This window comes from Lotus japonicus, chromosome 1 (assembly GCF_012489685.1).
Source record: "Lotus japonicus ecotype B-129 chromosome 1, LjGifu_v1.2".
NCBI classification, from domain to species: domain Eukaryota; kingdom Viridiplantae; phylum Streptophyta; class Magnoliopsida; order Fabales; family Fabaceae; genus Lotus; species Lotus japonicus.
The window spans coordinates 47014948-47156491 of NC_080041.1; the positions used below are offsets into that span (position 1 = coordinate 47014948).

General features: G+C 38.7%; 6 protein-coding genes and 3 pseudogenes across 8 annotated transcripts; 6 read left to right on the plus strand and 3 right to left on the minus strand.

Moving 5' to 3' along the window:
* Positions 1-22643: 22643 nt before the first annotated feature.
* Positions 22644-26891, plus strand: LOC130736990 (uncharacterized; annotated as a pseudogene).
* Positions 26892-32832: 5941 nt separating this feature from the next.
* Positions 32833-35913, plus strand: LOC130736093 (glycine-rich RNA-binding protein 3, mitochondrial-like). Of its 2 annotated transcripts, XM_057588011.1 has the most exons (6): positions 32870-32978; positions 33265-33378; positions 33812-33955; positions 34079-34147; positions 34278-34384; positions 35051-35913. In XM_057588011.1, the coding sequence occupies exons 3-6, from the start codon at positions 33814-33816 to the stop codon at positions 35639-35641; spliced, it is 909 nt and encodes a 302-aa protein (XP_057443994.1). In that variant the 5' UTR covers positions 32870-32978; positions 33265-33378; positions 33812-33813; the 3' UTR covers positions 35642-35913. The 2 variants fall into 2 exon arrangements, with proteins under 2 accessions (XP_057443944.1, XP_057443994.1); XM_057587961.1 differs by lacking the exon at positions 33265-33378 and having other exon boundaries at positions 32833-32978.
* A 724-nt stretch (positions 35914-36637) lies between these two features.
* On the minus strand, positions 36638-41329 carry LOC130736211 (uncharacterized). Of its 2 annotated transcripts, none has more exons than XM_057588073.1 (4): positions 41073-41329; positions 39441-40679; positions 38067-38485; positions 36638-37456 (listed from the first exon to the last, which is right to left on the minus strand). In XM_057588073.1, exons 2-4 carry the CDS (start codon positions 40330-40332, stop codon positions 36686-36688), a joined length of 2082 nt encoding a protein of 693 aa, XP_057444056.1. In that variant the 5' UTR covers positions 40333-40679; positions 41073-41329; the 3' UTR covers positions 36638-36685. The 2 variants fall into 2 exon arrangements, with proteins under 2 accessions (XP_057444056.1, XP_057444097.1); XM_057588114.1 differs by having other exon boundaries at positions 39441-40684.
* A 14139-nt stretch (positions 41330-55468) lies between these two features.
* Positions 55469-66887, minus strand: LOC130737005 (phosphoserine phosphatase, chloroplastic-like). The gene is made up of 7 exons (XM_057588778.1): positions 66461-66887; positions 66204-66336; positions 65998-66105; positions 58284-58322; positions 56856-57375; positions 56275-56352; positions 55469-55669 (listed from the first exon to the last, which is right to left on the minus strand). The coding sequence occupies exons 1-7, from the start codon at positions 66660-66662 to the stop codon at positions 55484-55486; spliced, it is 1266 nt and encodes a 421-aa protein (XP_057444761.1). The 5' UTR covers positions 66663-66887; the 3' UTR covers positions 55469-55483.
* A 12157-nt stretch (positions 66888-79044) lies between these two features.
* Positions 79045-81869, plus strand: LOC130736377 (uncharacterized; annotated as a pseudogene).
* On the plus strand, positions 81864-88570 carry LOC130737011 (uncharacterized; the record flags this gene model as incomplete). The annotated part of the gene is made up of 5 exons (XM_057588784.1): positions 81864-82184; positions 82818-84535; positions 85974-86083; positions 86320-86580; positions 87917-88570. Coding segments are annotated over 2 exons (573 nt in total), but the record flags the coding sequence as incomplete, so codon positions are not given.
* On the minus strand, positions 86888-89353 carry LOC130736317 (1-aminocyclopropane-1-carboxylate oxidase homolog 1-like). Its single transcript, XM_057588175.1, has 3 exons — positions 88720-89353; positions 87911-88232; positions 86888-87357 (listed from the first exon to the last, which is right to left on the minus strand). The coding sequence occupies exons 1-3, from the start codon at positions 89244-89246 to the stop codon at positions 87103-87105; spliced, it is 1104 nt and encodes a 367-aa protein (XP_057444158.1). The 5' UTR covers positions 89247-89353; the 3' UTR covers positions 86888-87102.
* Positions 89354-97556: 8203 nt separating this feature from the next.
* Positions 97557-98675, plus strand: LOC130737020 (uncharacterized). Its single transcript, XM_057588792.1, has one exon. It carries the CDS (start codon positions 97557-97559, stop codon positions 98673-98675), a length of 1119 nt encoding a protein of 372 aa, XP_057444775.1.
* A 7274-nt stretch (positions 98676-105949) lies between these two features.
* LOC130737027 (pentatricopeptide repeat-containing protein At1g80150, mitochondrial-like) lies at positions 105950-109013 on the plus strand (annotated as a pseudogene).
* The last annotated feature ends 32531 nt before the right edge of the window (positions 109014-141544 follow it).

A 141544-nucleotide genomic window follows, 5' to 3' on the forward strand; every position in this document is an offset into this window, starting at 1 on the left:
TGATGTAGCCGTTGCTAGGGTTTTGACCTCCTCTTTCGTCAGATTAAGGCTTGAATTCTTCTGACCTTGCAACTTCTGCTTCTGAACAAGTTCCTCAGAACTTCTGAACGTCAGAGCTAGAATAGCTTGGGTCTTCAGAACCAACTTCTTGCAGGTCTTCAGAACTTGAGTCTTCTACTTCTGGACCGTTCCTCTGAAACATCTGAATGATTTGCCACTGTTCTGAACGAACATGGTACGCTTTAGTGCTCTCTTTTTAGTAACCCTTGGTTCTTCTTCTTCTGAATAAATAGGCTTGGGTCAGATTCAGAACCTGTTTGTCACAACTAAAAAAGACAAACGTTAGGGTACCACAATGGTTCATCATCACAAACCTTAATTGTAATCATCAAAATATAGAGATGCAACCACTGATCAAATCTTGATCTTACACGGAACACTCTCTTAAAACTTTTGCAAGTTCAAAAATACCCCTAATTTATATTTGAAATTTTATGTATCTAAACAGTTTAAAATCACTTATAAAACTGAAAGCACTTATTATATTTGTAGACAAAGTTAAATAAAAATCTACTTTTTCAAAAAAATCACTTAAAATAAAATCAATTATTTTTTTCAAAAGTAAAATCACTTTTTGTAAGCAATGATAAACGATTCAATTAGAGTGCGTTTGATTCAACTTATTTTAGAAAAATCACTTTTTAATCAAAAAATCACTTTTAAAATCAAAAAAACACTTTTAAAATAAAAAAAATCACTTTTTTAATCAAATATCACTTTTTGTGTTTGTTTCAGATGAAGCTGAAAACATATTATTTGAAACAGTTACTTTAGCTTATCATGAAAACCTATGATGATAGATGAGAGGAGATAAAAAAGTGATTTTAATTAGAGTAATCAAACATGAATCAACTTAATTAAAATAAAATCGATTATTTTTTCAAAAGTAAAATAAGTTTTTGTAAGCAATGATAAACGAGCCAATTAGAATGCGTTTAATTCAACTTATTTTGGAAAAATCACTTTTTGTGTTTGTTTCAGCTGAAGCTGAAAACAAATGATTTGAAACAGTTACTTTAGCTTATAATGAAAATCTATGATGATAGATGATGGGAGATAAAAAAAAAAAGTGATTTTAATTAGAGTAGTCGAACACGAATCAACTTATGCTTTTCTCGAAATCTCTTAAAAAAATTATAGTTAATTATAGTTATAAATCAATATTTTTAATCTAAATAAACGCACTTAAAATAGCTTAAATAGATAATTAGGTTTCTGCTTTTTTCAATAGCATACTGAAACAACTTAAACAATATATAATTGATTATTTTAAAGAAATAATTGATTATTTCATGAAGTAAGCAATAACAAACGGTTTCTATGCAAAATGTTCAATTGAGTTCAATTTGTTTTTCTCAATTAAATATTAAACATGCAAGGTTATATATGTAATTAAAATCATGGTTCTGTTATATTGACTTGGAGTTACCAAAGACAACACATAGAACATTATTGTCATGTTCCATCCTGTTCTGTCCCGTTCTGTTCTGTTCTGTCTTGTTCCGTTCCGTCACCAAACGCTACCTTAGTACATTTCTCCTGGAAAATGCGTTTGTAAGAGGTAAAGTTGATACAACTCTCTTTAGTAAGTCTTACAAGAATGAAATTCTAATTGTTCAAATTTATGTTGATAATATCATATTCGGTTCTGCTAATCCCTCTCTTTGCAAGGAATTTTCTAAGTTAATGCAGGCTGAATTTGAAATGAGTATGATGGGTGAACTCAAGTACTTTCTGGGTATTCAAATTGATCAACGACCAGAAGCTACCTACATTCATCAAAGTAAATATACAAAGGAACTTCTGAAGAAGTTCAACATGCTGGAATGCACATCAGCCAAGACTCCAATGCATCCAACATGCATTATGGAGAAAGAAGAAGTAAGCTCTAAGGTTTGTCAGAAGCTCTATCGTGGTATGATAGGCTCTCTTCTCTATCTAACTGCTTCTAGACCTGATATTTTTTATAGTGTCCATTTATGTGCTCGTTTCCAATCGGATCCAAGGGAAACTCACTTAACTGTTGTTAAGAGAATCCTGAAATATCTTAAAGGAACTACTAGCCTAGGCTTGATGTACGAAAAGACATCAGAGTACAAACTTTCAGGTTATTGTGATGCAGATTATGCTGGAGATAGAACTGAAAGGAAAAGTTCTTCTGGAAATTATCAATTTCTAGGAGGAAACTTAGTCTCATGGGAAAGAAAAAGTCAATCTACTATTGCACTATCAACTGCATAGGTAGAATACATCTCAGCAGCTATATGTAGTACCCAGATGCTCTGGATGAAGCATTAGCTAGAGGACTATCAAATGTTTGAGAACAACATTCCTATCTTCTATGACAACATTGCTGCTATTTCACTAAGCAAGAACTCTATTCTACACTCAAGGGCCAAACACATAGAAGTAAAGTATCACTTCATCAAATACTATGTCCAGAAGCGTGTTCTACTTCTGAAGTTCGTGGATACTGATCACCAGTGGGCAGATATCTTCACTAAGCTCTTAGCTGAAGACAAATTCAAGTTTATTTTGAAGAATCTGAAAATAGACTTTTGGCCAGAATGAAGAATTCATCAGAAACTCTGACTATGTTACTTCTACTCTCATCAGAAGCTAACTAGTTCATAAAGCAATCAATCAGAAGCTGACTACCTCTTGGTATTCCTTCTGATGCCATATGTAACACCCCACTTTTCGTTATTAGGTTATTTATTATTTTATCTTAATTATTATTATGCTATATGGTAATTTGATAATTTATGTGATTTAATTTGATGATTATGTGATTATGTGATTTAATTAGATGATAAGGTCATTAAGTTATTTTATTAAATAACTATGAGATATAGATAAATAAGGGTTTTAGGTTTAAAGTGAGTAGTTGGGAGTGGGGCCAATTGTAAGATTATTTAAGGGTTATGAGAGAATTAAAAAGAGAGAAATCAGAAAATTAGGATTAGAGAAGCAGCAGAACAGAGGAACACGTGAAAGGTGAAGGAGAGGAGAAAAGGTGGAGAAAACCTAGAATTTGATTTTCAAGAAGAAAAGGGTCATGGAGGCTTTGTACCGGTGTCATAGAAGGTAAGGGTTTGAATTTACCTTGTATAATTGTAGAATAACAGAGGTTGAGTTTACACATGAAGGAACCCCCATCTTCTTTGAAAATCAGAACTGAGAGACTGTGTTGAGTGTTTACATGTGGTGAGAAAAATTGATTTTGACCGAAATTGAGGTTCCGGGGAAAATTGGGTTCTGTTCTGTTTTGCCCGCAGATACCCTAACAGTCTGTGTTGTAGAGAGCATAACTCTCTCTACAGAATTCCAAATTGAGTGAAACAAATTTTGTATGAAAGCTAACTCATAGTGCTATGTTGGGTAATATTTTCATAATTTTTCGATTGCTGGTTCAATACCAGAATCATTTTCAAGTTCATTCTGTTTCTGCCCGCAGACACTCTAGCAGCCTGTGTTGTAGAGAGCATAACTCTCTCTAAAGAATTCATAATGGAGTGAAACAAATTTTGTATGAAAGCTAACTCATAGGGTTATATTGGGTAATATTTTCGTAATTTTTGGGTTGCTGGTTAAAACCAGAATTATCTGCAAGTTAACTTTATTTCTGCTCGCACACACCCTAACAGCATGTGCTGTAGAGAGCATAACTCTCTCTACAGAATTCCAAATTGGGTGAAACCAATTTTATATGAAAGCTAACGTATAAGAATATGTTTGGTAAAATTTTCATAATTTTTGGACTGCTCATTTAGTACCAGGATTATATGCAATTTTGCTATGTTTCTGCTTATTTCTGGGATTGATTCTGAAACTGATTCTAGTAATTGACATGAGACATTTGATGATTTTGTGTTGCTATTTTGTCAGTGGAATAGTGAATGATTTGATAATTGTATTGAAGTGTTATTTTGTGCAATTTTGGTGTGATTTCCGTTATGGAATTTGGTGAGAAAATATGTTATATATTTGGGGCTGGAGTGGTCTCAAATTGCATGTTTTAATTTATGAGTTTTTGCACGAAATACACTTCATTTAGTCAAGAGGCAACGTGTCGGTTTTCATCGGAAAACTGAGGTTTGTCCCAGAACTGGCGTGGTTCTGGAAGTCTGGAGTGGACTTCATTGGTGGTTAACTGTCTGGAGTGGACGCGGTGATACCGCTAAGGTTAACAATTGGTACCACATGCATACATTAGAGTCTCACACACTAAGTTTCACGTTTTCAGTGGTTTTATGTGTTTGGTGAATTGTTGGTGAATTGTTTTGCTGTTGTGGTAAAGTCGAATTATTATTCTTCTTAAAGCTTATAATTTTCCGAAACATTAATAAGAATTGTGAAACTGTCTTGAGAGAAAATATTATAATCACTCAGATTTTAAAGAAAAGGTAAAGAGTTTATAGAGTAGAATCTGAATTGTTTACTTGCTCTTTGTTATGCTATATTTTATACAATGTAAGTTCTTACCCTTCTGTTGGAATGATGTTTTATGCGACATCGCTCAGGTACTGGAGATAGAGATGTGGCTCATGAGGAGTAGCTTCGGAGAGTCTTAGTTTATATTATTATTATTATTATTATTATAATAAAATAAGTGTCTTGCTCTGTAATGTAACACTGGGTAGATATTTTACATTACTTTTACATTTTTGTTGAGAGGATTTTATAACCTCTCCTTATGGAAGTTTTTGAATGATTTTCTAAATTATGGCGATGTCGTACTGTTGATGGCCGAAGTGCTTATGAAATTCAGTTCTGAGTATAATGAATTTTATTGGAATATCATGGAAGATAAACCTATTTAAATAAGTGATCTTAAGCATCTTGGGATTATCTGGCTGGTTTAGAAATTTTATTGGCATAAATAATTCTTTCTTTGAAAAGCATATGAACTTATAAATTTTCAAACACAATCAGTGTTAATTTTAATGAGTTTTTGTGAAGAAGTGTAATACTCCCTTGATATGTTTTTAAACTCTGATAAATGTTTTTAAATAAAACAATGGGAAAAAGGGGGTGTTACACCATATAGCAAGACGCATGTCTCTTCTCAGACGCCTCGTTCTGTGTGCTTCTCGGGAAGGTTTGGTTTAGTGATTGCTTCATTTACTTCTCCTACACGCGTTACCTTTAATTTATTACCATTAATTTTCAACCGTTGATATTTTACTTTACCTTTTGGTTTTTCAACTTCTCAATGGTTATTTTCAAAATCACTTACCTACCCACGTTCTCACACACAATCACTCACACTCTCACTCTCGCTTTTGATTTCAAAAACTCTTTAGAATTTTCTCTGTTCTCTCTCCTAAACCGCTCTTCACCTATGCCTTCAACATCATCAATGGAATCCATGAATGAAGATCAAAAGACTATAGTTGAGTTCTTCAACCAGTTCTCGTTGGAAGAAAAGGCCAAGAGAATGGTCGACAACTATGATGGTCCAGTTCTCTCCAAGAATCTAGTGGGTACCTCAGTGGGAGGTTCTTCATCTTCTTCCCAACCTAAACCCAGAACCGAAGAGAAAGAAGAAGTTGCTCCGGTACAAGCAAAGGAAAGTTTAGTTACATGTGTTCTCCGATTCGATGAACTCACTGTTCTCTGCGAAGCAAGGGTGGATTTTGACAACATGAAGTTGAATGGGCTGGATCTCACGGATAAAGTTGCTGCTCAAGGATGGGAAAGCTACTTCAACAGGCTTCCTGGACCGTTCTATGAAAAGTTGGTCAAGGATTTCTGGAGAAAAGCTGATTGCGAGGAGTTTCAAGTGGTCTTAGATGTTCTGGGCCAGAAGATTGTAATCACTGAGATGTCCATTGTACAACTTCTGGGAATGAAGAAGCTCAAGGGAAGAAGGTTTCAGAATGTTGACAATCAATTGCCTCTGATCAAGATAAAGTCAACCCCTTCATCTTCGCCAAGTGGGATTCAAAGAAGACAGAATTCAGGCCAAAGGATCTTCCTGCTAACCTAAGAGTTTGGAAAAATATTCTCATCACTTGCATTCACCCAAGGCCTTCTACCAGCTCTTCTAACTACATTAATGCTACTCAAAAGTGCATGCTCTACTGTCTAAAGAAAAGGACCACCAGGCTCTGTCTTCCCTATTTCTTATTCCACTATCTGAGAGAGGCAGTAAAGAAGTCCAGAACCACTGCTTCTAACAAGTCGAAGATTAACTATATTCCTTTTGGAAGACTGCTTTCAGATATCTTCATCGAGAATGGGCTGGTTGTTGGTAAATCCGCAAGTGTACAAATCCACCCGGTTTTAAATATCGAACCACAAGGATTGTGAGTGACTAAATTCAGCTTAAGCCTTGAGTTTGAAGGTTTGTTTTATTGAAATAGAGATATGTCAAAGTAGTAATAAGGAAAAAGGGAATTTAAAAGACAATTCAGAAATTAACATGCTTTGGGTTCTTGTTCAACTAGTCAATTCAAGCACATCATTCTAAGCACATGAACTCATGAATCTCTCCTTGGTGTTATATCCTAAGCAACTTACCTATCAATGCCTCGCATAGATAATTCTTTCAAACCAAAAGATAAGCCCAATTCCTTGTGTACTTAAACATTTGTTTGAAGCATAAAGATTACAAAGTTCAGGCCAACAAACCCCAACCCTTCCTCTATTCCTAGTAGCCAAGATAGAAGGGGTAATCCCAAATCGGTTCCCTAATCTATAACAAACTTCCGTTATGATTATAGAAAAGCATAAAGCAAGCATGCATACAAGCTTAGAATTATATTCATAAAATGGGAGTCAAGGAAAGAAGAAGATCATGTGGGAAAGAACTTAAGCTTATAACTCAAATATGAAAAGTCTTACATGAAAACCAAAGCATAAGAAGATTGATTAGCCAAGCATGGCTAGAGCCATGCTTCCATGCTTGGCTAAGAACTTGAATTACAAGCTTGGAAGCCTTCTCTCACTCTCCTAGATGCTCCTCTCCTTCTAAACTTATGTAAAAATGGAATGAATATCATAGATTACAAAAGAAAACCACTAAAAACCTATTTATAGGCAAAAGAAACGAGTCTGGGCGCTCAGGCGCCAATTAAGCATGCCTGAGCGCCAATTCCACCCAAAAACACAACCTCTGGAAGGCAATTGGCGCCTAGGCGCCAATTAAGCATGCCTAGGCGCCAATTCCAAAATCCTGGAAATAGCAATTGGCGCCTAGGCGTTAATGGAGCAAGCCTAGGCGCTCTAAACACGCTGGAAAGTCCCTTGATCTTCATTTTAACTCCTCTTTACTCCTCTTTAAGCCTCCATTCAATTCTCCAAGCCTCTAGACCTTCCCTCTTCAGCTGATTCAACCTGAAACCTTGATGAACAAGCTTGGAAAATAACTTGAAACTTAAAGGTCAGTTTTGCACAAAGGCCCTCCATACAAGTGGAACCTTCAATAACCTCTTAAACTAACCTAAAATGCAACTAAAGTCCCTAATAAACTATGAAATTACCTAAGTGAAGCAAAAACACAAAGAAAGATAGAAAAAAAATGCATGAGAATGCATGAAACACTACATACTTTCAACAAAAAGACTCAAAACTAGCAAGGAAAAACCCTAAAAACATCATATAAATCCGGGTCATCACTGGTGCAGTTTCTAAAGGATTCTAATTGCACGGATGATCTTACCGCCATTATTGGAGATTCCATTAATGTAAAGACCCTCCGGAACATTGGAATTATTGATAAGGTGATTGTGAAGCCAGTGAAGGAATCCTCATATGCAATTCTTCAGAAGAGGATCTATGTTGATGGGTATGCACTCTGGTCCAAGTAGGACTCTCCAGAAGCCATAGTGGAATATTTAAATGCCATGAGGGAAGAAGGCATGGATGTGGATCCTGAGGACTTCATCAGGAACCTTCCAGAAGCTCTTGAAGGAGATGTTCCGAGAAGAAAGACGAAGCGATCAGCAGCCTCTGACTCTGAGCAGAAAGTGAAGACTGGAGCTGAAAATTCTGGATTGGCTCAGAATCCTGCTCTCAGATCTGCAAGAGCTTCTGCTAGGACTGCAAGTAAGCCTGCTTTTGCTTCTGCTTCTATTAAGTTAACTAATGTTGATGAAACTCAACTTTTTCCCCCACCTTCTTCTACCCTTACTTCAATTACAACTCCATTATCCTCTCCACTCACTTCACTTACTGTTCCCTTTCCAACCAAACCCACCTCTAAACAACCAACTCCCACACCTCCTAAAGTAGATCTTCTAAAGATCTTAACTCAATCCACTTCTGCACCAACTCCACCAATCCAACTTTCATACTCTCACCTTGCTCCTACTCAACCTGATCAACCCCCACTCATCCAAACGCAACCTGATCCCATTCCTCTTTTTGTAGCCTTCCCCATTAACCACGTTCAACCAACCACATCAGAACCTTCTGATGTATCCCTTAAACAATACTCTCTCGTTACCTCCAAAGACTTTGTCTTTTCCCAACCTGAAACATCACTTACCCAAATGCTCCTGATCAGACCACTTCTGATCATATGATATTAGATCATGCTTCAAATGGTTGTATACAACCCTCCTGACCCAACCAACCTTCTTGAGTTTCTCAATTGGTCTAACGTTGAAGCAAACACAAAGCTTTGCAAATTGTATGTTGCCACTGATTCCAACTCTCAACAAAATTTGGTTGCTGCCCTCTGGAATGATTTTGAAAGTTGGTTGCGAGTTCGTCTTGAAGACATGCTTGAACTATCTGAACATGATAAGCAAATGCAGGCTGCCTGGATTGCACGAAGACAAGCTGCTGCTGAATTCAGAAGTCTGCTCAATCTGAGAGAGCTGGCTCTGGAAGCTCAAAGCAAGGAAGAAGAAGACAAGGCAGTTTATGATTCTGAACTGGCAGTTTTTGCTCAACTAGAAGCTGATTATGAAGAAGTTGTAAGGATAGAGGCTGCTCGCCTAGAAGTCTGGACAAGGCTGCTAAGTTGAAGACTAAAGCTGCTCAGTTGGAAGCTGAGGTTGGCCGCTCTGCACCTTCTGACTTGGCTGGTCCTTCTGGTCAAGTTCCTTATGCAATTGCAGAAACTCTGACCACCATTCAGTCTGAACAACAAGTTCTAAGGGCACGCCTGGATAAGCAAGATCAAGTCACTTCTGAAATCCAACATTCAACTTCTCAGCTCAAGCAATCTAATGATGAAATCAAGCAACTGCTACTAGAGTTCTTGCATAAGAAATAGCCCTAGGATTCCTATCTCTTGTTTCTTATTTCTTTTCACCAAAACTCCTTATTTGTTTTTGCATTGTTCTTTTCTGCACTTTATATATATATATATAAGTGAGGAAGCCGTCACATGGAAGGATATCAAAGATATCATGGAACAGGCCAACTACACAAACAAATACCTACAACAATTAGGTGATGAGGCCTACTTCCAACTTTTGAACAAAGGAAATGTTAAGATGGAAACTCCCTCCACCTCAGGGGTTCAAAAAGAAAATCACAAAGAAAAACCCTTGTTTAAACCTTACCAAATAACAAAAGGTTTTAAACTAAATCTCCAAAATACCCAAGCCGAAAAAGATGCAGATAGCAAGTTCCTTCGCAAGGTAGTTGAACAACTCAAACTTCTCAATACTGTTGTCCAAGATACACCACTAACACCAGAACCATCTGTAAACAACATTGAAGAAGTAAATTCAACAAGATCTGTTGAAGATTCACCTAAAATCAATCCTGTCATACACAATCCAGGAAACAATTGGAGAAAAGGAACCAAACTCTATTACAATAGGGCTACAACTCCTGACTTATTATTAGAAGAAAAGGATTCTTCTAATTTCAAGTGCTTCAGTGCCAACAATATCTATGAATGGAACATAGATGATGAAAATGAATATGGGATCACCAAAATCCTCCAAAATATGACAATGGTCGCTACAGCATATTCTACTTCAAACAACTGTCCAGAAACCCTAATTGTAGAAATCCTCGTAGCAGGATTATGCGGTCAACTCAAAGGATGGTGGGATAACTATCTCACTGACGATGAAAGACTCCAAATCCTAACAGTCATCAAACATGATGATGAGAATAACCCCATCAGAGGAGAAGGTGGAGAATATACACCTGATGCTGTCAATACTCTCATCTTCACTATAGCCCAACACTTCATAGGAGACCCCTCCTTGATCAAAGATAGGTCTGACGACTTATTATCCAACCTTAAGTGCAAATCTCTAGGAGACTTTAGATGGTATAAAGATACCTTCCTGACTAGGGTTTACACTAGAGAAGACAGTCAGCATGCCTTCTTGAAAGAAAAGTTCCTTGCAGGTCTTCCCAAATCCTTAGGCGACAAGGTTAGGGAAAAACTTAGGAATCAACATCCAGGCGAAGAAATCCCTTACCAAACCTTAAGTTATGGTCAGCTTATAGCTATAATCCAAAAGGTTGCTCTTAAAATTTGCCAAGATGACAAAATCCAGCAGCAACTCTCAAAAGAAAAAGCCCAAAATAGAAGGGACTTAGGAACCTTCTGTGAACAATTTGGAATTCGTTGTGAAAATAAACCCAAACCTAAACCGAGGCATGATCTTCCCAAACCTCAGCATAGAAGAAGACCTAGACAAACCTACAACAATAGGAAGCCTAAACCTAATTCTAAAACTACTCAACCTATTGAGAAGCCTTATACGAATAATAACAATTCTCGCAATAAAACCATTACCTGCTATAACTGTGGCAAGCCTGGTCATTATAGTAAGTATTGTAGGCTCAAAGGAAATATTTCTGAGCTTAAACTTGACCCTGAATTAGAAGACAAACTCAACAATCTCCTTTTTCAATCTTCTGATGAGGAAGAATCACATTCTCCTAATTCAGACAAATCTGAGGACCTTAATCACATCCACGATGATGATTGGTCTCAATCTTCCTCCTCTATTAATGTCCTAACCAGTGAGCAAGATTTGCTCTTTACGGCAATTAATGCCATTCCTGACCCAGAAGAGAAAAGGAAATCTTGAGAAACTCAAATCTACCTTAGAAGGAAAACCTCCTAAGGGTCCTCTCACCACCAACAAGTTTAATCTTAGAGAAACTTTTAAGAGGCTTGAGAAGTCCAGTATTAAGCCTGTTACCATCCAAGATCTCCAATCTAAGGTCAACAACTTAAAATTTGAAGTCAAAAGCCTGAAGCAACAACAAGCTGGTCAACAAATCATCTTAGATAGCTGGATTGAAGAGAAATCGTATGAAGATGATTCTTTAACCCACAAACCTTCAACATCTAAATTACCTAACGATGATGATAAAAATTCTCCTGAAAATGATATTGAAGATTTCTTGCAAATAATTAATACTGTTACAATCCAAAAATTCTATAATGATGTCAAAATCATCATAGGAGATTTTAGCTTTAAAACTTCAGCTCTTTTTGACACTGGGGCTGATTCCAGCTGCATTTTAGAGGGACTTGTTCCTACTAAATATTTTGAAAAAACCACTGAAAAACTCAGTGCTGCTGAAGGTTCTAAGCTTATTATCAAATATAAAATCTCTTCGGCTATCATTCAAAATGAAAACCTTGAAATAGAAACATCTTTCTTGCTTGTCAAAAATCTGAGTAGCAGGGTAATTATTGGAACACCCTTCATAAAAAAACTCTTCCCTTATACGACAGCTGAAGATGGCATTACTGTCCAACATCTAGGACAACCTATTACTTTCAAATTCTCCAAACCTCCAATTATCAAGAATTTAAATGTCATCTCATATAAAGAAAGACAGATTAATTTTCTCAAAGATGAGATTTCATTCAAAAACATTGAAGCCCAATTACAACATTCTTCGACCCAAGCTAGGATTGAAAACCTTCTTAAAGAAATCCAATCTTCCGTTTGTTCGGATTTACCAAGCGCTTTTTGGGAGAGAAAACGCCATATGGTTGATCTCCCTTATGAAAAAGATTTCAATGATAGACAAATTCCCACCAAGGCTAGGCCAATCCAAATGAACGAAGAACTTCTCAATTTTGTCAAAAGGAGATCAATGATCTTTTAAGCAAAATATTAATCCGCAAAAGTAAGAGCCCATGGTCTTGTTCAGCTTTTTATCTTAACAAGCAAGCTGAAATAGAAAGAGGAACTCCCAGACTTGTAATTAATTACAAACCTCTTAATCAAGCCCTCTGTTGGAATAGGTACCCTATCCCTAACAAAAAGGATCTTCTTGCAAGACTACATAATGCTAAAATCTTTTCTAAATTTGACATGAAATCCGGATTTTGGCAAATTCAAATCAAAGAAGAAGATAGGTATAAAACCGCTTTTACTGTCCCATTTGGACAATATGAATGGAATGTTATGCCGTTCGGATTAAAAAACGCCCCTTCAGAATTTCAGAAGATCATGAATGATATTTTTAATCCTTATTCAAAATTTACAATTGTCTACATTGATGATATTCTGGTCTTCTCCCAATCCATTGATCAACATTTCAAGCATATCAGCATTTTCATTTCCACTATCAAGAAAAATGGTCTTGCTGTTTCCAGATCAAAGATTAGTCTCTTCCAAACCAGAATCAGATTCCTTGGACACAATATCCACCAAGGAACTATAATTCCTATCAATCGTGCCATTGAATTTACAGACAAATTCCCTTATCAAATTATTGATAAAACTCAATTACAAAGGTTTTTGGGTTGACTCAATTACGTTGATGATTTCTGTCCACAGATTAGCAGCCTCATAAAGCCCCTTTATGATAGACTCAAGAAGGATCCTCCTCCATGGTCGGATATCCATACCAATGTTGTCAAACAAATAAAGGCTCAAGTCAAAAGTCTTCCTTGTCTTTATTTACCCAATCCCCAAGCTTTTAAAATTGTTGAAACTGATGCTTCTGATATTGGCTTTGGAGGCATCTTGAAACAAAGAATTTTAGACAAAGAACAAATTATTACTTTTACTTCAAAACATTGGAACCCTGCTCAGCAGAATTATTCTACTGTCAAAAAAGAAGTTTTAGCAATCGTTTTATCCATCTCAAAATAGCAATCGGATTTGACATATTACAAAAGGATGTTAAAAATTTAGCTTCTAAAAAAATTTTTGCTAGATGGCAAGCTATTTAAAGTGTTTTTGAATTTGACATAGAATATATCAAAGGCTCAGCAAACTCTCTCCCTGACTATCTCACCCGTGAATATCTACAGGGAAGAGGCTAAAATGGCCTCTAGAACCTCTTCCTCCAGAGGAAGGGGAAGCAGCAAATCCAGAGGTAAGAATATTTCTTTACATCAAAATGGGTCATCCACCCTAAACTAATCCGGGTTATCCACCCAAAACTTTGCCCAATCCAAACAAACTAAGGAAGACTATGCCTTCCCAATCCAAACCCTTCAGGCCTTCCAAGAACAAGGTCTAACCACACTTCCAAAAAAGACTTGGGCTAGCATTGCAGATGATGCTGTGACCAAGACCTACCATCACTCCAAACAATAATTCAAACCCAGAAATCCCAATTCATTCAAGTCAATCCCAGACCAACCCAATCAACCCTTCCCAGACAAGAATACCTCAAAAAGCCAAATTCCAAATTTATCATGTTGGTCGAACCAAAGTATTTGGATCCGACTAGTGGTGAGCTCGTAGCCGTTAAAACAGCCTCAAAAGTTTTTCCGACATCAAGCCACCTTGAACTAATCAGCCACAACAAAACCCAAAACTTCTATGAGTTTATTCTTGTAGATACAGATAGTGTGGCAATCAAACACTTTAGGAATAGGAATGATGAATCCCTAATAACCCATTCAACTTTTCAAATCATGAGAGTTCTCAAACCTTCAGACTTTGGTAACAATCCCAACAAAACCAAGAAATTTTCCAAGAACTTCGACCCAATAGGTTTTAATTATTGGTACTATGTCAGAGCCTGGGAAAATACTATCCTGGGCTTCCAAAATAAGAATCTTAAACATTCCTAGCTTATCTATTTCAAGAATGCCACAAATTACTCTTTTCCAAATTGGTTCCACTCTTGGTGGGATTTCTTTGGACCTACAAATGATATCTTCCCCCCCGAAGTACTGGAGGGATTCAAACTATTTTCAAAATATTAGAATAAGGATTTAAACAACTATCCGGTTAGTTTAATTTTTTATTCAATCTTTTCGCTGTCTTGGATTTTTGCATGGCAGTACTTTATTAAAACCAAGAATCTTCCTGAGCTCCACAAACAAACTTCAATCAAATGGTGGAAAAGCTTTGATGCTTTGATGCTTCGATGGTTTCAAAAGAAAATATCAATCTTTGGTTCAGATCAAATCAGAAATATTTGAATCATGCAAGTCCTCAATCTTGCCTCTTGCTCAACCAGAAGGCTCACATCACTGCAGCACTCGCAGGTGCCTCTTCGGAGGAAGGTTTATTGAAGAGTCTCCAAGTTGCTCTTCAACTACTACAAAATAATTCAAAAGACAATCAAGCATCTTCTTCAAAGGACCCTTTGCAGAAAAAAGAAAAGCAACGGATACCTTCTCAATCAGAATCTGACGCCAATTTTGTCCCAGACAGCCTGGAAGACAGTGAAGATGATCTTGTTTGATTTTCATCCAAATAATTGTACTTTTTACTGTAGCAAGTTGACTTTTTACTGTAGCAAAGTTGACTTTTCACTGTAGTTAGTACCGAACAGTTCCTGTCAAAAACCGGAACTATTCAAACAGTGCTCGTATTTTTCCTATAAATAGAGAGCCCCTCTTATGTTAAGAGGCACACTTTAGACAGAGAGAGATAGTCAGATCCTAGAGTGATAAACTGTAAGTCTTATCTCTTCTTGCTTTCTCTTTTCAATCCGTTTCAGTTTTTCAATCTGTTTCTGTAATTTCAATCCTTTTCAGTTTTCAATAATATCAATCTTCTGCAATCTTGTTTAATGGACGGCTAAGCCTCCTGCTTTATTTTATTCTGTAAATGGAAGGCCGAGCCTCCTTTTAATTTATTTACTTACTGCGCTTTAATTATTCCAATCAATTTATATACTCTGCAGTCCGGCTGCATCCTACTTCTCTTACCAGCTTTAATTCTAACCCCCTAAATCTGCTTCCGAACCCCTCTTGGTATCAGAGCCTGATGGGGAAGTAGGAATATGATGAGTAACTTGTATATATATATATATATATAAATTATATGAGAAAATGAGAATAAATAATGACCGTTAGATCTACTCTTGAATGATCAAGATTAAAACATGAAATCATGTGACATTTTAAAAAAGTTACATAACATTTTTAAGTGGTCATGTGAGCATTAAATTATTATAATCTTGACCATTCATGATTAGATCTAACGGTCACAATTTATTCTCATTTTCTCATATAAGATTACCTTTCTCATATATAAAATGAGAATAAATTATGACCGTTAGATCTAATCATGAATGGTCAAGATTATAATAATTTAATGCTCACATGACCACTTAAAAATGTATATATATATATATATATATATATATATATCTGATGACCCGGGATTTAAGGCTATTTTTCTAGTTTATTTGCATGCATTTTAATATATATTTTTTAGGATATTTCAATTATTTTAGGACACTTTAGGGTTATTTCATGCATTTTAATGTTTTTATTTGGTTTTAGTATTTTTCTACATTTTATATTATTTTCTAGATATTATTAGGATTTATTTACTTTAATTTAGAATTAGATAAGTTTATTTTAAGTTGATATCTTATTTTTATCTTCTATTTATTTTATTTTATTGTTATTTTAGGAGAAGATATGAGAAGAGAGAGAAAATTAGAAATAAAAAGGAAAAAGAAAAGAAATTCGCAGCTTTAAAGGGTCCTGTTCCAGTGTGTCGCGCGTCCATCTTCTTATCGTGTATCCTCGCCTGCAATCGCGCCACGTAGTTGTCTCACTGATCCAGATTCCGGACTCGTGAGGGTGCACTGTGTTACGGTGCACCTGACTGCACCAGATCATCTTCTGGACCAGAAAAGACAAAATAGGCACAGAACACGAAAAAACACTATAAAATCAGTTTTTAACCTATTTTTTAGGATCCTTCTTCATCTTTCTTTTCTCCTAAACCTAATAAACTCCTGGGAGACTCTTGGAGGCACTTGCTTGGTGGAGAGGAAGGCTAGGCCCTTGAGGGCCGGTGTCAGGGCCATGGAGGAAGGTGACAACTTCTCCGGACGTCCATGGCTCCGTTCTATTTTGGGTATTGCTTTTCTCTTTACCTATTTTTTTGTTTGGACTCTCTTTTAGTTTCTGGGATGATAGAACTTGATTTGTCTCTTATTCAATATACTATTATGCAATTATAAGTATGAATTTTCATTATTTGGTGTTTCTCTCTATGTTTAATGCTTCAATTGGCTAATTGGTGATTTAAAGAGTTTATATTAATTCATAAATAGATTGAGAAATTGATATGATTTAATGTAGCTTAGTTCATAGAAATTGGAAAAACACCTATGTCTTAGGTTTAATAATTCTTTTTGCGCGTTCATGTATCTTTTGTCAATATGATGATTTTTAGGATTTGCATGACAATTAAAAAGTTGGTGTGAGTTTAGTTAATGAGAGAAATCAATCTTGCATCAGTCATCTTAAGAAAGACATGTCTTAGGTAGGGTTGAGGTTTTCTAGGTGACAATAAGAGACATTAACTCTTAGGTATGAATATCATGAGTTGGAAAAGAGGTCTAAATCGAGTGACTAGTCGGGATACTCACCTATCTAGGATATGATTATCTAGTAGGAACTATTAGGATTTCTTGAGTGACAGTCAGAGATTCTATCCGCTAGGACATGAACTTTTTAGGTTAGGAACAGAGCTTGGGAATGTCTTATCGAGTAGGTATGTGCTATAATGCTCCTTTTATAACCACTAGGGCTTAAGGAATTAAGGCTAGGTTCTTAATTAGTACATTCACTTAGCTAAGAAATTAGTAGGTGAATAGCTCTTATCGGCATTTTAAATGTTATTTTCATCTTATAAAAGTATATTGGTTGAGAATAAGTTGTAAATCAAGTGAACTCATTTTCCAAATACGTTTTCTTCTTTGTTTACCTCTGTGAACTTCTTTTATCGCTTTATTTATCTTTTCTCTTATTGAAATTTAAATAAAACACATATCATGGTTAAACTGTTCAAACAATATCTAACTAGAGAGATTAATACGTAGCCACACAATCCTTGTGGAGACGAAAAAACCCGATACTATACTACGATTGAGTCTTGAAAGGGATTTGATAGTAGTTAGTGGAGGAAATCTTCTTCATTAAATATCCTTTCATCAATATCTGTGTGTGTGTTTTCAGTTCACTTCTAATTCCTTTCATTCTTTAATTCCTTCTTTTCATTCTAATTCCCTCTTTTGAAATTATTGTTTTCTGATGTTTTAATCAGGGGGAGTACTAGTTTACTCTTTTGTTTTTCAACTAAGTTTTTCACGCTGAAATATTTTTCATTATAACAAAAAGGGGGAGGGGAGTACTAGTAATATTTTGATAAGAAAAGTTTTCTAGTTTTTGGAGAATTAATGATCAGTTGTGTAACCTCTATAAACCTTCTCTGAAGCAATGCATGGATTACATTCACTTCTGCTAAGAATTTCTCTTCACCTGCTTCTAAGCTCTAATGGTTAAACTCTGATACCTTGCTACACAATTTCATATAGCTCTGATGCAATGTTGATGTCTTGATAGTATTATGTATTATTGATCTTAATAGCTCTGATCACACGTTCTACATACTTTGCTTTGCTCTGATTACATATCTTATAAATATAGAATGCTCTGATCAATTATCTTATAAAGCTCAGAATCTAGACGCTTCTAATGTTTTCACTCAGTCTTAGATTCAGGGGGAGCTTAGCTCAGAATTAAGTTCAAGTCTTGGATTCAGAATGAGCTGAACAAACTATACACATCAGGATAAGATCTTTCTAATCCTTAAACTCAAATATGTGTTAGTTTTTATTCATCAAAATATATAGATTTGTCATTATCAAAAAGGGGGAGATTGTAAGACCAAATATTGGTTCTGTGTACATCTCTAGGTTTTTATAATAACATGTATATATTTTGAGTATGAATAACTTTGGTACTCTAACGTTTGTCTTTTGTGTATTTGACAAACAAGTTCTGATTCTGATTGAGAGGGGTTTTTCATCAGAAGTCAAAGACCAAAGTGTTGACCACAAAACCGCTTTTGCACTCACTACGTTCAAATGAACGATAGTTTACTGCTTCAGATGTTTTGAAGATTAAAGCTCTGACGTAGGCTCTGAAGAATCAAGTGTTAAAGACTCTGAAGACCAGAAGTTTTGAAGTGAACGGTCAACGACTCTAAAGACTTGAAGATTCTGAAGACCCAAGAAAGTTGGCTCTGAAGACCAAGTGCTTCTATTCTAAAGACCAGATGTTCTGAAGGGAACAGTGAAGAAGCTGAAGACTTGAAGTTCTGAAGATCCAAGCATCCTCGTGTGAAGAAATCACCTTAACTGGTGGATTACCTTCATTCGACGAAGGAAGAAATCACCTTAATGGCTGAACTGGATTAGCTTGAGGATTTGTTCAAGTTAAACAGGATAAAATCCTTATGTGTTTCTCTCTTTACTCTTTACTCTTCTACCTTTGAATCCGAGAGTTTAAGTGAACCTTAAAAAGAAACCATTTTTACTTCAAAACCCTATTCAAACCCCCATTTCTAGTGTTTTTCATACCTTCAATTGGTATCAGAGCGCAAGTTCTGATTACCACACTTAACATTGTTCAGTAGATCCGGGCCGGTGTGAAAAACTCTATGGCGGCCACCACAAATGGAGACAAAGCGCAAAACCCCCTGTCTTTGATGGTGAGAAGTTTGACTACGGGAAAGATAGAATTGAAAGCTTCTTTCTTGGATTTGATGCTGATCTCTGGGACTTAGTTGTTGATGGCTACACACGTCCAGTTGATGAAGATGGTGTGAAGATCCCAAGAGAAAAGATGAGTGGAGATTAGAAGAAGATGTACAAGGATCACCATAGAGCAAGAACCATTCTACTCAATGTCATCTCATATGAAGAATATGAGAAGATTACTGATCGAGAATCTGCAAAGTCTATCTTTGATTCTCTGAGGATGACTCATGAAGGCAACGAGGAAGTAAAGGAGACAAAGGCTCTAGCTCTAAACAAGAAGACTGAAGCCTTCAAGATGGAATCAGGTGAATTTGTAGATGCCATGTTCTCTAGATTCCATATGCTCATTGATGGGATTAGAGTGCTTGACAAAAGCTACACTACTGCTGATCATGCCAAGAAGATCATCAGAAGTCTTCCTGAGAAATGGATGCCTTTGGTGACTGCTTTGAAGATGTCCAAGAATCTGAACAAGATAAGTCTGGAGGAACTGGTAAGTATCTTGAGAAGCCATGAGATAGATCGTGCTGAGTTTTTATCTCAAACGAAGCAAAAGTCCATAGCTTTAAAGTCAAGACCTGAGAAGGCCAAAGCTCTTCAAATTGAAGAAGAATCCACTGAAGATTCTGATGAAGATGAGCTCTCATTGATATCCAAAAGGTCGTTTGTGTTTCTGGCTTGAGGATGTCTGAGAAATTTGCTATATTGGTATGTCGATCAGCCTTCCTTTCGTGACATTTTGTTATGGAAGGAGCTCTGACTGTGTTTGTGTGTTTTATTCGAAGTAATCTTTGAGCGCGACTTTGGACCTTGACGTGAGACCTTGGAGGCGTGGGTGTTGTTGATTGTTTTGCTTCTAGATCTTTTGTTTGCTCGACTAGGATGAGTCTCGATGTTGTAGGTGTTGAGCAACTTCATGACTTGTCCTTGTTTTTTGCCTTTTTTGGGTCTTTCCTAGTGGGGTATATTCTAGGATTTAAGGGGTTTAAAGCACCTTTGCGTGCTTGCTAGCTTCATAGCTAGTTAGGTTATTTTACCCATGTTGAGAGGGGTTGTTTCTCAACATTATATATATTATTCTTTTAAAAAGAATTGTATATTGTATGATGTTGAAAATCTATAGACTTCAACCTTGAATGTAGTTTTTTTGTAATGTGTGATTCCTCCAGTAAACATATATTTACTTGCAAGTATTATAATTTTCAAATTTACTGATTGATGCTTCTAAAATTTTACTTTAACTAAATTACTGAGATATATCATAAAAATGTGTATTTAGATTACATTTTTCGTATCCAAAATATTGTGCATCGCACGGGTCATCACACTGGTTAACATAATACTTAACATTAATACTTAATATATTTTTATACATAAAAAGTAGTAATAAGTTTTATTTATTATTTCTAAAAAATTCCCTAACTTCTTATTAGTAATTAAAATTTGGCTTAATTGCACATTTGGTCCCTCAACTTTGCCCTTCCTGTGAAAATCGTCCCCCAACTACGAAATTAGCAAAAATTGTCCCCCAAAAGGAGGACGATTTTTGCTAATTTCGTAGTTTTTGCTAATTTCATAGTTAGGGGACGATTTTCGCAGGAAGGAAAAAGTAAGGGGACCAAATGTGCAATTAAACCTTAAAATTTAAATAATATATAAGAAATTGGAAAGTTTTATAATTAGTTATAAATTAAAAAATTATTAAAAACTAATTAATATTTTTATTAATATAAAGATAGTAAATTTTAATTATTATTATTCTTTAAAAATATTCTCAAGTTGCAATTAATAATTAATGTTTAAATTATTTTAATATTTAACTTTAAATATGAGAAACTGAAAAGTTTTAAAATTAGTAGTTCGATAATGAATAACATAGTTTAGGTAGTTTTCTTTTATTCTTTTTTATTTAATGCAAAGTTCAAGTGAGTTTAGGTAGCTTTTATATATTTTCTTCTTGTGATCTTCAAAACTAAGAATATGGAATATGAAGGAAACATAATTGACCTAACATCGTTATCGTTCAATGTCTTTGTACCCTTCGTCATTGTAGGTTTGTCGTACACACAACCGCAAGTTTATCGCCCACCCAGTCGTACGTTCGTTGTTCTCCATTGAGTGAAAGTGAACTAGAATGAGAACAAGGTAAGTGTTTTGAGATAGGGGAAAATAAGAGTCAAGCTTATTTTGACTGAGTAGTAAACCATGTAGGATGTCTCCAAACAAAAATGGGTCACATATGTTGACTAATATACACGTAGGATGTTGTTTGATTAATTGTTATCCCAAGTAAGCATTATTATACGTCACATAGTCTTTTTCTATGAAACATAGATTTTCAGGATTAGAAGATAGATTTTTTCTATGGACAATTTTAGATTCGAAGGTATAAGTCACGAGACCAAAAACATATTTAACTTATATAAAATATTTAATAATTTAATAGTCGATGTATGATTAGTAATAAAATATAGCATTTATTACAATTGAAAATTATAAAATCACCTAGTAAAATACAATTATTGTAATTAAATTATCTTTATTAATATACTATTTAATACTTCTTTACTCATTTTTATATTAATAATTTTGACTTTACCTATTAATCTATATATAATATTTAGTAATATCAAACACAATAAAAATATTCTCATGTTACTAATAATAATTTTACATTCACACATTAATATTTTATGTATTATCATATAAAGTATCATTAAAAATTTTAAACTCTTTTATTTGTCATATATAATTTTATCATTAATAATTTCAAGTCAAATTTACTAATTTATTTATATATAGATTACAGATATTAAGATAATAAAAGTTTGTTTGGTTTATTGTTAAAAAATATATGAGAATGAGAAGAAAAAAAACATGTCTTGAGACACTTTTTTTTTACAAAGTTGTTATTTCAACATGTTTTATAAAGAAAATTTATTATGATAAAAGTGAGAAACATAAAAATAATTTATATCTCAAAAATAGTTTGGTTTGTATAACAACACACATTCTTATATTTTTTTTAAAATCTGTAAAAAAATCTCTTGACAATGCATTCTAAACATTAACTAGATGATCCCTTGAAAACTACTGAATATCATAACACATGGCGTTGCCAAAGGTTCCGTGTCGGATAGTAGGTGCTACACTTTGCAGAACAGTAGTGAGATCAAGCACAAGTGTAGAAAACTAGCTGATGTGAACCACGTGGAAATTCTCAAATGTTTTGTCATAACAATTCATGAACAACGCAACAGTATGACCAAAAGAAAAGCTCGATCCCTGTGTCTTCCTCTTTTCTCTGTAACCCTTCTTTCTTGTTCTCAGTCTCTTCAACTCTCTTTTTTTTCTTTTTGTTTCTCCATCATAGCATAGTGAGCCCCTTGCCCCCATTGTTTTTCTTCTATTTTATTGATTATTTTCTCATAATTCCCTGTCTGTCGTTTAAACTTGCATTATGATTCTAGCTCTATTTACTTTTTAATTTGATTTGGTTTCTTTCTGCATCGTCTCTTACACTCTTTTAACATAATTGACTAACCACATTGTAATTTTGTACCTAACTTGTTTCTTGCAATTTTTTCCCTCAGGGAGAAACCTAATTTAGGTTGTTTTTCTGTTAAAGGATTTTTCTCAATTTATGTCTTGTTTCAATGGAGGTAAGAAGGAAAATTAAGTTGATTTTTTTTTCAACCATGTCACAATTTATGATTTCTATGTATCTGTCCCCCTTTTTTTGCAGATGCTTTATGGTGAGAAACAATACAACTACAACACCAGGTTACCCACAAACACCAGCAAAATAGACCTTAATCTTAAGGTTTCCCCTTGTGGTGAAAATGCAGAAGAGAGGGGGCTGATAAGGTCATCATCATTAGTGGCTGGAGAGACAGGAAAGAAGATCAGTGTGTCATCTTTGGAGAGATCTTGCTCTCTTCCAGAACATGATAAACTCAAGCAACTCACAAATCATACTTGGTATCAAAAGCTTAAAGGTAACATGTTTCTTTTCATTTCTATCTTGTTTATGTTACCTTGAGTTGTTACAGGCTTGGTTAAATTTTACCTGAGTTCCTTTATGCTATTTGATGACTATTCTTATATGGTCTTACTCCCTTTGACATGTATTTCTTTAGGTTATTGCAATAAAAAAGTAGAAAACAAATGTTCATCTCTATTTTTTGGATACACGGTGAAAAATCACGGTGAGTCAAAATCACGACAGAGAGAAGCAACTTCCCCTACCCCTAGTTTAAGTGATTGTCCACTGTGATTTTGGCTTCACTGTGTTCACCTTCCATTGATTTTCTAAATATTTTACATCAATTCAGTTTTTATGTTGTTGTTATATGTTCAATTATGTCCTAGAGTTATTGGTGATTATTGCAAGCTTGTGTAAATGAAAAACCTAGAGGATTAGAGAAGATTCTTCAAATAGTTTCTACTTTTACATCAAACACAAATGAAACATCTTGCATTTAAAATACAAAAAAACTTGAATAAAATTTTGGCGGATTCTTGGGTGTCTCCTTGTAAAGGGTGGTGGTTCTCCCCTATTTTTAGTTACAATAGCCCATTTTTGAAGTTTCGAATTGAGAAAATTTTTGTAACACTTCAAGCACCACCATTTGTAGTGTCACTCCTTGTTAGTTTTTCACAAAAATTTTCATTCACATTGGCAACTTCAAAGAGTAAAATTCGTTTAGAATGTATCATTCATGTTGACAAATTTGAAGACTACAATTGAATTAGGGAGATGCGTTTATGTTTGTAACACTTTAAACTCCATCAGTTGTTGTGTGGTGTCCCTGCTTGTGCGTCACTCCTTGTTACTCTTTGATCTCGCTTGTATCCCCCCTTTCTAGACTCGTGACTCCCATTTCTCTAAAATGTTATGGTTAAAATAAGTGGAAGCAATAAAATGCAGAAGTAAGATATCTTTATAGTCGAAAGTATGAACATGACAATCACAAGTATCCTTAGAAATTGTACTTGAATTTAGCTATGTATTACTTGTGAAGAAACTGTGCCTGACAATGTAATGAAGAAAGTTATAGTAAATCAATAGCAAGAAAATGTTATACGTATTTAATACAAAAAATTAGAGATCATAATATTACAATACATGACAATAGACAAATAAAACAATGGTAATGGTTCATATCATAGATAGCAAAAGAGTTTCTGAATTCAATTCTAAATTATAGCCATATATATATAAATTATTGGTAATAAATACTTTTTATTAAACGTGAAACTATTTTTATATGATAATTTAGAACCATCATTTGAGATTAGTAGAATAATTGAATAGAGATATTATAGGAAATATAGGGGTTTGGAGTTCGGTAGTGATGAAAAAAGAGGGACTGAAAACATGGTAGGCTTCCTTATAGGCAAGTTCCATTCTAGCTATTTGGATAATGATGTACATGTTATGCATGAAAATCAAGTTGTATGATAATGCGAAGTTCATTACTTGCAGATTGTTTTATACCAACCAGAATAAAAAATTTCTGTCATAAATGGTATTGAGCTATTATACACACAGTTTTCTTACCTATTCCTTATTCCTTATTAGGCCATCTTTTATCATACTTTCCTTCTTAGATATCCTCGTAAATAAAGGCTCATTAAATTAGTTTTATAGTAACAACATGTCTAAAATTTGTCATTAAATAAGGGATGTCGTGAGGTCATTTAAAGTTCAAATAATGAGTCTGAAACTGAAGTTGTATTTTTCTGCTTTTAGTGTTACAATACCTCGTCTTTATAAATATTTGCTTTATACAGGATAGTATGTTATTTCTGAGTGGTAGAAAAACCATAAAATTTAGAGAATAATAATTAAAATAAGACATTGTTTCACCCACCAACAACATACATAACTATTTTTCCACTAGATGGAGGCTTTACATAGATCAAACTGACACCATAATTTCTTGAATGGGTTCACTCAGAAAAGAAAACAAATGAATGCAGACAAGAAATCTTAGCAAAGAAAAGATCCATGTGTCCACATGTGCTATATAATAAGCACAATTCATTCATATGGTTAACCAATAAAGGCTTCTAACACGACATAGTTTGTTGAAAAGTGAAAACAAATGTATTTAGATTTTCTTAAGATGTGCTTATAGGGAAAAAAAATTAACAACAACTATTTAAAATTTATTTTAATATCATTCCATATTTATATAGTTGAGCAGTGATATCACAATCAAGTTAGTCTTGTATCAAGATCTTGGTTAATCCTTGTATGACTATTCATAATACTCCTCTGATTTTTCCGGAGTCTCAATATTCGGATGGTATTATAACTAAAACTAGGTGTGCTTTAGTTGTTGGGATGATGCCTGGAATAGTCTTTGATTGTCCAGAGAAAATTTCTTTTTCATTTTTTTCTGTCTTCTATGTATATCTGCTTTCCTTGAGTTGTTTTTACTCATTTAATAATACCTTGTTATGCTTTCAAAAAACATTACATTTCATCCTCATTGGTAGATAGTAGTTATAGTTGTAATGTTCCAAAATTTATATGTTAGAAATAAGTGATATATCAGATATGTCAAGACATCATACTTCAGATCCTCAGGTACATTATACAAATATTAGTTTACGGGTGTACCATATTTTAGGTTATACAGATGTTTATATCATTTTATTTACTTTATGAATCATTAGTAAGTCAATTACTTCTTGTTTTTGTTCAGTTACTTGCCCAGTACAAACTAATAAATTATTATGGATGAGACAGAACATCCTTATTGAAGAGTATAATTGTTATACAATCTCTGACTTTGTCAGAATCTCCCCACTACTGAACATAATTCCAGAATAAAAATCCTAATTCACCTTCTCACTAAATATTAAATACTCTACTACCTTTCTAGAGAAGATAACTACTGTCAGTTATTGACCAATAAATCTACCAGCAGAACCAAAATAAAATTTCCAACCACAGACTAACTAATTAGCTCATGCATAACTGACCTAGGCTCGATTACAAACTATTAAATTCTCCTAGTATGCACTTTACAAATAGGAAGCCTAAATCTAGCTCTATGAGGAAATAGCCTACAAGCATGCAGCCAAGCTTACACCTCTAAACTGTTTTATCTAGAATGAACATAAATAGTTATGTAAATAAAGCTTGAAGCATAGTTTCTCTTGATATATTTACATGTTAAATTGAAGATATTTTCTTTTAGTTCTATGAATTTATGTTGAGTTTTTTTCTTGATGTTCTTGCTTTCTTCATAGCTTTCCTGGTAGTGTAAGCACGAGATCTTCTAGAGCTTCATCTTGCCTGCCTTTCTAGTGTAATAGATGATGAAAATTGTATACAATCACTTTTGTTTTTCATGAAGACCATTTTCAGAAAATGTAGACAAATGTTGTGAGTTATCAAGGTTCTGCCTTGGTCATTTTTTCACTCATGAGCAACTAGTTGCATGATTACAAGTAAATACTAAAATAGTAAGTGACTTATCATTTTGCAGTAATGCTAAGATGGCTTTTACTGATGGTTTCTCTTACTTGTATATATCCATCAACAATAAATGGAACAAAACATTAATTAAAGATTAAATTATTTTCATATAAGAAAATTATCTCTCTAAATATATTCAATATAATTTTATCTTTAAGACAAAAAAATTATTGTTTATTACATTAATAGTTGCAGATACTACACACAACTAAGTTGTTTTTACTTAAACTATTTTTTCATCTGATCTGTCTTATCTGAAGCTAAATCTTTCTTCCTTGTTTTGATCCCAAAAGATACGTTCACATTTTTTCCTAAATCATTCCATGTATAGGTCCAAGACATTCAGCTGAAGGAGAAGTTATCTCCAAGAAAGAAAATGATTCCATGGTTTCCTGGAAAACAATTGTGAAGGAAATTCCACCTAAGTCTTCTAAAACTAAACATGAGAATCCAGCCAAAAAGCTTAAGATTCCCAATTACTGCAGTCTTAAAGAGGATGCAATGGAGATCCTGAGAAAAATTCCAAGTGTGACTACTACTGGAGATGGCCCTAATGGGAAGAGAATAGAAGGACTTTTGTACAATTATAAGTCTGGCCAAGTCACTATTGTATGTGTCTGCCATGGTAACTTCCTCACTCCAACAGAGTTCATCATGCATGCTGGAGGCAAGGAAGTGGCTAACCCCATGAAGCATATCACTGTTTATTTTAGCTCATTTTAGAGGTCAATGTGAAGTACTTTATAAATAATCCATCTCATAATGTGGAGATAAGTGGAATGCATGAAACTCTATTTAATTATTTAGTTTCCATAATTATCTTATCTAGTCTTCAAAAAGTTGAGCTGCAAGATGCTCTAAATATGTTATGGTGGTGCATAGGGTTGTTCATAGTTTGGTTATTTAAAAAACCAAACCATATCAATTTCATATCCAGTTTGGAGATTTGGTTTTAAGAACCAAAAAATTGTTATGGTTATAAACCGATTTTACAAATGATTGAAAATCGAGTTTAAAAATAGGCATTTTTTTAATTTATAAAAAATGATTACAGCTTTTCATAATTGTTTTTCGAACTGCAACATAAAAAAATACTTATTTTGAACTGGAATCTAAACATTACAGAAAAAAATTAAATTTAAACTAACGTGAAAGTGAAACTGGATATTACTTCGAAAACAAAATTAACACAAAGCAAAAGAGTGACAAATGGAAGGAGACAAAAAGATGTAGAGAGAGAAAGAGAAACTCGGGGGAAGAGAGTTTGGAGAGAAAGTGAGAGAGGGAGAAACACTGAGGGGATAGAGAGATAGAGAGACGTAGGAGAGAGAGAGAGAGAGGGGTGCGAGAGAGTGAGAGGGGGGAGAGAGAAAGATTATAGTTTTTGAAAATTGTTTTCTGTTTTTAAAAACTGAACAATTTAAAAACCAGTTTTTTTTTTCAAAAACTGTTTTCGAAAACGGTCTTCAATTTCAATTTTTAAAACTAAAATACCATAACAGCTAAAAGATGTTTTCTGTTTCAATTTTTTACTTTCAGATTACAATTTATTTAATGTTGGAAAACATCTAATTCAAATATTTTTTTCCTGAAAAACAGTTTCAAAAACAATTTCTCAAAACAGTTTTTTTTTAAGAAACTGCAATCAAACAAGCCCTTAGTTTAGGTATAACTCAGAGTAATTGATACATATTATCTATGAAAGAAAAAGTAAATTTCTACACACAAAAAAGTTTTATAGAGTCCAACTGCATTTTAATTACATTCTTACATGTTGGTTGAGCTGTTGTTTTAATTTTAAGACTAATTTTAATTACATTCTTACTTGTTGGTACTTGAATGTCTTGAATTACAGGGGCTTGTTCCTACACGGGCAGCAATGGATGAGAATGTTGATCACAGATTCTGTGTTAAACATCTCTATGGAAATTGGAGGAAGAAATACCCTGGACAGGAAATGAAAGGAGCACTTTGGTCTGCTGCAAGAGCAAATACTATGTCACATTGGGAGAAGACAATGGATAAGATGAAAGAATTGAATGAGGAGGCTTGGAATGACATGAAGCAGATACCTATCAAACAATGGAGCAGAGATGGCTATAGCACATACCCAAAAGGTGACTTGCAAGTTAATAACATGTGCGAGGCCTTCAACAGAGCAATCCTAGAGTATAGGGATAATCCTATAATCAACATGCTTGAAGGATTGAAGTTCTATCTTACCAACAGGATTGTGAAGCAAAGGGATATGGTTATTAGGTACCAGGGTGATCTATGTCCAACCATTCAGAAGAAATTAGAGGTGTCTAAGAGAGACGTTGCTGCATGGCTTCCTTTATCTGCTGGAGACCCTAGGAATTCACTTTTTGAAGTAACTAATGGGACTTGGAAGTATGTTGTGAACTTGGATGCTAAATCTTGTGCATGCAGAAGGTGGGACCTAACTGGTATCCCTTGCTGCCATGTTGTATCTTGCATATGGTACAACAACACCAGGCCTGAGGATTTTGTAGACCCTTATTACTAGTAATTGTGTTAATGTTGTATCTTGTATTACTGAAATTGTATGTTGCATATCTTGTATTACTGATATCATCTCATTTATGTGTTTAGGAAAAGTACCTTTTTGAGGACATATGAAAATATCATACTACCATCAAATGGTCCTGACTTGTGGCCTAATCCTGGGAATGATGTATTGCCAATCATCCCACCAGCAATGAGGAGGGCTCCTGGAAGACCAAAGAAAAAAAGGGTGAGGGCTGCTGATGGGCCCAGAGATCCACATAAGCTGCAAATGTTTCAATCAACTGTCTTTTGTGGCAACTGTAGAAGGGCAGGCCACAACATCATATCATGCAAGGCAAAAACAGCTGTTGATATTGTTATTCCACCAGGAGGGAATAAGGTAATGATTTGCAACAACTAACTTATTAATTTGTTTTAAATTTGTTTTCCTTTCCAACTTTTTTTTATTTCAGCTCTGGTTATTTCATGTTTGGAACTAACAGAAACAGAAGAAGAAGAAGACTAAAGAGGCAAGTGGCAGTGGAACAACTGAGGGAGCAACAACTCAGCAACCACCCCTAAACCCAACTAATGGAGCATCTCAGCAACAACCCCAGGGAGCATCTCAACAACCACCTCAAGGAGCACAATTCAATGTTGGTGTCTTGACTCAAGAAGTTCCATCACAGGGAGGAAGCTCAAGAAATGAAGTGGGAACTACATCAAGGCCCAGAAAGAGGTCAAGAGCATCATTGAGTGTTGTGGGAACTTAAGACAGCCTCACTTGACGAAGGTTGCAGCATTATGTGTTTTGATTAAGTGGGAACTAGTTAGGCATATTTTGATGTTTTGGTCCCTTTAATTATGATGTTTTGTGAACCTTAGTTATGATGTTGTGGGAACCTTAATTATGTAATTTGTTATGTTCCTAACTTACCTTTGAAGGCTATGAACCTAAATTATGTATTTTGTGGTGTTTTAATTAAGCATGATACCTTTGGAGCTTCAAATGTTGTGTTAATTAAGTATGATTTGGTTTCTGTGGACATGATTTGGTTTCTGTGAACATGATTTGGTTTCTGTGTTAATTAAGGATGATGTGGTTTCCTTGTTTTGTAACATGCACCAGGATAGATAGCAAGCCATAGCAAAATTAAGGTAATATAGCAACATAGCAACATAGACTTTAGACTATACTGTGAGAATTCTCATTGCATTAGAATATCAAGTAGCAATTAGGCTACCAATTACATTCCATCGTTAAAATTGCAATTTTGTCACCGTGTTTCATTAAAAAGTAAAAACAAAAAAAAACAAAAACAACTTCTTGTTGTTCTCAAAAATCTGTTTTAAAAACAGAAATATAGAAACTGTTTTAAAAACAATCTTAGAAAACATATATAGCCAAACAGATTTTATTGTTTTAAAATTTTTAAAAACAGAAAACTGTTTTTAAAAACAGTAATCAAACATGGCCGAATATTTTCGGGATTTTCTTTTATTTTGTTGTTTACAATTCTTGCAGTAGCCATTGCTTTTGGTAGAAATTTGTTAAGATATTATTATTAATGCTAGTTTTTATCGATTAATCATAATTTTCGGGAGATTTTGGCCTTCAAGTTGATGAAGTTTCTAGTCTTTTTATTTTACTTTTCCTATAAATTATGGGTATGTTAGAAGAAAAAAAATGCTAAAAGAACCGTTCTTTGCTCGTTTCTTATGAGATCAAAACTTTATATTTATTGATTACGAAAATCCATATACTCCTCTCCATTGTTCGTTTACGATTTTGTCGTGATTTACTTCCTAAATATATTTGAATTTATTTACCATCTATTTGCATATTAGTAAAATTGACTTGAGGAAACATTAATGAGATTATTAGCTATGACTTAAGTAAATAATTTTAATTTATTAATAAATATTTAAATTATTTGCATATCATTATTAAAATATTGAATGTCAAAATACATTAATACCATAAGCTTAATGTTTAATAATAACTTCATACAAATAAAATAAAAATAATATTTGTTAACATTAAATCACTTAGTGGCTATATTTTTTTTTTGGTACATACTTAGTGCCTATATTCAGTATTGACTAATTATTTCTTTACTCTCAATATTTCAAATACACATAATAATATTCAATATTATGTGAGTTAATATAATGAGGAGGGATATATTGACTTAAAAAACCTTACTCCCAATCTTAGCCCTTGATTTTATGTGAAAATAAAGGATGAGATTAAAACATAAAACCCCTCACATGACCCCTCTCTCCTTGTTTCCTCCTTCTTCTTTGTGAAAATGTGAAAGAGGAAAAATACATTCCTAATCTTAACGTGAAACGTAAAAACCCTCAAATTCTTTTTGTTTTCTAGTTTTTGCTGGATACTTACTTCTCCTCAACGTGGAACAGTGGGTTTAAAGAGCAAGCGACCTTTATGGTAGCTTTTTAATTTCACGGCAACAACTTGTATCTCCTGTCACTCATGAAGCAAGATTACAATCCTATTGGTGAAAATTTTAATTTGCTATGAATCCAATCCCATTATTGTGTCAAAACTTTAAAATACTATGTATCCAATTCAATTATGCTTATAAAAAAAAAATTCCAATTCAATTATTTTGTCAATTTTAAGTTGCTTTGGATCCAATCATATCATTTTTGTGCCCATGTGGCAGAAATATTGTGGAGTTTAACCTTGAATCCAATCCAGCCTTACCCGCATGTTTTTCCCTCGTGGAATTTTGGTTTCTCGCTGTTGCCGTGGAGGTCACTCCCAGTAACAGCCCTGACGCTTGCTCCTAGTGGTGGCGTTGCCATTTTTTTTTAATAAGCTAAATTAGTATATATAGAGATGGAGCAAGGGGCTCCAAGAACCAAAATATACAGAGGGAGTACAAGCTCGGTTTTGGCAAAAAGCCACAACAGAGCAAGACTCAAAAGAAGGAAAAAGAGACAAGAGTAAACCAGAAAACCTTGTGCAAAAAAAAGAGACAAGAGTACAAGCTTGTTTTGTTTCTTCTCCTTGTTGTACTCTGTTTTTTCTTAGCACTTCTTGTGCTCTTAATAAAGTGATTGCTTATCAAAAAAAAAAAAAAAGTAAGCCAGAAAACCAGAAAACCTTCTGTTCTACCAGAAAGAAGCCAACAACATCAGAGAAGATTTAGACAGTATATAGGGTTGACCAGCCATTCGTATAGAGAGCACTGGAAGCATATTTTCTTAGCCTTAAGCCAATTCCAGGCCCTTAGTTTAGCTAACTCCACCACCTTCTCGGTATCCCATTGGAGACCAATGGTTTTTTTATTTTTTTTGTATAGGCAAATGTTAGTGGTTAATTGTTAGTAAGTTAGAAAATCCCTTCAAAGTTCACTTCCAAGATTCGAACCCTGGACCTTTCCCTCCCCCACCCTTATGTCGTCTAATTCTTACCACTTGAACTAACCCTCGGGGACGTTGAGACCAATGATGAAACATTGAACAGTGAGAGAGGAATAATGTTTCATCCACACCTCTTTTTGAGGTGGAGAAAGGTGGAATGAGGAGAGAAATAGAAAGAAAAGAAAAAGTAAGAGAGAGAAAGTATGAGATGTGATAGATGATAAGAGGAGAGAGATAGAAATAAAAAGAGGTGGAGATGAAGTGTTTAATAAATGAGGTGTGTATATATCATTACTCGTGAGAGAGGGGTCATGGGAGGGTTTTTAAGTTTTAATCTCAACCTTTATTATTTTCTGATAAAATTAAGGGCCAAGATTGGAAGTAAATTTTTTAACTTACTCTTAGAGTGAACATATCGCTCTTCTTTACAGAGTAACCAAAATATAAATACCCTGCGTTCAAAAAAAGTATCGACGTGTCATTATTTCTCCGCCAATAATCAAGGGTCGATCGTATCTATAAACCCTTGTATAAATATACTAGGGTTTAAGGGTTTAAGCAGAGCAGCAACGAAGAAAATTAAACAGAGAGGAAGGTACGTTCTCTTCCACAAACCCCTAATCAATATGAAGTTTTTTTTGCTTTTCTCCAATTTGCTTTCATTTATAACAACACTCTTATGAGGGTTTTGGTGGGAAGAGACTTATTAATGATAATCGTTTATGTGAAATTATTAATATTGTTTCAGTAAAGAACCTTGAATTGTAAAGTGTTCGTTGCAAAAAAAACAAGGAAATCTTTTTATTTTTGGGTAATGAGTCAGGGTTTAAAGAATCTGGAAGATTAATCTTTTTATTTTGGGGGCGGCTGGAATTTGACAGATGCGAGGAGGAAGTTATTCGTGGTATAGACGAGGAATTGAGGGAGATGCAATCTTTTTGAGCAGCATGGTCTCCTTGTGCTTGGTTTTCGGTTTGTCTTGGTCTCGTTCGTAGGTGGGGTTTTTTTTTGGGTAATTTGTGGTGGGTTTCTATATCATGTGGAACATTGAGGGTGATTTTGTTTTCAATTATTTCAGGTTTCTTTTTTAGGTTTTCATTTAGGCTTGGCGGATGGTTTGTTTTTGGTGTTTTCGGGGTCCTGTCTTTGGGTTTGGGAGATTTTGTATTTTCTATATCTCATTTGAGGGGCTGTCCTCATCCTTTTCGATAATAATACACTTTTGCTTTTGAATAAAAAGAAATCTGGAAGAATTTTATATTGGTTTATTAATGTTTCCTTAATGGTTGTGTTGAAATTTTGGTGTATTGATGTTTGGGGGTAACCCGATGTTTGGTGTAAAGATAAATTGTTCAAATTTTATGTATATATTTAGAATGTGAAGTACGGAATATATGTTCAACACTTATAGCTTCTCTCAAGTTGCAGGAATGGCTTTATTTGGAAGAGTTGGGAATATACTAAAGCAAGCAACGACTAGGAAGATCAATTCAGAGTTATGTTCATTCCCATCTGGTTTCCAGGCTATACGGTGCTTTTCAAATTCTCCAAGTACTAAGCTGTTCATAGGAGGTGCACTTGAACTAGCATCTACTCCTTTTTGCATCCTTGAAGTTGTTTATTTATGCAATTTTTTTATAGTTGTTGATGAATGATGATGACTGAAAATGAGTAATGTACATTTATCTATTGCAGGTGTTTCATATAATACTGATGACCAAAGTTTGGAGGAAGCTTTCTCAAAATATGGTCAAGTTCTTGATGGTAACTTGTTAGATCCTCTGCTTTTTTTTTTTGTTTATTTTTTTCTGGGGGACTACAACGTAATCCCGTTAAAATCCTTTATTTAATTTAAGTGTGTATTAATTTCTGTTTAATCTCATGTTTTTTGTAGCTAGGATAATTAAGGATCGCGAGTCCGGTAGGTCAAGAGGATTTGGTTTTGTTACTTTCTCTACTCTTGAGGAGGCATCAAGTGCCATTCAGGGAGTGGATGGACAGGTAATGCAGATTGTTACTCTAGTATTAGATTTCATTATAAGTAATAAACTGCAGAGTGATCGCATACCCGTTCCGTAACTCATTCGTCTGCTGAAGCTAGATAGGTAAGCCATTGAATTTCTGGAAGCACTTAGCCGTAGTTAGGCGTTTAACTTTATGTAGTATGCACTTCTGTGACAGTCAGTGCTCGTGATTGAAATATTGCCTTTTAGTCTCTTGTCCTTGGAATTTCAGGGGTTGTTTCTCAACCTACCTAATTTTCTAGGTTATGGATTATGCTTGTTGTAAGGCATTTGGGTCCTGATTGACACTTGTTACGAAATAGTGTTTTCTCACAATATTTTCATGTTCAACTGTAAGGTTTAGTACATATCCTGGCAGTTAGAATATATATATGCGCTCAGTCAATATTTTCATCGTCAAGCACTTATTATAACACATCCACTTGTATTTTATTTGTAAATTTTCAGTAACTTATCTCTGATGGCATTAGCTAGTTTATAACTTCACCTGTAACGCATAATATCTTGGTAGTTTCTGTTTCATACTTTTCAATCCTTCATAGAGTCACTTCATGTTAATTTTATTTTGCAAATATAATGATGGACAATGTTACTGTTACCTTTCTTATTATTACTTCTTTCTGAATGTAATTTTATTTTTCAGGATCTACATGGTCGTCAGGTTAAGGTAAATTTTGCTAATGAAAGACCCCGTGCATATCCAGGTAGTTACGGTAACTCTCCATATGGGAATGCCGGTGGCAATGCGACTGGAGTTTTAAATACTACTGGATATCCTGGAGATGTCTATGAATCGGATAGCAATCCTGGTAACCGTGCTGGCAATAACTATGGTACTGATGACAATACCAGAAGTTCTGGTGGTGGTTATGGTTATGGCAGCTTTCCTAGTGGAAACACTTACAATGATGGAACTAGTGGAGGTTACTGTGTCAACAATGGAAATTATGCTGCTGCTGCGGGTGTTGGAGAGAGTAATACTGTTAACTATGGTAGTGCTCCTGGTGGTGGTTATGGTAACTACGGCACTGCTGCGCCCGGAATTGGCAATCGTTATAATTATGACAATTCTGCTGTATTTGGCAGCAGTGGTAATAATTTTAATGTTGCTGGTGGTGGCAGCAGCAGTGAATACCCTGGAAGTGCCATGGGGTATGGTACCTTTGGTATGGGTACTGGTGGTGACTTTGGTGGTGGTGCTGGTGGTGGTGGTGGTGATGGTGGATGTGCTTAAAGTTGGGAATTGGGATGCAGCAGCAGTGGCCAACAGGATAGCAATCAAAGCAACTTTGGTATTTGATGCTGTGTTCCCTGTACCCCCTCTAAAAGCATGTTTCAGTCAGTAAAATAGGGCATTCTTTTGTTTTAGATTTTTTCTTTTATTCAGAAACTTTTATTGCATTAGGAATCCACCATCAATTGTCTTTTTTTTCATATATACTCTCATTTAACAATTATTTTAGAATTATCCAACCAATTACTATAAATATTACATATTACCTCTTATTTTTACCTATGACCAATGTCACTAATTACTCAACAATTATCTTCATTCTCTTTGATATAACTCACTTTTTTAATAAGGGTATGTTATTAAAGTTATTTATCAATTAAAGTGCGCATAATCTTAAATAACTAAATATTAGGACGGGAGGTAGTATTTGATTTATAGATGTGAAAAGATTAATCCCTAGAGGGTACAATTTATATTTTCAATGAATGATAGTTCAAGTGATAGGAGCTATGGGACATATGAGTTAGGTAGGAGGTCCAGGGATCCAGTAATCAATCCTTGAAGGTGGAGGGTGCAATTTATATTTCTAATGTAACAAAAAAAAATTCTCAAAACAATTTCTAAGCTACATCAAGATTAATTTTAGGATAATATCATTAAAGGATTTGTAACAAATTTAGGAAATAATCCTAACAAAGTAGGGGTAAAAATGGGGGTGTACAGGCAAGTCGTGAACTGCATTTCACCGTTTTGTTTCTGGCTTTCTGCCACTTGTAGTTGTAGGGTTATGGTTGCTATTTCTTTTATGGGTTAAATATGTTTCCAGTTCTCTAAAATATGGATGAGTTGAATCTGGTCTCTAAAAATATAGGACGGCAGAAACAACTCAAGTGGAGGGCTCAACGCAGACCTTGTGCATTTTAAGGCAAGGAACTCCACAGCAGGGAAAGAGGCTTTACAGATATAACAGAACAAATTATGAAAAAATAAGGTCAATACGAAAATACTACTCTTTTATATTCCTACATGCCTACAAAATTGATATCAATGTTCATCATCATCCATAGAATACAACATCTTTTGTGCATTTTGAAAAACAGAAGAACCTTTCTTAGACCTTTCAACAATTTGCCTAATCAATTGCCTTTCCACCTCATTATCACCATCACAACTTTCATCTCCTATATCATTTAACTCATAGATCCTAGAACTTTGACCTTCGAACATTGTCACCTGGGTAGAAGAGAGCTCCCCTGAGAGTCTCCTTCCATTAATTGTTGAGTAAGGTGTGGAACAATTTTCTCCATCATGCTGAACCTCTAAAGCATTCCAATCAAGTGAATGCAAACCTTCTTTGTGGTCACTATCATGGGTGCCTGATGGTGAATTTTCTTCAGAGTCATTTATCCTTATTAGTTCTTCATAGGCCTCATTGTATGCATCTAGAGCTTCACCTGATAAATTGAGGACTAAAGGCTGTGACATAGTGTCACAGTCTTCATAAGTGAACAGGTTTCCACTAGTAAGGGAATCTCCCTTCTGTGAATTACCCTCACGCTCTGATTCCATGAGCCGTATTTTCCTCTGGCTGTTTTCAAGGGCACTCTCAAGCTCTTTCACGCGTTGCTCAAGTTGAGATTGTATAACTTCATGCAAACGCAAACTCAGCTCATGAGGCAAAACTGCATAGTTTCCAGGGAGAGGTGTGGTGTCGTTGGCAACCTCATTCGATTTTGGATGTACAAAGTTTTTGCCACCTACAGTCTCCACTCGCAACTCACCCTTGGCAAAATCAGCCACAAACTCTGGTTCAAGCTGCAAGAATTTGAGCACCATTAAGTCATTAACACCCATTTAGGAACTGTTAACTTCAATAAAAAAGCAATGGAACAAAGCATTGGATAGGATGTAAGCTTTCATTGGAAAAAGAAAATTTGTATGACTTTGAAAAAACAGATATGCTTTGGAACTTCAAAGAGAATTAAGGCATATATAATAGGGCAAAAAGAGCCAAAACAATATCTATAGCACTGCAAGTCGGTCACTAGCAACATTCAGTTACTGACAGAATTCCAAATTCAACTAGAGAATTAATCTTATGTATGAGAAACCCATGCTGCAGTATCAACCAGAATGCATGGAAGTTCCAGGCATTCGTCTTTCATGTTAAACAGATCTAGACTGTACTTTGTACTCTCTGTAAGGGTGAAAACAGGAAGGAATTCAGATTAAGATCTCTCTTTTAAGGCACATAAATCAGAAGCAACAATTTCCATTCCATTCTTTGTTATTTCCACCAATGTCAAGGATGAGACCAGTTCAACGAGGTGGTACATACACGGAAAAAGTAATAAATAATGAAACACATAAAAAAAAGACATATCATGTAGTTACGAGGAAATGGAAGACAAACGTGCATGCTTACCTCAACAAGCTCAGATAATTTTCCTTCCAGGCTTGATGCATTCATGTCCAACCCCAGTCTCTCAAGTTCAGCTTCAAGCTCAGCTTCAATCTTGCTTATAGATTCTGAACTTAGTTCTGCCTTATCATATGATTCTTTGCAGTTAATTCTTGGAGAGTTATCCATATGCTTTTCAGGGGAAAATTCATTTAGCTCCTTATCATAGGAGGAATGATCACATGTATCCTGGGAACCATAATTTTCATTATTTATCTCCTTCACAGTCAATGAATCTTTCATTTCTAGTTCCTCTTGTAGATCTTGAACCAAGTTTTCAGTCTGCTTCAACAGTTCTCTTAGGCTATCCATTTCTTTTTTATTTTCCACGATGGAAGCTATCATCCCGAAAGAAATCCCAAGACTGAAGAGAAATGTTGGATCTGATGATTATGGATGTGTTAACAAATATAGTTATCAAATGTAAAACTCATTACATAATTACATAACACAAATTATGTATCAGAGACATAATATCCACCCATAAAAAATAGCAACTTAATTTGTATAATAAAATAAATGTTGAAGCCTCTAATGCATATGATATGTTTGGGTTATTAAGTTAGCCTTGGCCAGCACGTTAAAGAACAGATACCCTTTACTAATTAACGTTGGGAATGCTATTTTAGGACCTGAAGCAATTTCTTCCCACCTCCAGCAGCAAAAACTCCATTTTAAAAGAAAAATGCGATTTCTCTACTGTGCTTTTTCAACATCATTTATCGTGAATAGAGAAACTAAGAGCTACAATATCCTTCCCATGCATAAGGACATAAACCAGATTGAACTTCGAAAACAAATTGATTTTCAACTACAACAATGCTCTTTAGTACGAAAATTGAGTTAACGAAACTCAAGAATGAAACTTGATTGGTGTGTATTTAAACTTTCTTATTCACCAACCACACCCATGATTTCCGACAAAAAGACCTCTGATTGGTTGAAAATACCATTCTTGCAATTCGTGGAGAGATTGACTCGTACTAAATAGCATTGCTGTTTCAAATAATACAAGTATCATTCTCTGAGACTAGTGAATTGTACAGAAAAATCAAATCCCTATATTATAACATATACGTGTAAGCAAAAAGAAACCAAGATTCCTTTATAGTTTTTCTTCTCACTGCAGGAAGAGAGTAAACATAGAATGCAGAGAGATCTTGAAAGATTATAATACAGCATTGGAAAACTGATAGGCACTTCAAGAATAACGGTGGTGTTATTCATACCACAAAATAAAGGGGTCTAAACACAGGCATGAACAATAAATATAACAAAACAATCATTTTCAAAAAGGCAGCATTGACTAAGTGGTATAGTTTAAATCAAGAAATATACCACAATGAGTATGGATGAGTTTTCCGCTAAACAAATCTCCGGAAGAGCTCAATCTTCTGCTTCGCCCAGTGAATGCATTTAATTTCATCTTCTTCGCTTCATTTGAAGTCCTGAGTTTGGGTAAGGAAGGAATCCCAAATACATTTTCATCTCTTACTTGACTGGCGTCTTTATGCAACTTATATTCCTTGATCCCAAATGATGCACTTAACGAAATATCATTTGCATGGTTGATTATTTGGCTTCCATTGCTTACAAGAAGTGACCTCGTTGTCGTGGATGACGATGAAAGAGGACTAAAGACGTATTCTTCTATTTTGGCATGCTCTTTGTATAGCTGAGCCATAAAACAACTTTCTAAGGAATTTAAAGGTTTACTAATGTGCCCAGACAAATTTCTAGTCCTGAGAAAGGTTTTATGTCCAGAAGAGTTATGAACAGGAACCACTTTGGCAGAAGAATCAGGAACAAAGAAACCATGATTGCCACCAATATTGGAGCTTTGTTCAATTCCGTCTTCAAAATTCTTGAAGTTACCGTCACTTTGTGATAACGGTACTACTAAGTTCGATATCGATAGGACATCACTGTTGCTGTAATTCTGGAAGTGCCTAATGTTAGAAGCCACTTCTCCTGTCACAAGATCATCCGGCAAGTCCACATCTGAAGACTTCCCCTTTGAAGCCCTTCTATCTAAAGAAACATCTTTACCCAATTCACCCTTCCGCGCTTGTTTAAGTAAGGAGAAGGGGCAGCTCGAGGACTCAGGATTCTCAAAATTTGAATCCTCCGAAGACAAACGATAAGAGCTATCACCATCTTTTGAAATCTTGTTCCAATATTTAGCCAAATACCCAGCTCCAGCAGCAGCTGCAACAACCCACAAATCCATTCTCCCCTCCCTGACTTCCTCCCACAACCACTAACCAAACTCCACAACAGAGCCAACACTCTTTCTTTCAATTATTAGCACCAAACAGTCAAGGGAAGAACTTTCCATGAATTAGTGAAATACCCTTCAGGTGTTCTGGCAGTAACAAACTAAAGAATGAAGACCTGAAAACCCCTTCAAGGAAACCAAAACCACAATCCTTGACTCACCAAACATCTACTCCTCCTCCCCACTCTTACTATATTGTGCATTAAATCAAACACCTACCATGCACCACTTCAACCACAAGAAACTACTCCCCAAGTGCAAGCAAGGAGAACCAACAATACTTCAAATCAGATAAACACCTGAGCTTAACCAGAGAAAAGGAACAAGAAGAAATAAGAAACATAAATTTCAGAAAACTTCAAAAGCAGAAATAAACCAATGCCAGAGACAACCATCCCCTAAATGAAACATTTCTGAGAGAAACAAGTAACCCACTCAATGAATCAAAAAACAAAAACAAAAAAACCACACAAACTTGAAGAAGAACCAAATTTGATTACAAGAAACAGAAACTACAAGTAGCAGCAACTTCACTGCAAAACCTGTGCATGAGAAAAAAAACCCATTTGACCAAAACAATCAAAGCCAAAACCCCTCACTTTATCAATACAATAACCAATGAACACGGACTCTATTGCTTGTAATTTTCTGGCATTGGAGAAAAAGAGAGAGAAAATTGAAAGAAAACATACATTCGAAAATTCCTCAGTGTTGTGAAACGAAATCTAGGACGCCGAATTTGTCGTCGCAGGTTGGTTGGAAAAGGGAATGAGACCCGGTACAGCGTTATCTCCACACAACATCTACATTCACGGATGAGAAAAACACTGGTCGCTTGGAAAATATCACACGAATAATATATTATTATTTTCCAGCAAAGAAAATGAATTTTTCAATTTTGTAGGGTTCACTAGGGTCTCATCCACATTGACATTTTCTTGTGTCGTAAATGAACAAGAAAAGCTTTCCATTTTGTAGGGTTCGTCTCATTTTATATTTGCTTTCCATTTTCAATTATTTTTTGAAGTGATATTCGGAAAAAGAATAAAAAAAGAAAAGCTTATTGGGAAAAAAGTGTCATTTCAACAAATGATGAAACTAAAAAAGGCTTTAAGAGTAGCAAAAGGGCATGCGGCCTCTACCATTAGGAGTTATATGGTGGAAGCCAAGGAGCCCCCGACTCTTTTTTTCTTTGGATAAGAGGAGCCCCCGACTCATAAAGTAGCCATGGACATTATATATATTTATCCAAAGTTAGGAGAAGGTCTCGTGGAATTTCATACTCGAAAGAAGGATCTTGAGAGAGACGTGATCCTGCACCCTCAATGAAGTGTTGTCTTCAACAAAAATGCAGCAAAAGCATACGAGACATCTAAAACTAAGAAGCACTACAAACGGTTGGCCAAAAGAGACTATCGTCCGAAGGATAAAAGACAAACCCTCAAATCAGGATCCATACCTGACGGAAAACCAACTGCAGAAGTCTACACATTCACCCCCTCCAAGGAACAACCTGCTTAACTAGTGGGTTTGAAATGTGCCAGACCAGTATTCCCCTCAAGGGATTTATCGTATATTCGATATGGGGTCCAATATTCCATACCTTAGAGATTTCAAGGACCGAGGTGAAAGTGTCATCCCCTCCACAAGTTCGGTATGCTAAGCCTTAAGGGAATTACCAAGCTCGACTGGATAAGAAGTCCTACGAGCAACCCAAGGGAAGCACCCCCGCGTGCATGGAACTCCTTGACAAAACCTCAGTGGAGATTGGAGAAGGGCCCAAAGATACCAAAGAGCTGTGACGATGGAGGAAGATCGAGCAAGCCCCGACAATAAAGGGAAAAGTAGTGTTTGGTGACAGTGAGGAAGATCTCGTCGCCATCAACTTTGATACCAATTTTGAAGATGACGAGCTAGACATACTTTATGAAGTGGAATCAATCTTCCAAACTGAATTCGTTGAAGACTCGTCTAAGGAAAGTGATGAGGAGGACTACTTCCCCAACATAGTGTTGACTAGAAATATCACACCTAGCAAATTCGAAGCTAAAATGCTAAGTACCTACACAAGTAGTGTTTCTTGATAAACTATGATAATGATGCCACTATGAAAGGAAAATTTACTAAGTGTCAAACTGCCACTTTGTTGACAATCGATGTCGATTATGTCATCTTGGAGAGAAAATCGATCAAAGTACCTAAATTAACGTGTCGAAAAAGACTCTTCCATGCAGGATGATTGAGTTTTGTTAACAATAGCGCGAGCTGTTACCACCACCAAGCCAGGCAAAGAAACGTGGGAAGTTGAGAAATTGGGTAACTACAAGGATAATGAGAGCTTTAGTGCTGGCAATGGCACGTTCATGCCTTAGAGTACAACTGCTATGCAGCAGTTGCAAAGTAAGGCTAAAAATAGGTGTCTCAGAAGTTGAAGGGGGGTTCGCAAATTTAGACTCTGAAAACCATATGCGCTTTGAAATGTCCAAGTCACCAAGACTAAGAAAACAATACTTGAGTTCTATTGAGTATGTGTTTGTTTGAACCTCTTATGTTTTCCTTGTTATGCTTACAATTTGTAACAGATGTGGTGTACTTTCTTCTTTGTGTAATGGATTTCGTTTCTCAGTTAACAGTTTTTCTTCTGATGCACTTTTGTTTTAAACTTTTTGTTTGATCGCTACTTCTCAAAAACTTTTTCATTAAAGAACCCTCAATCGACTTGTTTCTGCTTCAAAAACTAGAAAATATATATTTACTAAAAACCACTAGAAACACATAGACAATATATGGTTTTCTAATACCTTCGCGTGATGAAAGTGGAAAAGTTAGCAAGATGCTTTCTTCAAGGAACCCACCGAGGTGATGGAGAGCCATTTGAAGCCCATCTATGTTCGAGCAACGGTAGATGAAATACATATAACCAAAGTGTTGATCGATAATGGTGCTACGATCAATTCGATGCCTAGCCGAATGCTAGAGAAGCTTAGTGTTCTGTACTAGGGAAGCTTACGTAAGAGAATGAAAGAAAGCAAACCCTAGCAGAGCACTTAAAATAGCAAGGATATCATAAAAGGTAAATTCTTATTAAATGTGCAAAAAGTGATTCGTACAAGATGATGACCTCCCCTTTTATAGAGGGTGTGGTCATGATATGGACTTTTCCTATATTTGGGCTTGACAATCAGGGCCCAAATCTCTATGCATATAAGACAAATCCAAAAGAATCTTCCAGCTGGCTTGTGGGTCCGTCTAAAGGAAGGGCAAGGATATTTGCTATATCGCCAATTCCCGCCATGGCTGCCTTCGTTTGGTTGATCATTATTTTGGGCGGGCATAAGCATCCTTTATGTCCCGCCCAGTCCACATGCCCCCAAGACATGAGGCTCAGGTAAGTTGAGCCGAAATGTCTTTAATATGCTACTTCATCGCCTGCTTTCATTGTTTACCTTGTGATTTCTGCCATTATGTCGCCGTTCCTCAGGTCGCCAGGTTCTCGTTTGTTTATTCGCCGCCATTTTTATTTTCGCTGATACGTCGCCATTGTCATAACCGTCAATCACGTCTTTTCAACTGACACACGTAATCCTTGTTTTCCTGGATTTCGTCATCATTTGCCATGAATGCAGTTTCCGGTTGTGCGTCTCGAGGAGTTACACCTTTTCACTTCATACCTTTTTGAATTTCAAATCCCACGACCCTTCACTACCTATCCCACTCGTTCTCTCTCCTCTTTTTCTTCTATAAAACCCCCTTTTAACCTTTCACTTTTTCACTTTTCCGAAACTCTTTCTCTGAAACTTCTCTGGAATTCTTACCTTCTCCTCCTTGAACTCCGGCGAACCTCTGTTTACTCCGGCCGTCGTCATTGCGCGGTGTTCTCCTTTAGCCGACGTTATCCTTACTCAATCTTCCATCTCTTCCTCCGGTGAGTCTTTTACACCCTTTTCCTCATTTTGTTTTCTCTTTCTCGAAACTGTTCATCTTCTTCTTTTATCTTCTTGAATCTGTTCATCTTCTTCTTTTATCTTTTATGAAATTACCCAGCATGTCGTTGAATAATGTTAGTATTTCTTCTCTAGAACTTTCTTCACCCTCTACAGAGGGGGAAATTCCTGCCCCCACTGTTATTGAAATCCAATCCTCGCCTTCTACCCATGAGGATTCCGGGCCAGCCGGCTCTGTCGATTCTGTCCTTTCTTCTAATGGGGATTTATCTTCGCCCGAATGGCGTACAAACGTGCATTTGGTTGAAGATAAATGTCTGTGGCGTTCCATCTGGGGTAGTATTGGGAGCATTAACTCGCTTCGGATATCTGCCCAAGGGTTTACGAAGATAAATCCAGCCACTTCCAATAATGAAGACCTTCAGTTGATTGTTCTTCCATGTGGCGAGGATGATTGTGTTCTTTTACGCAAAGAGTCATCAGATGAATCGCCCGATTTCTTTTTCGTTTATGGTTATTTTTTCACCGACTTGAATATTAAACTTCCCTTCTCGCCTTCATATGCCACGTTCTATCCTTTCTAAACGTGACGCCTTGTCAACTTCAGCCCAACGCCTGGGGTTTTATTCGTTGCTTCGAAATTCTTTGTGAACATTTGAGCTTCACACCCACCTACCCTTTGTTTTTCCTCTTCTATAAATCTGTTACCAAGAAACCTACGTCCGTAAAGTGGGTCCCCCTCTTAGCCCGCAAGAAAATGAGCCGGTTTACCGCCCTTAAGAGCCATTACAAAGTGTGGCAGAAAAAATACTTCAAAGTTGTGGAATCGCCCGAAATAAAGGACTTGTTTCGAGATTCCGACAATAATCCCCTCTTCCCCTTTTATTGGACGAAAAATCCTCGCCGAAAAATTTCCGTTTCTTATGACGCCTTGGATGATTCTGAGCGAGGGGTTGCCGATTATCTTCGCTCACTACCGGTAGTCTCTGGTCATGACTTGATTGAGGCGTCGAAATCCGACACCTTAAATCAATTTTTTAGTAAGTGTATAGTTTTCGCACCTAACTTGCTTTTCTTTTTACTCATGTGTCATGTCTAACTGTTACATTCCTGTGCAGCCACGATGGGTAAGGGAAAGGTCGACTCCAGCCCGCTGAAGATGAAAGAGTACCTCGCCCAATCTGCCGAGGCGGCGAGAAAAAGGGCGGAAGCTGAGCAAAAGAAGAAGCTTGAAGGTGCTTCGGATTCTGACAACCTCCGGGATCCTAAGCGTCAAAAAGTTTCTGGTGCCACCGAAAGAACTGCCGGTGGTAAACCTCTTCACCAGACAACTCTCAATCCAACCGGTTTGGCTTCCAAGAATAAACCGGTGGAGAAAAAGAAGGGATATGACAATGTCCCGCCACCCCATCAGGATCCAAACATGATGATTAACCGCCCGCCGATTCCGTTTGGCCATGCTGGCACTAGTTCAGCCATTGGGGGCGAGGCTCCTCCTCCTTTGCTACACTTGTCCGATCCTCATTTCAATGGTTTGGACTTCATGAATCGAACCTTTGACAATCGGATTCATAAAGACATTTCTGGTCAAGGCCCCCCCAATATTGCTTCTCTGGCCATTCACCATGCACTTTCTGCCGCCAGCACCGTGGCGGGTATGGCTCACTGTGTAAAGGATTTGCAAGCGGCCAAGAATCGTCTTGAGAAGAAGGCGACTGATTATAAGGCTGCATATGAGCGAGCGAAAGTCGACGCTGAAACCGCCAATAAGCATCTGAAGTCTGCTGAGGAGAAATGTGCTAAGTTAACTGATGACTTAGCGTCTGCTAACCTGCTCCTTCAGAAGACTAAGTCCTTGAAGGAAGCCATTAACGTCAAGCACACTTCTGCTCAGGCCAAGTGCCAAAAGCTGAAAAAGAAATATGAGCGCCTGAACGCCTCCATTTTAGGGCGCGCATCCCTTCAATTTGCTCAAGGCTTTCTGGCGGCCAAGGAGCAAATCAGTGTTGTTGAACCAGGCTTTGACCTTTCCTGGATCGGGTATTTGAAGGAGATCAAGGATGGTCAGGTGGTTGGCGATGATGACGTTGACATTGACCTCCTTCCTCAATTCAATTCCGAAAGTGAGTCTGAGGAAGGAAATGGTGAAGATGGTAATGGCGAGGACAAGAATGAGGATTGAGTGGAGAAGGACCCACAACCTGCCGCAAGCCAAGACAACAACGCCAATAATGAGAACCTGGCTTGAATTTGTTTTTGTTTTTATTTTGCTAAGTCAAGATTTACTTTGGGCTTTGCCCCTTTTGCTTGTTGTTATTCACAACGTGTATGGGCCTCACCCTTTTCCTATTTTCAATGCCTTGAAGTTGTTGTTCACTGAATTGTTACCGTTTATGTTGATATACCTTAGCCGATTTTTCGACGAGGCTTGATTTCTAGTGGCCACTAGAATTGCCAAGGCTTTTGATATTTGATGGCGATACTTTCTTATTCCGAAAGGATTATTCGCGGTATGTTATACCTTGATACGATTTGCATTGCATAAACTCGTAATATAAATCAGAACATAAACAATCTTTTGAAATGATTTTTTCATTGATTTCTTCATTACTTTCCATACATGGGAACAATTGTCCCTTCATTCTTTACATATGCCGCCTCATTAAAAACCTTTCCAAAGAAAGGGAAAAAGAGTGCGGCTTCATTCATTTTTGTTGTTCCCCTTAGCTAAAATACTGCTTCAAATGTGAGGCGTTCCATGTTCGTGGAATCTTTTGACCGCTAAGTTGTTCCAATTTGTAAGCTCCACCTCCAACCTCGCCAATTATCCTGTAAGGCCCGCCCCAATTGGGCGAAAGTTTGTTATGCTTGTCAGGTATAGTATTCTTTCGAAGCACTAAGTCTCCTACCCTCATAGTCCTTGGAACCACTTTCGTTGCGAATTTTCTTGCAACCTTCACCTTCCCCGCCTCATTCCTTAAATGTGCCTCCCATTGTTCCTCAGGCAGCATGATTAGATTTGCTATCAAATTTCCTCCATTGTCATCCTCACTGAACCAAGTTACCCGCCAACTTTGTCTTTCAATTTCTACCGGGAGCATGGCATCAGTTCCGTAAGTTAAACGATATGGGGTTTCCTTCGTGCTTGTCTGTTCAGTCGTGTTATATGCCCATAGGACGCCTTGCAACTCCTCCGCCCAAAGACCTTTCGCCTCGTCCAATTTCTTCTTTAAGCCTTTTAAAATAACCTTGTTGGCTGATTCGGCCTGCCCATTGGTCTGGGGATGTTCTACTGATGTAAATCGCATTTCAATTCCCATCTCCGCACAAAACTCTCGGGTGACATTACTTGTGAATTGGGTCACATTGTCCATTACCAACGCCATGGGGACCCCAAATCTGCACACAATACGTCGCCACAGAAAATTCCTGACCTTGGTCGTGGGTTCGATCCCCACAGACGGCGCCAATGTTCTATACTAGGGAAGCTTACGTAAGAGAATGAAAGAAAGCAAACCCTAGCAGAGCACTTAAAATAGCAAGGATATCATAAAAGGTAAATTCTTATTAAATGTGCAAAAAGTGATTCGTACAAGATGATGACCTCCCCTTTTATAGAGGGTGTGGTCATGATATGGACTTTTCCTATATTTGGGCCTGACAATCAGGGTCCAAATCTCTATGCATATAAAACAAATCCAAAAGAATATTCCAGCTGGCTTGTGGGTCCGTTTAAAGGAAGGGCAAGGATATTTGCTATATCGCCAATTCCCGCCATGGCTGCCTTCGTTTGGTTGATCATTATTTTGGGCGGGCATAAGCATCCTTTATGTCCCGCCCAGTCCACTTAGGAAAGCAGGGAAAGTGGTAAGAGCTAGGAGACATAAGAGTTTGGGATGGAGAAGGATGAAGGGTCTAGGGTTCGAACCCTGAAAATTACTAATTTACTAACATTACTAACAACTAACATTGACCTATAAAAACATTTCAGGGAAAGATCTGACGAACCACAATATTTCTCTAATAGACTATGGGGACAAGGTCTCGAATTTTAAGGGGATAATTTCCCTCGACTTGTATGCTGGCAGATGTCGCAGTACTCATATAATTTTACTTTCTATTCATGAAAAAATAAAATATTCATGTGTTGCACATTTGATATATAGCTACTATTATGCAGAAGCAAAAATACACAGACCTTTAACCTCTAAACTATAGTATATAGCCAATAATTTAATTTAACAAAAATGATGAAAGAGTAATTTTAATTTAACAAAAATGTCTATATCCCTAAGATTTAGTTTGGGTAAAATAACTCTAGCTTAAGTGTTTGAATAGTATTTTAATATGTGTCTTAGAAATTCTTGCACTTGGCACATGACAAAATATTATAGGATCTCCTAAAGTTATGATGATTTTTTTTCGAAAGTAAAATGATAATTTTAACCCTACCTTTAGTAATTCAAACAACCTCTATATTGAAAATTTAAGAGGGATATGATGGTATTTTTATGGAATTTTATGAACTGTATCACGGTGCATCTCTCATTTTAGTAATCACCGTAAACGCATCCGAAGATTGACCTTTCAAATGTATTATATTGTAACTGGCAATATTAGCATATGAGGGAAGCAAAACTCGAAGAATTTTTTAGAAGCAAGAGAACATGATAATAAGCAAGAGACATTTGTTAAGAGAAGATGGAGCCATCAGCGATGAGCCTTTCTTTCTATATAGAGGAGCAAACATAGAAAGATCGAATCAAAGATGGCCCACGGATAAAGAAATTAGTTTTAATACACATTAACGGCAAACTGAAAACAACAGACTAACAACGTCTACAGCACCATGAAGCTGGCTATTTTGATTAACAACTCATCATGAAAAGCACTGATATTTGCTTAGGTACCACATCAATAAATGCTGATACATTTTGTTAGGTGCGAGTTCGGTGACTAAAGATTTTGAGACAAAAATAATTCATGAAACACACTAGTGTAAATCACTCGCAACACCTACGTTTGTGGTGGTTTTAAACCATCATAAAATATGTTTTATCAAGCTTTTCATTTTGTGGCGGTTTAAAACCGTCATAAACTAGGTATCCTACACTTTTTGGTAATTCACATATCAATGCTATTTTAAGATATCAAATAATTTTTTCACGGAAGTTTCTTAGAAATACAAATATAAAACTAGATATAATGTCCGTGCGTTGCACGAGTTTACTTACAATATAAATATATTATAATGATTTTGAAATTTAAACTATTTATCTAAATTATCTATTGATAAATTTATTTTATTATTAATCAAGTTTATTTTACTTACATTTGTTCTCCTTCAGAGATAATCATGCTCGAGTCGAGAACTTTCACATCATGGTGGAGTGAACTCTCCCAGCGAAATTTTTTTCATCCACAAGACTCGAACATAAGACATTGCTAAAGGGGAATCAAGCATCCATGCGAATTTTTTAAAAGCAATGTTTTATTAAGATATTTATTTATATAAATTATTTTCAATATTTTCTATCATTATATAATTAAAATTGTTCACATGTAAATTATGGGTACTTTTCTCATTGTAACTTTATGGTCGATAAACATTAGTGTAATTTTTTTTTATTAGAGTGTCTTGTTTCATACTTTTCTGTTTCATTCTTTTTTCGGGAATTAAAGTGTTTTGTTCCTGGAGCCTTTTGTCATGTTCTGTTCTACCTTATATAACAAACATGAAAATTAGTTGGTAGTTGATTAACTTGTTGCGTTGGAAATTTTAGTTTAATACATATAATACAAAGGGATTTTTTATTTCTTGATGTATTTATAAGTTATAACAAAATTTCAAGTGAGCTTTACATTTTAATAGGTAGTTGAATAGCTAATGACTTAGAAAAATTTATTCACTTTTAATATTTCAATTTAATGTATTTAATACAAAACCAATACAAATGCTCAAAGTGATTTTACATTTTATTTAGTTTTAAATTTTATTATTAAAGGTATTAATGTAAAGGAAATGTTTTAATATTTAATGCATTTAATGTAAAGGAGTGCAAAAACTCAAGTCTCATTTACATATGTATATAGATTATTCGTATTTTTTCACCAAATACCACCCATAAGAAGAGGGATCGGACTCGGTGTCCCCACATGAAGGGGAAGGGGGACGGAGTAAGATGTGGTTGGGCCATAAGAAATGGAAGCCCCCTTCACAACGAGGGACGAAGGCTGTAGTCACTAACCCCTACTACGCAATTAGGGTTTTTGCATTCTCTGACATATCTGTTCTAAAAAGACTTTTATTTAAAGGGAACAAAAGAAAAGGAAAGAAGAAAGCGAGCAAGTTGCGTGGTATGACATTTTTAAACCCACTCTTCTTGAAACTCTTGAGTTTTTTCATTTTGTTGAGAGAAATATGATCAAGGGTGAAAAAAGAGTGTCACTAGCACTCCTCATGTTTCCAATCCAAGGTTACCTGCATTTTGAGTTTGGTTGAGTAGGAACCTTCGTTTTGATATGCTAGGGAAAAACAAAAACTAGCTGCTGCGGCACGAAGCCGCTGACGCCGAGTCGACTCCTATGCCGCTAACTATGCCCTGCTTGGTCCCCCGGCACGGTGGAGGTCCCGTAGCGCGCGCCTCCACCCCCTTTGGGGGTCCCTTCCCCATTGCGGGTTCCTTCCCCTCTAGGGAGTTGTTTTCTCTTTCTACATTCGGTGAGTTTCTACCACATCAGGTGGTTTTTCTACCACAATAGGTGGTTTTTTATCCAAAATAAGTGGGTTTTTTTGTTCTCCCCCTTGTTTGCCACTACCACCTACTTCTCCGTCGTCTCTTCACCTCTGTCCACCACCATTAGTGACATATCTGTAGCCATCGTCGTTTCTTTCATCCTCACCAGATCTACTGCCTTAACCGCCCTTTCACCGTCTCAGATCTGTGACCACCACCATCTGCTTCTCCCTCTTCACCAGATCTATCACAGATCTACGACTTTCAGTCACTCTCGTCGTACCAGATCTGAGGCTACCAACACCACCATTTGTGTCTCTCGTCTACACTAGATTTGTTGCCACCATTGGATCCCACTGTCAGCATCAACCACCTTGCACCTCGGTCTGCGCCCCCTCACCACCATCTACGACTTCAGCCACTTGCCATCACTCCTCTGCTCTTCTCTGTTCTTGCTGCGGCGATGCCTCTAGCAACAGTCTTCTCTCCCTGCCGCCATCTTTGCACCTCCATAGTGGATGTTTGCGTTCTCCTTCTCAACTCCAGCTGATCCATGTATGGAACCTTCAGAAGCTCCTATATTCCCCTAGTTTCCAGAGCTGCTTGATTGGTCCCCTTTTAGTGCTGATTGAAGCCATTATGCGTTCTCTTGTAAGAAGCATTGCTTGCAACTTCGACAGAGTCGGTTGAGTTGTTTATGGGAGCGCTAGTTAAGATGTTTTGTTTTCTTCGCTCAAAAGCCAATTAGCTTCTTCGGATTTGGGGGATTTTAGTGGCTTTGATTGACCTTTAAGGGTTTTGCATCATGTTTCTTTGTTGGTTTTGTCAGCTTAAATGTGAATGCTTGTTCTTCATTTCTTTATGTATGTGTGCATTGTTATAGTACTCTTAGAAAGATATTCTCGCATGGTGTAAGTGTTGTTTGGTAACGTTAGGTTTTATTCTATGCAGCTTTGACAAAAAAAAGGGTTTAACAAAGTATCCCTACTACTTTATTTTCATGAAGTATCCCGATGGTGTCTATGGTGAAGCACCGGGAATGTGCGTCGGTGCATCACCTATTCACAACCGTTGGATATTAGCTTTTTTTAATCAACGACCATAATTCTGTAAAGGCTACATGTTTACCCTGTTTTAAAACAAAACTCATTTTCACTCCCCAAATTGAGTTATAATTTAGGAATATATCATTGTTATCCTCAGACATTCAATTATTTCGAAATTTGGTCATGATTCTACCACCACCATGCCTCATACCAGCCAAATATGGAACCTCTCCAGACACCACCCAAGACCAGTTCATATGCAACCTACATCCAGGCACAAATGCAAAAACTCTGTCCAAGACCATTTGTTCACCCAGACTTCCACTCAGAACAGAGACATAATCAGAAGCAAACCTTGTCACTTCTTCACCTTCTTCCATGGCTTCCAATTTACAAATCCAAGGATCAGAACCACATGAGCTTTTTCAATTCAACCAGTGATTAAGAGGAGAGGAGAGGAAGCCAACCTAGATCCAGGTTTGCATTCCTTGAGGAAAGAGATGAGAAATGAGAGGAAGCCAAACCAATGTGAATGAATTTGTTCCTGCACTTAAACGGATCAAGATCCTCTAAGTTCATGTAATTCCATGTTGAAATTTTGTATTTATCTCTCTCTTCATATCTATTAAATTGAATAGGTGAGACCCTTTGAATATTTACAAAATGAGATAAGGACACAATGTTTCATTTATCATTGTAATGTCGCATGAGAGCATCATAGTCCCACTTAAACACCCATTCCTAATAGAAAAATCTAGGGTCCTCTAGAAGTACACACTCATTAACTTGTAATGATGACACTTACCCATGTATACTGTTGATAGAAACCAGCCAAAGAAGAGATAGGAAACTCAATATTATTGAAAAGCAACCCAGGTTATTCGAGTGAACCTGGACTCTCCTATTCCCGATTACACTCTCAGCTCCCTTTTATTTATAACATTCTCTCCCTTACACTAACTAACTCACTAAACTAACAACACACTAACTGACCTGCTTCTAACTAACCTATCAAATGTATAGTCCAGTTTTACATACTGTTTAAATATTTTTGAATTTAAAAACTAACAGTCACTTTAACACTAATTTTGTAAACCAGTACTCCTTAATGATCGAAAATTTGCTCCCTCCCAATCCTCCATCCCCAACAAAAGGGAAAACTACATATCTAATTATTGACATAACTATACATTCACATAAGGAAATTCATTTGAATCAGTACTATAGTTTTCTGGAATACTTGAGCTCAACATTTGAGATTCTAAACATGTCATTGATCCAGTGGCCGACACAAGTACCTGTCTTTACTATCATTTTCATACCCATAAAGAATAAATACTAGACTAGAGCTAAAAAAAATCTTAACCCTTCACCAAACTAAAACTAGTGGGATATTGTTATGATATGATATCGTACATCCATAAACAAATGGCTGCTAAATTCTCAATGCTCTAAAGCACAATGGGTGCTTTTATACATGCTAGAAACCTGTGTTGCACGGGTACGGGTACGGTATTGGGTACGCCTACGCGGTACGCGATTTTTGAAAAAATAGGGGTACGGGTACGTTAGATATATGTATATTTTTTTATACATAATATTTAAATATAAATAAATTATGCAAAAAAAAAAAGATAAATATAACTAATGAAAATAACATCCAAGACATAATTAGGGCCAAAATAAGATGTCATTTGATTTCATATGTTAACAGTAACACAGCTTACTGGCATACTGCCAAATTATGGCCAAAATGCATACAAATTACAAAATATAGAAAACGGGAAAAATGAAGAATACAAGACAAACTCAAGCCATAGCCTGATAGCCATGATTCTTAAGCACATGGAAATAATGCCAACATGCTAGCATCCAATCAAGCTTTAAAAACTTGCACAAAATGAAACTTTCTAAACTGAAAAATGCTTGTATGCAAGACCCACCAAAAAATTGACAAGCTTCAACCACTATGCAATACACAGAATCAAAATTGATCAGGGCATCAACCAAATTCAGCAAAGCAAAGCAAGAAGAAATTAAAGGAAAAAAGCAACATAAAAATGATGTGGAGGAGCGCGGGTACGTACCTGCGGTGGCGTGGTGGCCGGCGGCGGAGGAGAGCACGACGGTGGCCTGCTGGGTTTCCTCCTTCTATCGTGTCTCTTGAGTTCTTCTTCTGCCCTTCCTTCTTTTCACGCGATTTAGGGTTCTGTTTCTTTTTTTTTTAAGGCCAAAACGACGTCGTTTTGAGCCAGGAAAAAAAAAGAAGGGCAAAACGACATCGTTTTGGCCCGTAACCTTTTTTTTTTTTGTAACGGGTACGTACCTTATGCGTACCGGGTACGGGTACGCGGCCAATTTGGCCGTACCCATGCATCAGAGCTAGAAACATAAAAATCATTGGTAACAACTTAACAATCTTTTAAGAAAGAGTAGTACTGATTGTACGGAAACGAAAGTTACTAATGATTTTGTAAGTAATATGATTGGTCATGAATCCTTTATATATAGGCAACCTATCTGTTTTGTTTCACATGGTGATATATATTAAGAGCAAAAAACTTGCAATTCTTCTTCGTAATATATAGTAATCCTCGAGAAATTTGGGTAATGTAGTATTGAAATGCAAGGAAACTTATGAAAGCAATGCAAATGCATCTGCCCAAATAAAAAAAATATTAAGAAATTAGATGAACAAATCTTATTTACCAAGAAGAAACTTTAATGGCATTCAGCACACATCAAAGTTCATTTGCTGTGTTCGTTTTCGAACACTTTCTGGTTCTCTTATAAACGGGACATCAAAAAATAGGACAATTATTGTGTGGGATAAAAAAGAAAAAAGAAAAAAAGTTACCCCAACGAATTTATGAGGTCTTTAAAATCGAAAACTAGCCAATCAGCTTTTGCAGCAACAGCTTCCCGAAGTTGAACACCCGCATAACAGATGAACAAGTTAGCACCGCCTGGTCCACGAGCCTAGAATATGGCGGCAAACAGTTATCACATATGAAAATGGTCTAAGAGAGAAAGTAACAATGATATAACCAACTCAACCAAAATATAACCATAATTCATCTATCAACATTTTAACATTACTGCTGTTCTGTGTGTGAAATTTAAAAGCTGTTTGGTTTAGTAGGACAATGCAGAGATGAGAAAACAAGTTAATACTTAATACAGAAGGTGGTTCAATAAGCCCCCCAAGCCGAAGCAAAAAAAATCCCCTAGTTGGGAATGAGATATTTCATAAAACTACCAGGAATTATGCAGTATTCTCTTTACCTCAAAATCAGTTGCACCGTCCCCAACCATCGTTAATGTTTTGTATCCATGAGCCTGAAAATCAGTTTGATTGGCTTAACAAATAATACAATCAGTTAAAAAAATAACAAGCTAGTTCATGGCTAACCTTTTTTATTTGTTGGACTGCAGAAGCTTTTCCTCCACTCCTTGAAGTAGGCTCATTTTCATCAAACCCCAGAAACTCTCCAGTTCTTCCAAAAAGTAGTTGATTGGCAAAAATATTCTCTTGTGGAATCCCAAGTATTGATGCAACAGGCTTCATAAGAAGTGTCCAAGTTAGTTAGAAAGATAATTGAGAATCTAATTCATTATCCTGTAAATAGAGCCAACATGCTTATTAAATGTCAAGGGAACTGCAAATAATTATAAACGTCATAAGAATGTTAAATTATGAAAAGCATTTGAATGAGAAGAGCATTAGAAGATATTGACACAAGCTGTTAATTTTGTTCATTATGCATCAAAATAATTTCAAAACTTGCAGGATGGCACAGGAGAGAAATGGAAGAGGTCTTGACAGAAATCTAAATAAATATCAGATTTTTTGCCTTCTAAGTATCCTAAATACATCAAGCATCTAATATTCAATCCATATTTTAAATTAAAATGGATATTTATTATATTCAGCAAATGAAATATGATGAGTAACATTATTTTAATAAAAGCTATTGCAAAACCTGTATACAACATGATATGTTGAGTGTTGACAAATTATGGGCATGCAACGACTGCACAAACGTGTTTTCAAATATTTTCACAAGCAGTATACTATAATCTTAAATTCAATCCCTATTCACAAATATCCTCCTCTAAGCCCAAAATGAATCAGAAACAACCATTAATTAAAAGTATTCTTCATACATTGATCATTTGACGGAAGCCACCAGAGATCAGATAAACATGAATGTTATTAGCCTTTATGATGCAGCGGAAGTCGTACTAGGATTGCAAGCGCAAATCCTAAAAGAAAAGGTTTCTGTTTCTGGAATCCACCAGAAAGTAAGGGTTAGCAAGTACTGAACCCTAAAAAGATAACTCTGGAATCCACCAGTAAAGAGAGAAAAATCTCAAATTTGATTATCAATAATAAACTGAATAGGCTATTGCCTTACACGTGCTTAAATAGAGAAATAGGAAAACCCTAATGAAACTAAAAATAATGAAAATCCTAACTAAAAGATCCTAAACTCAATTAGAAAGTAATTAAAAATAACAAATCCTAACAAATTGATCCTAAACTTAATTAAAAACAGAATAGATTCGGAATGATCCTAAATATATTTAAAAATACTAAAAATAATAAATTCATAATTAATTTGCTCCTGCATCAGGCTCCTCTTCTTGTGAAGAACTCGACCCCGAGTTCTAACGTAACAAAAAAAAACAAAGGAGGCCTCTGTTCGGAACTCATGAACGACATTAAGAATGCCAGGGTCAAATACCCAAATTTGTGTAGAACTATCTGATGTCCGCATGAATGCGTCACAACCAAGTGCCTCTGATGTCTTTACATTCTCCTCTTCTTCCAAAGAACTTGACCACAAGTTCTCTTCTAAATAAAAGGCTTCAATATGCAAACCAACCAAACGAACAACACCATTACTACAACTTCGAACTATTTTTTCATCATCTCCTTCAACAAATATCTCATGAGCACCATCACTATCTTTAAGCAATTCTAACCTCTCCAGTTTCTCCAAAATAACATTGGGGGCTTTTGAATTATAGGGGATAATGCTTTGTACTCCTGTAGGAAGCGGAGTTGAAGATTTGACTGTAAGAAACTCTGAGGACTTCATGTGGCCAAAGTTTTCATCTTTTGTAACGTCTACTTCCCTTGGTTTCTGCGCAGATGGTACCAAATCATCCACCAACATTTTTGCCTCATCTTCCATGTCAACAATAGAGGATGGCGCAAATGAAATTTGAGAATCTGATTCCGAAGAAGTTGCGTACATAGGTCTTGCAGATGGACATGAATTTGAAATAGGTTTTGGTAGGGGTTGTGGCAAGGAAATTGGATTTGCAGTCGGTGATATGTTGGGGTAAGGATTGATAAGGTTGGATGTAGCAGGTTGGGGGTGTGGAGTTTCGGTGGTTTTAGAGGTTGGGTACTAAACTTGGTAATAAGGATGAGATACGGATGGTGAATGCAAAGATTGGGAAGGTAAAGATATAGCGGAACGATTGTTGTTGTTGTCGCGCGGAAACCTATGTGGTTTCCCTCTCCTGTCTCGTCGCCGGTTACCGTTGTTGGTATTGTTGATCTGCGCCGTTAAAGCCGCCGTGAACGTCGCCATATGTTGTATCATTTGTTGTGTCATATGTTGCGTAATAGCAGTTAGGGCCGCGGTAAGAGCCGCGGTAACATCCTTTAGGTCTGCATTGGTCATTGGTTGATCTTCCATGGTTGATCAAGCAAAGAAAAGAGACAGGAGAAAGCCTGCTCTGATACCACTTGATGCAGCGGAAGTCGTACTAGGATTGCAAGCGCAAATCCTAAAAGAAAAGGTTTCTGTTTCTGGAATCCACCAGAAAGTAAGGGTTAGCAAGCACTGAACCCTAAAAAGATAACTCTGGAATCCACCAGTAAAGAGAGAAAAATCTCAAATTTGATCATCAATAATAAACTGAATAGGCTATTGCCTTACACGTGCTTAAATAGAGAAATAGGAAAACCCTAATGAAACTAAAAATAATGAAAATCCTAACTAAAAGATCCTAAACTCAATTAGAAAGTAATTAAAAATAACAAATCCTAACAAATTGATCCTAAACTTAATTAAAAACAGAATAGATTCGGAATGATCCTAAATATATTTAAAAATACTAAAAATAATAAATTCATAATTAATTTGCTCCTGCATCACTTTAGCTTCTGGACTAACTCTTCAACGCCAGGGGAAAGCCTGCATATAAAAAAGTAGGACCATAAACATTATTACAAATCTGTCAGAACTAATCAGTTCAACACTTTGGATAAACAGAGATCAGAAAGTGGAGTAAAAGAAAGTAGACAGTTAAGCTTTGGCAATACAGATATCAAACTTTTTTCTCACCATAGTTTCAGCTGGTTTTAACTAGGGATGAGCCAATAACACCACTATCAACATATAAAGTATACGAGAGGTCGCATTTTATTTCCATAATTAAACTCTCCTAGTCTCCTGTAATAAATTAAAATGTAACATGAATATAATTTTTGGCTTTGGACAACATGCAGCATTTATTTTTAAGAGTCAAGATATATTTATCTTAAAGCTTGCATAAGGTGACCAACTAAGCATTAGATAGGAGAAAACATACATCACCTCACTGAAAGTTTTTCACTGCTAGTAGATAGCACAATGGTTGTGGTTTCATAGCCATCCTAGGGGAGAGTGACTAAACTCGTTTCATTTGTCAATCTAACCCTGAACTTAATCATGATTTATCTGTTTCAGACATGGACGAAAACCTCAAACTGGCACAGCAAACTGCGTATGACAGCCAATGGTAGACCAAAGACCTAAGTACCCATCTGACATCATTTCTCTTCCAGATAGGCAGACATTTTTTTTGGTATTACCAAAGTATTCTGATAGGCCCTCAAGTGGAGATTGGGCCACATCACACACTGCACAAGAAGTCAGGCCCAAAGTGTGGCGGGTTTATGTTAGGAAGAGAAAGAAAGGAGAACAATAGAGAGAATATGAGCTGGAAGAGAGAGGGATGAATAGCATGAAGTTAGTTACGGGAAATACGGGATGAGGGGAGTGTGTAAGAAGGAGAGATTCCCTATATAGGCATTCTGTTAGTAAGGGAAAAGGGTATGGAATATTTTGGTTGTTAGAATTGAGTAGAGAGCAAGTTCTCTCTATAGGAGTTTTCACTCTGGGATAGGAGCTTTAGCTTCTGTATTTGTTCCATTTCAATCAATATTACTGAGTAATCTATTTTCTGCACTCTGGTTATCTTCACTGTTGCATTGGTTCCCATCAATTTGGTCCGACCTGCCGGATACTTCGAGATGGTTACCGGTGATAGGAGAGGTTGATTTGAGTCGTGAATGCCACCGAAGAAGAAGATGGAAGCGAAAGTAGCTGCTCTGGAAAATGAGGTTGCCAGTCTTCGAACCACCCTGGTCACGATGCAGGAGCAAGCGGAGAATAATCAGGCACAATTGCTTGCACTCTTTGCCCAGAACCTGTCCAAGCAAAATCCTGAGAAGGAGGACTCAGGGAGCATTCGAAACACTACCACCCCACTTCGATCTGAGAAGGATGCAGGAGTAACATCTTGTGTGTCGGGATGGACCAAGCTCGATGGAGGCCACTTGGACGAATTCCGGAAATCCGCCAAGAAGGTGGAGCTACCAATGTTCAATGGCGATGATCCCGCTGGTTGGATTGCTCGCGCAGAGGTGTACTTCCACATCATGGGTACAAGCCCAGAAGTTAAGGTGAATCTAGCACATCTGTGCATGGAGGGAGCGACGATCCATTACTTCAATTCTCTGCTGCATTTGGACCCAGGATTAACCTGGGAAAAACTTACTAATGAGTTGTTGGAACGTTACGGTACCGCTAACAAGGGAGATGTGTTCGAGCAGCTCTCCGATCTGCAACAGCAAGGAACCATTGAAGAGTATGTGCTGGATTTTGAGCGTCTGCTATCGCAGGCCCCAAATCTCCCAGATGAACAATATTTTGGCTATTTCATCCATGGGTTACGAGAAGATATACGGGCAAGGGTGAGGAGCATGCGAGCTCTGACCTCATTGCCTCGCTCTCGCTTGATACCGCTGGCTAAAGCGGTGGAGACGGAGCTCCATGGACCAACTCGCTCGTCGATCGGGTCGAAAGGGGGTGGAACCCGTTTGGGCTACGGGTCGGGTTCGAATGCACGACCGGCCCACCAGATTTCTACCGGGTCAAGCCCAACGGGTAGGGATCCAAACCCAGGATGGGTTATGGTGAAGAATGACAAACCAGAACGGCGAGAGGAGAAGGGAAATTCCCGTTTGGCTCCACGAGACAGAGGGATTCGACATCTTCCCTATCAAGAACTCTTGGATCGACGCCAGAAAGGGTTGTGTTTCAAGTGCGGAGGAAAATTCCATCCTCTTCACCAATGTCCTGATAAGCAGCTGCGCATCATGCTGCTGGAAGAAGGGGATGACGATGGTGAAGCCCCAGTGCTCGGGGCGGAGGACGCCGCCGACGACGATGCAGCGATTGACGGTGCCTGTAGTATCATGCGTTTAAGTTCTGAACCGATCCAAGCGCAGACGATGAAGCTGCGAGGAGCAATACTTGGCGTACCAATCCTCATCCTAGTGGACAGCGGAGCCACCCACAACTTTATCTCCAAGCGAGTCGTCGAATCGATGGGATGGACAGTCAGTGACACTCCAACAATGCGTATTCTGCTGGGAGATGGTAGCAAAACCACGGCCAGTGGCAAGTGTGAGCAAATTGCTGTGGGAATTGAGAATTACAAGGCTGCGGTTGATGCAATCCTCTTTGATCTCGATGGCATAGACTTGGTCCTAGGAGTGGCATGGCTAATCACACTGGGAGATGTGCTGGTCAATTGGGGAAAACAAACCATGCGTTTTCAGCAAGAGGGCACATGGTACCATTTCCAAGGCCAAGGAAGGGGGCCGAGCAATCAACTGGCTTTGCAGAGTTTCTTTGGTCAGGATGCCAAGTTGTCAGAGAGATCTTCCCCACTGGGTATTTTGAGCTCACAGTTTTCTTCGAACCAGAACAAGGAAAATGGGTTTCTTTCAGAGGAACAGGGCAAACAATTAACCTCCCTGTTAGCTCGTTTTGCTGATGTCTTCACCGAGCCAAGTGGCCTTCCTCCCAAACGGCAAAGGGAGCACCAAATCACGTTGATCGCAGGCCATGGGCCAATAAACGTGCGACCATACAGGTACTCGCACCATCATAAAGATGAGATTGAGAAGCAGGTGCAAGGCATGCTGCACATGGGGATCATCCGACACAGTCAAAGCTCGTTCTCCAGCCCTGTGATTCTGGTCAAGAAAAAAGACGGAACGTGGAGGATGTGTGTCGATTACCGTGAATTGAACAAGGCTACGGTCCCAAACAAGTTCCCAATTCCAGTGATCGATGAGCTCCTCGATGAATTACATGGCGCACGTTTTTTCTCCAAATTGGACCTGAAATCAGGTTATCACCAAGTCCTTGTGAAAGAGGATGATGTCCATAAAACTGCTTTCCGGACGCATGAGGGGCACTACGAATATCTAGTTATGCCTTTCGGTTTAATGAACGCGCCCTCCACCTTTCAAGCGCTGATGAATGAGGTGTTCAGGGATTTGCTCCGTCGGGGGGTCCTCGTTTTCTTCGACGATATCCTCGTATCTAGCTCAGATTGGGACTCGCATTTGCACCAGTTGACTGTTGTTCTCGAGAGGCTGAGGAAACAGAGTTTGGTGGCCAACCGGAAAAAGTGTTCATTTGCCCAGGAATCAGTTGAGTATTTAGGGCATGTGGTGTCTCATAAGGGGGTAGCTATGGACCCAAGCAAGATACAGAGCATTGTCAACTGGCCTACCCCAAAGAATGTCAAGGGGGTGAGGGGTTTCTTGGGGCTTACGGGTTATTACCGCAAGTTTGTCCAAGATTACGGGAAGATAGCACGGCCTCTAACAGAGCTGACTAAGAAGGAGGGGATTAAGTGGAATTCCCAGACCCAACAAGCTTTTGAGGCTTTGAAGACTCGCATGACTACAGACCCTGTTTTAGCCTTACCAGATTTTTCCAAACCATTCACAATTGAGAGCAATGCATCAGGGAACGGGGTCGGGGCAATTCTGCTCCAGCAAGGCAAACCCATAGCCTATTTCAGTAAAGCTCTGAGTGAACGCAACCTCACTAAATCAGCCTATGAAAAGGAATTAATGGCCATCGTCCTTGCTGTGCAGCACTGGCGCCCTTATTTGTTAGGAAGACAATTCACGGTTTGCACAGATCAAAAGAGTTTGCGCCAACTCCTTCACCAGCGGATTACCACGGTAGACCAGCAAAATTGGGCTGCTAAGCTGCTGGGTTACCGCTTTGATATTGTTTACAAACCGGGACCAACAAACAAGGGAGCGGATGCTTTATCCCGTATGTTTGGAGAAGGGGAATTTCAGTCTTTAGTGTCTGTTCCAAGCTGGATTGAAGGAGACCAATTGATTCAGGAAGTCCACGAGGATCCCAAACTCATGTCCATTATTTCTGATTTGCAAGGTAACCCAACAAGTCGACCTGGGTACACCTACATTCAGGGGGTGCTGTACTATGCAAAGCGAATGGTAATTTCTGCGACTTCCCAGTGGATTCCCAAGCTTCTCCAAGAGTTCCACTCTACCCCCCAAGGGGGCCATTCGGGATTCTATCGAACGTATCGAAGGTTGGCGGCAAACGTGTATTGGATTGGAATGAAAGGCATTGTCCAGCAATACGTGAAGGAGTGTGACGTTTGCCAGCGTCAGAAATATGTGGCTACCTCACCGGGAGGTCTGCTCCAACCTTTGCCAATTCCTGAGCGAATATGGGACGAGTTGTCCATGGATTTCATTACGGGACTACCCAAAGTGAGAGGGATTAATACTGTATTCGTGGTTGTGGACCGTCTATCCAAATACGCCCACTTCATTCCCTTGAAACACCCTTACACCGCTAAGGGGGTGGCGGAGGCGTTTGCCAAAGAGGTGGTGCGACTTCATGGTGTCCCTGTGTCTATTGTGAGTGACCGTGATCCAGTATTTGTGAGTAGTTTCTGGACTGAGCTTTTCAAGCTGCAGGGTACCCGTTTGGCCATGAGCACAGCTTATCACCCCGAAACTGACGGGCAAACGGAGGTGATCAACCGTTGCCTTGAAACGTACTTACGTTGTTTCATTGCTGATCAGCCACGCACTTGGCTTCAGTGGCTGCCGTGGGCAGAGTATTGGTACAACACAACGTACCATGTCTCGACTGGAACCACTCCATTTGAGGTGGTTTATGGACGCGCTCCACCGACTCTGTTGCGTTTTACAATTGGGGAAACCAAGGTTGAAGCTGTGGCCCGAGAACTGCAGGACAGGGATGAGGCTTTGCGTCAATTGAAGGCTCATCTTCTCCGTGCCCAAGTGGTTATGAAATCCCAGGCTGATGCGAAACGCAAAGATAGACATTTTGAACTTGGGGAATGGGTGTTCGTGAAGTTGCGCCCGTACAGGCAGCAGTCTGTAGCTCACTGGATTAACCCCAAGCTGTCCCCTCGTTATTTTGGTCCTTTTGAGATCATTGGACGCGTTGGGGCTGTCGCATACAAACTCCGTTTGCCTGAAACTTTGAGGATCCACCCCGTGTTTCACGTCTCACTTTTGAAGAAGGCAATTGGAGACTATCAAGTGGAGAAAGAACTGCCAGAGGGCCTTGCTGGGGAAGTTTCTGCTCCCATTGAACCACACTCTATTCTGGCTACTCGCACCATTCAACAGCAAGGAGGCGCGGTTACGCAATACTTGGTTCACTGGCAAGGGAAACCCGAAGAGGAAGCAACTTGGGAAGATGAATTGACACTTTCAAACCAATTTCCCGCTTTCAACCTTGAGGACAAGGTTGTTTCTCAAGATGGTGGGATTGATAGGCCCTCAAGTGGAGATTGGGCCACATCACACACTGCACAAGAAGTCAGGCCCAAAGTGTGGCGGGTTTATGTTAGGAAGAGAAAGAAAGGAGAACAATAGAGAGAATATGAGCTGGAAGAGAGAGGGATGAATAGCATGAAGTTAGTTACGGGAAATACGGGATGAGGGGAGTGTGTAAGAAGGAGAGATTCCCTATATAGGCATTCTGTTAGTAAGGGAAAAGGGTATGGAATATTTTGGTTGTTAGAATTGAGTAGAGAGCAAGTTCTCTCTATAGGAGTTTTCACTTTGGGATAGGAGCTTTAGCTTCTGTATTTGTTCCATTTCAATCAATATTACTGAGTAATCTATTTTCTGCACTCTGGTTATCTTCACTGTTGCATTGGTTCCCATCATATTCTCACAGCCGGCAACCATGAGACAAATCCTCTCGAGATAAGTGCAAAGGCCTCTCCTAACAAATCCTTCTCCATGCACAACACCAAGGGATCTAACCCTCGACTAAATGCTTAAGGAGCACAACTTTCTACCAACTTTGCTAGGACTTGTTGGTAGATATAGACAAACATTGTACATCAAATAACTAAAGAAACCGCAAATTGATGTTGTGATTAGGTTTTTCCATCATTAGGACATTTGATCATGTCACACAAAAGAAAAATATTAGTCAATGAGAGATTTGTGCCAAAATGAATTGGAAATGTTGTTAACTCTGGCATAGATACATGAGTGTTACCACTTTGACTCATCTAACAATCGCACTTGAACCTTGGTAAAACCAGACTGAGTGCTGTCAATCGTTTATCCATTCAAAATGTTCAAAATAAATCCTCTCATATGTTCCAAATTTTAAGGCGAGAATAAATCCTCTGTTCTGTAAAACTAATTTTCTGGCCACATGCAACATTAATCCTAAAGGCTATAAATGTCTTGATGTTACTGGTTTAATCTTTCTTTCTAAAGTTGTCCTTTTTAATGAGTATAAGTTTCCTTATCCAGAACTATTCAGCCCATCTTCTAACAATTCAACATTTTCTAATACCTATATACCATATTTTCCTTCATTTCGTAATTCTGGTACATCTATTTCACAGTCATCATCTTCAGTTTTGTGAGAACCAGTAACATCACATTCTCCAAATAATTCTTCATGATTCTGTTTCTCCACATCATTCTCATAATTCCTCTGCATCTAATTCCTCTTCTCCTTCATCTTCTACTGATCCTATACCAGCAACTTCTAATGGTTTATCTTCTTATTCCACTTATCATTCTCAGTACAAACAGCAGCCCTGAAGTTCTTCCTACGGTCACTATTCCATCTCCCACAAATATTCATTTAATGCAAACAAGAGCAAAATCTGGCATCTTTAAATCACTCAAAGTTTGTCATATTCCTGCTGATCTTCAGGTTGCTGACATCCTTACAAAGTCTCTCACAGCAACTAGATTTGTGTATCTCAGAGACAAACTTAGAGTGTTTGACAGATTCATTTACTATAGTTTCAAATTTTGTATCCTGAATTTGTAAGGCGGCATATTAGAGTAAGTACTATGTTGGGTTTGTATTAGAGTATTACACATGTTTAGTTTATGTCAGTGTACAGTACACCCTGCTGTAGTGGATCATTTCCACTAGTTAGTTACTTGACTGTTGGTTATTACAGTGCTAAGTGCTAACCATACTGTTAGTTAGTTTTCTGATTACTGTACGCTTCTCATGTAAGCTTCTCTAATCTATATAAACTGAGATGTAACACATTCATGAACAATGAGAATTACTTAGTTTCACACTCTTCTACTTGTTGTCTGTTCCTGTTTCTTATAAATCAAAAGCAAAATACGAAACATTAAGTCATAAGTTCACATTGTTTATCAAAATGTCAAATCAGCTCATGCCAATAAACGCTGAGACGTTTAAAGAAATCAGTGAGTCTCAAACACACCTCGGGGGGTTTTGATGAAGAAAATTCTGAAGCTGAGATAAAGAGGGCTTGAACAAAGACAATCTAGCAGCCAAGGCTTCCTCAAACGGAACAGAACCACCCATTGCTCTACAAAAAACATCAATATTCAAATCATATAGCACAAATAAATAATACCAAATATTTTTTTAAAACAAAATTAAACAACACCCAATTGAAAATCCAACCTAGCAGTCCATTCTGCAACAGCCTTCCCAGCTCCACAGAATTCAGCAAGCTCATCAATACCTTCATCCAAACACACAGTGCTATCCACATCAAAGCACACAGCATCACTATTTCTCCAAATCTCAAGAGTTTCTACCATTACCCCAAAAAAAAAACTATTATTATCATGGTTCCCACAAAAGGATGGAATTAAATAACATGAGTGTGGAGTGTGGACAATGACAATGACAGACAAATATCATGCAATACTAAACACCTTTGGAAGCAAGCGTGTTCTCGAAATGGCCAACTTGGGATCCCCCAACAGAGGAAGAACACTGCTTCTTCACCATCCCAATTCGAATCCCACGCTGACCCTTCCTCAGATGCAGCGTGGATGCAGAGAAAAGACAAGATCTTTGGTTTCTAACACCAAAAATAGGAACTGGGTTGATCCCAGAACTCACCAACCCTTCCATGAAAGCTCTTCACGCAATCACAGACAGCAAAATGGTGAATAGAAAGAAAACGAAAAATGACAGAACTTAGATTTTGGAAGCCAAGTAAATTTCGGAAATCAACAAACAAACAAAGGAAAGTGGAAGCGTTGTGGGGTTGCGTTGCGTAGAGAGAATCAGAGTTCAGAGAGGGTAGGTGAGGCTCGACCTCAACGACTCCATTACTACAGTACTAGTTATGTGCCATTCTTTTCAAAATGTTCTTGTCCTTTATTTTAATATTTTAGAAGAAAATATTTTTACTTTTATAACAAATTATTTTTTTCAAACCGAATTACATTTTTTTTTACAAGAGGAAAGGTATAGTGAATGACATTGAATATTAATGTTAGGGTTAAATATATTTTTAAAGTCACATTTTTTAAAAGTCACATTTTTTTAAAAAAATTTGTTCCAAAATATAAGTCACTTTCTAATATCTAGGAAGTATTAAATAATTTTTTTTAAGTTCACCCTCATATTTAATATGAAAGAGATGATAAATTTTAGAAGTATTAACTTGAAGAAAGAAAATCATAGGAAAATAAATAAGGGTAATATAGGAAAGTAAATCATTTTTCTTACAAATTTATTATTAGTAACTATTTTTCTTAATCTAAGAGAATTAGTTATTTGTGACTTATATATAGGAACAGAGGGAGTAGTGAAGTGGATTTTTTTTAAGTTGAATTGGATTTGATCCTTCTAAAATTAATTCATAACTTTTTTAGTTTACAATGAAATGAGTGAAATTAGTCTATCGATTAATTTCATGGCGGTTAAAATCACCATAAAACCAAGAATAAATATTTTATGACGGTTAAAAATATGTCTAATACATAAAAACCGCCACAAAAAGTACAATAAGGACTAACTTTACATATTTCAATAATATTAGAGGCTTCGCGTTATGAATATTTTTTGGGTTAACCATCATATTAGTCTATATCTATGTGTCGCGGTCTGACATAGGTTCTTTCCCGAAAAAATTATTGAAAAAATTCCTTATATTTGAAAATCATATGGAGCGGATCATCGCCGGAGTCCGGAGCTCCAATGAGTGCTGAAATGGAAAGCTAAAATCTTCACAAATGTAGAGAGTGGAGACTGAAACTTTCATCTTCATCTTCCCTCAACTGCAATCGGGATTTGGGTTTGGCGCCCCACCCTTTAGGCTACGTGCCCCAGCCTTTTTTTTTATTCCAAAATTACCCATCGGCAAATGATATGCCGATGTCAAAATACCAATCGGTAAATCATTTCCCGTTATTGTTCCTCAGTATGAACACCTTTATACCATTACCCAGAACACGAAGAACAATATCGGTTAATCATTAACCGATTCTTATATTGATATCGGTATATCATTTACCGATGGGTAATCTGGCAGTTTGATCACCTTTTCACCATTACTCCTCCCTCCACCAACCCCTCCACCATTACTCCTCCATGAACAACCCCCCACCAGCCCCCATAACTCGCCCAAACTACCTTATTCTACCATTACTCTACTCCTCCCTCACATTTCACCTTCCCACCACCACCACCATCTCCACATTTCCACCACCACCACCAAGGGAAAGCTTTTAACTTCTGGTAAGTGTTGTTAGCTTTGGTACTTTATTTATAGTTAGTTTAAGTAGTTAGTTGTTAGTTTAAGTAGTTAGTTTAGTTAGTTAAGTTGGTAATTTAGGCTGCTGTATCGTGAACTATATCGGTAAATGATTTGCCATTATTGTCTCGGTTTATGATATTCCGATATAGGATCGGATTTTGATTTGCCATTATTATGTCGGATATTGATTTACCGTTTTTGTTCCAGGGATGACAGATTCCTTTCTTTTCTGTAAATCACAATTGAGAGAATCAAACTTACCTTTTGAATGTAATGGAATGGGAGTTCCGGTGCTTTGAGGAAGCTTTGATGATGATGGGACCGAAGCTTGGAGTGGTGGAAACTTACTTTGGCTTATCCATATTTGAAGAGGGAGTGATTTGGGGAGGGAAATGGGTTTTGAAAATTATGTGTTTCAAAACCTATCTGATGCTGTTATATCAATACGAATCGGTAAATGATAAACCGATACGTATCGGAAAATCATTTACCGATATTAATCCGGAGGGTTTCCGGTAATTTCCCCACTTTAATGCTTTGTTTGTTAGGAGAGAGATAGAAGAGAGAGATGCAAGAGAGAGAGATAGGAGAGAGATGGGGGAAGTAACCTTGTTTGGTGGGAGAGAGGAGGGAGGGAGGAGGGGGTTGTAGAGGTGGGGCCCACCCCTTTTTGGAGTCTCTCCAATTTGGAGAGAAATTGAACAGTAACCGTGGGTTGCATTTTTTTATTTTTTTTTCTACTTTTAGCCAACTTAGTGGCGGTTTTTAACTCCCACTTTGTTACTTTTTTTCAAAAAAATATTATTTTAATCTAAAGTTAATCTTGTCTCTCTCTTTCACCTCATTATTTCTCATCTCTCTCTCCTCTATCTCTATCATACCAAACAACCTCTTAAATCTACTCTATTTCTCACATATTTCTCTCTACTCAACTTCTCTCTTCTCTACTCTCTCTTCTCTATCTCTCTCTTCTCTACCAAACAGAGTGTAAGTGGGGCGAGAAGCCTAAGGGGTGGGGTGTTAAACCCAATTCCCACGGCAATCGCGTTGTTTTTTTTTTTAGAAATTCAATTGCCACAAATATATAAAAAACCACCAAAGATTCAACAATTACGATAGTAGATTGGCTAAGCTACTGTTTGGTTCAAAGGAGGGGAGGGGAGGGGAGGGATTTTAATGGAGGGGAGGGGAGGGGAGGGAAAGGGAGGGAAAGAGTTTTAATTAGCTATCTTGTTTGGTTCAAGGAAGGGAGGGGAGGTGTTCTGGGAATGAACATTGAAGAGAGGTATAGTACCTAGAGGTAGAGGGATAGTGCTGAGAGAGAATGAGAGTGAGAGAGAGTGCTGAATTTCGAGTGTTATTTCATCAAATGAGCCAAAAGTCCCCTACATTTGATAACTACCTCCTATTTATAGAGCTTGGGTACTACCTATTGGGCCAATTGGGCCTCCGAGGTCAAGGCCCATCTGAAGGCCAGGGCCCCGCTTCAGGGCGGGATACATGCTGGGTGTTGCCCCTCTAGGGGCTCGCCCAGTCCACTAGTCCACAAGACACCGAGCTCGAGGTATGAGAGCTAAGTGTGTCTTTTAAATGCTTTTACATATGTCTTACAGTACACCGGAATCTGCACTGCCAACATGGCTTGAGAAAAGAGAAGTAAACTATATCGCCAACATGGCGTGAGCAAAAGGAAACTAGCATTTTCGGTTACCCAGTCCACTGACTTGACGAGCAATCCGAGCTGGCAAGTCCACAAGTCCACAAGCGGCGAGAACGATTACTTCGTATTGGCGATAAGTTGGAGCAGGTGTATGATCGTTCGCCGGTGGGAAAGGTGGCAGGCATGGGTCATGTGCTGATCATTCAATCATTGACTGGCGGTAACCCCGGCGAGCGACTGAACTTTGTTGTTGGTGTCACCCGTCAGGCGATGGTGTTTGATCCTTATAGTGGCGAGGCTTTTCGCGCTTTTCCTTATTTTAAAACCCTTTCAAATCTCTATCTACCTCACGTGACTGCCCCACGTGATGTGTCGGTTACATCAATTTCCCTCTTTCTCCGGAACCGTCACTTCACCTTTCATAACCGTCCCATCGTGCGCAGTAACTCCCCATTGCACGCGACCCACCTCCCCAAAACCATCATGACTTCCAACCTTCCACACGCGTCCAACACGCGTCACCCTTCCAGCTTCTCCCCTTCTCCTATAAAAACCCTTCTTCCCCACAGTCATCCCTTTCCGAGACCCCTCTTTACTTCCCTAATCGCTTACCAAACTCCCTCTGCCCACTTCCGCTCCGGAGCCGTCGCTTATCACCCTTTCCGCTACCCACTCTTCACATCCTACTCCGGTGAGTCCCACTGTCCTTATCTTTGCATCACACACATACTCATCTTTTCCTTTCTTTCACTTCACTGTCTTCTAAAAATGGCTTCAAGCCCTACCTCCCCTAACCACTCCTCTTCTTCCTCCGGAAGCGACCCTGATGCCACCGCCGCCGGCGGCCTCCGTTTAGAGGCCCCGGAGATCCCACCTTACCGACTAAAAACCTACGCCACTCTGCCCCTTCCAGTCCAAATAGCCCCCACTCACGAGGCTATAGACCAACCTTCTATTTTCCAGAACAGCGACCTCATCGTGCAGTTCGTGAACTCCCTGGGTGGTTTGTCTAATGACGATGAGTTTAACGCGAAACTCAGGATCTGGATTTGCAGTCCTGGGGACCGCCCCTGGCTTCATAAGCCAGACGGCGACGTAAAGAGATCCCATTTTTTCTTTGCGTATGAATACATGTTTAGCGAGCTTGGAATCAAGCTTCCTTTCTCGCCCTTTGTCCAAACCGTCCTCCGCGACATCAACGCGGCTCCCTGCCAACTCCACCCTAACGCCTGGGCCTTCATTCGATGTTTTGAAATCTTAAGCGCCGCTGTCGGCATCGCCCCATCCTCCACCAGTTTCTTCTACCTCTACGACGTCGACCCCAAGTCCATCAAAAACAAAGGATGGATTTCCTTGAAGGCCCGAGCCGGCCGGAAGTGCTTGCATCCCCACAAAAGTAACGCGAAGTCCTCCTTCGCACGGAAGTACTTCCGTGTGGCGGTTCATCCCGCCTACCCAGAGGCATTCACCCTTAGAGACGGGACCGCCCTTTTTCCTCTTTACTGGACGGAGAAGCCCAATGGGATCACCGATCCTTCAGAGGAATCTTTGTCCGCCAACGACAAAGCCTTTCTTAATCTCCTTGCCCCACTTCCCATCCTTGACTGCACAACAATCCTTGAGGGCGCTGACCTCTCAAGAACTCCCAAATACTTAGGTTGCCCATAGCTCACTTTTATTATTGACATTTCCTTTCTCGTCTCCTATGTTGTCACTGATCGTATTTTTTATTATTACAGAAGATATGAATTTCACGAACGCCGAGCTCCTGAAGGCCCGCGAGAGGAGGATGGCTCGCTTTTCCCCAAAATTCAACACTGAGGGCGACGTGAAAAAACGGGGCGGTGCTTAGAACCAAGCCGAGAGCACCAAAGCTCCCAAGAGGAGAAGATTGGTCAAAGCCTCCTCCGGCGCCGGCACATCCAACCCTGGCGCTCAGCCCACCACTGCTGCTGCGCCTAAAGGCAAAAATGTCACTGAAGCCTCCGTCGCCGCGGCTATCGAGCCAACCACCGTACCAGCTTCTACTCCTGCCACCGCCGGTGCGACCGCTGCTGTTGCCGCTGAGTCCTCTGCTGGCGCCACAGCCGCCTCCGTCGGTGCCACAACCACCAACATTTCTCAATCCTCAGCTGCCGAGAAACTCGCCGGCGTCAACGCCACAAAAGCTGCTGCGTCTTCCGACACTCCTATTGGAGAGAAGGAAAAAGAAAATGAAACCCCGAAGTCTCCCTCTCGCCAAGATGCGCCTCCTAGCCCGCCCTCAACACATGATGCGGGCTCCATGCCTTCCCCGCCTCATCAAGGGGAAAAATCCTGTCCTGGCGCTGCCACTACCTCTGAAGCGGCTCGAATTGAACAAGCCCCTGCTCCCGAGGTCGGTTCTTCAAGCTATTATAATATGCTCCCCAACGCCATTGAACCCTCAGAATTCTTACTTGCTGGTCTTAACCGTGACGCCATAGAAAAAGAAGTTTTGAGTCGGGGCCTTAATGACACCAAGGAGGAGACTCTTGCTTGCCTCCTACGCGCTGGGTGCATCTTTGCCCACGCGTTTGAGAAGTTCAATGCCGCCACCGTTGAAGCTGAGCGGTTGAAGGCCGAAAGTGCTAAGCATCAAGAAGCCGCCGCTGCTTGGGAAAAGCGTTTCGACAAACTGGCGACGCAGGCAGGAAAAGACAAAGTCTATGCCGACAAGATGATTGGCACGGCGGGGATTAAAATCGGCGAGCTGGAGGATCAGCTGGCGCTGATGAAGGAAGAAGCAGATGAGCTTGATGCAAGCCTTCAAGCTTGCAAAAAGGAAAAAGAGCAAGCTGAGAAGGACTTGATCGCCCGAGGCGAGGCGCTGATTGCTAAGGAGTCAGAGCTTGCCATACTGCGCGCTGAGCTGGAGTTAGTGAAGAAGGCGTTGGCGGAGCAAGAGAAAAAGTCTGCGGAGTCCTTGGCCTTGGCGAAGTCTGACATGGAGGCGGTGATGCAGGCTACGTCCGAGGAGATCAAGAAAGCGACCGAAACTCATGCCGAGGCCCTCGCCACGAAAGATGCTGAGATTGCTTCCCAATTGGCAAAGATCAAAAGACTAGAGGACGAGCTGGCGACGGAGAAGGCCAAAGCCACTGAGGCGAGGGAACAAGCCGCTGACATCGCCCTTGACAACCGCGAGCGCGGTTTCTACCTCGCCAAAGATCAGGCCCAACATTTGTACCCGAACTTTGACTTTAGCGCCATGGGAGTAATGAAAGAGATAACCGCCGAAGGACTGGTTGGTCCCGACGATCCTCCCCTGATTGACCAACACCTCTGGACAGCGACTGAAGAAGAAGAGGAAGAAGAAGAACAGGAGAAAGAAAACAATGAATAATGTAATTTTAACATTACTTTAGCTTTTACTGTCACCTTGTAGTGTACTTTTCCGCCATTCGTCTATGTTTAAGCAACCCTTCGCCATAGCTTTTTATACCGCCGTTGGATATTTTGTAAATCATGTTGGAATGCTTCCGCCGTACACTTTTTAGTCGCCGCCTTCTTATGGCTTAAAAAATTTAAGAATAAGTTTCATAGTTTAACCCCTCAACACGCCAGAGTAGTAAAATATTCAACATCCTGAGTGACCGAGCACTCGCCTTCCACCTTATTCATTCGCCGACCTTATATCTTGCGCTATTTTTCACGCGTCATATGATTGAATTACGCCTAACGATTTCGTGCCTTAATTTTAACTAGGACTTGTTGCTTGGTATTCCACCACCAAGACTTTAGACGTTTTCCCCAATAGGAAGAAACGGCCTCCATTCTCGAGGACTTCGCCCGGGGCTTTGCCCGCTCGGGGCTTACAATGCTTGGATCCCAATGGCCATTTGGGGGTCCCAGGACTTTTGCCTAGTTAACGGCGCTCGTCGTATTCTGGCGAGACTTACCCAGCACATCGTTTACGGGACCGGCGATCACGTCAGACTTTCCGGAGGGTGATTCCCAGGCGTCAAAGGCCATTTGTGGAATCGCCACAACCTTCAGGGTTCCAGCAAGCCCCTTTGGGGATCAAGCTTGTCCCACTTAGTGATCGCCGTAATTCTTTATGTCGATCGGCAATTCCGATCGTCAGGGAATCCCTGGAATTTTTGGACACGAATTTCGTGAATTTTCGTTTTATTTTATTGATGGAGCGCCTCATTAAAAAACTCCTTTCGGAGAAAAAGAGCACGCCTTGTTATTGCAATACATTGGAGAATTTGAAAACACTTCGGAAAATCTTAAAGACATCTGGCTCCGGCGATTCCGCCTTGTTCACTTTCTCGCCTGCGATCAACTATAAAAGTAGCGCAAGCTCAAACCATTGAACGATCGAGGTAACCGCCTTCCATCAAGCTCTTCTAAGTGATAGGCCCCATTACCAAGAACTTTAATAATGCGGTAGGGCCCTTCCCAGTTGGGAGTAAGCTTGTTCCCCGGGACTCCCGATCGCCACTTGAGGACCAGGTCGCCGACCTGCATATCTCGGACGCGAACCCTGCTGTTGAACTTTGCCACCACGCGCTGCTTCATCGCTGTTTCCCGAATGTGCGCCTCGCCGCGCGGGACAAAAGGTCCAGCTCCATCGCCATGTTGGCCTGATTTTCCCCTTCAAAACCTGGTTGAGTCCGCCATGTAAAGTTGTCAATCTCCACCGGCAACATGGCATCTACCCCATAGGTCATTCTAAAGGGGGTTTCCCTTGTAGTAGATTGCTCGGTGGTGTTGTACGACCACAGCACCGCCGGAAGTTCATCCAACCAAGCTCCCTTAGCCTCCGCAAGCCGTCGTCTTAGTCCTCGCAGGATTACCCTGTTTGCAGATTCCACCTGCCCGTTCGTCTGCGGATGTTCAACAGAGGCGAACCTCATCTGTATGCCCATTTCCCTGCAGAACTCCCTTGTTTGGCTGCTTGAAAACTGAGTCCCGTTGTCAGATACGATCGCCCTTGGGATCCCGAACCTGCAAACAATACGCTTCCAGTAGAAATTGACTATATTCGCAGAAGTAATCTTGGCCAGGGGTTCAGCCTCAATCCACTTAGTGAAGTAGTCCACCGCCACTAATATAAACTTTATTTGTGCCCTGGCGGTCGGAAAAGGTCCGACTAAGTCCACACCCCACATGGCAAAAGGCCACGGGGCGCTCATCGTTACCAACTCTTTTGGCGGTGCCTTAGACAAATCCGCGAACACTTGACATTTCTTGCACTGCTTCACGAAGTCCATACAATCTTTCCTGAGGGTGGGCCAGTAAAAACCCGCCCTCAACACCTTGCAAGCCAAAGACCTTCCCCCGATGTGGCTCGCGCACACTCCTTCATGTACCTCAGACATTATCGCTTCGTACTTCTCTGGCGGTACGCATTTCAACAATGGCGTTGAGAAACCACGGCGATACAAGTGTCCGTCAATGAGAGTATAGTGACTCGCCTCCCGCCGTTGTTCCTTCGTGCATTGCTCCACTTCTGCCGGGTCCCCCGCCAAGATAGATATTATGGGACCCATCCATGTTCCCCCTCTGTTCACGCAGGCCATGAGCTCGCCTTCGATGCTTGGGTACGCCAGCGTTTCCTGAATCACACTTTTGTTATTGCCGGGCTTCCGCGTGCTCGCCAATTTGGCCAGCGCGTCCGCCCGCTGATTTTCTGCCCGAGGAACGTACTCCACCACGACCTCTTGAAAAAGTGTCATCAAATACCGTACCCGCTCAAGGTACTTGATCAGATTAGGATCTTTGACCTGGAAAGTTCCCTTCACTTGATTCTCCACCAATTGTGAGTCCGTTCTTATCAACAAACTCCCGATCTTCACTTCCCGCGCCAACTTCAATCCGGCGATGAGAGCTTCATATTCTGCCTGGTTGTTCGTTGCTTTGAACTCGAATTTCAGGGATTGCTCCAACACTAGTTCCCCCGGCCCTTCTAACGTTACTCCCGCGCCGCTGCCACTACTATTGGAGGATCCATCCACGAAGAGAGTCCACTGAGTGTCCACTCTTTCAAACCGATCTGGAGTCAACTCGACCACAAAGTCAGCTAGTGACTGCGCACCAACCGCGCCCCGCTTATCATATTGCAAACCATACTCTGACAATTCAACCGACCAGGCGACCAATCTACCTGATAAATCCGGTTTTTGTAATACTTGTCTCAAGGGCAAATCCGTCCGCACCTTCACGGGAAAACTCTGAAAATAAGGTCTCAACCGCCGGGCGGTGACGAGGACTGCCAGCGCCGCCTTCTCAATTTTCTGATATCTGACCTTCCGCGCCCTGGAGTGTGTGACTAACAAAATAAACAATTCGATGCTCGCCATCTATCTCCTGCAACATCACAGAACTCAGAGCACTATCGCTCACAGCAAAATACAAATGCAGCGGGTGTCCCTGTATTGGTTTCGACAAGATTGGCGGTGACGATAGGAGTTCCTTGAGGCGAACAAAAGCTTCTTCACACTCCGCCGTCCACTCAAATGCGACATTCTTGCGAAGACACTTGAAAAAAGGGAAAGATCTGTCACCAGACTTGGGAAGAAACCGAGATAATGCTGCTATTCGCCCCGTTAAACGTTGGACCTCTTTCACATTAGAAGGGCTTTTCATCTGCTGAATCGCCTTGCATTTTTCTGGGTTTATCTCGATTCCTCTGGATGTGATCATGAATCCCAAAAACTTGCCACCCTGAACACCAAAAGAGCATTTCTCCGGGTTGAGGCGCATATTGTGCTTCCTTATTTCGCCAAATGCTTCCTCCAGATCTTGATGATGGTCTAAACCACGTACTGATTTAACAATCATGTCATCAACGTAAACCTCCATGTTTCTTCCCACTTGCCCAGCAAAAACCCTATCCATCAATCTTTGGTAGGTCGCCCCAGCGTTCTTTAGTCCAAACGGCATGGTGCGATAGCAATAATTGACTCTGGCGGTCATAAAAGCCGTTTTGTCCTCGTCTGCCGGGTGCATGCGGATTTGATGATAGCCAGAATAAGCATCCATCAAGCTAAGCAGTTCGTTGCCCGAGGCACCATCAACAAGGCTATTGATGCTGGGAAGGGGATACGAATCTTTTGGACAAGCTTTGTTTAAGTCTGTGTAATCTACACACATTCGCCATTTCCCGTTCGCCTTCTTCACCATTACGACGTTCGCCAACCACGTCGGATACTTCACTTCCCTGATGAACTCTGCCGCCAGCAACTTGTCGACTTCCTGTTGCACCGCCTTCCCTTTGTCGCCACCCAAGCGCCTCCTGAGTTGTGAAACTGGCTTGACACTTGGATTCAATGCTAACCGATGGCATATGAAGTTTGGATCAATTCCAGGCATGTCTTTGCAGCTCCAAGCAAACAAGTCTAAGTTCTCCCCAAGCAGTTTTGTCAGGCGCGTCTCCTGCTCTTCCGTCAGTCTGGTCCCAATCTTCAAAGTGCGATCGCCAAACTTTAGCGCCTTCGTTTCCTCAATTGGCGTGGGCCTATTTACTCGCCCCTCGCCCCGGGGATCAAGATTTTCATCCGAAGCTTCGATTTCATAACATCTATGACCAACCAACGCACTCTTCTTGCCATACAAGTTAAGGCAATTATTGTAACACTCCCTCGCCATCTTCTGGTCCACCTTCAGCTTTCCCACCTTTCCACTGCTTAGCGGATACTTGACCGCCAAGTGGGCTGTTGAAATTACAGCACAAAGGCGATTCAATGTATTTCGCCCAATGATGACATTGTAAGATGCCACCACCTGGAGAACCAGATACCTTACCTTCAAAACCCTGGCACACTCATCTTCCCCAAATATTGTGTCTAGATCAATGTATCCCCGCACCATTACTTGCTCCCCCGCGAAACCTACCAAGGTTCCCGCATATGGAGTTAGATCATTGTCAGTTAGTCCCAACTTGTCAAATGCATCACCATAGATAATATCAGCCGAACTACCCTGATCCAGGAGTACCCTTCTAACGTTGAAACTGTTCATCCTTAACTGCACCACAATCGGGTCGTCCTTATGAGGCTTTATCCCCTCAAAGTCCGCCATCGAGATTGTTATGTCAGGGTGTACGAATCCAAAAGCGACCTCATGGACGGAATTAACGGCACGAACATGGCGCTTACGCGCCGCATGAGTGTCGCCACCACCGCCAAATCCCCCGGCGATGGTGTTGATGGTCCCGACGGGCGGTCCTGAGTGTTGAGCGAACGTGTCATTAGCCCCTTTTGTGGCGATAGCCGCTGATTCTTGCTTTTTCTTGCCCTTAGTGTCCGCTCGCTCCTCCTCCCGCTTGTGCGCTTTGTTTTGATCGCCACCATTGCGCCACAGACCTTGACGATTTCCTTGATATCCCGCTCGAATCAACTTATCAATCTCCCGCTGCAAAGTCCAACAGTCATCCGTATCAGGCCCGGCGGACCGGGGCCTCGCTTCAGGGCGGGATACATGCTGGGCGTTGCCCCTCTAGGGGCTCGCCCAGTCCAGGAGGGAAAATGATTGTTTACTTATTAAAAAAATTGATATGCTTATAAAAAAAAAAACAAAAAAATTGATAGAACAAAACAAGTTTTCCAGCAACCTAATCGAACAAGCTGAATCCCATGTCATCATCACTTTCTTCCTTTGCCTTTTCCTTGTCATCCTCCTTGGCAGGTGCAGCGGCATCGCCACCACCACCAGCGGTGACACTAGGAGCGGAAATGGCAACAGCGGCACCGCCGGCGGATCTGCCTTTATTTCCAAAAGGCATATCCTATCCTATGCTATATTTCTTAGTAAATCAGGGGAATTCACAAAAATGTTTAACTAGAAGGGATTTTGATCTAGTACCAATAGTTCCACCCAAAATTGATCTAGTTTCTCAATGGTAAAGCTATTACCCCCCTTCTGTGTTCTGAGCTATTCCTATGGTTTCACTTGCCTTATATTGCATAGGATATGCCTTTTGGAAATAAAACAAATGTCAGAAGATAGTGAAATATTTAATCTTCCAAAATAATCTTGAAAGATTGGTTCCATTCCAAATCATGTTGAATTGATTATAAGGTATAAACCTACATGAACCATTAGTATCTGTTATCTATTTTCAACCATCAGTGTTAATGAAATCTATAATATTTCAACATCCATATACTTTGATTTGTTCTTTAATTGATAATGCTTGTCCACTGTGATGTCAAAATATACAATGAACTTTGTCTTTATTATGGTTTGTTGTGCATTGCTTTCTGCTACCTGTGGAACTAGAAAATTAGTTCAGTGGTGCATGCATCATCCACACATCTTTCGCTGAATTTATACCTGCAATATGCACAATTTTTTTTAGGTTGGGGGGCTGTGGTCCACCAAAAGAAAAACTTCAATGCAGTCCTATCCCTGCTTCTGGGTTTTAGTACTTTGTTTTGATCCCTCAGTTTTATTTATATGAACTGCAAATTGTATTAGTTAAATTTACAAATCAACCTCTAATCTATATCTTCATAAATAGACCAATTATCCTAAGTGACTATAAATGAATGCTGATATTTCAACCAAAAAACTAAGGTTCTCCTAGGAATTCATATTTACCCCTTCAAAGTTTAGCTGGCATAATTTCGCTGAATGTGGTCTTTAATTTATTGTTGATGTTAGAGTCATCTTTACAGCTTTTATTCATTTTAAAAATTACAGCCTGACTGCATAATCGGCTAGCTTTCTGTTTCCTGAAATATTTAGAAGATTAGGGGTTACTTACATAACTTGGTATTGACTATTGCAGTATTTCATTTTGACTTTTAGAGAGTCTCTACACTGACCAACATGAGCATGGATCTAAAGAAATCTGCCTCTAATGGTCAAGATAAAAAGTTAATACCACAAGAGCAGCAGGCAAAGGTATGTTCTGACACAGTTTTTTTGAAAATATTAAAATGCAATGTTTTGAGCAAGGAGCACTGCAACGGATTATAATGTTCTTCCTTCTAGATCAATGAGTTGAGAAGGTTAATTGGGCCACTGTCCGGTAAGGCATCCATCTCGAGGTATTTGAGGGCACGGAATTGGAGTGTCAAGAAGGCAGCTAAAATGTTGAAGCAAACCTTAAAATGGAGAGAAGAATACAAACCGGAAATGATCCGCTGGGTGAGTAGCGACTTTTTTGTTTATTTTTTTCATACTAACTTTTGAGTCATAAACTCATAATGCATAGCTGGGATGAGCCTTGTTTTATTCTGTCTATGTCAAGTTTTTTCTCTATAACTAGTTTAGTATGGTGAAGCCAAGTATTTGTTCTGTATGTTTTCACCCTCTCTTAAAGTGGAGATGAGGATAGCCTGAGTCCAGAGTAAACATTTAAAGTTCTCAAGCAGAGCCACTGGCCTTGTTGCCATATCTGATCAATATGGCACAACCAGCAACTGAATGTCATCTTAATCTTAAGACTCATTAAAAAAATTCAGTTGACCGAGTCAATTATTGACTCATATGAATTGTTTGTGATCTGGTTATTTTAGGTCAAACTATCAACTTCCTGAAATTATCTTCTGGTGAAAGTTGTCTGATGTGTTTTTTCTGCTGATGCAGGAAGATATTGCTCATGAAGCAGAGACAGGAAATATCTATATATAGAGCAAATTATATTGACACTTGGGAGAACAGTCCTTGTAATGAGACCTGGCCGCCATGGGCGGATCTACATTGAGGCCAGGTGACACTGGTTTTTTTATTTTCTTTTTAGAAAAAAATTATATACCATGGAATGCAGGTGCAAAATAACAAACCCAAATTCTATGTCACTGGAATTGGACCAAAAAGGATATTAAATCTCAGATCCAATCGTTCTAATGTCTCCAATTTACCAATACTTGCCGGAATTGCTCTACTTAAGTGATTATTTTTCAGCGCGAGAAAGCTAAGCTTCCTTAACTTTCTCAGTTCAGTAGGTATACTCCCAGTAAGCTCGTTATAATTAAGTTGCAAAACCGTTTCACTTAATAGATTAGAACAATTTTGAGCTATCTAATCTATAAAACAAAGAAAGGAAGAAAGAAGTTCAAGACGGTACTTTTACAACTTGCAAAAAGATGAGACAATCGAATATTCACATGACAAGAAAAAATAGTAATGCATCAAACTAGAGCTTAAAACGATGGTAAATGAAAATAATTATTAATACACGCTGAAAAGGGAAGAACATGAGAATTTGGGTTTGTTATTAATTATTTTTCACTTTGCTTCTTTTATTATATTTCGTTGTAAGCCTAGTCCTTCTTGGAACCTAGTCCTTATTGGACTGTAAACTCTTATATTTCCATGAGAAACTTTCTCTCATGGTTTTATTTATAATATTTCTCTTTTTTGAAAAAAAATATTTTCAATACATTTTAGTCTATAATTTCTTTTATATTTAGCCACACTGGTATGTAAGGTTTGGATCCGCCCCTGCAGTGGCCGCCAGGATCTTCTGAAAATCATTCTTACGTCAGAGCATGTCTGATGTTTAGAGTGTGCTTGGATTGAGTGAAAATATAAGAATGACAATGCAGGAGGTGTTTAAACATATTTTTTTCAGACTACCTTATCGCCTTATCAGGTTTCATTTCTACCATTTTAACTCCTTGAAAGCACTCTTATTAAATAGATGATAGATTAAATAGATGATAGATTAAATAGATGATTGATAGTAACCAGCCAAAGAAGAAGAAAGAAAACACTGATATTATTCAAGTAACCCCAGATTATTTGAGAGAACCTAGACTCTCCTATTCCCACTTACAAAATGATCCCCAAAACATGCTATTTCTCTCTAAGTCTCTTATTTATAACCTTCTCTCTTATTACACTCGAACAAACTCTCTCAAATTAGCTAAAACTACCTCTCAACTAGTTATCTATGAGTACCGATCGATGATACCTGCATGACTGATTAAAATCTTATGCATTATTGATCTTGTGTGGATGTGGATGTTATCTATTTTTCCTATTTTCTTCTTTATTTGGAGTGCAGAACTCAAAGTCAACCAAAGGACAAATTAAGTATTTGGTATACTGCATGGAGAATGCTATTTTAAATCTTTCACAAGAACAGGAACAGATGGTCTGGCTGATTGACTTCCAGGGTTTCAATATGTCACATATATCAATCAAAGTGATGCGTGAAACTGCCCATGGATTACAAGAACATTATCCTGAACGGCTTGGTCTTGCAATACTGTACAATGCACCTAAATTCTTCGAACCATTCTTCACGGTAAAGCCTTTTCATTCTCGCACTTTATGCTTCAATCTTCTTGGTATTGTTTATGCAAACATGTTGCTTTTGGTTAAGGCATATATGATTTAACTGTTAATGTAGTGAGTGGCTTATGAAATGTTTAATGAAGAACGAGTTGTTGTTTTAATGCTGAATATTTAGATTTATGCCAAAATAAGAGTCTTATAAAAATGAATTTCGTTCTTAAGGATCTTTTTATGCTCTATGCATATTCGAGGCACTTGAGGTAAGATTGTGATTGAAATTGAAGTGCACTTGGTCCAGATTAATTGTTGCACTGGATGCAAGCTCCTTTCTGTTTCTTCCATTCATTATTTGTATGATGAACTAGATCCAAGTTTTCATCTTTCATTTGATTTCCTTTTTTAATTTTCCAAACCTGTAATTCTTTTTCAATAATGAGGTATAAGGACTCTAAAAGTTAAAAGTACCCAACTCATTTACTTCTATCTGGCATAGGAATCTACTCACTGGTTTCTAGAATTGCAAAGCTATGTAAGAAATTTTGTAGTTTTTTATCCAAACAAGTGCATTTGTTTTAGCTGCTAATAATTACTTTGATTATTAATCTTGTACCGTTTTGTGATGACAAAATATGTTTTGCTGCAGATGGTAAAGCCCCTATTAGAGACCAAGACTTATAATAAAGTCAAGTTCGGTTACTCTGATGATCAGAACACGAAGAAGCTAATGGAGGATTTGTTTGATTTTGACCATCTTGAATCTGCATTTGGTGGGAAAGATACTGCAGAATTTGAGATGAATAAGTATGCTGAGCGAATGAAAGAGGCTAGGATGACAAGAAGATTCTCTCTTTCTGGGCAAGGGAAAACTCTACATCCTCAGTCTAGATTTAATTAGACCATTTACAATGGTTTGTTTAAATTACAGACTCTCAACACCACTTTTTCTCTTTCCAACACTCCACATCATCTTCTCTCTCCAATTCAACACTCTCTCAACAATTACCCACTCCAATGGTTTTCATTCAATACCCTACCCCACCACTTTTTTATTTCATATTTTTATTTAATTTTATATTTTTGTTTTTATTATTTACATAAAATTACAATTATTGTTTTAAATTAAATTAAAACAATAAACACTTAACAATTTAATTTTTTTAAATATAGACAATAATTTATTTTATTTCCTTAACTTAAAAATGGAAGACAACAAATTAAGCACACAATAATAAGATGGTGAGAGAGATAATAAGATGGTGAAAAAATTGGTTTTTTTTTTCTGTATCCAAATCAAACGAACCAAGTCTCTATTTATAGAGGAAAAAAAGTTATAAATTTTTGTTAAAATAAAATTTTCAAATTTTTTTTTTTCAACAAGATAATTCAGTTTAAAATTTTTTAAAACAAAAAATCCCCACTCAGATTCTCTCTCCTGCCTTCTCTTTCCTCTCCACCATTCAGAAGCCGCCACGTGGCACCAAACATCCCTCTCAACTTTGTTAAACACTCAACATCTCACTTCTCTACCTCATTCTCAACAAACCCTCAACAACCACTACAAACGCTCGACAACTCTCAACATCTCTCTCAACTCACCATTGCATATGGTCTTTAAGTTAGACACAGATTCTGATGCTTCAGATAATGAGAAAAAAGCATGTGCATCTGACAATGAGAAAATTGACTGTTCCCCTAACCCCGAAACGGAAACTGACATCAATCACATCATTGACCATGATGAGAATAATCTAGGGAAAAGAAATGACATCATTGACCATGATGAGAATAATCAAGGGAAAAGAAATGCAAATAAAGATAGCAAGGTGCTGTGACATTCTTGTTTGAAATTTAGAATGAGAAATATATTACATCCCTTAGAGCCTCTGAGTTTACATAGAGGCAGTGAGGTAGCAAGGTGCTGTGACATTCTTATTTGAAATTTAGTATCAAGAGACTTTTTGTTAACTTGATGTTTAAGATGACAGATGACTTTACTATGCGATTTTACTTTGCGCGTGTTGGTTTGAGTAGTGGACACAAAATTAATGCACTTTTAATCAAAAGCTACACTTTGTAGCTACTTGCTTGAGTTTATTTTGGAACCTAAACTGGTTTGCAATAGCTAAACCAAACACACTTGTAAGATATTGGAGCTTCTGACCCTTACAGATGGTATGGATTCTTACTTGCTCATCCAACAATAATTGACTTTTCTTCTTGTCAATATTTGTCTCTTTTTTCACTCATTGACAGATGATTGATTTTTATAATTTATAGCAAGCAGGTCTATTTCTCCTTCACCCAATTGCATCATGTCTAGGAATTCATGTGATATCTAGGCTTGGATCTGGTTCCTCTAAGGTGAGAGTCCCATGGAAAATTTATCCTAATCCAAACCTTTTATGGTGTTTGATTTTCTAAAGAGAAAAAGTTTGATGCACCGACGGTGTAAAGTTTTTTTACACCGTCAACCAATCAGATTTCAAGGATGTGAGGATATCTCTCTTTTCATTTAATTTTTTTAATTGACATGTCACATCCTTGAAATCTGATTGGTTGACGGTGTAAAAAAACTTTACACCGTCGGTGCTTCAAAATTAAACTCTTTTCTAAATCGCCTATCTTCTCATACGTCTTCTTTTAATTTAATTTATGCACTACAAAGTATTTATAATTCCATGCAGTAAACGGATATTTTTGGGAAATAAAAAAAATAAGAATTTAATATGTAAATACAAAAAGTAAAACTTTATTTTTAAAATTTTAATCGATAAAAAATTAATTTAATGTTAGTTTGTAAATATGTCATTATTTGTGTTGTTTGATGAAGGAAATTCAAAAAATCATTTGATTTTGAATACTTAACTTCTAAAATAATATTCATTATAATTTTTCTTATAAAAAGAAAATAAAGATATAATTTTATCAAATTTTGACACAAATTTAATATATAAGAATGGATAAACAGAGCATCCTTGGGTTTATTTTATACTTGAAAAATAAAAATTCAAACATTTGTTTTTAATTAGAAGTTTAGAACAGATTAAAATACTGTGCAGTGCAGGCTATATTGATTTGAAGCAAACTGATGTTTAGGTTAATTAAATTTGTAAGTTGGTCATGACTTGTGAATGGATTGTTATATTGCCACTATTTGCAACATAACTTATAACAGAGAACAACTTGCTCTTGTTGTGTTCTTTCAATTCTGCACTTCTAAGATGTATAAATACAGAGAACAAATGTGATTAAAGAAATGGAGAAAAAAAGGAGGAGATTATGCAGCCAAGGCCTCATAAATGCAATTATATCTGTTGCTGAATATATTAAAGAGTTCTGCAATAATGCACTAAAATTAATCATTGCTACTGAGTAAAGTTGGTTTTACAATTTTACAGTCAAAGCTACACACAAGTTGCATTTAACCAAAAGCATACAAAAAATCAGATTTTAATTGTAGTTACACAAACTAAGCTAATTTTTTTTACCTTTAGAAAAGTCTGAAACCTCTAACAGTCTGAAACTTAAAGAATGTCATAAATAATCATAATCTTTAAGCTACACTTGTAGTTTGTCTCCTTCTTGGCAACATCTGATTGCACAAAGGAGCTGAATATCTTTTCGCACCTAATATTGTTAGACTTTATTTACTTTATGTAAAGAAACTGGGGATAATGCTTGTTTGAATTGCTTTCTGAAGCATTAGGCCTCAATGCCATTTACCTTGTGGACATAGATTGTGCAACATGAGTTTTTTTATTGCCCATTATTACTCATTCTGACAGTAGCTTCTTCACAGTTCTCCTACAAGACCAAGTTGGTGGGCACCAAGCTTTCCATGAAAACCAGCGGGGTGATGTCAAACGCATTCCCGGGGCTTTGGTCTTTAAACTGGGTGACATGATGCAAGTAAGTTCATCCATTTTTTGGTAGAGATTTATACATTTCATAAGAGAAGCTTTTGAGTTCCTTAGAAGGCAAACATGGCATCAACAGTCAGTTATCTAAATTTGCCCATTTTATGTTAGTATATTGAAATTTGTTTTGGTGAAAGTATTTGGTGTGATAAATTTGTTTTGGTGAAAGTATTTGGTGTGATAAATGATGTGGAATTAAATGATCGAGTCGATATGCCTTAACCACAGAGTTCTGGCCCGAAAAATTGGTCCATTGGTTTCAGTAGATAGCATCTTCCACCTGAGAATTCAAGACTATGTAGACCTATACAGGAGTTGCTGATTCAATAGAGTCCTCCACTTTATTATGAAACGTCAGTAAAGGACCTGGTTAAACACTACTATGTGAAAGGGCTAAATAGTACTTCGGCATTAGAACACTTCAAGTGGTAAAGCATGAGTAGCTGCCAGGAATCAAAATTTGCTTGAATGTGAAAGTGAGAGACTCAGGTATGTCCTGTTTGCAAACTCATCAATCTTGGTTGAATGAGTCCGAGAGTTTATTGTCCATGTAATAACTTGCTTTATTTGCAAACTATACACGTAAAGTCTCTGCATTATCATTTGGACTTTTCTTATTGTTGAAAATTTGTTGTCAGTTAAGCTCTAAGCTTAAAATTCTCATTCAGGTTTGATGTTGTGGCCTACTGGTTATTGAGGCAAAATATCTCATGTTTAGTAATTGAGTTAAAATAAACATTTATCTTGGGTACGGTTACGTAGTCATGCTATGTTGTTTAGTAAGCTACATAATAACTATGTTGAATCAGATTTTCATAGTTGTACTGTATTGTTTGATAAACGACATGATATTGAGTCATGAAACTACCCAAATACTTGAAGTTTCAAGTAGATACATACATCAATCTATAGCTTTAAATCCTATGTACCTACATATCAGACACATATTCATGCTCTCCTTGAACTAGATACCTACATATCAGACACATATTCATGCTCTCAATATTTACTTCACATCTTGAAAGGCTCCAACGAAGAGTTTCCATCAAGGCCTTTTTCAATATAATGTGCCATGACATCTTTTATAGTAGCTTCCCTGTAGATTGGTGGGTTTTCTTCTGATAACAATTCCTTTATTGGACCAATAACCTTCGATTTTCCCTGTGATGATATGTTTACAAAGAAGCTTGCTATGGAAATTCTAGGGCCGACATGCCGTGATAAAACCCGGTGATAAACACTGCTGAACTGGCCATTTGTCATAAGCTGCACCAATAAAAGGGGGATTGATAGATATACTCATCAAAAGTTGTGTATGTGAGCATTTTATATTTGCAAAATCGTAACATTTGATGGCAGCAGAAATTCGACATAACATTTTTATGACATTCTAACTGGGTAAATGTAACTAACTATATAGAAGTCCTGAAAATATTTAAGGTCACCTTTGTTGCATCATGCCTATAAAAGGTTTCTGATTTTTTGTTATTGGCCATGATAATTTTTTACTTAGAACATCAATAAACCGAAGGGCTTTGATGAAAATATCAACAGAAGCATTGACAGCAGATAGGAAAATTTGAGATAAGCTATGGACTATGGTCACTATAAAGAAGCATGATGTCATCTTTATTCAATAATTATATGGTTTACTTGTCTTTCCTTTCGAAGTTATGGATTGGCAACCCTATTTCCGTGTGTAGTTCTTTTCTAAGTTTGTGTTGTTACTTGTTAGTTATTATAAAGAAAACAAGCACAACTAGGATTATCACAGGAAGTATGGAAATATGATTATCATGCAATTGTTTACTGTACTTACCTGCAGGAGATCCCCAATGTTTACCACAAGTGAACCGTGGACTGGAGGAACATCAACCCATTGATTCTGATGAAGAATTTGAAGACCACCAATCTGATCTTGCAGAAGTATTGTCATGAAGTCAATATCAGAATGCTTCGACGTGCCCATAGTTAATTCGGGTTCAGGGCATGTGGGATAGTAGTGACCCAAAATGAATTGTCCTTCAGCAGAGTCCATTTCATTAAGATAAGAAGGATTAAGGCCAAGAGCCTCTGAGAACAGCTCAAAGATGGTAAAGCCCAACGCTCTTACTTTCTTTGAATATTCAATCACAATGTCTCTGCAAATGCATAATCATTTTATCACAGAAAAAAAGTAAAAGGTCCAAATTTGATTTTGTTAGCACTATGCAACTGAAGTCCACAAGTGACATTGACTTGAAGCGATGTAACTAGTATGAAATATTAGAAAGTTGCATGCACATTCCTGCTTTATTAGAATTGTTATTTTGCTTATATGAAGCAAATATGAGATATAAGAACAGTTCCAAATCAAGTGTGTATACAATTTTTATTTTACATTTAAGCCTGTAAAGATATGAAGTACAAGGAAGTTTGCATATTCTAGAGTAACTGTTTAGCTTATATATATAAAACTGCCAAGTTGGGGTGCTTTTGATTCGCTTGGTGAGAATGTTTTCTATTTTTGTTTTTTTGATTTTACTAATAATAACAAAAGGTAACCTTATATTAAAGATTTCTAGATGCTGTTTTTTACTTTTCTATTTTGGCATTGTATTAGTGTCAAAATAGCAATAACAACATTACCTGCATACTTTTGGTATTTCTTCTGAGCTGGGAGGATCTGGATATACATAAAATGCAATTGTGTCCCTCCAGTCAGCAGCAGGGTCCGTGAAAAGGGTACCATTGGATAAATATCTGACCTTCTTATTGCGATCCCGGGAGTAAAAGGGTTTCCTTGCATCAGCATCTTGTTCATGAAACCTGCGGATTCCGCTGATCATCTCATCCAAAACACCAACTGGAATACCATGATTGATCACCTGGAAAAATCCCCACTTCTTGCTTGCACTCTGGATCTGGTCAACCACTTCAACATGCCTATCTTGAAGATCAATGATTGGGATGCTCAAGTTGGAATCACTTGGTGAGGTCTCAGTCTCAGGGGGATCCAACTTGTTAGAGTGAAACATGCGTGGGATCTTCATGATCCCAGAATCTAAGAGACCTTTCACACCCAGTTTTGTGTCATCAAAGGCTTTTACTTCAGCTTTTCTGTCATATCTGGAATCCTTGCCTACCTCTAACTCGTTTGTGCTTGTGCCCACCATACTGGTAGAGTAGCCAAAAACAAAGTGCAGCAAATCTAAAACCAATTTTGATGATGCTAAGGTAGTGGTTGACAAATATCAAATATGTGAACGAAATTAAGTGATGGCTCTTCGATTAATGGATTTTATTTCTTAAAATGTTTACTTAATCCTGAAGAAAATGATTAAATTATTAGTCTTTTGAAAAAGACACGTTCTTAGTGTTTTTTACTTTATTCCAAGATTGAGCACTCTAGTATGACTATGCTTGTTAGTTTGTACTTGGCTTCCAGTAATTTCTTGTGCTTTATCTTTTTTTTTTTTTTTTTTTTTGTAAAAGGTGAACATTTCATTGATAACATGGGCCAGACCCATAACCCAAAAGGGTAGTACAACTGGTTGGGCAAACCCACAGAGAATTACAAGTCAGTTTCTTACACTTGAGTTCATGACTCATTTCTACACCTAACTCAAAGTTAGAACTAGGAGGTTAATAACAACTACTTGCAAAAACAAACAGGCCCAATAGCATTGAGCCCATGAAGACTCGGCTAGGCAAACCCTAGCCTTCAGGGTCTCCAAACCCTAACTAGGGTAGCGGAACAGTAGCAGTGGTGGTGGGGGGATCAGCGGCGGCTCCATAGCTCAAATCCAAATTCACAGCTTTAAACGTCACTTCTTATACCTTGTCGGCTCTGCCGTCAGCAATTTCTGCTACAAGGCCTTTAAGGTGTTCAACACCTTTAAGACAGGGGCAAGCCCCGCAGCAAACCAGATCTGGAGGAATGAAAGGATGAGACCAAGATACTGTCATGAGCGATGGAAGCCGCAGTTGGTGGATGGCGGTGGAGGTCACGGTCGTGGCACCAGAGGTAGCAACAAGAAGAAGCAAAACAAGGGTGAAAAACAGAGGCGAAGCCAACAACAGATGGAGATGACAACGACGGAGGAATCGGTGGAGTCACAAGCGGTGGTAGAGACACAGAAACGGCGAAAGAGGCACAAGGATGCAGAACGGTGCGACGGCGGCGGCCGATGGGTGGAGGTAGGCAGATAGGACGGTAACATAAAAGGGAAAATAAGCTAAAAGAGAAAACAACCCACTTATTGGGTAGCAAATCCACCTATTGTGGAAGGGAACCCACCTACTGTAGGAGAAAACTACCTACAAAGAGCAGGAGAAACCTCCATGGAGGAGGAGGAGCCCCCAAAGGGGGAGGAGCCCCCCAAGGGGGGTGGCGGCTAGCTTTTCTTCAAACCCTAGCAAACAAGTGGGTTGAAGTGTGAAGCCTTCTTGTGCTTTATCTTTAGCATTCCTGATATCTTGTCTGGCTTGTTATAAATCATGTTTTACCAATCTACGCTACGTTGACAAAAAAACAACTTAGCCTTTGAATGGGATTTTCTGTATTAAGGGAATGTTAAATAAACAGTAATAAGTTGTAGAAACCAGAAAAATTATATTTAATTTTCAAAGCATTCCTTAAGAAATTAATGAGTGGAATTTATATTTATTGGAAATGAAATCATTCAATGTATTATCTTTCCAATACAAAAATTTATATTTTTTATACTTACCACTAGTTAGAGTCTCCCTTCATTACTCGTGTCGCAGTTCCACTAGATGAAGTCGGAGAAGGTGACATATGTCAACTCCTTGCAAAATGATTGACTTGCTCACACCAATAACATCATGCTAAACCTTGCTTGCACTATCCAATGTGTGTCTTTCACACGTGGCACATGTGTTGGAAACTGAATCGGAAGGCGTATGATACTGCGAAGTAACTCAACCACGAGGTGCATTAGTTGTCTAGACGGGTCTGTGTTTGTTTGCCACCTTGCTGTCTTCGGCGACCTTGATCAATCTCAACTCTGAAATCTCTACCACAGTAGCCCTGATGGCCATCTGATACATCGGATCGAGACCTCTTGTGTGAGTCACGAGAACTCTTGCCCTATATTTATTTCCTACATCGATAGTCAATGCCCTATCCAAAGTCTGATTATCTGTCCAGTCTATGTGCTCTACAATAGCCCTGAACAAGTAACTTTTCATACCATCACCAAATATTTGAACTTGAAGCTGCTCAATGGCACCAAATGTGGCACATATCTTGATATTCTCATAAATTGAATGTTATACGCAATTACTGACGTCTAATTTATCTGCACAATCACATCAAACTCACGTGCTCTACTATCTCGAACGCTCTGGGTAAGACATAAGCCAATAACAAATAGGAAAATCATCTCATAATGGAGGAGAGCTAACTGGCCTCACATGAAGCATAGTTCCATACCATCCCTTGGCTACATCACGTAGACGAAATGCAGGTAGTTTTGCCATACGATTGAGAGAACACCCTAAATCTTGAAATATCCAAGATACTTCATCCATAAAATCTTGTGTATCCTCCTGTACATCTAAGCCACTGAATGTTGGAGGATTAAGCTTAGTGAAAGCTGTTAGTGAAACCTTTATCCCTCTAGGCTAAATGGGTGGCTGCTCATGTTGAGCCACTTCTTGGTTAGTTTCGGACGCAACTTCACATTTTCCCCCCTTACAGTTGACACTGCTCCCAACCACATCTCCTAAAGGTTGAAGCTCTTTTAATAAAATTGTATGGTAGCCACTATTTGGGCTAAGGTTGGGCCCCCACACCTAGCTTTGGGAATCTGAACTTCAAGCATCACACCAAATCGCCCACGTTCACGGCCGCGATCACCGCCTCTTGAGGTTCTCCCATGGGGTTTGGAAAAAATCTCATATGGAATTTGTTATTTAGCAGGTCTCTTTTATGGAGGAATCTCGATTTATGATAAGAACGAAAATAAGACAAATAATATAATTGTGGACAAATAAACCTAAAACGAGTCTAGAAATGGATTACAATCATCAAAATATATATATATATATATATATATATATATATATATATATATATATATATAAAAGGAGACTTGACCTTTTGCAAAAGACTACATAGTCTAAATGACCAAATTATGAATCAATTGTCACATTTGCCCCAAGGTTATGGTTATGAAATATTGTTAAAATAAATTTTTTGAAAATATCATAAATTTTTTATTGTCATTTTAAAAAAATATTTTATCAAGTTACTATCTGAACAATCAAAATAAATTGAGGTACACTAGGTACTATTTGTATATGTGAAAATATTAATAATTAAAATTAATAAGAAATAAAATACTGTTTATTATTTTAAATCTACTATATATTAGTCAAAATTACTTGAGAAAATAATTATGATCAAATTTGAATAAATTTAATTTTATTAAATAATATTTTATGATATTAAAGTAATACTAATTATAATTTTTTTTACATCGAAAAGATAAATTGCATTCTTTAGGGATTGAATCCTTGGTCTCCCTCACCCAACCCATATCTCTCTAGCTCTTACTACTTGAGCTATCATTCGAGGACTACTAATTATAAATTTAACTTTTAAAATTACTTTATTGTTGATAAAGTATAAAATAAATATGTTATTATAAAGTATTTGATGTATTAAAAATTTATTACTTTATTCCAAATATTTTAAATTCATTTAATTAATTTTCAACTTATTAAATAAATTAATAATTAAAATTACTTCAATGCTATGATTAAACGTCAACTATTAACTATTATATTTGAGTAATATTAATTATTATTTACACGGAGTCTGATATTTTTCATGAAAATATCTCAACATGCACATTTTTATTTTATTTTATTTCCTAAATAAAAGTTATTTTAATATTTATTTATGAAATTCTCGTTCACCTAGAACAGATGTGATACACAATATTTAATGAGATGTAAGTAAATAACACAAGGGGGGGGGGAGGGGGGTTTGAATTGTGTCCTTTTAAAACTTTGTTTTTCGAAAAGAATATATATTTTGAAATGCTTTTCGTAAACGTTTAGTGAGTGCAGCAGAAATGTAAACAGAGTTAGCAGACGATCAGGACACACAGATTTATACTGGTTCACCCTTAAACGATGAGATACGTCCAGTACTTGGCCACCACCAAGATTTTCACTAGCAAGTATCAAAGACTTCTCCAATACAAGTATTCTCAAGGACTTCTCCTAAAAGTATTCTACAGGATTTCTCGTACAAGAATTCTACAGGACTTCTCCTACAAGTATTGTTCAGGACTTCTCCTACAATCTTTACAAGATCGTTTGATTCTACAAAGATTCTCTTCTTACAAGAGTGATGGTAGAGAATTTATGGCACTGGAACTTTAAGAGTTTTGGTACAGATATGACTTTGGATATGACTTTGGATCACTTCTAGAAATGCGAGAATTTGCAATATTTAGCTGAAGTTTTGAGCTTAAAACGGTCCCTAAACCTTAGGTAAGAAGTTTTTGTCTAAAATTCCTCCCAGGTATTTTACCAGAAAATAAAGGTTGCCAATAGTAGTGGTGGGTGATCCATTTCTTTTCAAAAATTAAACCATAAAAACTTGGAAAACCTCCGGTCACTTCAATTCTTGCAAACAACCCTTCTGTAAGACTAGAGCAGCTTCAAATCTGCAAGTAAAACATTAAAAATATCACCCAATATAACAGAAAGAAAATAAAATATATAGATATATATATATATATATATATATATATATATAACTTATCGGGATTGTGACTTTAACATTTCAAACTTTCCCACTTCCCTTCTTAGAAATATAATGAAAGTTTTATTGAGATTAAAGCTTAAAGATTGAAGTAGGAACTATATGTCGATTTGAAAATTCATGAAAATGAAAACACTCTTACATTGCATAATAGAAGAAACTAAATAGCTCTTGAACTATTGCAAGATGAAGAAAAAAAGATGATTATAAAGGGAAGGAAGAAGAAAATTGTGAATACATAAGAAAATTGCAAACCATTGTTTTACTTACCGAGGAGTAGAAGATCACAAAAAGTCTGAACAAAAAAGTTTTAGATGAAAGAATAAGAGAGATAGAAATTGTATTACCAAGAAGAGATTCCATGGGCAAAGAAGGTTTGAGAATTCAAAAACCCACAAAGGCAATACCTTTACAACCACCTAATCAATCATTTTCTTCATTTTATTCATGAGCTTCTTTCATGTCACCTGCACACAATAAGATAACAAAAAAGTAAGCTCATGACTTGGAAACGAAACAAAATATTGGAATTAGTTTTTTTTTTTGAAAGGAAATAAGAATATGATGATTAAGAAATATATGACATTAGACACCAGAGACTTTACTTTCGCCGGCAATACATTTTTTAGAAAGTTAAAAGATATATAAAATAGATAAAGTTGAGAAATAACCCTCTCAACAATGGGTGGGTACAATATTCAAGCCAACAAAAGTCGGCAAAAACTCAGCCTCTACAGCAAAAACCTCTAACAACCTTTAAGAACACCCACAAGAAATGGCAAAAACTCGCCGGCAATACATAATGTGTTTACAAACTTTATATAGCAAAAGAAATGGCATCTGAAAGAAAAAAATAATGAATTTCAAACATATTGTCAATTTGAATTTTAAATTGATATTATAGAATGAATTTCTAGGTACATATACGATCGTATGATTATTTTCGCTCTGTAGGCTTATTTTATATGTATATTAGATGATAATTTCAAATTGTATATTTTTTTACAAATCAATATTTATTTAATTGAAATCATAATTATTTTCGTTTTTCAGGCATATTAGATGATAATTTCGAAATTTATTTTTATTTTTTATAAATCAATATTTTTTTATTAAAAGCAAAATTATTTTAATATTTTAATATTTATGATAAACCTATTGTAAATTTAATTTTAATATTATGTTTGAATTTCAAATTATTATTCATTGCCATTTAATGCATTTAAATGTCAACGAATTTTTTTTGAATAAATAATTCTCGTTCTGCATTATTTTTTTACTCTTTTTTATGCTTTGACTACTTTATATATTAAATGCAAATTAAAAATATTTGAAAGACTAATTTTATTTTTAACAGACTTTTTATGAGATGTTGTCTCCTACATTTTCTGCAGCAAATATCTCTGTTTTTGGCCTTTTTTCTTTTGACTCATAGTTGCTAGTTTTTTGTTTTTTTTTGTTTCTATGTTACCTGTTGTGTTTCTTTTTCGTTGTATTAGATGTAGTTGTGTTTCTCTTTTGTTCTTTCTTTCTTTCCTATGTATTTCGTGAACCCTATTGTTTCATAGCCTCACTTAGGAGAGCTTGTTCTCAAGACTTTTGATCTATTCAATATATTTCTCTTTCAAAAAAATTTACGAAAATATTGATTTTCAAAATAAATATGAATTTTTTTTAAACAAACATTAGCATTCATGAGGAACATGTCGATAAAGTCAAGTTGATCAGACTACTTTGCGTTGGGGATCCAAGCTTTTGATTCTGGAGATAAATTCGAATTTTGAATTCATAGTGTGTGATCTCTGAAGTCACTAATAACATGAATGAAAAAAGATGATATTTTGCTCTAAAGACACACAATATCAATGGTTATATTTATATTTAACCATGATTGGCTTGTATAGTTACTAACAATTTTCACTGAATTTAAAAAGGAATGAGAATATACCCATCAATATGTTTTTAAAAAATAATATACCCATCAGACTTTTACTGCACCAATTAAAAAAAAACAGTATCAATTATGAGCATTTAATCAATGAGAATATCACTTACAATAGATCATTCAACAATTGGAATAAAACACAGTATCTTGTTTGACATTTTATATGTATCATTTATGTAGCAATCCAAAATCATGAGCATTTAAGCAAAATTTTCTATTTTTGGCATTTATCACAATTTTACATTTATCCAAAGAAAACTGATTTTGAATTTTTCGTTAATAATGGTTTGGGAGTAAATTAGGAAATAATTTTTTTTGTTTACATTCGGAAAATTGAAAATTAAATAATTAATGATGCCCAAATATTTATAACATATATATTCATTTGATTTGAAGATATTAAAATTCAAAATAAATATTGAATTCTATTTTGCATTTTGTATATTTTTTTTGAACATAACCATTTTAATAAATAGAGATAAAAATACATTTACAATGCACTTAATTGGTATTGAAACACATGCTAATTCCTTAGAATGTCATATTTAGTAATGTTTGTTTAGGAGCTTGGCTTTCTGTCCTATACTAAGGAATGCATAAAAGAACACTTCAAATTTCACAATATTATCAAGCGCAACATACATACACTTGTTTCCAATTCTCGAAGGATTCTTAAAAAAAAAAAAATTCTCGAAGGATAGATTTAGGGGAAGAAAAATGATATATTCTACAACACAACAAAATGAAATAAACAAAATATGTTCCTGCGAGGGGGTTTTATCCTAGTAAGATTTTAATGAGGCCTGTTTTGGAAGGTCTATTTTCAAGGAGGGATTAAGTTGGGTAGTTTCGCCATTGTTAGGGTCTTTGATATTTTCCTTTTTCCTCTTCTTTATTTTTGTATTGGGTTGAAGTACCCCTAGTACTTCCATTCAATATATTTGGACTGGACGAGACCCCAGGGTCCCTCGCCCAGGAGACCTGACCTTGGGCGGGGGACGCGCCATGACCTTGGGCCTCCCTTCCCGAGGCCCAACTGGCCCATTTGGATAGGATAGAGGCGCCAAGGCCCAACTCCACCTCTATAAATAGGAGGGGAATACCAATTGTAAGGGACTCTTAGCTCATTTGAGAAATAATAGCATTGAAATTCAGTTATATTTTCTATCTCTAAGCGGTTAGAGTTTCTCTCTCTAAGCATTCAGATCACTATTCTCACACTTTGGGTACTACCTTCCCTCTCTATGTTCTAGCATGGAACATTTGGCGCCGTCTGTGGGGAACGGTAGATTTCGATTCCCGGACTACGTGGATCGTGATTCGGTTGAGTGAAGCTCGTTTCTCTGTACGATTTCTCTCCAATTTTTCTTAATGGATCGTGATTTGGTTCCCGCGCGATTCGCAATTTGATTTCGAGAAGTTCAAGCTTCTGTGAAAACTGGTGCGATTCAGAGGTTTGTGGTTGAATTCTCGGTTCGTCAACAGAGCCTGATGGAGCCATCTCGCCGACAACGTGGCAAGGAACCAGAGCGAAGTTACATTTCTTCCCCGCACACCGCGAGGTTGGATAGACATCGCCGTGCAGAAGCACGTCGAGCGTTAAGTGGCGACTTGAAGATGCAAAATGAGTGTTTACAGGAGTAGTTGAGTTACTATCACCTCCGACAGTGGAATAAAGAGGAGGAGGAAGCTGCGGCTACGGCCGGAACCAAGCCTTTCTCGGCGGCAGTACGAGAGATGACTATACCGGACGGCATGACAAACCTCGTGTTGGAGGCGTACGACGGACAAACCAGTCCAAAGGATCATCTGTCTCGTTTTGATGCGAAGATGGCGAAGTACGCGGTTTCTGATGCTGTGAAATGCAGGATGCTTCCATCAACGTTTCGAGGCGCAGCAAAGGAATGGTTCACGAATCTGCCTCCAGGATCCATAGCTAAATTCCGCGATTTCTCATCAAAATTCCTTGACCATTTCTCTGCGAGGACGATCGAGGATCTGTTTGGTATTCGGCAGGAGGAACGTGAAACCTTGAAGCAATATGTGAAACGATACAATGCCATATCCGCGAGGTTCGAAGAATTGCAGCCACGCGTATGCGTGTGCGCTTTCAAAGGAGGTTTGTCCCGGGGAGAATTTTATTGCGAGCTGAGTAGGGAGCTGGCATGCTCAATGGTGGAAGTCCGCGCCCGAGCGCAGGACTACATCTTAAAAGAGGAAATTGAAGCGCACAAGAGGAAGGGCGAGCGAGCGGCAAAGGTGTCGCTGGCAAGGAAAAGGATACAAGACAAGGAAGCAAGTCGCGAGCAGAGGTTTGGGGAAGCTGGCCGGTTCATAAAGAAGAATAAGGGACAACTACTCCGCCCGAAAACGAGGGATAGAAAGCACTGGTTCCCTCGCCGAGAAGCGAAGGTAATCCAGCGAATGAGGTCGCAGGGATGCTCAAACAAGGAGTTAGCAAAGTTACTTCTCGAGGTGGAAATTGAGAACATGCACAGAGTCGGTGAGCGCAGAAAGGACCCTAGAAGCGAGGCGAGGGATCCGCTGAGGTGGTGTGAGTACCACAACTTAGAGGGCCATAACACCACCGTCTATTTCATGCTGAAGGGTCGAATCAGGCAGCTGATCAGGGCGAAACGGTCGCAAGAGGCGAAGAGGAAGGAATTTGAAGAAGCTGATAGCGGCGAGGGTGGAGGAATGGTTGAGACAACGAACACAATCGCTGGAGGTTTCGAAGCTTGCAACGACGTATCTGTGGCGGGCCGGGAGACAGTGGGGGCGACAACATCGGTACAGGTGTATCCAGGAAACTTGGATGAACCCCATCGTCGATATTCTGGCGGGGGAACCAAGTGACGTGGTAAAATATTCAAAGGCGCAAAGGAGGGAGGCGGGGCACTACACGCTACTCGACGGGATACTCTTTCGGCGAGGATTTAGTTCACCCCTCCTACGATGTCTTCCACCTGAGAAGTACGAGGCTGTTATGACGGAGGTTCATGAAGGGGTTTGTGCAAGCCACATTGGAGGAAGGTCGCTGGCGAGCAAAGTCCTCAGAGCAGGTTCCTATTGGCCTACGATAAGGAAGGATTGTGCAGAGTTTGTGAGGAAATGCGAGAAGTGCCAAGTATTTGCAGACCTACCTAGAGCTCCGCCGGAGCAATTAGTCACAATCAGTTCCCCATGGCCCTTCGCCATGTGGGGAGTCGACCTCGTCGGGCCCTTCCCCACCGCTAGGTCGCAAATGAAGTTCATCCTTGTGGCGGTGGACTACTTCACCAAATGGGTGGAAGCTGAGCCTCTGGCGAGCATTACAACGACTAAAAATCATAAATTTTTAGTGGAAGAGAATTGTCTGCCGGTTCGGAGTGCCGAGGGCGATCGTCTCGGATAACGGGATGTAACACCCCGATTTCGGTGGCGTCACTTTAGTAACCAAAAATAAACTTAATGCGGAAAAACGTGAATATTTTTTTTCCGATAATAACTAAGACAAGACTGAATTAAATAAAACCCAAATATAAAAGCAACAGAACTAATATACAATATATACAACAACCCCCGCTGTAAGTAGTAACCTCGTCACGAGTAACCTCCAGTGACGGAAAGAAGAAACATGTAACGCCCGTTGGCAATATGTACAAACCAAATAGAAAGGTGAAGTGTCCGCAACACCATCCCTCAAAACTGAGAATAAGCTGACCCAATGGTCTGAAAATAAGACCTCCTAAGTCCAACCAACTCTCTGTGATTCCCGTAAAGAAACCACACAAAAAGCTATCGGTGGGAAACTACCCTGTCCCAAAGGAAACAAATGACAGTCAGAGCTAAGACTCTACTCCTACACTAATCCTAATCTCGAGGAGCTCACACCAGCACTAAACCTACGTGCTAGCATGAACGTCGTCTGAATCAGAATCCAGAACGACCAAGTCTAAGTACACTACCCGTCCTCCTCTCGCCACAGCGATACGCTCCGGTGCTGGACTCACGGGCTTAGGGCCCGATCCATGATCATCTATGACCGCAACGGTGGTTGTGCTGGACTCTGCTGAATGCACTCCCACAGGCTCCTCCTCGGAGGGGTCCTCATCATCCGAAGACGACGGTGGCGGCGGTGCTCCTCCTAATCCTGGTCCGCAGTGCACACCAGGTGGCAAGTTGAAGCTGACAGTGCTCCTCCTCAGTACTCCTTCCATCAAGCGTCCTTCCCTATCTACCCTATCCTCCATGATCCTCCCGGAATACGTCGCGCGATGGCTAGCGGGGTCTATTGAGGACGGGGTCATCCTGGTCAATCATCTCGTATCTAATCCCCCCCGAAGGGTGGACCATTGTGAACCAGTCCGCAATGGACATTTGACAAAAGGCGTTGTCCGCCAAAACACACACAGAAGACGCGAGGGTCAACTCCAAAGAATTATGTAAATATTAAACCCAATAGGTACAGATAAGAAATAGCCACTTAGGCTTATAGCTAGGGATAACATCCTAGGGTTGCATATTCCACAAAGCACATAACGACAATAATAACATTTAACATGCATCAGGTAAGATTAACAATTATCAATCACACTCAACAACTAAGTCAGTATGCATGTTGCATGACATGATATGACGGTTAACCCAGTTAACCACATGCATTCCGGAAAGGGATGGACATCAAACGGATCAGCCCTAACACCAGCCACGGTGGGACCATTTCGGCCCGCGTGCCTCTTACTCCAACAACAACGATAGTCAGATCAGCCGTAACCCGTAGGTCTGCCATTTCGGTCTGCTACAAGAGACGTCTACAAACGCTCTTACACGGCATTCCGGGTCTTATGACCATTTTGGAAACCGACGAGGTCCAGAGTACGTCCTGTGTTAATACCTCATTAATGTTGCATGAATGCAGGATGATTAGTCAAACAACGTCTCCGAATCTCACTCGACACGTCGCCACGTGTTCTAGCTAAATTAAAGTCTCTAAAAACTTACCCTAAGGTAACATTCGATTATGCGACAAAAGACACATCTTTCAACAACACACATAACTCATGATGATCTCCAAATCATTCGACTCATCTCAATCCGATGGTCAAAACTGCTCAACGAGCAAGAGTATCAACATACTCGGAAACTATCAATTTCCCGGACTTATCCCCAGGATAGCCCAACAACACAGCTGCTCCAACAGCACAAGAACATCAACATACTCAATACTTCTCAACTTCCTCAACACTTGGATCCGACGACACTTCTCGTTTTCCAAAACTAAGATTTGCATCCTAAGCTTCCTTTCGAGTTTATTATCATTAATTGAAGATTTAGAGGTTGTTTAATGTCTTATGAGTTTTCTTTACAAAATAATATCCTTTTTGTCTTATCGCAAATCCTATAAGTTCTCGGGATCTCCTAATCCCCAAATAACACCAGAGAATGTCTCGATCCATGAAACACCATAACAAGGCCCGAATCTCATTCGTCCTATCAAACTTTCTCAAAACTCTCAAAATAAAATCGGCATGACTTGCCCGCTATACTCACTACTCAGAATCACAGATTTCATTGCAAAAGCATAATTAACTCAGCACAATCAACCAACATGTCATATATCAACATATTATGCAATAACCACGTAGCACTTAGCATATAAAGCATGCACCACACATCCTAAATTACCCACATAGCACTTAGCATGTAATTCACTCTCAAAAACATTTAGTAGATGAATCATCTACATTGTCAACCGAAGCCTCAGAAAACATTTTTCCAATCAAACACAAACAAGTGCATAAACAGTAAACAATGTCGAAAGCATCGACCCTAAGCATTAACTAGAGATTCAGTGAGTAGCCCTCACCTGTAGGTTCTCCAGAGTGATCTTCGAACTCTTCCTCACAGGCAAAGCGTTGCTCCTCAGGAAATTCCTCAAAAGCACCTTTAAAGTAAAACCACAGAATACTATCAGAATCTATCGGAAACTAAGCTATCAATACTTACTAAGGTTACACGAAGTAGTATATACTCCGAGGTACGATAATCTAGCGCGAAGGGACAAGTTTTCGGAAAAGGAAATTTTCTTCCTCCCCCCTTAAAGGGCTCGGCCACTTTTGGTAATTGTGGGGCTCGATTTTTCTTCGATCAAACTTGGTTCCTATGCTATCATTAGTCGTAACTAAGGGTATTCTAAACTCGGAAAAATTATCGGATCAAAAACTGTCGCAGGGGTATTTTGGTCATGATTTTTAACTTAGAATTTCAAAACTGAAATCCCAAAAAGCAAATTTGACAGGGACGTCACTAACGACGTTTATGACAACTAATCCTACTAGCACTAAGCTAAGGCGATAGTTTTCAGCCCAAAAGACGAAGCTTTACTCCAAAAATGGGTATTTGAGGCATAAATTGATTCCGGCGGAATTTCGGCGACATAACGGAAAAACTAATCCGACAGAAGTGATCTTGGGCACGTAAGGAAGATGTTTAGAATCAAAAATGAAATATTCAGGATAGTTTTGCAAAAACCTCCAAACTACCAGCTCAGAAAAGTCTACAGAAAAGCTATGGAAAAAGCGATCAGAGGTAAGGATTAGCGACTATACCTCGAAACCTTGAAGTAGCATATGATTAATCGACGATCAAGCAAGGATTGAACAAAATCTCTTCTTCCTTCCTCTTCAATGGAGCTCGCGGATTTGGGAGAGAAATGGAGGAGTTCTTGTAATTTTTCTCACCTTTCTTGCTATATATAGAGGTTGGCAAAACGCGGTAAAATGAAAGTTTCGCGAATCTGATTTTTCCGGCGTCATTCTCCGTGAATTCTAAGATAGGTTTTGGCGAAAGAATTCCAAAACTAAAATGAGGTCTCCTTGTATTTTTGGTAACTAATGCAAAGTCGGTGTAAAACTATTTTACCCGATAAATTGCTTTTTGCATCGAATGTCGGAATAGAAAACTTCCTTCTGAAGAAAGATTGAAATCATCAAGAGAAATGGGTGTACGCGTGTAGAATCTTCATTTGAATCTCTGAATAGAAAAAGTCTTCATTGTCGGGTGATTCTAGGGTTTTGAAATACCAGGGTTTTGGTTTCGGCAAACTTCCGATGATTGGAATCGGACGTTCGTAGATCCTAGAGTTTCGCCTCGAAACGATTGTGATACAATGAATAAGAGAAGTTCTAACATTTCTCTGAAGTTCTAACATGATCCTAGGGTTTCTGACCTAGGTTTAAGCGTGTAACGATCGTGCTATAACTTTTATCGACTTCGATACAATCCTTTGACTTTTCCTGAACTTTCTCCTTCATAAATTTATTTCATTTGGTAACTCTAGTTCAGGTTTCCCTTCACGATACATCAACCCTAATCGTGAATAGGATTCTATTTACTTGGCATAAGTTTAAAAACTTGGGCCTTACATTACTACCCTCCAAAAAGAAAGTTTCGACCTCGAAACTTAAGGGTTAGTAAAAAGTTCTGGATACTGTTCTTGAATCTTCTCCTTCAGCTCCCATGTCGCATCACCGGTGTCTTTGTTCCATATGATCTTCACTAACTCGATCTCTTTTCCTCTCAACTGCTTTATCCTGGTGTCACCAATGCTAATTGGCGGTGTCTCGAAAGACAAATCATCCTTCAACTCAATGTCATCCAGCTCGATAACATGTGTCGGATCCGCAAAGCGCTAAATCTTGGCTCAAACTGAAAACACGACGAGTAAAGCAAAAGAGTACTAACATTACAATAATCCAATATTAAAATAAGAAGTAAACATTGTTTTATTTGTCTCTTTATTTTTTCCCCACAGCGTCTCCAAGGTCAACATTAGCGACTCCCGGTGGATCTTCGACACCCTCCAGCCCGGCGGAAGTAATCTTCTTAAAAACTCCCAAGGGACCAAGGTTGATGTTGGGATGGAGATGTTTGACTTGAGCCTTGGCGATCAGGAAGCCACGGATACGCTCGCTGGCCACCGCGTGAGCAGCTTCGCCCCTTATCTTCTCCTCGAGGGCGAGGGCCTGGGCGTCTTTTTCGGCCAAGAGTTTCCGTTTCGACTCCAAATCAGAGCGTGCATCAGCAAGAGCTTTCCCCCTGTCCGCTAAATCTTGGCGCAACTTGTCAATTTCCTCATTCTTGGTCAAAAGGTCTCCCTTCTGAGAAGTAAGGGTAGCCTCCTAGGTACCAAGAGTTTTGTTGAGCTCTTCAATCTGGCTTTCAAGTTGTTCCTCTTTCTTGTCCGCCGCAGCTTTCGCAAGCTTCACCTCAGCGAGTTTCTTCTACATCTTCGCCGTCTTCTCTGTTTCCGAGGCCAACTGTTTGGATAACTTGGAGCAAGTTTCATTGATTTGAAGGTTGGTCGAGCGCAGTTGCTCCACTTCTTGCCGGAGTCCAGCAATCCCGGTAAGGGGACAGGCTTCCCAAGCCACTTGGGCGAACAGGAAGCCAGCTCGGAGGAGGTTGGACACAGCTTCTTGAGCAATGTCTTGCGGGTTCTGGTTGTGCATTTCCCTCAGTTTCTCGAGAAAGGGATGAGAAAGCAGGAAGGAGAAGGGATCGGAGCTTGATTCGCCAGAGGGATTCTGTGGACGATTCAGAGGGGGGTCTTTTTCCCCGCCAACAGCCTTGGGAGAAGCAGGAGTTGGCAAGTCAGAGGCAGAAGTGGAGAGATGAACGACAGTTGGCGAGGACTGGGCCGTCGGTGACACTGAGGGGCGAGAAGGGCCCTCAACCTGGGCAATGCTCGCCTCGCTCTGGTGAATAGGTTTAGAAGAATCACCCGCACCAACCGGGGCGGGAGAGCCAGAGGCAGTGCTCTCCTCGCCAGGGACGGTTGAAGAAACGAAAGATGGTTTTAGCTCGTCCATTTTTTTCTTCTTGGAAGCACCGTCGTCCGACAGCGAGCTTTGTCTCTTCTCCCCGGTATGAGCGGAGGGAGGAGTCTTAACGCCCCCGGAAAGGAAAGCCTTCAGCAGTTCGTCGGAAGAGAAATTCATTTTTCCTGAAAAGAAAAAGAGAGAGCAGTCGTTAGAGGTGAAGGACATATAAAAAGTGGGGTGCGGCAAAGGAGTAAGAAAAAGGACCTAGTCGGGGAAGCAATTTGGATCCTGGGGGGACATCAAGCAGTTCAATACAACTAAAAAGTGGAAGTAGAGATAAGACCTCAGCGACGAAGCTTTCTCTGGAGGAAAAAGATATTTTTGGGAAGCCGGATAAGGATCTGGGGGACAGCGTGAGGGAAAGGGCTTTCCCGTCCTTCTGTGTAAATGATGAGGGGTAAGCGGGGTGGACGATGATCCTGAAATACCGGCGAGCCAAATAAGATTCCGGGCCCACTTGACAAGGGGCAAATCGTTCTCGTCCTGGCCGGGCCGGGACACTAGAGTGACCCAGCCGCGAGAACCTCGAGTTTGAGAATCTACTTCAAAGAAGAAGGAAAAAGGGTAGCAGAGGGCGCTACGTCAACGCTATGGCAAAGAATCTCAAGACACCGCAGATAGGCCCAGGAGCGGGGATGGAGTTGACAAGGAGAAACATTCATATCACACAACATTTGAGTAAGAAAGGAGGAGAAAGGAAGTTTAATGCTCAGATCAAGGAACAGATACTCATAAACAAAGAAAAAATGGGAATATTTGGGGTCATTAAGCCCACGATGCTGCCAGGGGCGGTCCTGCCCCCGACATCCGGTGGTTCGGAGAAGGCCCTCTAATAACGAAGAATGGGAGAGCCCACTGACCATACGAGCAAGGTTAGAGACGGATTTGCTGGTTGACAGTTCCGATGGTTGATCAAGAACTCCTTGATCAGGGGCTTCGGAAATAGGGGAGGGCAGAGTGGCGAAGGTCGCCAGGAGGTGGGCTTTGATCTCCTCAATGGAGGACAAGGTCTCTGTTGAAGACATCAAAGAAAGAAAAGAGAGAGAGGGGAGAAGGAAGGGATGAAAACTAACCAGGAAGGGAACTGTGAGAAGAGGAGCAAGGGCCGGAGTTGGGATTCGTGAGATCAGCAAAGGAGACCGAAGCGGGAGTTGGGAGCAAATATGGGAGCAATTAATAGAAGATGATGAATGATCTGATGGGAAAGAACTCAAGGGTTGGGTGTGATAAAGATTGGGAAGTCGAGCCTCATCATGGTAAATCATCATGGTGAAGGTGGGGCCTTCACACAAAAGGTATGACGTGGATTCCGGAGAGCAGGGGCAGCGCATTAAGTGGAAAGCTGTGACGGTTGAAGCTGGTTGGTTCAAATTTAAAATTGACAAGATGTTGACATGGTTCGAGAAAACATTTCAAAAGTGGCGGTTGAGATTCTGTGGATTTACTGATCCAAACATCGCTTCAAGGCGCGACGTGTGGAAAGGATGCAACACGTGACAAAACGTCGCGATTTAGGGCGCATGCATAACTATGTCGGGTCGGGCGGACTAGTAGCCGTCGCCACAAGCTTGCCTGTGGACTGGGTTCGCCCGGAAGAAGAGGAGGGCGCAGCTGAAGGTCCAAAGTGTCGATTGCAAAAGACTTTATTTACCAGGCCATGTTGGCCATCGTTTTTCACTTCTAGATTTTAAGTTTTTAAGTTTTAGTCGGCATCCTCGAGGCTCTCGCCTTGTTTCTTGCTTAAAGACACACTTAGCTCTCATGCTTCGAGCTCGGTGTCTTGTGGACTTGTGGACTGAGCGAGACCCCAGGGTCCCTCGCTTAGGAGACCTGACCTTGGGCGGGGGACACGCCATGACCTTGGGCCTCCCTTCCCGAGGCCCAACTGGCGCATTTGGATAGGATAGAGGCGCCAAGACCCAACTCCACCTCTATAAATAGGAGGTGAATACCAATTGTAAGGGACTCTTAGTTTATTTGAGAAATAATAGCATTGAAATTCAGTTATATTTTCTCTCTCTAAGCGGTTAGAGTTTCTCTCTCTAAGCATTCACATCACCATTCTCACACTTTGGGTACTACCTTCCCTCTTTATGTTCTAGAATGGAACAATATTCATAATTGCTTATAAAAAAAAAATTTGGGCCCTGCAATATCAGCAACTATACTTTGAAGAAGATCAGGATGAGAAGTGGGTGTAACCGTATCATTTGAAAGTGGAGAAAACGTATGACATATTTTTTCAAATACATCTTTTGGTAATTTTGAGATTGTGTACTCATTAAATTCCTTTAATGGCAAAATGATGATTTTCTACATAAGGGATCTTTTGTTAGAATATTCCTAATTAAACATAATTTAATTTTTTAATTTCTTTATTTATTGAGTCATCAAAATGGACCAATGAAAATGCATCAATATGGACCAATCAAATTAAGACATTTAGAAATTCAATGTAACAACAAATAGGAGACAAGCATGTGGCATTTAGGGAATAATATGACCCACTTTGGTGGATGAGCCTTATATATTATTAAGATTCCTTAAAAATGTTCTCTACCCTTAATAAACCTTATGCGTGAGCCTTGAGTTCCATTTTTTTTAAAGGAAAGCTTATGCTTGACCTTAATATTGTTTTAAGTTAGATTTCAAAAAATCTTAATTAGATGTTAGTTTACGCTGCCTCTACTAACGGGTGGTTGGTTTAAGTGTAAATGCTTGACTCCCCTTAAGTAAGGTTTTGGGTGAGAGTCTTATGGATAGAAAAACCCTCCGCTGAGAGAGTTAGCCCCACCATGATGTGGATGTTCTCTACTCGAATATGATTGCCTCCAAAGGAAGACACCTATTTTACACACACAAAAAATGCTTATGATGCCTCTGGTATCAGTACAAGATTGGGAATTAGGATTATCACCCCGTTTGGAAGAGATTATTTGAGTTTATCTAATAATAATAATATTAGTGTAAGTATTTGAGAGTTTGTGTAAATAGCTTATAACCTTTTTATAAATTATTTTGAGTAATTTTTATAAGCTGCTCAAATAGTTTATGAACAAGTGTTTAGTGGTTGTACATTAATTAAATATTTACCCAAACACAGTCTTAGTTTACATGATATTGTTTTTTTTTTTTTTTTAAATCGTTTACATGATATTGTTATGCTAAACATGTATGAGATAAGTTGACCTTATAAATATTTAGAAAAAAGAAATATAAATATAAAATTTGAAATGAGATATCCTATTTACTTTTTTTTATAGGCAAATGTTAGTGGTTAGTTGTTAGTAATTACAAATGCTCCAACACCTATTTCTACCCTTAGCTCAACCAAGTGAGCTACCCCTCCAACCCCATATCCTATTTACTTGCTCCATGATAAGGTATTTGAATTTTGAATACAACAACAAACTTATGTGTAAATTGGTCAATAATATTATAGACTAGAGACCTAAAATGTTCTGAAACAAATTTATAGTATATAATTAGGCCAATAAAATTATAGGTTAATAGGTAAGTTGAAAGCAAGTAGGGTTCTATTGGTCATTCTAAGACCTGGAAGTTTATTTAAGATTCTATAGGTATTTAAGTTTATTCGTTTGTTCTCGTAGAACTGTTAAGTCTTTCAATGCTGCTCTTAAGGTTTTGGCTCAGACAAAGCATTTTGATTATGTTGTTGAGTTTTTGGAACAAGTTCCTCAGAAATTTGACATTCAATTAGATGTTTATTCTATCAATATTGTTGTTAAGGTCTTTTGTCATATGGGGAAGTTCCAAGAGGATTATTTGTTTATGTTAGAGTCGGAAAACGATAAGGATATTCTACCGGATGTTGTGGAGGTGGGAGATTGGGAATGGGTTGTCGAACAGTATGGTGTTGAAGGGTTGTATGCCGAATCTGGCTACGTTTAATGCTCGGGTTCATTTTTTGGTTTGTGCGAGACGGGCGTGGGATGCTAATGCTGTGATGGGCTTGATGGAGAGAGTTGGGATTAAACCTGATGAGCTTACCGTTAGTTTGATGATCAAGGGTTTTTTCCTGGCGGGTTTTGTTGATATGGCAAAGAGGGTTTATTCTGCTCTGCACAGGAAGGGGTATAAGCCTAATTCTTTGATTTACTAGACCATGATTCATTATTTGCGCAAGACTGGGGATTTTGATTTGGCATATACCATGTGCAAAGATTCTATGGTGAAGAACTGGTTTCAGAAAGCAACAATATATTTACGCAGGCCAAGAGTAGAAAGCCTCTCCCTTATCTTCCAATCATCTGGCTTCCATGCCGACCATGTTGTCCAAGAGTTCAATATGAACAGACTTTCATCCTAATCTATAAGGAAAAATTGTTCATTTTTTGTCTTGAAGTTGAAGGTGCGAAAAACACTAGAAAGGGGGGGTTTGAATAGAGTATTTTTAATAAAAGATATACTTTTGAACTTTTTCCAAACTCAAAGATAAGAACAAGGTGCTGAAGGGTATGAAGTAAAGCACGCAAGTATTTTATCCTGGTTCACTTGAGATAAAAGCTCAAGCTAATCCAGTCCACCCGTGAAGGTGATTTCTTCCTTCTTCTGATGAAGGCAATTTACTAAAATCAATGAGTGTTACAACTGCACTTTGCTTCCTGCTAAGTGACTAACAATACACTGATTTTCTCACTAGTATACTCTTAAGAAGCTGATCTACCGATCCTCTCAAGACTAGCTAAACACTGAATCAACCTTGATTCAGTCCTCTCAAGATCCGACCAAACTTGGTCTCTCAAGGAACTTACAAAGTATTTGTAAAGACTTTTGGGTTTACAAGAATTGCTTCTGAAAAGCTAATGGTAAACTCAGATGTTTAAGAACAGTGAAGAAGTATTGCTAAGATATCGGTTATAATGAGTTGAATGGTTTCAGCAAAGTTTCTTAGCTTCTTTCTTCTTTCTTCAGCCCTTATATACTCCAAGACATATGATGTAGTCGTTGCTAGGGTTTTGTCCGTTGGAGTGGCAATCTTGTGATATCAGACTGCTAGGCTGAACAAGGTAGGTGGCGGACAGGGGCGGACCCACAGCCAAGTCAGGGGGTTCAGATGAACCCCCTGAGAAAAAGAAAAATTCTACTTACCCCCTTGTAATGTTTTTTTTTGAACCCCCTGAGATTTTATATTTGCACCCAGACCCTCACTTACCCCTCTCTCTCACAGACTCACGCTCTCACCCTCTCACTCACGATTCACGCTCGCTCACCAGTCACCACACCCTCACACTCTCGCACGGCGCACCACCACCACCGGCCACCACCACGCCACCACCGTCCACCGACCACCGGTCCAGCCGGCCCTCTGTTGCGGCTTTACCCTAGGTATGGCTGATTTCCCTAACCCTAAATTGATTTCCTTTCTCTTCTCAAGCTGGATTTTTATGACATGTTTTGTGATTTGGTCATAATCGCAGCCTTAGAATACTCAAATCCCTTCTACCCATCACCTTAGCTTGATTCTCACTTTGTATTTTGTAGTATATATTTGTGTATTTTTGCTATAATCATAGTTTTTAGATGTGCTCAGTTTATGAGGCAAATGGGGTTTTAGTAAAGTTATGTTCTTTGCAAAGAAATTTTGAAATTCTACTCTGGGAAACCAAAATTTGGGCTTGGGAGTGTAAGGTAGCAGATGATCGTTGCCCACTCTACGGGATATCTGAGGAATCAGTTCTGCATATATTTTTCACTTGTCAGTGCGCATGGCAATTATGGTCCTTGGTCTTTCAATGGATTGGCTTCTGTTTTGTAATTCTGGGTTCTGTTAGAGAACATTTTACTCTCTTTTTTGGATCATTTACAGGTCCAGGAAGGTTGGAGTATCGACTATTTGGTTATGTGTAATCTGGCACATTTGGACAGTAAGGAATGATATGATTTTTAGGGGAGGAGGATTTGACTCAGAGGAAATCTTTGAGAAGTGTCGTTTGAAGGTGTGGGAATGGTTGAGGGCCAAATGTAGCTCTTTCCTTTATTTTGTTTTTGAATGGATCAATGAACCTTTAATTTGTCTTGACTCTCTGTGAGGGAATTGAAGCTGGTTGCAGTTGCAGATGTGGAATTCTTGGTATATTTGTGGGTTATGTACTGAAAGAAATCTTTGGAGGAGGTGATTTTGGTCTGCAGCAGGACATTGATATCAATTCAAACTAAGCAGGCAATGATTTGAATATTTGATATTGGCCCTTTAAGGGACCCTTGTTCGTGATTCATATTTGTTGGTTTTGTATCTGTTGGCCGTGTAAGAGTTTGGGGCTTTAGTGGATGGTTTTATTAATCTTATAATGTTCAATTGGTCTCTTTGAAGGTCCTCTTGAGTGTTAGAAAATTTGTACTCTGCTACAATTTATTTCAATACATTCTTGTTTTGCATAAATGATTGTTATTGTGTTAGATTTGAAGTTAAGCTTCCACTTTGTAATCTGATTGAGTTGTATAATTTTTGTTTTTCTTACTCATATCCTTCATATCCTTCAGTATTTTGAACTTTTAGTGTTTTACTTTCATGTAAAAGATTCCATAAAACTTCATCATTATATTTTTATCGATGTGCTTATTTGAAAAATTTGAACCCCCTGACCCCGGGGTCCTGGATCCGCCACTGGTGGCGGACAGACTGAGACTGTACGATGTGTACTATGACAACGACCTGTCCTTTCACCAGCTGACTTATGATCTGGATTGCTTCAGATGGACGTTGGTGAAGCTTTTGATCAGAGTCAGACGGAAGCTTGGATCCTCTGACCTTGCAACTTATGCTTCTGAACATGTTCCTCAGAACCTCTGAATGTCAGAGCTAGAATAGCTTGGGTCTTCAGAGCCAACTTCTTGCAGGTCTTCAGAACTTGAGTCTTCTACTTCTGGACCGTTCCACTGGAACAACTGGTCTTCAGAACTTCTGACCCCGGTTCTTCAGTACCTCTTGAGAGCTTCTATCTTCAGAACTTCTGAAGGATTTGCCACTGTTCTGAGCGAACATGGTAAGCTTTTCAACTCTCTTTTGGCTACCCTTGGGTCTTTATCTTCTGATTGAATAAGCTTGGGTCAGAATCAGAACTTGTTTGTCACAACTAAAAGAGACAAACGTTAGGGTACCACAATTGTTCATCATCACAAACCTTAATTGTAATCATCAAAATATAGAGATGCAACCACTAATCAAACCTTGATCTTACAATCTCCCCCTTTTTTATGATGACAAAACAAGTATTTTGATGAACAATTCTTAATCAATAAACTGAATACACAAGAAGGAAGAGATCAGAGTTTAAACTTATCCTTGTGTAATGGTTTATGTTGCTCCTTCTGAATCTAGTATTGCACTTGATTCTGAGCTGGAGTCTCCCCCTGACTCCCCCTGAATCTATGACTTGATGAGATGTTGAAAAGTCTAGATTCAGAGTCTTAGTGATGTGATCAGAAGATACGCGTAGAAAGATGTATACTCATCAGAAATTGATGGTTCAGAACTCGCGTAGATCACATGAAGACATAGAGTATTGTCCAGGTGTATTGGAATAAGGCGTCAGAGGCATATTGGTTCAGAATTTTGAACAAAATGTATTCCTTATTTTAGGACGCTTGGCAATATCTATGTGCTATAAGTATTTGATACTTATTCTCCTCTACTGGTTTTATATAATATAAGCAAAGTTAAAAGTTTATCAAAAAACCATTTTATGTACCCCCCCTTTTTGTCATAAGCAAAAAGAGTGAAAACACACAACCAATAACAATAACAACCAAGGAAGTAATGCAGATAAGACGCTTGTTATTATTAATTAACGAGGAAAGAGTACAGAGGATAGAAAAGACTAGGAGAACAAGGCCTAGATACATAAGAAGGCACGAGACTCCTTCATAGAAAGAAGCTGGAGGTGCAAAGGACGAATGTCCTGATCAATGGAGGCTAACTGGGTAGCCAGTTCTTCCTTCAGAACTTCACTTTCATGGATAGCAGGAGTGGAGGCAGCATCCTGACCTGCTTCTTCTTGATCTTCTTCATGTTCAAGAAGCATACAAATGCCCTCGAACTGAGCTTCAAGGTCCTTCCGGCGAGAGGCCAGGCGAAGGAGTTCTTTCAGAACTTGCTGGAGATTTTGAAGACAGTGAGTCTGATGGGATGTCAGCCAGCAGTCCAAAGGATGCTTAATCATCCGAAGAGCTTGAGAGATTTGAGAGATAGAGAGATTAACACTCCAGGGAAAGACCTGGTCAAATACCAGAGCCTTGAGTTCAGATATCAATTCAACAGAAGTCATTGTTGGTTTAAGAAGAGAAGGGATGAATTGAATTGAGTTGAATTGGATTGAGTTGTGATGAATAAGAAGGAACGCAGCAGATTATAAAGAAGAAAAGTAACAGAAAAACATGCATAAAACTCATCGAAGCATAAATGCATGTGAGTTACTAAAAGAAATGGACGGTGCATTAAGTAAGTGTAGTAGAATTAAACATGGTCAAACATGAGATAAGTTCACATACAATTAAAATAAATTATGCATGAAAGATAGATGAGAGGGGTTCAAGGCTTGGATGAAGATGAGAGATTCTTGATCAGATACTTCATCATGGCTTCCATTCTGCTGGAGGATTCCTGAATCTGCCGACTTTGTTCACTCTGAATAAGTCCTTGATGCTCAACCATCTGAAACAACCTCTGTTGATCATCTTGTATCCTATCAATTCTGGCAGCCAGATGAGCAACTTCCAGATGTGGGGCTGGTTCTGGAGCTTGAATAGGAACATCTTCAGGTGCCTGAACTTCTGCTGCAGCTTGAGTAGGCATTTCCATATGAACTTCATCAACCTATGCAGTCTCATGAATATTGATCTCTTCAGCACTGTCCTCTGCAACCTCTGCTGAAATCATATCAGCATCTTCTAAGGTACGTTCAGAGACAACATGAGTTCTTGCAGCCATTTCCCTTCTCATGGGCTCACAAACCTTGTGTAACACCCTCTGCCTCTGCTCATAAGCTCTCTCTGAGGCATCATGAACTCTCAGACGCTTCTCCCTGCTAAGCTGCTTCTCAATCTCAGAAGCCCTACTTTCTGACCATCTTCCAAAAGCAGACCACATGCCATCAACCAGAGATGCATCAAATTGATTATCAGTTACCTGATACAGCCATTGCAGTCTTCTGGTTGCTTCATCAGAGAACTCCTGAATGAGTTGAATAAGATTATGTGGCCGGAAGGAGAGTGCCAGATCCATGATTGGCTGAGGAGTGTTGGTTGCATTAGAACTGGATGCATTAGAACTTTCAGTTCTCCTTTGCCCTGAAGGCATTGATTCATCCACATGAGCATTTCCTTGTCCAGAATGATCTGATTCATCCATGCGTTCAATTTCAGGAATTGTCTCTTGTCTTTGTCTGGATGTAGCAGTCTTCTCAGGTGAAGTGAAACTCAGATCTCTTGAGTTCACTGTGGAGTAGTGAGACAAGGACACATAGGAGGACTCAGCAACAGCATCTGGGAGCACATCTTCAAAGTAGGAGGCTACCTGCTGGATAGGTTGCACATTGAAGGGAGGTTCTAGAATCTGAACATCCTCATCTTCATCGTCTTTCTCAGCAGGAATCTCCCCATATTCAGTTATCAGAAGGGTTCTTGAGGTGGATGGAGGTTGGGGTGTGAATTGTTGAACCAAGTCCCTCAAGGTGGCCTCACTCTGAGCGATACCCTTGATGAATGAATTGAAGAGAGGTACAGACTCAGTGGTGGTGAATGTGGAAGAGGTTTGAATTGGGATGGATGGAATGGAGGTGGTAGCAGTTTGGATGTTTGAGTGGGGAGCTTGTGTTTGAGGTTCTGTTTGGGGTAAAACTGTTTGGGTTGATGTTGGCAGGGATGTAGATATGGGTACAGGTTGTTCAGGAATAACTACTAAAGCAGAATCTAAATTAATGTTTTTAGTAAGTTCCTTGAATTTTTGAGTATGGTAGATCTGGTGAGTCTAGCAGTCCTTGCAGGATCTGAAGCTATCTTTGATCTCCTTTCTCTTTGTACCTCTGCAACATGTTCAGATGCTTGCTTTGATTCTGACTCCTTCTTCTGAAGTGGACCCTTCAGAGGCAGTTTCATTCTCTTGCCTATGGGCTCTACATCAGAATCAGTGGATTCTTCAGCTTCTGCTGATTCCCTTATGACTTGGAGCACATTCTCAATAATCTCACAATCATCCTGCTCAACTTCTTCCTCAATTTGGGTTGCTTGAATTCTTTGCCTTTTGACCAGAGGAACATCATCATCTTTAGTTTCCTCATCAGAAGATTCTTCTACGATTGCTTTCCTCTTGACATCCTTTCTAGGTGAAACTTCTTCTTCTTGGGTTCCAGTGGAAGAATCCATAGAGCTCTCAGAGCTATCAGATTGAGATTCCTGAGGTGACTCCACTTGAGTTCTTTCAGGAGAGGGTTCTGGAATTGGTTCCCTGATGACTACAGATCTTGATGCTGCTTTTATCTTCTTGGTCTCCTCTATCAGAATCCCTTTGCCTTTGGGATCTGAAGGCTTGCTGCTGATTGTTCTCTTGGACCTCCTTGTTGGCACCTCAGGAGGACTATCAGGAAGATTCTTGATGAATTCCTCAAGAGTGATTGGATCTCCTTTGCTTCTGAGCATTCTCACATATTCCAGAATGCTGGCTGGATTATCCTTCTTAGACCAGAGAGGGTAGTCATCAATAGGGTGGTTCTTCTGACGAACCTCATCAGATGATTCTTCAACAGGTTCAACTTGAACTTTGTCAATGATCTGCATTCTCTTCAACTTAGTCCCATTGAGAGCATCTCCAATGGACATAGCCAGATCCTCATGAAGTCCTAGGTCAGACAAGGTCTTGACCAGTTTATTCTGGGTGAAGATATCTGAAAGCAGCCTGCCATACGAAATGTAGGAGATAGACCTCTTTGTCTCAATTCCAGTAGTTCTTGACTTTTCAACACATTCCTTCAGATAGTTGAAGAGCAGAAATGGAAGACATACGGGCTCACCCTTAGAAATATAGTACATGATTACCTTTTCAGTTGCATTAAGATAATCAGTTCCTCCTGTTCTGGGGTGAATGCAGTAGATGAAAATCTTCTGCCAGATTTTCATTGTTGGCTTCAGATCCTTTATGCCATACTTCGTCTTCTCCAAAGACCAGTTGTCATAGATGGCTTTATTTACTAATTTCCTCATGCCAGGAACATTAGCATCCACATTTTTGATTCTCTTGCCCTGTTGGAACTCCATTCCCAGCAATTTTGCAATGGATTCCTCAGATATAACAATCTTCCTATCCAGTACATGAGAAACGACAAAGTAGTCGTTGCAGACGACATTTTTCCAGAATTCAACAACTAACTTGTAGTAGATGGGACCGCAGAGCCTATTGAAATAACCAGACCAACCTTGCAAATCTACTTGATCCCTGATGTCGACCCCATGCTCAGCCAGATTGTCGAAGTCCACTCTTGCTTCGTTGCACACAACCATTTCTTCAGCCTTCTTGACGCAGGTGACCACATTTTCCGTGTTCAGAATTTGCTGAGCTTCTTCAAATCTCTGTTTTTCTTGCTCTTCAGCAGTTAGTTTGGAAGAGGCAGTAACATTTGCTCTTGATTTCCTTGATTTGCCCATCATTCTCAGGAATGCGGGGTTTAGGGTTCAGAGAGAAGGAAATATTGGAGGGAGAGGAGTAAATGAAGTTTAATGCACACAAGCGTTTTTGAAAACCGTTTGTGTAAGTGTGTGGATAGATCGTGTGTGAGATCGTGTGTATAGTGGGTTTAATGGTAACCGTTGAGATTTTAAAAGGAAAAAAGTAAAAATCAAAATCAACGGTTTGTAAAATAATTAGTCTGAAAATAGCATAGTGGAGGAGAGTAGGCATCATCATTATAGCAGATATACCACGCAACGCAAGGAACTATGTCACAAAAGAAGTGACACGTGTATTGTTGTCTACCACAGAAGTTTAACCAGTGGGTTAAGAGCTTCTGATCGAGTACCTTCTGAATAGGTAACATCTGATGACTTCAGAGGCACCATGGTCAGAAGTTCTGAAGAGAACCTTACTCTGGACAAAAGTCCATGTTCAAATTTTCAAGAATAAATAAAAACCTATCTTCTGCTAAGGGCTTAGTGAAAATATCTGCCCACTGATGGTCAGTATCAACATACTCTAATGATAGAGTGCCCTTCTGAACATGATCTCGAATATAATGATACTTTACCTCTATGTGCTTTGCTCTTGAATGTAGAATGGGATTTTTGCTGAGTGAGATAGCAGCTGTGTTGTCACAGTAGATAGGAACCTTCTTCAGAGACAAACCATAGTCCTCCAGATGATTCTTCATCCATATGGTTTGTGTACAGCAGGTGGCAGCTGAGACATATTCTGCTTCTGCAGTGGATAGAGCAATTGTGTTATGTCTCTTGCTTGACCAAGTGACAAGATTTGCTCCAAGGAAATGGCAACTCCCTGAGGTGCTTTTCCTTTCCACTCTGTCTCCAGCAAAGTCAGCATCACAAAAACCTGAAAGTGTATACTCTGATGTTTTTCTATACATCAAGCCAAGGTTAGTGGTTCCTTTCAGATATTTGAGGATCCTCTTAACAGCTGTTAAGTGAGTCTCTCTAGGATCTGATTGAAATCTAGCACAGAGATGCATACTAAACAATATATCAGGTCTTGAAGCTGTTAAATAAAGAAGAGAGCCTATCATTCCACGATAGAGCTTCTGACAAACCTTAGAGGAAACTTCCTCTTTCTCAAGAATGCATGTTGGATGCATTGGAGTCTTAGAGATGTTGCAGTCACTCATGTTGAACTTCTTCAGAAGTTCCAAAGTATACTTCTTCTAATGGATATAAGTGACTCCTGGTCGTTGATCAATTTGAATTCCCAGGAAGTATTTGAGTTCTCCCATCATGCTCATTTCGAATTCAGCCTGCATCATCTTAGAGAATTCCTTGCAAAGAGAGGGATTAGCAGAGCCAAATATAATGTCATCAACATAAATTTGAACTATAAGAATATCATCCTTATAGGTTCTGCAGAAAAGAGTATTGTCACCTTTACCCCTTACAAACTCATTCTGTAGAAGAAAGGAGCTAAGTCTTTCATACCAAGCTCTGGGAGCTTGTTTCAGTCCATAGAGTGACTTCTTGAGCTTGTAGACATGCTCTGGATGCTTGTCATCTTCAAAGCCAGGAGGTTGCTTGACATACACTTCTTCAGAAATGTAGCCATTAAGGAAGGCACTCTTGACATCCATCTGATGAAGAATGATGTTGTGATTCACTGAGAAGGAGATCAGTAGCCTTATAGCTTCAAGTCTTGCCACAGGAGCAAAGGTCTCAGTGTAATCAATCCCCTCTTGTTGACTGTAGCCTTGAGCCACCAGTCTTGCCTTGTTTCTCGTGACTTCTCCTTTTTCATTCAGCTTGTTTCTGAATACCCACTTGGTTCCTATGACATGGAAACCTTTGGGTTTTGGCATTAAGGACCAGACATCATTCTTGGTGAACTGATCTAGCTCTTCTTGCATTGCCAGAATCCAACCTTTATCTTCAAGAGCTTCATCAACTGATTTGGGCTCAATGAGAGATACAATTCCCTTCAGACTCAGAAGAGTCTCTTCTGAAGGTTTGAGCATGGACCTAGTTCTGACAGGAGCATCTTTGTTGGCGATGATCAGTTCTTCTGAATGAGAGGCAACTATTCTCTTCTTCTTCTGAAGTTGATCAAAAGTTGGTGGAGCATCTTCAGATGCTTCTGCCTCTGGAGCAACATCCTCTGGACTGACTTTTGGTTGATTAGCTTCTGATGGGTCAATGCTGAGATCTGCAAATATTTCAAACAGCTTTGACTTTTCTGAGCCAAGCTTATCATCAAATCTAATTTGGATAGATTCCTCAACAGTTTGATGGACAATATTATAAATTCTAAAACCTTTGGATCTTTCAGAATAACCAAGAAAATAGCATTTTAAAGCTTTAGAATCGAATTTACCCAATTGCTCCTTAGTGTTGAGCATGTAGCAAGTAATTCCAAATGGATGGAAGTAAGAGATATCAGGTTTGTAAGATCAAGTTTTGATCGAGTAGTACAACTCTATGTTACGATGATTACAAGTTAACATTTTAGTATGAACAATTTTGATACTCTAACGTGTTTTTCTGAGTGTGCTTTTAGAGGCTCTGACCTTAATCCAATCTCACACAAATCAGAAGCACTGTGCTCAAGGAGTGTCCCAAGCAACGCTTTCGCAATCTCTATGTTCACTCTGAACAGTAGAAAATCTTCAGAAGATCTGAAGTCAAACAAGCTCTGATATGGACTCAGTCACTTGAAGTTCTGAAGATCCAGACGTTCTGACAACCCAGACACTCTGAAGGTTCAGATGTTCTGATGGTGTAGAAGACTCTGAAGATCCAGAAGCTGAAAAGTGGAGACTCTGAAGTCCAGAAGCAAGATGGCTCTGAAGACCAAGTACTTCGCTCTGAGTTCAGAATCAGAAGATACAATGGTCAGAGGATCCATGCTTCCCTCTGACTCTGATCAACGAGCTTCACAAGTTCCAACATGAAGCATTCCTCTAATCAGAAGTCTACTAGGTTAAAGGTCAAGTCACTATCCAAAGTACAAAAGCAAATGTACTATCCTGACGACCTACCTAACATTCTCAGCCACAGCAGAAGCTGGAATTTCCAGAACTGCCCTCCAACGGTAGCATTCCCATGCAGCGTTCAAACCCTAATCCTTGGAGTATAAATAGAGGCTGAAGATTGAAAGATGCGGTTGGAAGAATCTCACACGCGCAAGCTATATTCAAACTTTCTAAGCATTCTTTCATCTCGAATTCATTGTGTTTACTATAAGCTTTTTAGAAGCAATCTCATTGTAAACATTCTTTCTTAAACAGTTGTTTAGTTACCTTTAGGAGATCAAGGTTGATCGGATCCTAGAGAAGACTAAGAGAGTGAATCTTAGTGTGAGCTAAGTCAGTGTATTGTTAGTCACTTGTAGGTTTCAAGTGCAGTTGTAACAATTACCTGATTAGTGGATTGCCTTCATTCTAAGAAGGAAGAAATCACCTTAACGGCTGGACTGGATTAGCTTGAGTGATTCATCAAGTGAACCAGGATAAAATCCTTGTGTGCTTTTCTATCTCTTATCTTAAGCACTTTATTCTCGAAAGATTTGTTAAAATATTTCAGGTGGAAGTTTTATTCGGAAAACGTTATTCAAACCCCCCCCTTTCTACCGTTTTTCATACCTTCAAGGTTGTCTTCCTTTGCATAGCTCATAAGGAGTCTTCTCCAGAATTGGTCTGATGGAGATTCTGTTCTGGATATAGCATGCAGTGTTGATTGCTTCTGCCCAGAAGTGCTTGGCCATATTTGATTCTTGCATCATGGTGCGAGCCATCTCCTGAAGAGTTCTGTTCTTTCTTTCAACAACTCCATTTTGTTGAGGAGTGCGAGGACAGGAGAAGTTGTGAGATATCCCTTGAGAGTTGAAAAATTCTTCAAAGGCTTTGTTCTCAAATTCTCCACCATGATCACTTCTGACAGTAATCATTGAAGTTTGGAACTCCTTCTGAACTTGGGTAATGAAGTTGGTGAACATAGTGTTTGTTTCATCCTTGTGCCTTAAGAACTTTACCCATGTCCACCTACTGTAGTCATCCACAATGACCAACCCATACTTCTTTCCTCCAATGGATTCAGTTTTCACTGGTCCAAAGAGATCAATGTGAAGTAGCTCAAAGGGTCTTTTTGTAGATACCACGTTCTTTGCTTTAAAAGGCTTCTTAGTGAATTTTCCCTTCTGACAAGCTTCACACAAAGCCTCTGATGAGAACTTCAGACGAGGCAATCCTCTGACGAGGTTTAGCTTGCTTAGTTGAGAGATCTTCCTGAGGCTGGCATGCCCTAGACGTCTGTGCCAGACCCATTGCTCATCGTTAACAGACATGAGACACTTGACCTTCTGAGATAGCAGTTCAGAAAATTTGATTTTGTAAATATCATTTCTTCTCTTTCCAGAAAACAGAATAGATCCATCTGTTTGACTGACAGCTTTGCAGCCGGTTTGATTGAAGATCACATCATAACCTTTGTCAGCTATTTGGCTTATGGAGAGCAAGTTATGCAATAATCCTTCCACCAGAAGTACATCATTAATGACTGGAATTTTTCCATCTCCTATGGAGCCTTTTCCAATGATTTTTCCCTTCTGGTTTCCTCCAAAGCCAACATCTCCTCCTGACTTAAGCAGCATCAGTTTTTGGAATATAGACCTTATGCCTGTCATGTGTCGCGAGCATCCACTGTCCAGGTACCATGACAGGTGTCTTAACTAAGCTGCATAAGATGTCTGCAACAGGAATAATTTTTGTCTTAGGTACCCATATCTTGGGTCCTTTCTTGTTAGTTTTCCCAGAAGTTCTTGGAACTTTGGGTGCAACAGGAGGATAATACAAGGGAACTTGATTATAATATTTAGACATGTCAAGTTTAAATTTTCCCTTTGGTTTTACCATCTTGGGTGTAACCTTTTCTGGAACGACAGTAACGGCAGGAACAAAATTCTTATGCAAGGGTTCGCGTTTTGACTCAGATGGCTCACCTCTCATAGGTTGAGAGTAGCCAAGGCCACTGTTCCCATTTCTGCTTATGTCATAGATCATTGAAGCCATAAGACTTATGTCTATGCCTTTGGCTAGGAACCTTTGAAACGCTTTCTCATATAAGGTTTCATGCTTAACATCAGATGATGCAAGTTGATCTTCTAGCATGGCATTTTTAGCGCGAAGAACAGAGTTGTCATTTTTAAGAGAATAGTTCTCTTCTATGAGTCCAGAGACTGACTTCTCATGAACTTCTGATGAACTGGTTTTAACAGCATATTTTCTTTTAAGCTCTTTATGTTTATTTAACAGAACATCATGTTTCTCCATTATTTCAGATAATGCAGTTCTTAGCTCAGATGGAGAAAAATTAGAGAATACCTCATCGTCATTCTCAGAGTCTGAGTCATCTTCTGAAGCTATCATATCATCCTGTGCTTCAGCATCTCTGCTAGTGGTAGCCATCAGAGCTTCCACGGCTTCATCTTCTTCTGACTCAGCTTCATCAGAGTCAGTCGCATCGAAGGTCACGAGAGCTTTCTTCTTGAAGACTTTTCTTGGTCTCTTGTCCTTCTTTAGCTTGGGACAGTGACTCTTGTAGTGCCCAGATTCCTTGCACTCGAAGCAGGTGACTTCCTTCCTAGATGACTTCTTCTGACCAGATGAAGATTAAAATCTTCCTGTACTTTTCTTTAGTCCTTTTCCCTTGTTATGTCTGTTCTTCCAGAGTTTGCTTAATCTCTTTGTGAAAAGAGATAGCTCCTCATCACCAGATGCATCTGATAATTCTTCAGAGGAATCTTCCTCTTCTGCCTGATAAGCTTTCGCTTTGTCAGATTTTGACTTAAGAGCAATAGATTTGTCTTTCTTTTGAGGCTTGTGCTCTTTGAGTTCAATCTCATGGCTTCTGAGATGACTCACAAGCTCTTCTAGCTTCAAGGAGTTCAGATTCCTGGAGAGTTTTAGTGCAGTGACAAAAGCCATCCACTCCTTAGGCAAACTTCTGATGATCTTTTTGACATGATCACCAGTAGAGTAGCTCTTGTTTAGCACTCTGATTCCAGCAATCAGAGTTTGGAACCTTGAGTACATCTCCTCAATGGTTTCACCAGATTCCATCTTAAACTGTTCATATTGTTTTATGAGAGCAAGAGCCTTGGTCTCCTTGACTTCTTCATTTCCTTCATGCGTCATGACCAAGGAGTCATAGATGGACTTTGCTGTTTCTTTGTTAGAGATCTTCTCATATTCAATATATGATATTGAGCTGAACAGCATAGACTTCACCTTGTGATGATCCTTGAAACGCTTCTTCTGAACGTCAGTCATTTCACTACGGGGGATCTTCACTCCTGAAGCATCTACTGGATCAGTATAGCCTTCCATGACCATATCCCAGAGATCTGGGTCAGTGCCAAGGAAATAACTTTCGATTCTATATTTCCAGTATTCAAACTTTTCACCATCAAAGACTGGTGCTATGAGTTGGTTGTTGTTGTTTTTTTTGTTGTCAGCGGAAGTATTGGCTTGGGCCATCATTGTTTTTCACACTAGGTTCTGGATCACTTATCACTGTTAAGTGTTTAAATCAGAACCGGAGCTCTGATGTCAATTGAAGGTGCGAAAAACACTAGAAATGGGGGGTTTGAATACAGTTTTTTTAATAAAAGATATACTTTTGAACTTTTTCCAAACTCAAAGATAAGAACAAGGTGCTGAAGGGTATGAAGTAAAGCACACAAGTATTTCATCCTGGTTCACTTGAGATAAAAGCTCAAGCTAATCCAGTCCACCCGTGAAGGTGATTTCTTCCTTCTTCTGATGAAGGCAATTCACTAAAATCAATGAGTGTTACAACTGCACTTTGCTTCCTGCTAAGTGACTAACAATACACTGATTTTCTCACTAGTATACTCTTAAGAAGCTGATCTACCGATCCTCTCAAGACTAGCTAAACACTGAATCAACCTTGATTCAGTCCTCTCAAGATTCGACCAAACTTGGTCTCTCAAGGAACTTACAAAGTATTTGTAAAGACTTTTGGGTTTACAAGAATTGCTTCGGAAAAGCTAATGGTAAACTCAGATGTTTAAGAATAGTGAAGAAGTATTGCTAAGATATCGGTTAGAATGAGTTGAATGGTTTTAGCAAAGTTTCTTAGCTTCTTTCTTCTTTCTTCAGCCCTTATATACTCCAAGACATATGATGTAGTCTTTGCTAGGGTTTTGTCCGTTGGAGTGGCAATCTTGTGATATCAGACTGCTAGGCTGAACAAGGTAGGTGGCGGACAGACTGAGACTGTACGATGTGTACTATGACAGCGACCTGTCCTTTCACCAGCTGACTTATGATCTGGATTGCTTCAGATGGACGTTGGTGAAGCTTTTGATCAGAGTCAGACGGAAGCTTGGATCCTCTGACCTTGCAACTTCTGCTTCTGAACATGTTCCTCAGAACCTCTGAATGTCAGAGCTAGAATAGCTTGGGTCTTCAGAGCCAACTTCTTGCAGGTCTTCAGAACTTGAGTCTTCTACTTCTGGACCGTTCCACTGGAACAACTGGTCTTCAGAACTTCTGACCCCGGTTCTTCAGTACCTCTTGAGAGCTTCTATCTTCAGAACTTCTGAAGGATTTGCCACTGTTCTGAGCGAACATGGTAAGCTTTTCAACTCTCTTTTGGCTACCCTTGGGTCTTTATCTTCTGATTGAATAAGCTTGGGTCAGAATCAGAACCTGTTTGTCACAACTAAAAGAGACAAACGTTAGGGTACCACAATTGTTCATCATCACAAACCTTAATTGTAATCATCAAAATATAGAGATGCAACCACTGATCAAACCTTGATCTTACAGAAGTGTGTGCTATCATCACTGAGGCCACAAATATCCAAACAAAGCTTTGAGTTAGTGTATTAGGTAGACAGGAAATCAGCCATCCAAACATAGCCTCAGTTAGTGGAATAGGTAAACAGGAAATTGGCTGACTTTTATGAGACAACAGCCCCGATGGATCTGATATTCTTTTTATTCCATTCATTTGTACATCTTGAAAATTTAATAAGCTTGAAATTTGATGGCATTTCATCCAGGCCAGGAGTCAAACACTAGTTATTTTCCACTCAGTTAGTTTCTTGTACCATCCTTATTCCTTCATAACATTTCAGCCAAGATGATTGTTCAAGAGGCAAATACCATATAAACTATTGTAAGTTATGACGTACTTTTCCCTTCAACATCCTTTCTTTGTGTCACACACATGCACCATTTTTGTGATTATTTATACTGCAGACAATCTTGCATTGTTATGAAGGTTCTATATGCTATTTTGTTCCACCTATTTCATTAAAAAAAGGAATATTGTTGTATCATGTTTGATTTAATCAATTTTGTTTATGAGATTCAATTGTAATAAATCAAATATTCATTTTATTTGCTATGGCTCATGTTTAGGGCGGACTTGGTTAAGGAACATGCATAATTATGAGTATATAAGATTATATTATATGAATGCCAATTTTAACAGTTGTTTTTCTTCACATACTTATGTAGTACTTCATGATTTCAGAATCATGGTGAAGAACACAATATTCATTATAAATAGGTGACTTTTTATCCTTGTTGGATATCAATGATCAGATATAAACCTTCATAACATTTTCTTTTATAAATAGGTGACTTTTTTTTTTAACTATAATATGTTTGTAACAATGAGAGGAGAGAGAGGCTCTGGCAGGGAGCCTCCGGCACGGTGGCAGCGGCCATGGAGGCGACCGACGACTCATTTTGCACGGCATAGGGAGGACAACCATCCAAGGCAGCGACAAGGACACTACCCCTGGAATTCCAGGCGAGTGCAGCAGCAAAGTTTGGGGCATGTTCCCTTACGACAATGGCAGAATGGAGGAGCTCATGGTCAAGGAGGTTTTGGTGGATTCAGGAGAGAGCAGTCAGCGAATTCTGGTATGAAACAGCATCCGCGGCGTTATGATCATAAGGGAACAATGAAGTTTCAACAAAACTGGGAGGAACATGCGTTTAAATCTGGACAGCAACAAGGTAGGCATCCTATGACAGCAAGTATTGACAGTAAAGGATCCAAACAATGGAGAGATTCTTTTTCTGTTTTTGTGGATGGTTTGGGAGAAAGGATGACGCATCAGAGTTTAAGAACATTTTTTCAGAAAGCAGGGAGGATCCGACACGTATTTATCCAGCAAAAAAAGAAATACCAACGTCGCTTCCGCTTTGGATTTGTGCGTTTCCAGAATGATGAGGAGGCGTGGAAGGCGATCCGGATGTTCAACGGTCTGAGATTAGAAGGCAATTATCTCGTTGTGCAAAAAGCTAGGATCCAGAAAGCCTCTAGGTCGACCAAGGCAGCCACCCCAGTTGGCAAATTCACTCAGGTTCAAGGAAAAATTTGGCGTCCCAAAGCAAAGCAAAATCACCAGACTTCTGTCAAAGAGAGTGTGCCTAAATTTGATGGTGCTTCTCTTCAGCCAAAGGAAGGTGTAAAAGGTTCAGTTGCTTGTCAGGTCCGTCTCTCTGAATCTGATTTGGACGTAGCTTGGGTTCAACGGTGTGCCCAAGCTCGCATACTTGAAGACAAGCCAGTTGACATTATACAGGACGAACTTGCCCGAATTGGTATGTACAATTTTCGTCTCGCCCCGCTTGGTGCAGATGAGGTGATTTTAGAATTTGAAAATAAAGAAGAGATGGAGGAAACTTTAGCGGAGTGCAGACTCTTTCTGGAACAAAAGCTCTCTGGGATTCGACCATGTTCTCTGTTTACTTTTGGTCAAGCACAGCTTGTTTGGATCCGATTGTGGCAAGTCCCCATGGGATTATGGACCGAAGAGTTTTTTTCAGTCGTTGGGAATAGATTGGGAAATTTCGTGACTTCAGATATTGCAACAAAACAACGTCATAGGGTTGATTTTGCGCGCATACTGGTGCGTATGCACCATCCGCTTCTCCAATGTTTTACCATGTCAGTGGACGTCGACGGGACATCATGTATTATATTGGTAGAGAAAGATGAATCCGCTTTTGATTATGGCAAGGTCGAATGCATGCCGGCTACGCCGTGGAAGATATATAATTCGGAAGAGGATGATGGTTCAGATGATGATTCCGTTAACAACGATGACAGCGATGCTGATGAAGCTCAACTCCCTGCAGATTGTTTTGACAATGGATATGAATCTGCAGTTGATGTAGAATCAGGAGAAGAAGACGAGGTCTACAGGGACGGATTAATGGAAGGCCTCCATGTCCTTGAGGCTGATGTGGGCGCACAGAGGGAAGGAGGAGAAGAAGCACGCACTACAAGTGGTGGTTCGGTGACTTGCGGCCTAAACATCTCGCCGGAGGTAGCGGCGAAGCAGTCGCTGCCGGCAAGTCAAGGGTATACAGGAGCGGTTGTTCAAAATTCAAATTCAAAAGTTTTGAACGTGCCCATCAATGGAGGAGAGGAGATGAAGGAGCAGTTACAGGTGTTGATTGAGTCAGGATATACGTTGGAGGAAATTGAGGGGTGGAGAAACAATAGAAGTGCAGAAGGAATAAAAATAAAAGGAAATCAAATTTGTTTAAATGATTTTGGATATTCTGTTACTAATGTTGAGAAAAAATTTTCGGTTACCGGATTTTCATTCAATGCCCAGGATTTGTTGCAGAATTATCAAGGGCCACTTCCTTCAACTTATTGGGACCCACAAAATTTTCAGCAACAACAACAGCTAAGGACGTGTTTGCCACCTAGTTTTTGCAACAAAAACAACTTATTCAAGTTCGCCAACTTCTGCAGCAAAGGAAAAAAACCACGCACAAACCCCCAACGAGCGTGCTATTTTCTTTCGCACATCACCACACCAAATCATAAGACAGACTCCTCCAAGCTCCTCCATCTTTCCTCTGTTGCGTGAAGAACAGTCACCTCCGACGCCTCAGAAGCCTCTGATGCCTCTTGCGGGTTTGGAGCCCAGCACTCAAGAAGTCCAGAACTCCCCAAACACAACATCATCCAAAAAGAGCTCTCAAAGGGGGCGACCATTAGGGAGTAAGAATAAGCCTGTAGCTCTGCCTGTGGATTACTTGGAGCCAGTGCCGGGAGAGGATGGTGTGACGACACGGGCGCAAAGAGTTTGGTTGATTGGCAAGCAATTAGGCCTTAAACCACGTGGATCAGAAGCTTTGATGCTAAGAGGGTTGGAAGCACAAATTCGCGAGAACCACCCACATCTCAATTGACATGTCGGGGCCTTGTCTCACCTGGAACGTACGTGGGCTAGGAGGAATTCCGAAGAGGGTGGCGGTGAAAAAAGCAATTTAACATTTAAAACCTGAGCTTCTTTTTTTGCAGAAAACTAAATTGAATGCACAACGACAGAGATTGATTGACAAGTGGTCGCAAGCTGTGCAAATGAATCAGGTGGAGGTCCATTCTACAGGGACAATGGGTGGCCTTATGTGTCTGTGGTGGGAGACTAGTTTATGTGTTCTGTCTGTGGTGAAGGATACAAGCTTCATTTTCTTGACTTTGCAAATACCAAATTCTGATCATTCTTTGTTTCAGCAGTATGTCCAGGATAATCATTCTACCGCTACTTAACGGGGAGTACACTTGGTATTCTGGTCGGAATGATGGCCTCTGGAGTCGTTTAGACCGATGGTTGGGATCTGATGAGGAAAATGGCTAGAGTTGAGTCTTTTTTTGGAGTTGGTGAAAATGATCTTGAAGGGGAAAATGATTGGAGCATGTATTTAGTTGAAAGTCTACAGGGGGTGATTGTTGATGTGTATAGCTGCTGCTGGTACTATTGTGGAGTTTTTATGTTGCTGAGACAGGTCTGTTATGGATCCTGGTGCATGCTGTGTTTGCTGTTGTGTAAAACCAAAGCTTTTGGATGCTATTGCTGTACCGGTGTTTGTTGTTGTGCTGATATGCTGTTGCTGAAGCTGGTATTAAGTGCTGCTGTAGATGCTTGCTGTTGCTGTCAAAAGAAATATGCTATTGTTGCTGTCATAAACCAGATGCTGTTGCTGTCAAATAAAAACTGTTGTTGCTGTTGCTGTTGTTGTTGCTGCTGGTGCGAAAATGGAAGCTCTTTTACACATCTTGTTGCTGGTTTTGCTGATTAATAAGGATGTTGATGCTTGTTGTTGCTGTCAAAAGAAATATGTTGTTGCTGTTGTTAGAAACCAGATGTTGTTGCTGTCAATTTAAAACTGCTGTTGTTGTTGCTGCTGGTGCGAAAACGGAAGGTCTTTTACACATGTTGTTGCTGGTTTTGCTGATTAATAAGGTTGAGGTCGTAATGGATACTTGGGGATGAACTTGTTGGTGCTTCGGCTTCTAGTGGACGTCTTAGTTTTTGAGTATTTGTTTTCATGCATTGAGCTACAGGATGTCATATCATTGAACTCAGGTACAGAATGGCTATCTCAAGATTGTAGTACTCTTTTTCCTTGCTAGGCTTTTTCCCATTGGGTTTTACCTAGCAAGGTTTTAATGAGGCTCTATCTTGGGATTTCGTTTATGCCATTTTGTGGGATGGTGGTGGGTTTTTTTTGTTCATAGGTCGTTCGAGTTCAGTTCATATTGTACTTGGTTCTCGCTTGGTTTGCTATTGGCTCAAGCGCTTCTATTAATAATATACATTTCATTTTCAAAAAAAAAACATTTTCTTTTTTAAAATTACTTTTTCATTCAAATGACATTTTGTAACACCCCGATTTCGGTGGCGTTACTTTAGTAACCAAAAAGAAAATAAAGCGGAAAAACGTGAATATTTTTTTTTTTTCGATATTTGTTTTAAGTAAATAAAAGACTTGTCGAATTTAAAGACGTATCGACGAAAGATAAACAAGACTAATATACAGATATATATACAACCCCCACAGTAAGTAGCATGCTACGTCACGAGTAGTCCTCCAGTGACGGAAAGTAGTGTCTGTCGACAAATATGTACAGAACAAAATATAAGGTCAGTATTCTGAATACAGTCCTCCAACGAAAGTAGGTCAGCCCAAAAACAGCCCGAAGACCTCCTAGTCCGACCAACTCCCTGTGACTCCCGTAAAGAGAACCACACAAAAAGCTAAAGGTCGGGGACCTAGCCTGCCCCAAAATGAGAAAACTGAAGATCAGAGCCACGACGCTACTCCTACCCTAATCCTGACTAGAGGAGCACAACACACCACTCCCAGCTACGCATCACCAAGATCGTCGTCTGAATCTGAATCCAAGACGATCAGGTCTATGACTGCATCGGTCCTCACAGCTGGTCCTGTGGGTACTGTACCCGATCCCAAATCAACAGCAGCCGCGACGGTGGGTGAGCTAGAATCAGATGAAGTCCCTCCTACAGGCAACTCCTCCGAAGGGTCCTCCTCGTCCTCAGGCGACGGTGGTGGTGGTACTACAACTCCAGGGCCACAGTGCACGCTCGATGGTAGGTTGAAGCTGACGGTGTAGCGTCTCAAAACTCCATGCGTCAAGTTTCCCATTCTGTCGACGCGGTCCTCAATTATTCGCCCCGAATAGATAGCTCGGTGACCGGCGGGGTCGACCACCCATGAGCCCGGGGTATCCTGGTCCAACATCTCGAACCTAGTCCCCCCCGAAGGGACGACCATCTCGAACCAATCTGCCATCGACATCTGACAAAAAGGGCATACATAGCCCCCCATACACAGGTAGCACGCGCAAGGGTCAACTCAAAGAATTACATAATAGTACATCCAATAGGTAAAGTTTAAGCAATAACTACATAGGCGTAAATATGAATGACAGCATTATAAATTGTATATCCTGTCAACGAAAATAAATAACATTTGCTGGCAATTAACATATCTCAAACAATGTTAACAAATATCAAATACACTCGACAACTAAATCAGCATGAATGGTGCATGTAATGCAATGCTAAGGAACAAGATGCAATCCAGAGGGATGGGCACCAACGAGTCAGCCCTAACACCAGCCACGGTGGGACCATTTCTGCTCGGGCGTCTCTTATACCAAACAAAATGTAGTCAGATCAGCAGTGAACCCGTAGGTCTGCCATTTCCGTCTGCTACTAAGAATCACCGCAGTGTTCTTATGTGGAAATCCGAGTCTTATGACCATTTTAGAATCCACCGAGGTCCGGCATCCCACCGTGTATTAACCTCAAAATGAGTGCATGAATGCAACGTGATTAGCCAAACAACGTCTCCGACCTCACTCGTCACGTCGTCATGTGTTCTAGCTAACTTATTGTCTCTAAAAAGAATACCCTAAGGTAAATGTCGATTCTGCGACAAAAGACAATTAATTATAAAAAGTATCTCATGATGATTTCTCGAATCATCCGACTCATCTCCATCCGATGATCAAGAACTGCTCAGCGAGCAAAAAGTACCAACGTACTTAGAAACTACCCGTTTCCCGGCTTATCTTTCAGATAGCCCAACAACAAAACTGCTCATCGAGCAAAGAGAATCAACATACTCGGAAACTCATTAGTTTCCTCAAAACTTGGACTCGGCGACACTTCTCATTTTCCAAAACTAATATTCAAGTCCTAAGCTCTTATTTGCGATTGTGATCATTATTTAAAGATTCAAAGGTTGTTTAATGTCTTATGAATTTTCCTTGTAAAATAGTTTCCATTTAGTTTTGTCTCTAATCTTATGAGTTTAAAAGATCCCATAATCCCAAGTGATTCCCAGAGAAGGTCTCGATCCATCAAAACAACAACAAGGGTCCGAACCTCGGTCCGTCCCGTCAAACTTCCCAAAATCTCATGATAAATTTGGCATAACTGCCCGTTAATCCTCTCTGACGAACAATAGATATATGTGTAATCTCGTAATCAAAGTAACACAATCCAACAGTCATGGCACATATATCAACACATCCTAGATTAACCATTTAGCACATAGCATGTGAATCAATATCAACACATCCTAGATTAACCACTTAGCACATAGCATGTGAATCAATCTCAAAAACAATTCAAGCGATAAATGATTATCAATTGTCAGTCGTAGCCTCAGAAAACATTTTTCCCAGTCAAACACAATCAAGTGCATAAACAGTAAATCAAGTCGAATTCGTCGACACCTAAAGCATTAGCTAGTATTCAGTGAGTAGCCCTCACCTGTAGGTTCTCCAGCTTGCTCCTCAAGTTCTCCTTCACAACCTTCCTCTCCGACTCCACAGAGTTCCTCAAACGAACCTTAGAGCAATTTCACAGAAATCAATCACAATGAGTCAGAAACTCAGCAAACAATAAGTACTAGGGTTACACGAAGCATTATAAACTCCGAAGTACGACAATCTAACGCGTTAAGACAAGTTTTCGAAAAACAAAATTTTCCTCCCCCCCCAAAGAGGAGCTCTCGGCCACACATCACAATTGTGTGCGTCGATTTTTCTTCGATCAAACTTGGTTCCTAGGTTATCATTAGTCGTAACTAAGACGAATCTAAGCTCAGAAAAATTTTCGGATCGAAAACTGTCGCAGAGGTATTTTGGTCAATATTTTCAGCTCAGAATTTCAAAATTGGATTTTCGAAAAACAAATTGGATGGGGATGTTACCAACGACGTTTATGACGACTAATCCTACTAGCGCTAAGCTAAGTCGAGAGTTTTCAGCTTAAAGGATGAGACTTTGGCTCAAAATGGGTTTTTCTAGCAGAAATGAATTCCGGCGGCATTTCGGCGACATTCGGCAAAATGTAATCCGCTAAACACGCTCTTGGGCATGCAGGGAATAAGTTTAGGCTGAAAAATCGAGTTATTTGGACAGTTTTACAAAAAGCTCAAAACTTTGAGCACAGAAAGACATAGAGAAAGACGACATAATTAACGATCAGAAGTGAGAGATAGTATCTATACCTCGAAGTCTTCGATTAGCAACGAACGGTGCAGCAATCGGGCAAGAAACGGCGAAAATCACTTCCTCCTCCTTCTCCTCCTATGCTCGCGGGTTTGGGGTTCAAATGGGTGAAGTTTTGCAAAAAATTTCATTTTCTTGCTATTTATAGGTTTTGGAAAATGCGGAAAAATGAAAATTTCGCGATTCCGATTTTTCCTGCGCATTCCTCCGTGAATTCTAAGATAGGTTTTGGCGACATAATTCCAGAACTCAAAACAGGTTTCTTGGAATTAAATCAAACGATCCAAAGTCGGTGTAAATCGATTTTACCCGAAAAGTTACTTTTTGCAGTTGATGTCGGATGAGAAAACTTCGTTCTGAAGAAAGATTAGAAATATCAAGAGAAATAGGTGTACGCGTGTGGAATCTTCGTTTGAAGCTCCGAATAGAAAAAGTCTTCATCATCCGTTGATTTTAGGTTTCTTGAACTATCAGTGATATAGTTTCGGCAAACTCCCGAGTATTGGAATTTGACGTTCGTATATTCTAGGGTTTCATATCGAAATGCTTGTTTATAGACGAATAAGAGAAGTTCTAACATTTCTCTTTAAGTGTAAATTAGCTATTTACTAGCGTCCTTGCCCTAGGTTTAAGTGAATACTAATCGTGCTATAACTTTTATCGACTTTGATACAATCCTTAGCTTTTTCCTGAACTTTCTCCTTCATAAATTTATTCCATTCGATAACCTCGTTCAGGTTTTCCTTCACGTTACATCACACTAATCGTGAATAGGAATTTTATTCGGTTTATTCTAAACTTAAAAACTTGGGTCTCACACATTTGTTTTTGGGATTGATATGCTTGTTGCTTTCATGTTTTTTTATATTTCCTTATACTGGTGATGTGTTGTAGGTTCATGTTCAGTTGCACTGAGCATAATGATAAGTATGCACTGGGCTTAATGAGTGAACAGGTTTCCAGAGATGGTTCTATGCTTTAGAGCATGGATCTTACCTTCCTTATGCTTATTTGCTTTTGGTTAATGATGGATAATAGTTGGGTGTTCACCTGGTTTGAAGGTATCCTCTTGTTTATGTTTCCAATCAAAGCTGTTGTTTCAAAGAATAATCAATTTATTTGTCTGGGTAGCCATGTTTGGTTGAAGTGTATTGGAGAAGTTGCATCAGCATTCTGCAGTTCTGCTATGAAAACTATTATGAAGGGTGTAGGGGGGACAAAGGTATTGCATAGGAGGACTGACTGTCAATTTTGTGATTTTCCGTACACATGAGACATCCAGTATATGGGAGTGTTATCAAATATCGGCCATGGCGCCACGATGGCAGAATCTCATGGCGGGTTATTGGCTCTCCACCATGGCAAATATCTTGTCATAATCCGCCATCATTATTCGTCAAATATGTCAGGTTTTTTCCTCTCCGCCCTCCACCATTAACAACATTGGTATACGACCATGGTTAGAACATCTTGACCAAAAAGGAATAATGAACACATGGTGGAGAATCCTGTGCAGTTTCGCATGGGTCCTTTGTGATGACATTGTTGCTGGTTGTTTGCAGTTGCACTGCCATGGACTAAGAGCATGAACGCTATCAACTGAACTGGGCTTTTGCTTCACTTCTTGTCCTTATTCAATGGGAAGAGCATATACTGAAAGTGGGAATTGCACCTGATGAGGTTACCTTCAACCAGGTCTGTTGTAAGACCCTAGTTTTTAAGATAGGTTAAATAATTATTTTCTTATTCACGCTTAGTTTTCCGATGTAACCTATATGGAACTTGAACAAGTGTTTACCGATTTGGATGACTTTATGAAGAAGAAAGTTCAAGAATTGACTAAGGATGATGCCATAGACAGTTTAAGGTATAGCTCGAGCCATTTCAACACCCGGCTTATGTCGAGAGTGTCCGAAAAAGGCTATTTATGCTCTTAAAGCACTGTTTACGCGTAATTCAAAATCTTTAGGAAAATAAGAAGCTCTATTTATTTTTCCCATGACCAGTGTTTCGCTACGGAACCCTGGATTGTTCACACGATAGGTTTAGCTTCCTGGAAGTCCGTCGAAGCTAGACTTTAATCTCTCGGGGATTTTAATTAAGACCCTTAATGAAACGTTTTTCTTTTCGAAGCTTTTAATGAAGTTTCTATCCGCGTTGTCACAAATTTTTCAGCAATTGCGACATTTCTTCAGAAGGAAGTTTCTTCATCCGACGTCAACTGCAAAAAGTAGTTTTCCGGCATATTTTGGCCAATACTGCGTTTATATCGTTTTCTTAAATTCTGAGAACTTCATTTTGAGTTCTCGCATTCTATCGCCAGATATTCACTTCTTATCGTTAGATGGAGGTACCATAATGACCGGTTTCGAAAACCTCGAAGTTTGCTTTTCGAGCATCCGCTATAAAAAGGCGGATCTCATTTCCCACCATTAGAGAGAGAGGGCCGCGAGTTCTTGTATGATCGTCCCGATTTCAGTTTCTGTGGATCGACAGCGAGGTATTCTTGCTATTCCATACCTTTGTTTCTACTTTCTGTAGCTTTAAACCATGTCTTTCTGTGCTCAAAGTTTGGAGCAATTTCAAAAACTATCTTTTTACTTCGATTTTTCTTTAGATCTATTCTAATACTACCCAACAACCTATATTCATCGCTGATGCGCGTCGATTTCGATCAAGTCGTCGTAGATCTGAAAAACTGTGGAAATACCCATATTCACCAAAGTTTCTCTTTTTGAATCAAAAATTCACGAGTTAACATTGTGCCTTTAGGATTAGTTGCTATAAATGCTACGATCTACAACCCTGTCAAATTTGTTTTCAAAAATTTTAACTTTGAGTTTTGAGCTTAAAGTTTGGACCCAAAAACACCTAGTAGCTCAGCAATTTCTAAAAAATTTCCGAGCATTGATTTACCCTAACCCCTAGATTACCATTAACCAAGTTAGTTCGGGAAAAAAGCGTCGAAACGCTAATTCCATGGGGAGTGGCCGAGAGCTCCTAGGGGGTTTGGGGGAGTTTCCTAGATTCTCATACTCTGAAACTTCAAAAGTTTCGTCGAATGTTAGTTAGAATTGTATGAGTTGTTTTGATTGATTCTAACTGAGTAAATTGGTTTTTACTCAAAGGATTGAGTTTGGATTTAGGAACGCTTGGAGCTGCTGAGGATTCGCTTGAGGATCGTAACGGTGGAAGAGACACCGGTGATGGCAACTTACTCTACTAGATAATGATTTAGGAGTCGATAACTTCGACTTGATTATTTGGCTATTTGATATTGACTGATTGATCTGAATTGGGAAATGTTTTCTGAGGCTTTAGCCGACATATATGTTTATAAGCTTTAATTGTTCTATGATTGATGTTGACTGAATCACATGCTTTATGTGCTAAGTTGCTAATTGTAGAACATGATGATATGTCTGAATATGCGTCATTGGATTGTACTAACTGTTTGTGCAATTATTTATTCGTATATTGTGATACCGTCGGAGTGTGGATAAAGAGAGTTTATGCCATGCTAGTGACTAAACCATTAAGAGAATGATCATGAGGTCGGACCAGGTCTGAACATCTACTATTTTAGGAGATTGAGACCTTCTTGGGGAATTACACGGGTTTAGGGGAAACCTTAGAACTTATAGAATTACAAACCATTTTACAAATGAAAATCATAATACGCTAAACAACATTCAAACACTTTAAAGTATCGATAAACTAGTGAAGAAGACTTAGAGCTTGAGTAAGAATTTGGGAATATGAGAAGTGTCGATGATCCTAGTTTAGGGAAAAACCCTTAGTGCTTATGCACCTTTTGCCAATCGGCAGTAAACGTTTAGGCTACATAATGGATAAGTTTGGGAAACTAATAAGTTTCTAAGTACGATGTACACCTTTTTCTCTAAGAACAGTACGACCATCCGAGTGATGAGTCAGATGATTCGAGTAATCATCAAGAGTGTTTGCACTCTATCGTTGTAGGAATTCGAGGTCGATAGTTCGACCATTACCTTAGGGAAATTTTAGAGACAATATTCGTATCTAAACTCTTACGTGTGAGGACGATTCGATGTTTGGATAACCATATTGCATGATTCATTCATGTCTAAAGATACACGATGGAATGTCGGACCTCGGTGGAGCCAGTGGGATCGAAAGATCGGGTTTCCACGTAGATCACCACGTGTGACTACACTATTTTGGTTGTAAGAGACACCGAGTCTTATGGTTAACACAAAGGCCAGTGAAAAGACTGACTCGTACACACGTGTCCAGCCTGTCAGGAGCATAATTTTCGCATAACATTGCATTTCATACCATTCATGTGAAGATTTGATGTTGATAAACATCGTTATGAGTTTGATGATTTGATGTTGATAAACATCGTTATGTTTTTGCTGAATCGATGATTTATGCATGTTGATTTAGTAGTTGACGATGTATTGATATATATGTCATAATAACATTTATCGAACATATATATATATATATATATATATATATATATATATATATATATATATATATATATATATATATACCTTTATACTCTACTTGTTCTCTTTATTATCTACCCTATTCTGTGAGTTGACCCTCGCGCCTTGTCTTGTGTGTATTGTTTGTGTTTGGGCGGTCGGCAAACTGCCAGATGTCGCTGGGGGAGTAGTTTACGCTGGTTCGCCCGTCCGGGGGAATCAGGTACGAGCTGATTGATCGAGTTGACCCTGCCGCTTGGACGTTAGACCCCGTCAACCACCGAGCGACGTACCGAGGGAGAGTGATGGAGGATGTGATTCACAACCATGGAGACATGACTACTGAAGTTATGCGGAAGTACACCGTTGACTTTGACCTGCCGCCGATGGTTCACTTTGGACCAGGTACTGGATTGCGACCACCTACGCTGTCGTCGTCATTATCGTTGTTGTCATCTGATTAGAAGGATCCTTCCGTGATCGATGTTGTTGTTGTGACACCGTTTGGACCGACACCGCCTGCTGCTGTGGACCCTTCTGACGTTGCGTCATCTTCGAGGCTCGCTGAGCCGAAGGAGGAGCCTGTCGCCACGACTCTGACTCGTCTTGGGGCGTCTGTTTCCTCTCGTGGTTACCGTGTCGAACCTTTGGTTCGCATGGTTGAGGAGGAGATCGCTACTGATGTGGTCGATCTGGAGACTAGTTCGGTTAGGGTGGCACGGAAGACAGTGAGGAGGGAGGTTCTTGACGTTGATGTCGAGGTGCTTATTGTGGACTCAGATACGGAGGATGACTACACGAGCGAGGAGGAGGAAGAGGGTTGGGAGATCCGCTTCTTTGCATGACTTGGGTTAGGGTGTATATTCAGTAGTAGCTCTGTTAGTTGTTGTACATTTGGGACATGGTAGGTTCTCGACCTTTTGCTTTTTGTGTGATTCTCTGTATGGGAATCACAGAGAGTAGTCGGACGATAGGAGGTCTGAGGAGGCTGTTTTGGGCTGACTCTCTCACATTTTCAGGACTGTAATTATTATACTACATTGATCACTGTTGCGTACACTTGCCTTCTGGCATACTTTCTGTCACCATCAGGTTATGGTGACATTTGAGGTACAACATGGGATGTATATATATATATATATATATATATATATATGTATATATATACATATATATATATATTAGTTTATCGGGGCATGTTTGGAGTTTTATTTAAGTCCACGTTGGACAAGTCTTACATATTTCTTTGCTCCACATTTAAAAAAAATACCTTCATTTTCCGCTGTTTTATTTTAATTGGTTCCTAAAGTGACGCTCCGAAAGTCGGGATGTTACATTGTGGTATCAGAGCTTGTCGAGTCTTTCGGGAGTCTTTGGGGAATAGGTCTTCTGTGCTAAGTTGTGTGACTCTCTAAAGAGTAAAACCTTTATTGTCTGCCAAGCGATTTTTTCGCTTTAAATTGTTTGAAGTTGCTACTTAATCATATTGTATAGCTATGCATAATACTATCTTATGATGGGTACTGGCAATTTGCTTGAAAACTACAGAACATGGTGAACGCGGATCAACTCGCTAACATGATGGCCACTATGGCCCAAGCAGTGACTTCGCAGGCTAACGAAAATGCTCAAAGACGTGTCGTAGAGGAGGCACGTGACCAGCACCAACGTCAGAGAGAGGTGACATTGGACCAAAAAGAGGGGCTGAATGACTTCAGGAGACAAGATCCACCTAAGTTCACGGGTGGGACTGATCCTGACAAGGCAGATCTCTGGATCCAGTAGATAAATAAGATCTTTGGAGTGCTGCAGACCACTGAAGAAGCCAAGGTGGGCATGGCTACATACCTACTGTTGGGAGATGCTGAAGACTGGTGGAGAGGCGCAAGAGGAATTATGGAAGCTAACAATGAGCAAGTCAACTGGATCACTTTCTGTACTGCATTTCTGGAGAAGTACTTTCCGACTAGTGCTCGAGATGAGAGGGAGGTACAGTTTCACCTAACATAAGGACCGAATTCAAAAAATAGAAGGTGCTGAGTTAGTTTTTAATTACAATAAACTTACAGGGTTGATTTAGAGTTTTAAGAAGTCCACAATATTATTAACAAATAATCCAAGTGTAATTTTTCTATTGGGCCATATCACTCTTGTATTTGACCCATGAGTCTTTTGCTTGTGCAAGAAGAAATTCTAGTTTAATTTGCTAGATAGTTTCACTCCTTAATTATGTTGTCACAAGGTTTAAACATAGTTGGTGTATGCGGAAGAAAGTGTTCTATATAGAGGTCACACTCCACTAAAGTGATATTTTTGTATTGAAATGGATTAGTCTCTAACTATAGACGTGGAACCTTTGGTACATACCGGAAAAAATGAAAGGTTTAGCTTTTTTTACTGTCACTGATAAAGATATCAAACAAACATCACATTTTTTTCTCTATTTCTCTTTTTAAATTTGATCACATCTACTAGTTTTTTCTCTTCTTTTCTAATTTTGTTGTATGTTGGATGTGTTTTTGTCATTTTTATTCTATTATAGTTAATTTTTTTAGTTTCTATTGAAATGTTGATGTTGTTGCGATTGACATTGGAAGATTTTGGGTACATAAGAGAAAGAAAAAAAAAGAGTAATGTCACCTTTATAGATATTCATGTCATTTCATTATGCACTTTTAGTGTTGGAAATGTATAATTTGTGTTCTGCACTTATAAGTGCGATGTGTAATTAATTTAGGTGACGAGAAAACAAATAAGAGTAGTATTAAAATCATTCTCCAAAGAAAAGTTAGTTGCTTATGTGACTACCCTTGACAACAAGGGCTAACCTACCCCGACCCACTTTGAATTCGCCTTAAGATGGGAGGACAAGTTGACCACCAACAAGAAAAAAAGTGAGTTGAGATACCGAACTCAACTTATTATAAAAAAATATTAAAAATATAATTTTTATTGATGTAATAATTAACTAATATTTTGTTAATCTTTCCGATGTAACAAAAAAAAAGTAAATAATTTAATATCTTTAATGAGTGTTTTTTTATTTTTAAAACAATACTTATCAATTAAAATTATATGTACTAGTGATTTTCCCCGTGCGTTACACGGGGAATAGGTCTATTGTATTTGATATATCAATTAATCATAAATGTGATTATGCATGTTTGTTTAAATCATAGATAATTAGGGCAAATCTTTTAGGAAACACGTGTCAACAAAAGACAAGTTATCTAATTCTTTTCTAATATATATTAATATATAGAGGAGGAGATGACTAATGCAGTATCTTAGATAATTATGAAAAATCTTTTAAATTTTAATGGATTATAATCTCAACATTACATATTTTTTATATATATTTTTATATATTGTGGATCATGAGAAAGAATAAAAGGAGAAATCACGGGATTCCTGTAAATATGCAGTAAATTAGGCTTGAGGCTTTTTCTAATTTAATGAGATAATAAAAACAGTTTCAAGATTTGTTTTGGAAATAAATTTAGTAAGGAGTAATCTAGGTAAATCTGAGATAATTAGGGCAAATCTTTTAAAATCCGGTTTCAAGATAAAATAACACAACATAAGAAAATCTATCAAATGGAATGACACGTGAATTTTTTTTTATGAGAATAAACCTAAGAATGACACGTAGGATTTTTTTTTAGTGTATTAATTAATCTATATCTATCTATCTATCTATCTATCTATCTATCTATCTATCTATCTATCTATCTATCTATCTATCTATCTATTTATCTATCTATCTATCTATCTATCTATCTATCTATCTATCTATCTATCTATCTATCTATCTATATATATCTATCTATCTATATCTATATCTATATCTATATCTATATCTATATATTATACAAAAGTGAAGTTTGGCAACAAGGAGGGTAAAATAGTCATGCAATTAACTATGGCATATGAATGAATATTTTACCATGGGTCTTTATGTAATTTTGTAGAATATTTTCTAGGAAATCAATCTTGACCGTTGATTAGTTTTGATCGTGACCATCCTTACAAATTATTTAAATATATTTATTAACATTTAAATCATATAAGTTATGGAATTCCATTGGGCAAACATAATTAGTTTTCATTTATTGAATTATTAATTCAAACTTAATTAATATCTATCTATATATCTATACTTAAAAAGAAGTTTATGCAACCTAGATAGTAATACATGTTTATATTCCCAAAAAACTTAACGTTTTAAATTTAAATATTAGTTAATGTGTGATTTTTATAACATTGATTTTTTGTATTCCATTAGTTTAATCAACAAAATTCAGCTTAAAAAAAATCAACAATTATTTCAGAAGCATACTTATTTTTAAACAATATTTTTATTTTCTATGTGATTTTTGTGAGTGATACAAATATGTTATTTTATTGGCACATAGTTTTTCATTTATTCTGAATTTATAGAATTTATGTAGTTTTGTTTTCATTGTCCAATCAAATATTTATACATTTTCAAAAAAAATATTTTTAATTCATCTCTTATGAAATTGATTTTAAAATTTGATAACACTTTAATGATTTTATGACTTTAAAAAAAAAATTATTGATCTTTTAATATTCTTATTGTTTCAACTTCTCTAAATTAATGATTCATGACTTTTCATTTTCCAAAACTCCTCTTCCAATTTCAATTGATTCTAAAATGAATATTATTTAATGAATGGAATGAGGAAGATAATTGTTAAGGCTTTCCATATCCTTCATGGTTTAGTCTCTAGATATAAACACTCTTCATCTGTTTGATTTGTCCTCATATTTCCTATAACCCCATCTACACTTTTGAGTTGCAGAGTTGTCA

What these genes read in the sequence shown, in the direction of transcription:
- LOC130737005 (XM_057588778.1), bottom strand. Translation starts at nt 66,662, where the DNA reads ATGGAAGGGTTGGTGAGTTCTGGGATCAACCCAGTTCCTATTTTTGGT. An exon ending in GTTGCAGAATGGACTGCTAG is followed by an intron (nt 66,106 to 66,203) that starts GTTGGATTTTCA and finishes TGTTTTTTGTAG; the next exon opens with AGCAATGGGTGGTTCTGTTC. An exon ending in GCTTCCGTCAAATGATCAAT is followed by an intron (nt 55,670 to 56,274) that starts GTATGAAGAATA and finishes CTTCTTATGAAG; the next exon opens with CCTGTTGCATCAATACTTGG.
- LOC130737020 (XM_057588792.1), top strand. Translation starts at nt 97,557, where the DNA reads ATGACTATACCGGACGGCATGACAAACCTCGTGTTGGAGGCGTACGAC.
- LOC130736211 (XM_057588073.1), bottom strand. Translation starts at nt 40,332, where the DNA reads ATGGATTTGTGGGTTGTTGCAGCTGCTGCTGGAGCTGGGTATTTGGCT. An exon ending in ACTCATCCATACTCATTGTG is followed by an intron (nt 38,486 to 39,440) that starts GTATATTTCTTG and finishes CATAATCATCAG; the next exon opens with ATCCAACATTTCTCTTCAGT. An exon ending in AATTATCTGAGCTTGTTGAG is followed by an intron (nt 37,457 to 38,066) that starts GTAAGCATGCAC and finishes AAATTCTTGCAG; the next exon opens with CTTGAACCAGAGTTTGTGGC.
- LOC130736093 (XM_057587961.1), top strand. Translation starts at nt 33,814, where the DNA reads ATGGCTTTATTTGGAAGAGTTGGGAATATACTAAAGCAAGCAACGACT. An exon ending in TACTAAGCTGTTCATAGGAG is followed by an intron (nt 33,956 to 34,078) that starts GTGCACTTGAAC and finishes TATCTATTGCAG; the next exon opens with GTGTTTCATATAATACTGAT. An exon ending in TTCAGGGAGTGGATGGACAG is followed by an intron (nt 34,385 to 35,050) that starts GTAATGCAGATT and finishes TTTATTTTTCAG; the next exon opens with GATCTACATGGTCGTCAGGT.
- LOC130736317 (XM_057588175.1), bottom strand. Translation starts at nt 89,246, where the DNA reads ATGGTGGGCACAAGCACAAACGAGTTAGAGGTAGGCAAGGATTCCAGA. An exon ending in GAAATACCAAAAGTATGCAG is followed by an intron (nt 88,233 to 88,719) that starts GTAATGTTGTTA and finishes ATGCATTTGCAG; the next exon opens with AGACATTGTGATTGAATATT. An exon ending in ACATTGGGGATCTCCTGCAG is followed by an intron (nt 87,358 to 87,910) that starts GTAAGTACAGTA and finishes TTATTGGTGCAG; the next exon opens with CTTATGACAAATGGCCAGTT.